The sequence below is a fragment of the Schistocerca americana genome, chromosome 2 (assembly GCF_021461395.2).
Source record: "Schistocerca americana isolate TAMUIC-IGC-003095 chromosome 2, iqSchAmer2.1, whole genome shotgun sequence".
In the NCBI taxonomy this organism is placed as follows: Eukaryota; Metazoa; Arthropoda; class Insecta; order Orthoptera; family Acrididae; genus Schistocerca; species Schistocerca americana.
This window is the reverse complement of record NC_060120.1, coordinates 413,085,705-413,193,283: the sequence shown is the minus strand read 5'-3', so window position 1 is coordinate 413,193,283 and position 107,579 is coordinate 413,085,705. Positions and strand designations below refer to the sequence as shown.

Here is a 107,579-nt window from a genome sequence, read left to right as displayed (position 1 = left end):
ACGACTGTGGAGATGTGTATGGGCGAATAGTCGCGTAAATGTTGAGCGACTGTCCACCAAGATGAACCACAGGGCTACCAACAGTATTTCCTCAACGACCGTTAAGCGAAAGTTGCTGCGTGTGCACGTCCGCAGCAGGCATCTAGTCCATCCACTTGCGCTGACTGCGATTTATCTTCGACAAAGGTTGAAATTTGCCCGCCAGTGCTGCAATTGGATGTGCTCTGAGTAGCGACAAGTGGCCTTTTCCAATAAATCACGTTTTATGCCCCATCGGAAACATGGCCATTAGGGTGCTTGGTCCTTTAACAATCGTCGTAAGGGTCCAGGCTGGAGAAGGGAGAGCTATGGTCTGGGGAATGTATTCTTCGGTTGATCTCGTCCTGGTGGAAGACACAATGAATCAACAGCAGTACGCATGTGTCCTTGAGGACGATGCCCTCCCCTACATCCCGTTGGTTTTCTCCTCGGCACAGTGTCATCTACCAGCAGCGTACAACGATTCACACAGCTCACAGTGCACGCCCGTGGTTCGAAGAGCACCAGGATGAGCTTATCGTACTCCCCTAGCAACCAGACCCTTCCCGATTTAAACCCAATCGAGAATCTGTGGGGCCACCTCGCTCGGCTGTTCGCGCCATGGATCCTCAGTCGAGAAACTTAGCGCAACTGGCGACGGGACTGGATACGGCGTGGCTCCACAGTACTGTTAGTACCTTCCAGAACCTCACTGATACTCTTCCTGTACCTCTGCGCTGCGAAACGTCATTATTTAGGCATTTGGCAGGAGGTCATATTATCCTGACTGGACAGTGTATGTCACGAATGAGATCCGTCTCGACAGATGCGCGTTTTAGCACGCCACTTCCGAGATTCAGGGAGGGGCGCCGGACACGGATCAAATCCGTGTGACTACCTATGGACGATGGCTGGTGTATCGACCACGGTCGATGTGACTGTTTTCGACATCCGGCTGGGTTAAATACTGGATGGTAAAGTTCCGCCTCATTTACGTGATTCGGAAACATTGCGAAGAACGTCTCACTCTTTCACGTTGGACAAGACTAGGTTCAAACACATGAGGCAGAAAATTTCCGCTCTGTGGAAAGAGGAGGGGGGATTGGGGCGCTTTAAGCGCCAGACTGAGAAGGGTGCCAAAGGCGCCTAACTGCAAAATCTGTGTAGACTACAGAGTGTATCATAACTAGTAGCGACAACTAACACGTGTGACAGCATACGATAATAGAAAGAGAAGAACGTTCCAGTAAACATGGTACAGCTAACGAGGCATTTGCGAGATAATTGCGGATGTTTTACGAACTGCCGCTGTCTTCACTATAAAATGTTGTACTTAGCATAGTATCTGAAATGTAAACTCTTCGTCTTGGGTACTAATAACTGCTTCAGCTGCATTTGGTCCTTTATTACTGTATCACTACCGGGTTCGTACCCCTAAAAGCCACATCTTCAGGTCAACATGTAATTAAAACATAAGACCGGAAAATTCGGAATCTTTTTTCCCACCATTCGTTGTCCGTCGAAACAAAACACCGCCAAAAGACGGTATGTCATGGATTAAAACTGCTAGATTACACTACAGTGGATAGGTCCAAAACGAATCGTACCGTAGTGATCGTTTCTCCGATCTATATGGAACGGCGTACAGGGGACGCGGCCGCTCCCAGAGTAACATGGCCCTGATGGTTCGGGATAACGCCAAGAAACAGCACGACTATATCACGAATATCGCTCAGTGACCAGGTATGTGTCGAACTACAAAGTTTCCGTGACCTGTCCTCAGTAGAAAGCAGCAATTTTTCTCTCACAGCTTCTTTCTTTCACCTCCTGCAATGACTTACTGCGTAAAAAACGTCACGTTGTATTAACGTTCAAACTCTGTGTGCCATATAACGAGGCGGATAAGTAAGTTCAAAGACCCGAATAAGGCAAGAACACGCCACCTCTAGAAGGGTCATGCCTACTACTACTGTAGACTTAGGTGACAAATGTCATTAGACAGCAATATGCACATATACGGATGGCGTTAATATTGCGTACAAAAGTTATAAACGGCAGTGCTTTGCCGGAGCTGTGATCTGTATTCAGGTGGTTTATGTGAAGAGGTTTGCGACGGGATTATGGTCCCACGACGGGAATTACCACACTTTGAACGCGTAATGATGTTCGAGCTAGACACAAGGTACATTCCATTTCGGGAATCGTTACGGAATTAGAAATTGCGAGATCCACAGTTTCAACAATGTGCCGAGAGTATAAAATTTCAGGCATTACCTCTCATCACGACAGTCTTCACTCAACGACCGGTAGCGGCCATTGCATAGTGTTGTCAGTGCTAAAGGATGAGCACACTGCGTGAAATAATCAAAGAAATCAATGTAAGACGTACGACGAACGTATCTGTTAGGACAGCATAGCAAAGTCCATAATTTGGCTATGACAGTAGGCGACCGACACAAGTACCTTTGCTAGCAGCACGACATCGCCTGCAGCGCCTCTCCTGGACACGTGACCATATCGGTTGGACTCTAGACAGCTGGAAAACAGTGGCCTGGTCAGGTGAGTCCGATTTCAGTTGGTACGAGCTGACAGTAAGGTTCGAGTGTGGTGGAGGCCCCACTAAGCCGTGGACCCAAGTTGTCAACAAGGCGCCGTGCAAACTGGTGGTGGATTCATAATAGTTTGGGCCGTGTTTACATGGAATGGACTGGGTCCTTTGGTCCAACTGAAGCGATCATTTACTGGAAACGGTTATGTTCGGCTACTTGGAGACCATTTGCAGGCATTCATAGACTTCATGCTCCCAAACAAGATGGAATTCTTAGTGGAGACCATGAGGCACATCACCAGGCCTCATTTGTTCGCGATTGGTTTAAAAACATTCTGGATAGTTCGTATGAATATTTTTGCCAACCATATCGCCCGACATGAGTCCCATCGAACATTTATGTAGGTAATCGAAAGCTAAGTTCGTGCAGTAAATTCTGTACCGGCAACACTTTCGCAGTTGGTATGGACGGCTGTAGAGGCAGCGTGGGTCAATGTATCTGAAGGGGATTTCCAATGACTTGTTGTATCCATACCACGTCGAGTTGCTGCATTACACCTGCCTAAAGGAAGTCCGACAGGATATTAGGAGGTATCCGATGACTTTCACCACCTCAGTGTATGAGAGAGATTTCTGCAGCTTGTAGGCACGTCAGTAAACACCGACGCTGCAGCCTCGTTTCCCAGCATTGTCGGAGTGCCACACTAACAGTGAGATGTCTGCTGTTTGCCGGTAGGAGTTGGCGACTTCCAATACGCATGCGTACAGAGCACTTTGTGTTTTGTTTTTGTGCGCCCCCCCCCCCCCCCCACCCATTCTTTACCGCTTTTCTGACAGCGGACATCTCGACCTGCGGTCGTAGTAGTGAACGACAGAGATGATCAAACCAACCTTTAAGCCGAGAATATAAAATCAGATAAGACTTTGATAGCAGGTAGTGTTACAGGGATGAAATTCGGAATGATTGGCTGAACGACGGTCCATCGCCAGGGTGCGCTCCCCTGTCACTAGAAGGGACCAGCTGCTCTAGACACACGAGCTGTCATGCCGGGTAAGTCATGGGACCTAAAGCGGTCCTCAAACGCCACAATTATATTCTGGCTATATATGGTGGGGAAGTGCATTAAAAAGGACAGCAGATAAAACTGAGAAATATTAACGCCCGGGGAGCTTCAGTTAGAACTCTCCCGTTATAACGAACGTGTCGGTGTTCGACGATGTGGAACTCACGTGTATTGTGACTGAATAGCTTGCTTTGAAAAATACAAGCAGGAGTTATACATAACAGGCGAAAAACGTCTGAAAAAGCTTCCTGTGAACATATCGATAGTATGTATTTTTCCCAAATCGCTTCCTCGTCATGAACATCCTCTTCCCAGCAATAGAGAGTTGTTTTGTGTTTCTGTCGAGATATGCTGTGCCACAGCAAACGCTTTCGATTCCTCTTTATATGAGCTGCTGCCAGAGGGACTGCTTTTTTTGTTTTTATACAATATCTGCTCATAATCCGCATGTTCCGGTGCGAATTCTTTGGCAACAAACTCATCACTCGCCTCTACTCCCGTGCAGTGGTTTTGTAATTTTTCTTTTTGTCCGCAAAACAAAATAATAACCACACGCAGATAAAACTTATGGCTTCATGTTCTTGCAGCTCATCTCTTTCATTCATGATTCTATGAAATCATTCGAATGATGATTCGTCTTTCAATCAGCAGATCTTGTATTGCACTGGATGTCACATCCCCTAATGGAATGAAATTAGCAGTAATCGTGCTCTGATATGTTTTCCTAAGAAGGTTCAAATCACGGATCAGTCTTGCGGTATATCTGATGGCATTATTGAGTGCGATTGCTCATCACACTCCCTACTCCTGGCGCAGTGGTTAGACACTGGACTCGCATTCGGGAGGACGACGGTTCAATCCCGCGTCCGGCCATCCTGATTTAGGTTTTCCGTGATTTCCCTAAATCGCTCCAGGCAAATGCCGGGATGGTTCCTTTGAAAGGGCGCGGCCGACTTCCTTCCCCATCCTTCCCTAATTAGATGAGACCGATGACCTCGCTGTCTGGTCTCCTTCCAAAAACAACCCAACCTCCATCCCTACTCCTGATGGACCTTGTTTTGTCTGTCCTTCTGTAGAAAGGCTTGCTTCTTTCATTTAACTGAACTCTTCTGTCACAAATTGCACTGACGGCGCATCGCGAACAGCTGATGGTGGCGACATATGCCGGCTGGCCATTTATAGGGCCTGGGAATTCAGTAACGGTCCGCGAGGGAGAAGGTAGAATAGACGGCGTCACATGCATGAAAGGCAGGAAGTGAAAGCTACCCAAATATGGGGAATTTTAACCACAAACGGAGTACGCATTTGAAGAAAGTTTGCTGTAATGATTGATTTATTAGAAAATTACTTCGGCGTAAAAGCCCACTTTCGAATAATTTAGCATGACAGATACTACACTGCTTAAAAGACTTAGGGAACATGAACTTTCGCGTCTGCTACTCTCCACTGAGCAATAATTGATGACTGGATATGTTATCAGATCATGCTTTTACCTTTTCCAAGTGAAGCACAGAACAAAGCTTCATTACCTCCTCGATAGTTTACATGAAAATAAATGAAATATTCGACTGGTATCGATAACCAAGTGAAAACAGTCATTCATCGGGTCATCCTCAGTGCATTTCATTGACCTTCAGATCTTCAATAACGTGTATGCCATCCGAGAACGTTTATCAATGTCTGACACCTACGTTGCATGCTCCTTGTAAGTCTGCCGGAGATCACGCTGTGGTATCCTTCCCAATCTTGAGAGAGAGCCCATGAGAGTTCTTGGACGACAACAAACTCGTCTGTCAAGCATGTCCGACATATTTACGATAGAGTGTGGGTTGGGACTCAAGGCCAGCCGTTTTATTACTTCAATGTGCAGGCCTCACAAGACATCCCCGCTGACACCCGCCACATTCAACGCAGCATTAGAAGGAATTCAGGCCACCACCGTATGCAGCAGCTAGCACAGGGTCCGACAGAACCTGTTCGATGGACAGCCTGGGGGTAAGGCGACCATGGACAACAACAAGATCCGTATGGCTGTCAACACATCAATGAACACTGAGAATCTGTCAATTTAGTGGACAATACGGATCTCCGCACACGAATGTGGACATCGCCTTGCATCAGAGACTATCTGGATTCGTCTATGAATAACACGTTCCGCCAGTGACGAAGGTACCAAATGACAAGGGAACGGCAGAACTGGAAGCGAACTGCAAGTTGTAATCGTCAGGGTCATAAGGTCCACTCTCGTAGCCCTTTCATTGCAGTCTAATTTGACACAGCGGCTCCAGCGGCCCTACTGAGATTGTCTTGCAAGTATATGGCGGTAACCGTGCGACCCCGCAGCACAGAGATGGCCAGACGTCGTTCACGTGAGTTTGTAACATATTGGTGACGTCCGACCTGTCTTGTATACTAACCTGACTCCTGTAGTGTATCCACAGCCTATGAACAAGAGGTTTGGCATACGCAGCAACACGACTGAAAGTCCATCCTTTTTTGATCAAACAGACTTTGAATGCATTAAGATGTCGCATTGCATGTGCTTGATTGAATATACCACCCACAAATGACAACTGCCGTCTATATAGCACACTAGGAAATTCAGGAACAAAGGTACTCAGTTCCTTCTGACGGATCGCCTGATACTACAATGCATAAGAGAGCCAATACATGACAGATGATTTTAGTTGATACGTACACTGAAAGCGAGGATCTTAAGCCATGCAATAAGACCATAGATACCACCTGTATCAAAACAGATTAAACATACCGGACGTTGATACACGTGTGTCTTGAACGCTGTATTTAGCGATACAAGGATGGTTTGTTAAGCCTGGTTAATTTTCATGAAACAACGAAATATCGTTGTTGCGCCTTTGTGATTCGTAAAACTGATTATTTCAGGATCATGTAATGAATTTGAACAATGTACATTGTACAGTTTATTGCTGGCAGCCGTCTGAATCGGTCAATGCGATTGCGATTGAAAAGGGAAAAAAGTTTCCTGCTGTTATTAAACGTTGTCATTTGAAGAGTTGGACTGCCACACAAATTAGAGCAGACATGGATGAAGTTCACGGGGACTCATCAGCTTCATTGAAGACCATTTACTTTTCGATTAATGAACTTAGACATCGTCCGACAAAGCGCGCTCTGGCCTTCCAACTGAGGTCACCACAAAGGGAACCACCTCAAAAATCCTTGACATGGTAACGAAGACTGCCGAATAAAAAGTCGTGATTGCTAAGACTGTAGCCAACTTAACTGAGCGAGAGCATAATATCTTGCACGAAAATCTGGTTGCGATGAAACTGCGTGCGAGGTGGGTGCCGCGATTGTTCACAGTCGACCAATAGCGCATCCGGCATAACATTTCAATACAACGTCTGGCGAGGTTTAATCCCGTTTCACTTTTTGAGCCGATTTGTGACTGGTGATGAAACGTGGATCCATCGTGACAGAGTGAAAAGGGTAGTCAAAACACTGAACAAAAGCTGGTGAAAGTGCACAGAAGAAGGCAAAGATCATTTTGTCAGCTGGTAAGGTGATGGCCACTGTTTTTCGTGATTCCCAAGAAACAACCCTCACAGATTACTTGAAAAAAGGCAGAGCCATGACTGGACGCTAGTATGCTTCCTCATAGGATCGTTAGAAACTTGCGCTGGCTGAAAAATACCATGGTTGGCACACCAAAAAGTACTCTTTCACCAGGGCAATGCACCATGCCACACATCAGCGATAACAATGGCGCGAACCGGGCTTAAATGAGGATCTGCCCTATTCGTCACACAGAAGCGACTTCTTACTCTTCGCTAACTTGAAACTTTGGCTTGCTGTAAAGAAATTTTCGTTAGATGAGGATGGGATAGTTGCAGTCAACGAGTATTTTTCAGAGTTTGACAGAATCTATATTTCCGATTGGGTGAAAAAGATGGAGGATCGCAGGAAAGGGTTTATATGCCCGGAAGGAGACTATGTCGAGCAGTGGGATGAGTTGTTTGTGGGCCGGAGTGGCCGAGCGGTTCTAGGCGCTACAGTCTGGAACTGCGCGACCGCTACGGTCGCAGGTTCGAATCCTGCCTCGGGCATGGATGTGTGTGATGTCCTTAGGTTAGTTAGGTTTAAGTAGTTCTCAGTTCTAGGGGACTGATGACCATAGCAGTTAAGTCCCATAGAGCTCAGAGCCATTTGAACCAAGTTGTTTGAGATACAAACAATTTTCCTTGCTTTTTTCTCAGACGTACTCTACCTCCCTTACATTATATACGATGAAATTAAAAAAAAAAAAAAAAATTCACGGATCGCGCTGTAGCTGTAAGTCTTAGCCGCTGCAGTACGCTCGCGTTGTCTAAACATGTAACGGGACAGGTATAGGATGTACACATAAAACTTCAACATCGGATTTTTCGGGAAGCGGGAGCCATCGCCAGGCAGGTACTCAGCTGAAGTCCCTCTACAGCATACCTGGACTCACGAAGAAACAAGTGTGTTGGTCCCCTTGTCAGACAGTCACTACTGCTGCGCAATACTCAGTACTGAGCGTGTGAGGGCCCCTCTTGTTAGCTGGTGGCTGCGGTACTCACGTGGCGGCACCGCCGATGACCGCGAGCCTTGCCTGTCCACCGCCGTCTGCAGCTCCGGTCATCCCGCTGACGGGGAGCGCTTCCGCCCCCTCCATCGGTCTGATTATCTCGTCGCGACTTCCGGAGCTGTCTTCTGCTTAGTCTTCCCCTGACGCAACCACCTTGGGAGACGAGCGGTCTACTACCGCTACCAGAATCGTCATCCTGAGCACTTCCTTGGTTTGCGCAAACACCAGACACGCGGTAAATGGGTGACGTACAGTGCAAGCACAATGTTACGACAACTATCTTTCATTCGTGCCCCTAAGGCAATTTTCAATTATTTTTTAAGTGTTAGTACAATAAGTTCCCGAACTTTCAATGATAACATCACATCCGAAGTGTCTAAAAGATGACTGAATGAATGACGCGACCTTCTTGTCACGCCAATTCTTTGAAGCAAGACTTCAGTACTAGGTCTGTGAACAACGGTTCCGTGGATTGCGTTCAAGAAAACGTACACGGGGTACACTAGCAGACTGTGGACACATCCTGAAGAGAATGGGCAGCAGACTGAGGAAACTTGTCAGTAATACGAAGGGCAAAAGTTGGGAGACGGAAAGGGCATTGGTGAACACAACGGACTCACACAGAAGATGATAGCCTTCAAGTGTATTATTGCAAAGTTATCAGATAGTCTATCCAGTGTAAGTGATAATAAAAGTGCAGTATGGACTATATATTTCCACAATCTGTCAACTGTTGAATATCCCATTCGTCATCTCTGCCACATTAGCTGGTGCAAATACTTGCAGATCAGAGGGTAGCAACCATACATTCGGAAGTGGACGCTTCCAAAATGTATCCTGGATGTTGTCAAGCCCGCCTACAGGTTTCTGCCCTATAATCAAGTTCTAAAATCATATTCATGGCAAAACCCAGAGTTCACATGGGTAAATTCACTCATACAGAAACCATGCCCTAAAAGCAAATTTTCATCTTCTACTTATGATGCAAGATATCTTGAAAGAAATAGATTTACAGCTGTAAAGTCAGTTGAAGACGTAATAAAGGATAACAAGGAGAGAACAAGAAATCATAAGAGAACCGTTGAAGGGAAAGAGAACCCTAAGTTCAAATCTGGGTCTTCTGAAGAGACGGTATAAGAAAAAAAGAGTTAAATTGTACTTTAAATAGCATTTCCTGAAAATTATATTCGTGTGGATTTTTCAGAATCTATGAAGCTAGATCCACGAAATTTTGTACACTTATTTATATAAAAGCAATAAATATTATCTCAAGACTAAGTGATGGCCGCGTGGGATTAGCCGAGCGGTCTAAAGGCGCTGCAGTCATGGACTGTGCGGCTGGTCCCAGCGGAGTTTCGAGTCCTCCCTCTAGCATGGGGGTATGTGTGTTTGTCCTTAGAATAATTTAGGTTAAGTAATGTGTAAGCATAGTGACTGATGACCTTAGCAGTTAAGTCTCACAAGATTTCACACACATTTGAAAATTTGAACTAAGTGATGAAATTCTGAATGTAAGCTAAGATATGGGGCTAAGTGCATGGAATTGTGCATGAACTTCGTATTATGCTGGCAGAATCATAATTTAAAAATTATTAAAATTCTGTTATTTGATGTACTCAAGAAACCTCATGAGAGTAGCTTACTATTAGCAAAGAGATCAAACAGAAAAAAGTGTCTTGAATAGTTTCTTACAAAACAGTTTATATATTATTTTATGAAAATAAAATTTTTAAACATGAAATGTTTAAGTACATGTAGTCCAATGAAGTTGGAAAGCATGATACAAGATTTCATTGTCGTGTTTTCAGAATTGTTTTGGTGCATCTTTTAAATAGTGTATATTGAACTTAATAAGTATCTGTGAAAGATGAGGCCCTTCGCGGTTCTGGCAAACAACAACGCTTGACGTCAAGGCTGAAACAGATCATCAGTTTCACTTCTTAGGACACCCACAGTTATTATACATAAAATCGAGCTTATAAAGTCACCAAGCATCTTTATTTCTCTCCTTGCTTTTTTTTTGTAATATTTTAAACAACAACCACAATTTTATTCTAGTATACACTGATGGATCTAAGAGCATTGTTTTTCAGGATTCGCCTACTAAACGAATTTACGGTCTACAGTGCTGAATTGTAGGGGAGTCTGAAGAAAATAAGATACGATTTCCTCACCGGCTCCCTCGGTGGCCTCCTAGTGATTTCACAGATGTACAGAGCAGACAAAATGCTTCCCAATGGTCGTAGCTCTCTGTTGCGTCTCCATATCGTCGAGAAGGAAGCAATGTTCCGCTGGTAGCCAGGGCACGTGGGAACCCAGGGAAATGATGAAAGTGAGATTGCAGCCATGGAAATTTGTCAAGCCCACACTGCAGGGAAATATGGTGTTCCTTTCCGATCCGTTTCCTGCTTTTTGTTGAGCGAGAAAGTCGTTAACCATTGGGAGGCAGCACGTCTGAAAGTGGCGGATGACAAGTCGCGTTCTGCGAAACAAACTTTCTGGCCGTGGTTATCCTCCTTCCATCTACGGAACAGGGATGAAGTGCCATTCAGCTGTCTCCATTTAGTTCATGGTTATCCAACCCATGCCCTTTTTGCTCAAGCGAGAGGAGCCGCTAGCCTGTGGAGCTCGTGAAGCATACGTTACATTTAACTGTGCGTGTTTTATAATCTGATTAAAGGACAGGTGGAAGTTTAAGCGGAGGACTGTCCTTTGTTTTTCTGTGGTTGACGCAGCTAGCTTCGAGATTTTACTGTCTTGCAGATTGAGTGCCGCATTCATTTAGTGCTGAGCAATTAGCTCGAGATAAGCCGGAAATCCGGCTTCGAGTCCCGGTCAGGCCCAAATTTTCACTGTCGTTATTCCATGCTACAACTGATGGCAGTGCCTTATTCGCAATTGCGAGTTCATTTGATGTGTTTCGTAACGGCTGTGGTCGCCGCAGTGCCTGTTTCTTTGAGCATGCATGCGGGCCCAAAGGAACTTTGCATCGTAATTAGAAAAACACAGGCATATCGTATCGCATCAAGATGTCGACTTTGGTACCGACAGCTGTCAACTTCCTTGGACATTAAATTTCTTAAATTGGATTTTGTCTACGAGTTAAAACATTAATGCATTAGAGAATGCACCACCAACACAAGATAAACTGCAACTGAAGGCATTTTTAGGATCCGCGTCAGTTTACCGTCGTTTTATACCAAATAAAGTCCTAATTTCGGAGGCCTTGTTAAATTTATTAAAGAAGGATATGTCATGGCAATGGAGTCATGAGTACCAGATAGCATTTGACAATATAAAAACCACTCTAGTCAACGCACTAATAGTATTACATCATCCAGACATGACGATAGAGTTTGGGTTACTGACAGATGCATTGTCCTCTGGATTAGAAACATGTCTATTTTAAATTCAGTTAGTCGATGGATTACCTACTTTTTGCGCCATAGGTTGCGCGAGTCAAACGCTTACGCACTTGAACTGGCATACACGACTACAATATTGGAATCATTGGCAATGATATGGGCGGTTAACAAATTTCACTGTTATCTGACTGGAACAGATATACTGGGGCAGATATATCGCGATCAACAAGCACCGACCTTTTTGAACAAATACGTCTTTTACATCCACGATTAGCATGACGACACTCATTCTACAGGAATACCGTTTTGCCATTATTTGTGTGCATGTCAAAGAAAATATTATTGCAGATGTCTTGTCAAGACTTCTGGAAGGATTGTTAGACGCTATTGAAGTAGAAGAACAAACAACAGAGTTTTATGTTTAACGTATGAAGGTTATAGATAATCGCCGAGGCTTTCTTACAATGTGTAGAAACGTGGCACATCTGCGGTGAACTGACCTTCGTTGGCATCATGTTATCCATCAGATTCAAGCGGAGAGTTCACCAAAGATAAGAGAGATTTATCAGTTATATGATAATGTTTTATCTCATAGAAGACATCCTGAGGCAAAAAAATGGTGTGTTTCCATTCCGAAAGGCTGTGTAGAAAAATTAATCTGGCATGCACATGTAGTATAAGGACACTGTGGAATTTATAGATGCTCGTAAAAGATTGTAAGATATTGTCATTTTCCTAATCTAAGAAGAAGTGTCTTGCAAATAATAAGGAAATGTTAAATAAGTTAAAAGGCTAAAGCTTCAAACAACAGTGCTCGATGAATGTTACGTCCCATCATCATAGTAAGACCACTATGGGTTAGAGTGTTGATGTAATGGGACCCGTATCTCGTGCGAAAGGAAATGTTAAATACAGTGTAGGATTTTACCACCTATTTTTCAAATACGTATCCTATCAAGACGTGTACTGCACAGTCAATCATCAACAGACTCCCGAATTATTATATTCCACATGTTGACAAGCCACACATATTATTATCAGACAATGCTGCAGATATTTACTAAGCTACGGGATTAGGCAAATTTTGATCTCCAGGTTCCATCCGGAAGCCAACGCAATAGAAAAGTTGTTTCACGAATTGAACAGATTTATCCGCACATATTGTCATCAAAAACAAACATTGTGGTGAACTGTTTACAGTCATTTGAAGAAGTATATAATAATTTGAATCATCAACTGAGGCTACACCAACAGAACTTCTGTTGAATAAAACGGAAAACAATTAGTGGATTAACTGTTTACCGAAGATGACGGTTAGAGAAGAATCTGTTGAGGCAAATATTCGTCGGGCATTAAATACGAGCCGGCCGCGGTGGCCGTGCGGTTCTGGTGCTGCAGTCCGGAACCGTGGGACTGCTACGGTCGAAGGTTCGAATCCTGCCTCGGGCATGGGTGTGTGTGATGTCCTTAGGTTAGTTAGGTTTAAGTAGTTCTAAGTTCTAGGGGACTTATGACCTAAGATGTTGAGCCCCATAGTGCTCAGAGCCATTTGAACCATTAAATACGATGAAGGCAATAACACAACAAAGGAAGATGTACTATGATCAGTAGCTGAATAGGATGCAACTATAACCAGTGGGAACAAAGGCGTTACCAACGAGTCACCCACAGGCGTCATTACTTAAGAGGAAACACAAAAAATGGTCTCTTGTGTGCTCACAACCGTATCGGATTACACCAATGCGAATCCAGGTCGATACGTCTTATGTTATCCCACTAGTAACAAGGTGAAGAGCATGGATATACACTCATAATGATCTATAGTGATACATTCTGGTGGTTAAGTATGTATTTTGTTGTTTATATTCCATTCATATTAACATTATGTGTATGTGACATTCTTGCAACAATTTTATTATGTAATTTTTTTTTCGTATTATTATGTTAGAAGTGATAGGTTTTAATTTTCACTGAAGAGAATGCAGGTGATCTGTTCCTGGATAACACACTCAACTACATCTCCACGTACCTTAATCATAGATTGTCTACCTATTACTAATACAGAGATCCAGGTAATGTCTTTTCGACTACTTTGAAATTTTGTGGCCTTTAGTCATTTTTTCATAGCCAGAAAAGGTACATATTAAGGCGTAGTAGCAGTCCATGTAAGTATCCATTATAATTTTCCTTACTTTAGCCCACTTGTGATGAAGACTAACTGCACGATTTGCAAAGAACTGTCGTATCGTAATAGATCATTTCATTTTCGCGTGTAGTGTGATACAATTAGTAAATGAAGCGGTCACTAAAGGCAACCTGCGTTTTCATGATAATCGAAAGAGCATTATGCTTTGAAGTTTCCACTAATTTCTGCGGACCAGAGGCTACATATTAGTTGTGTTAATAATTCCTAAGACTCTCGGGAGTAAACCTGAATCCGAATCTCCAAGGACCACAGATTCGTCGTGTGAGAATGGATTATATATAAGATGTCATTCATTTCTTACAGGCACAGTGTACAGAAATTCCATGTCGAAATGCTAATACCGTATTATGATGACAGTTCCATGGCACAAAAATCTAGCCGTTTCCTGTACCAACCGAGGAAAGATTACGGTTCATCTCCAACGCCCATCCTGGAAATGTCTTCTTTCGATCCAGATTCTGGCCGAATGGTGTATCAATTTCATCATCATGTATCACCAACACGACGACAGGAGACAGGAGAATGTAATGTTCAATGACTGTGGTGTCAAACATGTATGTCAATAATTTGACTAAGCCTAGGACACTGAAAAGTTTATCGAAGGTTATTCAGAAAACATAATTAGTTCAATCAATATACACAGACACATACATTGCAGTTCTCAATTCTGAAAGGCAGATGCGTTTTTTCTGGTTTTACCCTTCATCCACGCTCCCGTCTACCGAGGGAGATGGTGCAATGGTTAGAGCATTTGATTCGCATTCACGAGTATGACGATTCACAAGTCACAAAAATCAATAAGTAGTCGTATGCGCATCTCTGCTGGCTCCTCATCAACTGGCTCGTGAACAACACCGACCATTCCGATCCTCTATCGCTTCTGGTGACGACAATTGAGAAAGGAGTTGCTGAGTGTAAACAAAGCGGAAGCTACGCATACAATGACATGTGCGCATGCACAAAAGGTGATGTCATGCGTCTGGTGGAACAGTGATGGTGTGGTGCACTATGATTTGCTTCCCCGAGGTGTAACCATCACTGCTGACATTTACTGTCAACAACTGAGATGTCTTGCAGACTCAGTCCAAGATCAACGACCAGAAAGACTGCGTGGAATGACGCTGCTCCAGAATAATTCCCGCCCACATTGTGCTAGACAGACTAAAAACGCTACACAGGAGTTGGGTGGGGAAGTCATTCCACACGCACCTTATTCACCTGATCTTGGGCCCTGACTTTTACCTTTTTCGTTCTCTATCGAACAGTCATATGGAACTTCTTTTCCAACGTGCTCCGAGGATGGCTCGACGGGTTCTTCGCCTCAGGTTCGGGATCGAAAAATTAGCCTAGAGATGGCAAGCAAAGTGTTGTAAATAGTGAAGGAGCATATATTATTGATGACTGAAGTCACTGTTATGTGTATTTATGGGAAACGCTACCAACTTATGAACCAACCTTATTTTTAATTTTTTTGTTTTTAAAGACTTCCTGGTGCTTTATCATATCGGATGACCTATGTTTGTCAGAAGTACCCAACAGGACGGAATCTGAATATAAAGAATGAAAAATATACATAGATACATCAATCAATTGGGAATTTATAAACAAAGAAATTAAAGCAGAATGGTATAAATTATTACAGACCACATAACTGAACTTAATTAAATATTTGTACTACATACTATGTCTACACAAGCCGTGGTCAATATTTGGCTACACTGAAGACACAGCTTTCTGCCGGTGCTAGTTCCAACACTGTACACGAATTCCAAAAGAGGCGGTGCTTCATGGGATGACTAGAAGCTTTTTCTCGTTTCATTCGCAAAGTGAGTACTCATCTTACGCAATGCCCCATTTCTTGGCTGTATCCTTGCATCTTGCAACGTCCGATGCACAGTCTGTTTAAGGAGTTCCACGTACACCGTCCCTCTTCAAGATCAGGTTGCAATTTTTCAGTTTTGATAAGTAATTATCAAGATGCCTCTGTTTCCATAGTGCAACCCTGGCTGTTCTTGGAGCTGACTGAAGAGCAGAAGAACGTAAGAAACTCATCCTGGACTTCAGACGAACCGGTGGTTGCTGATGTTCCTGGTGAGGATGGTCTGAGATGTTACAGATATTCTGTATCTCTATATCAGCAACCATTTCACGTCTAACCTTTGGTTAGTCTGCGGATTTCATTCGGGGCAACACCGACTTTTTATGTGAGGAGACTTGTATCACGTAGGGTTAGTATATTCACCATCCGAGTAGCATATTGCCCTTACTGTTTGTGAATGTCGTTGTAGCTTTAAGAGAAGCTGCAACATCAACTTAGAAAACACGAAGCGTCAAACGGTCTACATCTGGTTAATCGAATACTTCAAAAGTGAACGTACCTTAACAGTTCGTGTTACTTCTCTCTGTGGATACGAGGATTTTTCATCAATGGATTCCCGGTTTTCCGAGATAAACTGAAGTTATTTGCTATAACGAAATTTCTTGGCCACTTTCTGATACTCTGAATGAGTGACGCAGTGTATGTATGTCAATATTTGTCTTTATCAATGGTAAAACACACAGCACTGGTGTAATATCCTACCACATTTATTACTTCTCAAATCCGATTTCGGATGTTATATCATCGTCAGGTACAAAGAAAACTGTATGTTGCAGTGAAAGTAATGTGGGAGCAACGGTTTTAAAATAGTGCAACTGCAGGGTATCGAAGTTGGTTTCCAAAGGTGACAAGTGTTAACGTTTAATTTAGGCCTAAAATTAGAGACCTTACATCAGCAAACATGCCATATAAAATATTTACATTAGATTAAATAAGTGACACATCAAATTCGAAACTCACTGACAAATTACAGTTACTCAAAGGGAAAATAATTTGAACGATGTGTAGCAATATTTGGTTATATGTTCCAGTGGGGTGACTGAATAAGATACTCTTGTCCTTTAAATGTCAAATATTACAAACACGTACAGTATAAAAAAAAGCAAATGGGACTAAAAAGGTAAATAAAACATCTGCCATAACACAAAACAAGAGTATGTGAAGCTACATTAGGGGAAACAAAGGAACAATTGGGGCATGTGTGTAGGATGGCTAATTTACGAAATGGTCTGTAAGGGATTATTAGCAGTATCTACAATTAGAAGAGCAGAGTAAGAGCTCGGTGTCTCACTATTCATTATTAATCTCGAGCATGTGGGCACACTCATTTTTTATTAATTTCCATCATTTCAGAATGGGCCCTAAGACTTTGATAAGAATATAATAAATCCAGTTCCAAAGGAAGCAGGTGCTAACAAGTTTTATATTACCGAACATCAGTTTAATAAGTCATACTAGCAAAACACTAACACGAACTCTTTAGAACTGGTAGAAGCCAACCTCGCGGAGGATCAATATGATTCCGGAGGTATGTCGGCAAACCGCCCCGTCGACTTATCTTAAAAAATTAAGGAAAGGCCAATCTATGTCTTTAGATTTACAGACTTAGAGAAAACGTTTGACAACGTTGACTTAGAGATCTCTTTAATATTCTGAGGGTAGCAGGGAAAATACAAGGAGCGAAATGCTATTTATAGCTTCTACAGAAACAAGATGGCAGTTAAAAGAGTCGAGGGGCATGAAAGGGAAGCAGTAATTGAGAAGAGTGTGGGACAGTGGGACAGGGATGTAGCCTATCACTGACATTTACATTGAACAAGCAGTAAAGAGCCCTAAGGAAAATTTGGAGTAGAAATTAAAGTCCAGGGAGAAAAAGAAAAACTTTGAGATTAGCCGTTGACATTATAATTGTGTCAGAAACAGCAAAGGACTTGGAAGAGCAGGTGAACAGAATGTACGGTAGCTTGAAAGAAGGATACAAAATGAACATCAACGAAAGCAAAACAATACATGGAATGTAATCGGATTACTTCACGTGATATTGAGGTAGTTAAATTAGGAAACGAGACACTTAATGTAGCAGATGACTTTGCTTATTTTGGCAGCCGAAGTAGAGAGGATATAAAACGTAGACGGACCTTGATAAGAAAAGCGTTTCTGAAAAAGAGAAATTTCTTAACATCGATTATAGATTTAAGTCTTCAGGAAGTCTTTTTAGCAAGATTTGTATGGAAATTAAATATGGACGATAAATAGCTTCAGACAAGAAGAGAACAGAAGCTTTTGAACTGTGGTGCTGACGATTAGGTGAAATTTGTGGCGCAACCTGACTAGAGCAAGGGATCTGTTGGTAGACGCATCTGAGACATCAAGGGATCACCAACTTAGTACTGTAGGGAAAAATGGTGTGGAGGGAGCAAAATTCTTAGAGAGAGACCAAGAGAGAATACAGTAAGCAGATTCAGAAGAAAGTAGGCTGCAGTAGTTATTCGGAGATGAAGAGGCTTGCACAGGCTGTAGTAGCATCCGTTGTAGCATCAGTCCAGTCTTCGGACTCAAGATCTTAACAACAACAACAACAACAGCAAAAGAGAAATCTTCCTTCCTTTCTGAATGTTCAATAAGAGTATTGCACCTAGTTTCAGTGGCATTCTTTAAGCAGATCGTCCGCAAAAGTAGGGTCACGTTTTCTAAGTTTCTAAAATCTGTGGTATTCCTTCAAGTGGACTGGCCAGTATAGAAACTGCCACAATTGAAAATGATTTTTCATATTTCACACTTTTCCAAAGCTCAAGTGCTGTCTTTACCAATGGTCGGAATGTGTCCAGCTACGTTGTGCATTGAAAGTGATGTTTTAAGGTTCCTGGATTTAAGCTTTCTGACCACATTCAGAGAGGCTTTTTTCTAAATATGGAACCCTGCCGCATTTATTAAGGTCTTGAAGTGGTGGGTCAAGCACAGGGTGAAGAAGAGAGGAGACCTGTTATTTTCGTTTTATGCATTATGCAGCCCAAGAAGGAAGGAGTGTAGCCATTGCTTGATGCTATTCTTTAGACTCTAATTCACTTTGGAAGTTGTCATCACTCATCGGGATGGATATTAGGCGATGCATCATGTTTGTGGGCCACTGGGTATTGATTATTGGCAGCTATAAAAGTGTCAGTGGTGACAGTGTTCCTGTACATTTTGAAAGTACGAATCTCATCACTTATATCTACAGTTAAGTATAAATAATTTTTGGTGTTAGCCCCATCCCACTGTACTGTGAATTTAGCTGCTTGCAGACCGTTTGAAGTCGTCTGGTAGTACCTGTCCATAAACATATCACCACAGTTGTTTTATTTACCTGTTTAGTCTCACTTGTTATACTGGGTGGCCCAAAAAGGATGGTCGGATTTGAACTGCGTAGTACCATTGAAAGGTGAGGAGGGGGGACCACTGCCGGCCGTCTGCAAGTCGGCCATTACACCCAGTTTGCCACGAGATGGCGCAGTGGACGGTCGAGCATCGTGTTTTTGCTGTGGAACAGTTTTTCAGAAATGATGAATCGTTTATTACTGTGCAACGATTGTTTCGACAACGTTTTGGTGTAGCGCGTGATGGACCCATTCCAGATCGCAGATCCATATCACGTTGGGTGACTGCATTCCGGACAACAGGGTCTGTCAAAAGTGGTAAATCTACAGGGCGTACACGTACGGCAGTTACTCCACAGAACATTGATGATGTTAGAGCGTCAGTGCTGCAAAGCCCGCATCGTTCCACTAGGCGTCGTGCTCAAACTTTAGGCCTCAGCCGTAGTTCGTTGCAGCGTATTTTAAGCCGTGAGTTACAGTTTCACCCATACAAAATTATGATCACGCAAAAGCTGTATGATCGCGATTTTGAGCAGCGAAGACGATTTTGTGAATCAATGCTTGACATTTTGTACTCTAATAATGATGTTGTGCTTCTTATGTCAGATGAAGCCCATTTCCATTTAGACGGCTATGTCAATAAACAAAACTGCAGGTATTGGGCAGCAGATAATCCCAGAGAATTGCACCAAAAGCCTCTTCATAGTGCTAAGGTAACAGTCTGGTGTGGAATTTCAAGATTGGGGATTGTTGGTCCTTATTTTTTTGAGGAGAACAACGCTACAGTCACAGTGAACTCGAAACGTTACGTTAACATGCTACGTAGCTTTTTGGTGCCGAAACTGCGAGAGTTACATGTAAATCGAGATCGAATTTGGTTTCAACAGGACGGGGCCACGGCCCACACAGCCAATGACTCCATGTGTGTTTTAAGGCGGATGTTCCCCCACCACATCATCTCGCGTTTTGGAGATGTCCACTGGCCCGCAAGATCACCTGACCTCTCAGCCTGTGATTTTTTTCTTTGGGGATACCTAAAGTCAAAAGTCTACATAAAGAAGCCCCGAAACTTAATTGATCTGAAGGAGGCAATCAATGCGGAAATTATGGCAATTCAAGAAGAAACAGTAGTGAAAGTGATGGAAAATTTCGAGGAAAGACTTGTGGAATGCATCACCGAGGAAGGACACCATCTTCCGGAAGTCATTTTCCGTACATGATTTTTTGTGGTTAGTTCTTGTAATTGGGTGCCTGGGAGCATTTAGTTACGTAATTGAATAAAATTAATTTGTAAAACTGATGGAGTTATAGTTATTTAAAATGTGACCATCCTTTTTGGGCCACCCTGTATTTTACCTGTTTATAATTGTGGACATTTTGAGAACAAGGTTATCTTGTTCAGTTACCCCTTGGAGCATATCCACAGATTTTAATACGTATTATTCAGCTCATTTTTCAGAACGACTCTTATAATTCACTATACAGTTAATTTTACAACGTGTCAACTTAAATATCCCAATTTTACTGAAATAATCCCTCTATGTTACAGATCTAAATCAAACATTAACAATTTTCTTAATAATTTTTTCGTAGTGCGGGGACACAGTCATTAAATACTTCTTTAAAGTCAGTACCGCCATTAGACTGTTGTTTATTTGTATTACATTTACACTTCCACGATTATGATTTTGGTTTCAAAGTGCCATTATCAAAACCTACTGCTTTATTTCATATTCAGTGATAAAATAAAGCAGTAAGCTTTGCCAGAAATATCGACCCTTAGACAATGTGTCTAATAGCGTATTTTAAATATGACAGTATGTCATCTTAGCCTCTGTATAACACTTAAAACACTTCATAATGGCACTTTGAAGCCGAAATCATAATCGTGTAAGTGTAAATGTAACACTGTAAATAAACAACAGTCTAATGGTGGTACCGACTTTAAACAAACATGAACAGTCCTCATTCTTGGAAACCAACTGACATGCTGTTACCTACACTACTTTAAGGAGAGTTAGAAAGGAAAAATTTTTTTCACATTTTCGGATTTATATCTTACAATAAAATTTGCAATTTTTCGACATATCACCTATCAATTAAGATGGGAAGTATTTTCTTTTATTTTTTAAATATAATCTACACCGGTCGAAAATGTTAAAATTTTTACGTGCATTGCTTCAAGATCTAATAAAACTGGTACTTTTTTATATAGAATGCTGCGGATTGCTGTTATAAACTGAAATGCGTTAGTCACGTCCAGAAGAGGATGGGCGCAATGTTGAGGAAGTTGAAGCAAAGTTTGAAAGACAAGAAACTTTCTGATGTTCAACCTGTAAGAGGCAGGCTGACAGAAATGTGATTGATGGAGTATAGCAGTATTATGGGATGCCCACTACATATAATACTGAGGTTTTATGTTGAAAAGGAAGCATGCAGTATGGGCTACCTTCTTCCACAGACTATCAACTGATGAAGAACCAGTACACCACATTTGCCCTCCTGGACCTGATTTGTGGTGAAATTACCGCAATTCCCAGTACTCACACAGTTCCTACAGCCATAAACAGTCATCCCAGCAATCATTGATATCATAAAACCTATTTACAGAGACCTGGAAAATCCTGAGTTACAGAATAAGTGTCGGCATGGTCAGACGCAAAATATCAATGAGTCGTTCAGTAATCTTATATGGGCTCACTTACCAAAAAATGTTTTTGTTGCAATGAAGACACTAAAGTGATGGGTCAGTGATGCTGTTACTGCTTTTAATGATGGCAGCTTTGGTAGGATGGAAGTGCTACAGCATATGGGAATTAATCCTGGAGGAAACGGCATCAGAGAATTTGAACGGATGGACAAGGTTCGCAGTGATAAACCAGAGTATACAGCACAGTTGGCCACTAAGGAGTCCAGAAAGAAGAAAATATGAAAAAACTTGGAACGATATCAAGAGGGTGTTATTCAGTATGGTGCAGGGTGCTTCTGAGTGGCTAAAAATAAAAAAAATTAAGCATATATTGTGTGAGTTACAGTCTTTTCAAACTTTACAAGCTGTTTCTGAAAATTTGCATTTTCTTTTCATTTTTCTCTAAATCTTAGGGACCACTTCTAGTAGAATATTCAAATTTTCAGGGAGTAATAACATACATAACCTGAGTCCACTGAACTAAGAGAAGAACATAATGTTACATATAATTAAAATTATTTAGGATAACATGCAACAAAGTACACAAAATTTTAACTATGTAATTGAAAAATTGTGTTTCTGAAAGCAATGGCTGAAATGCAATTATTGTAGTACAGTAGACTCAGAACATAATGTTTAATGTCGTGTAAAAGTTTCAAGGTCAGTGGCTACAGTGTTCCTGAAATACAGGGAAGGCAAGTCACTAAATTTAACATTGTCGAAATAGGGTGTTCCAAGCCACTTTAAAACTTTAGATTCCACGAAACTTTTATGGCTACACATGTTTATCTTTATTGCTGTCGATGGCACAATAGTCGAAAGCCGGTTGGTGAAATAATAAATACTGTAGAATATTGCATCAGTCTCACGTGTCTTTCCATAATATACAAAAGAACAAACTGAACAGTCAATTAATGTAATACTGTTCTCAAATACGATTCTATAATCTTGTTATGCTAAAAGTGCATAGAAATGAGTCGGACTAAAGTTAAAAATTATTTCTTACACCGAAGTCTGTATTTGGTCTGTGATCTGTCACTGTTAACGTACATGTAACACACCCAGAAGAACAATTCCGAGGCAAAACCGAACAGTACTGAAGTTTGAGGGTGAAAAATAAAGTGGCCATTCTTGTTGTAAACAGCAAGTAAGATAGCTGACTGGAACAAGTTTGCTTCCAAAGAGGACACATAGTGCATACTGTCGACAGTTATAAAGTTGAGTAGATATCATCAGTGCAATACAGATACAAAGGTAAAAAGGGCAATAAATCAACGCAGTTTCTCTGTAACGAGCCACCAAACATAAGTGGTCATGGACTTTTGTACCGAAATACTCTGAAAAAAAATCGTTCCAATTTTTGAAGTGAACAACATTAATCTTGTTTGGCAATCTAACGAAAAATACATAGTGTAGATGACAACAGGTATTTATTTTTCTGGTAACCGATTTGAGTCACAGAAGGACCATCTTCATATCAGTATGTAGTAAAGCCAAGACTACATACCATGCAGTTAACACATTAAAGATACGTTGAGTACGTAGGTTAGATGAACAAGAACATCTGTTTGTTTCACAGTATACTAACCTTTGTTAGAGACTGCATTAGGTTTACTTCTTCACAATTGATGTACTTAAGCTGCATTCAAATCCTGTTAGAATTAACAAATTTCGAAATCAAGCTTTCGAAGCATTTCAAGCTGATTAACTTTCGGGTAGACTGACAAATGATAAATACCACGTTCTGTCTTAGCAGTGTTTTGTATTCTCACAAACTCTGCTGAAGTGTAAGAATAATAAACAAGTTGTAATCAATGTGGTTTAAAAATGACCATAGTTCTATAAGTCATTGTGTCTTTGGACACTGATTGTACGTAATTTTAAATTAGGCCTGGGTCTAGCAACATTAAAATTGTTTATCTGATGAGCATGGTAGATATTATGTGTAACATAAAGCTATCACTATTTTTTAATTTTTATTGTATAGTTATATCATTAAAATAGTCTAGTTATCATTTGTATGTTTAAATTAATCTGTTTGGTTATTTACACAATTCTAACTGCATAAGTAACCTTGGTTATTGTCACTGAAGGAGATAATAAGACAGATTTCCAAAAGAAGAACATGACTGAGTTAGGGAAGGAAGTGGTTGGTTGAAAACGAGCAAATTAAGGTAATTAATAACCAGGTAACATCAATCAGAGGAAAATTAAATGAGGTTGATTAACAACTTAAATTAATTAGTGGGATATTCGATTCTGAAGTAAGTAGGATCGAAAATACTATTGGCCCAGCAACTGATACAAATATTTCTTATTAAAGATGATACAGATGAGCAGAGAACGATAAAGGTTTTAGGGTTGAAAAACTTTGTAGTGAACGTTTAAGACGCTGTAGAAGCATTTGCCAAAATATATGAGAGAAAAGAAAGCAAAATCGAAGGGACAGCATAAAATGCTACCGAAAATCTGTGCAAAGATGTCTTTAAGACAGCATTTGAAAACCGGACCAGTATTATATTAATAACGGTATGCGGTGCTGAACCTCTTTTAAAAGAAAAGTTCGACCCTGAGAATCAACAAGGAAGATGACATATTTTCGATTTTATTAAAAACTGTGAAAGAAGTTTGCTTATCGAAATGAATGTCAGAGAAAAAATCAATATAGTAACTGACACTATGGCAGGAAATGTGAAGACATGGTGATTGATTTCAGATATTTCAGACTCAAAATTTGTGCCTTTCAAAGGCAAATTTATTGCAGAATTTTGGGCCAAACAACAAAAGCAGCATAATTTTCGGAGAGATTTCGTTGACGTTTGTACGCCAGAATTTCATGAGAGAAAATATGTGAAAGACTAATGTGAAGCCGGCCGAAGTGGCCGTGCGGTTAAAGGCGCTGCAGTCTGGAACCGCAAGACCGCTACGGTCGCAGGTTCGAATCCTGCCTCGGGCATGGATGTTTGTGATGTCCGTAGGTTAGTTAGGTTTAACTAGTTCTAAGTTCTAGGGGACTAATGACCTCAGCAGTTGAGTCCCATAGTGCTCAGAGCCATTTGAACCATTTTTTTGACTAATGTGAAGATTCCTTTCGTAAACTTGAATATATAAAAGAGAAAATAACAAAATGATACTGAAAGGAACGCTGGAAGTAAAAACAAATAATTTTTTGCCTTCGTTGAGAAGAATGGTCGCAATAATTTCGACAAAAGGAAGTATCGAAGCATGAATGGAGCAGGGGAATGGGAATAACCTGCGGATCAACATGATATTAGGACGTGGAAGAGGAAACTACGCAAGTCACAGTCACAACCACAGAGAACGTGCTAGTGAGGGAAACTAAAGGCGGCGGAAGACATAGTAATTGGCATTATGAGAGAATGTGGAGCAGAAACAAACTATACGATAATATGTTCACTGGAATAACTAAGGAAGGTAACTAACAGTAGAAAGAACATGCAGTTCAGGAAACAGTATACAGTGTTAGGGAAGATGGCAAAAGTGGCAATGTGGGAGACGTTAAAGACGACTTCTGCAACTCATTAGTAAAATTTCCCAGTGAAGGGCAAGAGTTTATGATTGATGGCAGTAATAGAGAACAAAACATTGAAATCATTTGAGTTAAGGAACATCGTCATAGGCTGAGGCAGATACGTGCAGAGTTCGAAGAATTGGAATCAGAGGTGCAGCAGTTTACTATTGGTGGCAGAAACAGCAAGTGGAATTGTGGTGTCAGTAGTTCTGAGGAACATTTCCAGCAAGTGGGGCAGATGTTTTCAGGTTTACAAGAATGGTAATGAGAGAGGAAGGTGGAAGCACAGAGAGAAGTTAGTCACCTAAGGGAAACACCACCAAAATTGAGTGCAGAGACGGAGAAGAAACCAGGAATAGGCCACACTGCAGAGACATGTGTGGATGAAATTCAAGAATTTGTTTAGAGTGATATATCCAGTGAGTACACGGAAAGTCCATTTGATGTAGAAAATTGAAGAATTAATACACCATTTAAAATAGATGAAGTAAGTTAGCAATAAAAGGAGTACTACAGCATCACGTGTACCTGAAAATACACCAAATGTTGAAGAGATATTTTTGAGAAGCCCAGGGGTAGGCGTTAATGTGGAAAGTCAGACACCGAAACAGGGAAAAAAAGAATAAATGTGCAACACCAATGAAAGGCGATTAATAACGTCATGATCCCAAGGAGTAAACAGGCACTGTATATATATAAAACGAGTGAAAGCTGGACAGAGGACTCAGAACGACGTAACATTTATGAATTAAATGAACAAAGAAAGAGATGAATAACATTACATGTCTACAAGAATCTGCCAGTATATTTTAATGTCAGGGGCAGATAATGCTTTAAGAAGTGTAAAACTTTCATAATCATCAACCATGGGTCAAGTCTTAATTGTCACATGAGGTGATAAAAATAAGGGACTCGCACCAAAAGGATTTTGTGGAGCAAAAATTGTAAAATCTCGATAGAAGAACTCTTAGACTGTCTACCTTGAAAGGAACATAGCATGAACAAAAATAAAGCAAAGCTCAGAAGAAGAGTGAAAAAACAAGCAGAAGCTCATATTAAGCAATGCTTTAAGAATCCAAGAATGACGAAATTTAAAACAGGGGATTTGCTACATGCCCAGACTCATGGAAAGTCCAGTGCATTGCACAATGAAATTTTTAAATTTAACTTCATTTATAATAGCCCTTTTAAAATGACAGACACACCACTTACCAATGCTTACTTTCTAGAGCACCCCATGTCTGTTAAATATCTTGGCTTTAGGCGTATCAATGATCTCAAGGAATATACTGCCAGAACTGACAACGAAATGGCGTTGGGGAAAACTGTATCATTTTTTCAATTGTTTGAATATAATGATGAAATTTCTACTGGAAAGTTGATTGTAAATATATTTGTAAGATGTAACTAATATTGATGTTTAAAGAGTAACTTGCAAACTGTTATAAATGAGTATTTTTCTTATAACATTTGTATAAATGTATAGCCAATTAATACTAAATATGGAATATGAGACGAACTAAATAAAACAAAATATTCTAAATAGTTACATTGTTGTATTGGACAGTGTGTAAGTGAGTAACAGTGTGAGCAATAAAAGGAGGGACGCTATGAGATTACACTGTACAATACGAATAGAAAATAAAAGGTAGTATAATAAATAGCATCGATTTTGTTTAAAGGAAGATGAAACAAGCTAAATGAACTAAATGATAATGTAAATAATAAACTACTTGTATGAAAAACTGTTGAAAACTTCTTCTATTTTTCTTTTCATAGAACAGTAAATAGTGTATACATTCATAACAAAAATTAGCAATGTAGGTTTCTAAAATTTTATTTTTATGTTACACTCTATAAATGATGGGATACATGATGTGAAATCTATGTTTTGTGGGAAATGAATGTTAAATATTGATGCAGCTTATGAATTCTAACTAATGAAAATGTGATGCAAAAGTGTAAATGTAACAAAGCATGTAAAGCTCTCGTCTCGCATTTGAACATACTTACTTCTTTATAGTTTCCTTTCTCCAGTATACCTAAAAGAAATGTGGAGCATGTGTATTGTATCTACACTAAATACACACAACATCACATAACATCTGTTTTGTCATAGCTACATTTACGTAATTCATAATTTTTTTCTAAACCTATTTAAAACAATATCTTAGTAATGTATTGATTGTAATGTTAGTATTTTTATATTTTGTTTGATTTAATGTAATTTTGTAACACTATTACTATGCAAAAGTGTGTAAGAGTAATCGTTACTTTTAGCTATTGCGTAATATCTCACACTGAATATAGTTTAAATCACATATCTTTAAAATCACATGTCACAATGCGCCCACTATATTAGTGTCATGCCCACTGAATTCTCCCACTGTATTAGTACCATGCCCATTGAATTAGTAAGTCGTTACATAGGCAGTGAGTTCCGAGCAGCCTAGAGAGCAGTATATAGCCAGTCAATTGTTTCTGTTGGTAAATGAGTCAGCACGTAGGAGAAAATCGTCTGTATGTGAGGAAATATGAACAGTGTACTGTGTGTAATATTGTAGCAAAAAAGGTGATTCGTAGTGATCAGATGGACAGTACCTTGTATTGTTCATAAGGATGTGGTTTTCTTGAGATAATAGGTGAAAAAAATGTTAGAGGACACGAAAGGTGGACGTGCATTGACATAAAAATATCATAACCAGTCTCAAGTTGACAATGTATCGTATACAGCTGTTGGACCAGGAAATACATGAGATGTCATATCGAGAGAAGAAGAATGTGGACTCAGTACGTGATCTGTACAATGGCAACAGATTCACGAGAAACCGCTAAAAGAGCACAAACTTCGTTGATTTCGCCCATCCGAGGCTAGACCTAAGTGTTATGTTAATTAATCGTTGTTACAAGGTTCGGCTCACTCACTGAGGTTATCATGACAAGAAAAAGTATGTTAATTTGAACTTTCTGTTTTAGGATTTATTTATGTATCTTTAGTTTGGCTAACTCACTTAGGTAACGATGAACATGATTGATGATTTTAATTAGGATGATCTCAGTGACCAAGTGATGTCTTTCATTGACGTCTTCTTGAGGAGCATGCTACGGATCCCCCCGTTGTTGAAGAAAACAACAACTTCATTGTTTGGCCAATACCTACGCATCCTGTCGCCCCTCAAGCAACGTCCCGCTACAGCATCCGATCCTAATTCTATAGAGTATGTTCGGTACGTTTTGGGAAAGCAGATGGAACGTAGCAGCTGACATCCAAGCAATATGGTAACTTTACGAAGTCTCACCACCGATGACTGGCTGCATCTGAATACGGCGTACCTAAAGAAACTTCTGGAATCTCTTCTTCGCTGATGTATCAATGCTAAAGGTGGCGTTACACGATATTAGCTTGCTGTCTTCTGGGAGATGACTGATTTTGTTTTTGTTGTGAGCTTTACAGTAAAGAGGAATACAGAAAAACGAAGTATCCTATTGTCATTTATTAAACGTCTGATGTAACAACTATCATGAGTTAACTTCGTCTATGTCACTATTAATTTGTTCTGAAAAGTCAGAAGCCTCGTCCTACACTCGCGGCCATTCTCGACCGCATCTAGCAGCCGACCTCGCAATGTCGTCACTAGGGCACGATCTCGCAGATGAAGGGCCGCTCCAATTCGCAGGAGATGTCAGTGTAGTAGCCCTCGCCATTCAGAGACAGGCAGTCTTCATCCTTCCTGTTCTTGGGCTCCCCGTATCCCCACACTAAGAACTCCATATCATTCAAGTGCCTCCCTGGAATCGGAAACAGTATTTCAGCGAGTTACCTTAGAGGTAAACACTTAAAAACATTGAGTGTATTTAATACTACTGTTGAGAAGAGTCAGGATTTCCATGAACACACTCTTTCCTCAACAACGTACCTCTTTCCACCACTGAAATAATCTCTCTCTCTCTCTCTCTCTCTCTCTCTCTCTCTCTCAGTCCCTCTCTCTCTCTCTCTCTCTCTCTCTCTCTCTCTCTCTCTCTCTCATACATACATAAATTTATCCTTGTTCCACTGATCATGAATACAACATTTCGTTGTGATGTGGAATGTGTCACTCTAACATAAATTTTCTTTACACAAAATATGTTTTTAACATTTACTACTTCATACCTAAGAATTTTTCTATTGAGTAGAAGGAGTTGTCATTCAGAGATTCTTTTAATTTTCTTTTAAATGTTGGTTGGCTATTTGTCAGACTTTTAATACTATTTGGCAAACGACCAAAGACTTTTGTGGAAGCATAATTCACTATTCTCTGTGCCAAAGTGAGATTTAATCCAGAATAGTGAAGATCATTCTTTGTTCTAGTGTTGTAGCTATGCACTTCGCTGTTATTTTCGAATTAGGATGGGTTATTAATGACAAATTTCATAAGTGAATATATGTATTGCGAAGGTACTGTGAATATCTCAAGTTGCAAGGTGCTCTTGTGTGGGCTCCAGCTATTATTCTGAGTACACGCTTTTGTGCCATGAATACTTTTTCTCATCATGACGAAATGCACCAAAATATGACGCCATATGAAAGCAGCGAATGAAAATAGGTACAGTAGGCTAATTTACTGACATGTTTATCACCAAAATTTGAAATAGCCGTAATAGCATAAGCAGCTGAACCTAGCCGTTTCAGTGGACCATCGACGTTTTTCGTCCAATTCAATTTCTCATTAGTGCACACACCCAGAAATGTTTAGTATCCTGCCTTAGCAACAGACTTCTGTTCATAGTCTACATTTATCAATGATGTTATGCCATTTACAGTACAGAATTGTATAAAGTGTGTTTCCATTTGCAGAGAACCACTTAATAATTTTCTGAAAGACATTATTTGGAATTTCCTCGGCTGATTTTTAATTGTTCGGTGTGATTATTATACTTGTATCATCATCAAAAAGAACTAGCTTTGCATCTTCATGAATATAGAGTGGCCAGTCGTTAATATATATATTAAGAACAATTAGGGACCCAAGACTGAACCCTGTGTTTCACCATTATTGATATTTCCCCAGTTAGAGGACTCTGCTGTTTTTTGCAAACTATCTGTACTGTTAATGTCAACCTTCTGCATTCTTCCAGTTAAGTATTAATTAAACCATTTGTGCACTGTCCCACTCATACCACAATACTTAAGCTTACCTATAAGAGTTTCATGATTCACAGATTCAAAAGCCTTTGACAGATCACAAAGTATTCCAATGGGTGATGTTCGGTTATTCAATGCATTAAATATTTGATCAGTGAAGGCATATATAGCATTTTCTGTTGAAAAGTCTTTCTGAAAACAAAACTGACATTTTGTTAGTACTTCATTTTTACAAATACGTGGTGCTACTCTTGAACCCATGTCTTTTCTAAGAATTTTGGATAAAGCTGTCAAAAGTGAGACTGGGCGGTAGTTGTTAGCATCAGATTTAATCCCCCTTTTTATGCAATGGTTTAACAATAGCGTATTTCAGTCTATCTGGAAAAATGCCCTGTTTCAGTGAGCTAATACATATGTTGCTGAGAATTCTACTTATTTGCTGCGAGCAAGCTTTTAGTAGTCTGTTGTAAATGCCACCAATTCCATGTAAGCTTTTACTATTGAGTGAATTTTTATTTTCCTAATTTCAGTGGGAGAGGCGGGTTGAGTTTCTACTTTATCAAATTTCACAGGTACTGCCTCTTCCAATACTGCCTTGCATTTTCTAATGAGTAGCTGGATCCTATTTCTCTACAACACACACACACTTACACACACACACTCACTCACAGTGTCAAGAAATTTTGGGTGATACGACGTAGTAAATAAAGACAGGCCCTTGGAACGAGTTCTTGATTTGGAACTTGTAGAATTCAGAAAGGGATAATTAAATTAAAAGAAGAAGAAAGATCGTGATCGAATACTGTTTTTGGTTCCACAAGCTCTTAACATTGCGTCGTTGATCTCCAATGTCACTGACATCATGCTCCGGGCTTGATTAAGGATGGATATGCAATTCGCTATTTTTAGAAGAAATGTTTCCTGTGATGGATGATTTAAACTGAAAATTGTATCTAGACGGAGTATATGTAAATGTTAGTACGCAGACGTAAACCCTGCGAATTCCTAAGGACCATTACAAGAGCAAATCTTTTTCCACTCTCTGTGTTGTAAGAATATTTCAATGGAAATTACAAAACATCGTTTCACCTAATATGTTGAAGCTAAACAACTCATAGAAGACGAGTTTAAAATGCAGTTTATCGAACCATATGCTAATGACATCCCAGTCCTTACTCCAATTGAAACAGTTATCGGCTCATACGCTTACTATCTTCGACAATAACTGCATTTACAAGACCTGTTTTTTCTTAAACGGGAAAATGGAATAGAGATTGACGGATGAACATTTCCGTCAGCTTAGCAGGACTGAAACTAAGACGTAGCTGATGTCCAAGACAAAAGCCCAAGTGTCTCACTGACTGTACTTCTCGCAGTACCTGTTCTTTTTACACTGTAACATGGCAGTGTGATTAACAGTCTTATTTTTCAAAACAGGTACACAAGCCTATATTACTACGCAAAGATTTGTAAGGAAAATTTTTTTCACTGCAATGCAAAAGTGAGAGCATTTATATTTTAAATTATTTTTAATTACTTAGACGAAGACATAAACTAGTGAATGTAGAACATCTTTATGCCTTTTAGACAGTTTTGTAGATATTGAAACAAAAGGTAAGTTCATGGCAAGAGGTAAAGACTGTGATGTAATGACACAGACTAAACGAAGAGCTTCCCTCTATTTACGAGAGGTCACAGAAATGTGATAATATGCCCTGAACCGTGATTTATTTTCAAACAATATTTTTAAGAATTTATTTTATTTACTAGCGATTCATCAAGAACATTAACACATTCAATCACACTATGTAAGCATGGAAGTAGTTGCCAGGGAGTAACTGATGACATCATAACCAAATTCCTTTTCACAAATGGGAATTTTATTCACTTTAATAGTGCCCAAAAGCATTTTTTAAAAGAAACAGATTTAAAATTATAATCAGAAAGCACTCTCTAAATATCAGAGTTAGAATTTATTCAGAGGCAGAAAGAAACAAGTTTTGACTGTATGAGCTTTCGGGCGGAGAACCTTGCCGCTCCCTTTTGACATGGCCGTCGTTACGACCGCTCACCACAGCCTCTGAAAGACTACACTGGTGCAAATCTGCAACACACCAGATAACTTTAATCTGAGAGTTTTAACAATTTACACAAGCTCACAAACTATGCACCCCCCATAGGAGGGATGGGAATGGTACAAAACACTAACAATTAAAATATTAACCTTGCAACCGAAGGTGCACTTTGATTTTAACTTCTAAGAAAAGTCTTACGGTGAAAGGGTGGCAACTTTATATACTAAAATGATCATTTAAATAAAAGTCCATGAAATGCAATCTTATATAAAATTCTGCAAGGTTGGCTAAACAACAGTTAAGATGCTCTACAGTATACAGATACCGCCTCTCAAGATCATAGGCAATAATATCAAAGTTTCCAAAGATCAATACATATTTCAGGTATTAGGCCGCTACACTCAAAGCAATAAATTCGTTAACACACCAGATCCGACAAACATGACAGAGGCAGCTACTAACGTACGGTAGATTGATAGGGATATTACCGAACAACCCGAACCGCAGGTTGCTCTAACAGCTACTCCAAAAGGGAGAATGGGACCACCCAGTTTATAAACAACCACCTTCCCGCGGGTGGGCAAATGGAGAAGAACGGTGGGACGACCCCAAAGCAAAACGGCTCTTGTCCTCACCAAGAAAACAAGTAGAATTTAACAAGAGTAAATCAAACAACATATCACCAATTCCTTAACTTCTAATAAACTGCGATTTCTCGAGAAGACCTGGCGCAGCATCCCCAAATCGTTCTCCCGAACCATCCGCTGCCAGCCGCTTCAACGGACGCAGGAAGGCGCGCCGATCTTTTATTTCACGACGTCATAGGTCGCACCGGCCAGACTGATGTCGTGGGTTGACTCCTGTTGCTCTCGTGTCGACCGCGAAGTCACTACCCCTCACTATACGCCGCGGCCCACTGGATTCACATGGCGACCTCACATGCGCCGACGCTCATGACGAACAAGTCATCTTGTGTCTCAGTGGGCGACCGACCAACCGATCGATCCAACCGCCAATGACCACTGCCTGAGCAAACTTGAGCAGACTGGCGGCCTAACGCGCAGACTCAGATGCAGGAACTAAGCCCCGACCGGGCGACCACTCGCTGAGTTCTCTTACTGGCGGAGTGGAAAGACTCTCATTCTGCCGGCTTTAAAGGTTGATCCGAACGACAGACATACTAGCACTCTGAACGACAGACAGACACTAACTGCCTAACAAATGCGAACGCGAGACACACTAGCAAGCTGGGGACGAGAGACTGACCCAGACTGCCTGAATGGCGAGCTCATAGCGCCCCTTAAATGCACGTGAACAGGCAACCTTTCCCCTTTCCCACCAGAGGGAGACACCAAAGCTGTGATTGCCACAGCGGCGCCACTGCCAGAAACGGAGGGCGACTGCTTCACACTACGCCCTGCGGCGCGCTCTTCAAAACAGCAATTTTTATCACGGCTCATTCCCTTTGTATGATAGAGAACGGCGCGGCACTTTACTTATTAATTAGTTATCGTTGACTGCATCAAACGGATGTAATACAGCTCGCAGTGGACGAATCACTTTTGAAACCCCATCTGCCCGCCACGAACTTCTCTCCCGTTGACAGAGCTTCACCTGAATTTGAAAGCTGTCTTTTTCATGCATCATCTTCGTGTGTGATCATACCCTGTCGCCCGTAGTGAGCTATTTCATAAACTTCGAAAATTCGTTCTTCTTAAGCTATTTTTCACTGATGGAAATTTCATTCAGCGAAAATGTGAAATCGAACTATTACTACACAGCCTTACATAGGGTTTACAAAATATTTAGTTCTTACCTTCTGCTTTTATCTACTTCTCCAATTTTTTGTTTGTACTACTTCAAAATTTCCAGCTAGAAAACGCTTTGTGTCATGTAAATGTTCAACAACATCACAAATTGTTTTCGTCAGTGCAGCCGACATTGAGGTCATGTGCCGCGATTGTGAACACACTTTCTCTCTGACATTATACTTTGCGTTCACATTCTTTTCTTAAATTCCACTAATACTGACTTACACGTGTACACCATTCAATTACTCAGTAATTCAATTATTTCAGTGCTTTAAGTTTGTCACTAGGTTATTTCTGGTTGTTTCTTCTGTTACTGGGTGAATTATTTCTTTCTCCTTGGCTTTTCATCCTAGTTGCATTTCTGGGAAGATCCCGGGTGGAAATCCTGACTCGGTATTCATAAAAGCGCCATCAATGAGCTAAGAAACTGTTCTCCAGAATATGGCCAAGTACATTTAAGTACTTTCTGTACATCGTTTGAGATGGATGACGGGTAATTTATCTTAGCTGTGACCAATTTGCTTCCTCTTTCACAGGTAAACTCAGTTTTTGCTCCGTTCTCAAGCAGCTCAACAGCGATGACAGGACGAGGTGTTAGAGTGTAGCCTGTCTTATGAAGTAGGCTGGTGAGTAATTAATTATCCGGGCTGAATATAACGAGAGTGGTTGTTGCGAACATAGGTCTGTGTTCCGATAAGCAGCCTTCAGAGATGTTTGCGCACACCAAAGATATCAGTACGTAGTCTGCTCAAGAATAACACGCACCAGGTATGTTTAAGTGTTTTTCCTCAATACAGGCAATGTGCGACATTTTCAAAGCTGTTGGAAAATGTTATTTAACATAGACAGGTTCCCAGCAGTGCGATCAACGTTTTGAAATCATCTATACGGTGATGTAAGCTAAGATCCGAAGTATCACACGCTGCTGCCATTCACTTTGTGGGCCGTCGATTGCGAGTAATCGAAGAAAAAGAAATAGCAATTTCTCGTGATGCTCTTCAGCTTTGGAAAAGGAACGTTTAACAATTTGGTTACGGTAAATGCCTCATGGACAGTAGGTTGTTGGTTGGGGTGTTGTCAGGTGCGTTCAAATTTTTTATTTTTAGATCTTTATCGAAATGAATTTGGTCACTATTTTTATTCATTTCATTGGGTGGAATGAATTTTTTTATTTCTATTCGTTTGTAGCATGTAAACAATGAATTAACTTTTTCAATGCTCTCAGTTTTTTCTTCCTATCATTCTTTTTCAATTTGGCATCGGAATTTAATTACCTTTATTTATCTACCATAGTATTTAAACATTTGAAATTGCCGATGTATCGATTAAAAAGTAAAAGAGAAAATAATCTGATTATATTGACTGTGCAATGGTGTCAAAAATGTACCTTTCATTACAAGATGTCACTTTGTTGGATGTTAAACGTCATATCAACATTTAAAACAGTGTTATTCCATTAAACACAAAGTAGCGCAGATGAAGATTTAAACTAAATAACGCATTATAAATGAAACAAAATTCAAGGAAAATGAATGCAATGATAAGGGCAAAAGAATGGGGTAATGAAATGGAAGAAATGAAACCAAAATTATTGATAAGGACAGCAGTATAGGATGCAAATGAAAGCAATTAAATCGAAATTAATATATAAAAGTAATTAAAACCATGTGCACAAAGATTTAAATTGGCAAAAGAATGATAACACAAAAAATGATGGAAATTTTTAGAAGTTGATGTTTCGATTAAAATGGTGTGACAAAGACATAGTAATAAAAAAATCACATTTAACCCTATTAATTTAATAAGAATAGTGCCCAAAGTCATTTCGACAAATATATAAAAATGAAAAGTCTCAGTGCACCTTACAAGATTCCAACCGACAACTTCTAGCACATGAGGCCTGTGCTGTAACCTTTGCGTTTGGCGACTAGCGTTTCAATTGTTTGTTTTTTAAAGATAAAGAGAATCACGCGAAATTTTGAATTGTTTTCTTCGACTACTCAAACGGGGGCTTACAAGGGTCAATGGCTTTCAGGTGTGAAACTTACGACATTACTCTGCATCACCATACAGATGATTTCAAACAGTCTCTCAGCTGATGATCGCTCCTTGTAAGACTTATTTTGAGAGGTATGCACGTACGAACCTGTATCCGTAACGAAGTCGCCTTCGACTGCCCGATCGGTGAAGCCAATGTGGTACTCGAGGCTCTCCGGCGTGATAAGAGTGCGCAGGAGGGCTTCGCCGCGGCGCCACGAGTCCGTCACGGCCAGAGTCGCGTTCTCGGAGCGGCACACCTCGGCGGCTTCGTTGTGCCTCCGCTTCTCCTTGTGGACCTTGTAGAAGCGGCCCGCCTCCTCCAGCCAGCGGTACGAGTCGGGGACTCCCACGGAGAGCAGGCGCTCGCAGAAGAAAGGCGACTGCCAGTCGCAGTTGAGGTCGTTGTACAGGCCGTCGTTGCGGGTGTTGACGCAGTTCTCTTTGCCTTCGTGATCGCTGGGCTGTTTGGGCTGCCACGGCAGGAAAGGGGCTGGCCGACCTGCAGCAAGACATGCAGGGATGACTGCGTGCACGCAGAGTGACAAGTACGCTACAATACCAAGATGCAAATTCCTGCTTGTTTACAGAGATGGAAGACTGGTTGAGATACAAGGCTCGACTTTCATATTTAATTTTCTTGAAAGTAGGTTTTGGCTCCCCTAGTGGTTACCTATGGCACTGCGGCGCCGGGGTTTTAATATATACAACTGCGGATGTGTACAGTACCATGGGACAAACAAAAAGGTAGTTAGGTAACTTTATATTTTCTAGGTGGCAACCAAAATTCAGAACTACCTCTCGCACAGTTGAAATTGCCCTCCACCTGGTCCTCAACCACTTCAGATGAATATTCGAATGGTTGTTTCAAAAAGGATGGGATCAATTGTCTTCCCCATTTTTGCGTCCAGTTGAACTTTAGCCCCATTTCCCCCACTGGGACACGACAAAAACCATAATAATGATTGTGGTGTTATATTCAACAGCATATGAACAATATACACTCTAAGATACAAAAAGGTTCAGTTCTATCAAAAGGAGCTTCCCACAAAGGACATTACAGCAAATGTGGAGCCTGGAATCCATATGTTATCACAACAATCCGCCGATGAAATTAGGACATAAACGGCCAGAATATCAGGCCTATGCAAAGCGAAACCACCTTGCAGTAATTTGTACAAAGCGGGAAGGAAGGCGCTGACGGTGATCAATGTGGATACAACCATCACTCAACTAAGAGCTGACAAAGATAATGCCACAGTTTTGATGAAGAGGGAACGCCATGAAGAGAGAACGCCACCACAAGAAGATTACTGAGCTTTTGGTTACTATTACTTATAAAAATCTTCAGAAGGATCCTATAACGAAAGTTTTGAGAACTATCGACCAACTGGTAAAACAGTCTTCTTCCTCTTCGGGCGATAAAAAAGAACTCTGCAGAACCGACGCTTATCCACTCAGGCTGTCTAGCCTACAGAGATGCATATGCCAAATGTTCCTCTGTGAGTGCCATAGGGTCTACCACGCGTGAGATGGCTCGATATCTCGCCTCCTTGCCTATGTTGGTAAAACCGACAGTTACATTAAAAACTGAAGGAGATTAACGTCGGATCAAGGGACAACCCTGTCAGCTTTGATGTTGTGTCCCTGCTCACTAGGTACCTAAACGAAACTATTTCATACATAGCAGATATTTTTCCGGCTAATATAGTGGCTTTATTTAGACCCTTCCTTACCACAACTTATTCCCAGTACAAGAAGAAATCGACGGATTGGCTATGGGCAGCTCTCTTATTCCAGCTGTTGCCAGTTTATTGATAGATTTCTTCGAACAGCGGGCGCTGAGACGCGCAGTAGAAGATCAGCTAAGTCGTGCCGTTAAGGGAACAATACATTTGTACTTCGGACTCACGGTGAAGAGCAGCTGGACGTCTTGTCAGAGCCTCTCAATGGTATTGAACAAAAGATACAGTTTACGATGGAGAAAGAGAGCGACGGGTGGCTGGGACGCGGGCCATAAGGTATAAAGACAAGATTCACACACTGATACATACTTCCGGAAGGAATCAATCCCTCATTCTAGATCAAAATGAGATGTTATTAGAACCTTGATGGACGGAGCCAAAAAAATCTGCTATCTGGTTTATTTGCAGGATGAATTACATAACTTGCGGCCAGTCTTCAAGGAAAATGGATATGCTAGTGGGTAGACTGATCCATCAAAGAAGAGAAGAAGCCGGATGTAGCAACAATGATTGTCATCTGGAAAAAATTTCCTCCCGTTCATTAATAAAAGTACGGATCGAATCGGGAAACTTTTTGTCAAGTATTGGGTTGAAATGACCTTTTCACCCAACAATAAGATGAATGAGTATTTAATAACATCAAAAGATGTACGGCACGCTCAAGAAACACCTGCGATACATAAAATTCCGTGCAATTGCGGACAAGTGTATATTGGAACTAAGAAAGGAAGTTGTAACATCCGAATACCCGAACACAAAGGGAACTATCGACAATGACAGGCCGAAAACTCAGCCTTAGCAGAACACTTCTTCTTTTTTTTTTTTGTTTTTGTTGAGACGGGAACAACAAAGTAAAATTTAGCGAGACGAGCGTTTTGGCAAAAAAATCCCATTATCATACACCTACGTACAGAGAAGCAATAGAGATTCCTAAACACCGTAGTATCTTCAATAGAAAAGAAGAAGTTTTGAAGTCAGATAAAATATGGATGTCGACTTTGCGTCAACAGAACGGAAATTAACTGATAGTTTTTAATCGAGAATGATGACGCCATCCAAAGACAGTCATACAGTCGGTATCACGTGACGTATGGTGGTGCCCCCAAGTGCTTTATAAATGTGAGAGCCCTCAAACCTTAGTGGCAGTACCAGTTTTAGCGCAGAAGATGTCTACCGCATTTGGAGACGAAACGTAGGATGCTGTTTTATACATCGACAACGGCCTCTCAGCCCGGAAGAAGGCCCCGGGCCGTGAAAGCCCACATTGTCTAATTATATGTATTGTTTCTAAATTTTTGGAATTTGCGAATCACACCTTTTGTCGATGTTTATCAGCTGACAGAATTTTTTATACACAACTCCCCACTCAGGAGTCCTTTCACTTTATTTTCGACAGCTATTGGAAACTTCAAACAATAGTCGCCTCTTCGAAAGTGCCTTTTTAGTAGCGGTTATTGTTACAATGGACGTAGCTCATATAGGTTAACGTTTTCTTTTTTTCAAAATCTTCTGTAGAGCATTAAGCTTTGTCTGGCTTCTTATATGATTTCTAACCATCTAAAACATAAAAATGATGGCGCAGTAATTTGAAAATAATGTGGTAAGTCTTTGATGAGCACCTGTGTGATACAAGAGTTCGGCTTCCCTTGATGCTGCACAATCGTTAGAATGTCAGCAGAAATAGTGACATACGGAATTAGTTGTGATTTGTGTTATGAAGGAAGATTGGGTTTAACGTTCCGTCGACATCGAGGTCATCAGTGATGGAGCACAGGCTCGAATTATGTCAAGTATCGGAAAGGAAATCGGACAGGGCCTTTCAAAGGAACCATCCCGACATTTGCGTGGAAATCCAAATCCGGATGGCCAGACGCGGGTTTGAATAGTCGCCCTCCCGAACGCGATTCCAGCATGCTAGCCACTGGGCCACCTAGCTCGATATTTGCACTGAGGATTTGCTTACTACAAGCATTGTCTCACTTAACATAAAAAAGCTCCATGGTTGTAACAATACGCCCCTTCACTTTAGAAGGCTGCTGCTGGGCTGTGTTCGTCATCATGAATGATTACCAGTTGGCAGGTTGGTCACCAATTGGGTGGAGCATCGATGGTTAATGATCGTCTAAGGGGGCTGTCATTACCCGCTGCTCCCAGTACTATTTTGAGGCAATGATGTTAAGTTCACAAGATGACTAGCATTACCCCGGGTACATTAGGGTGGGGTACTGATGTGCAAGTTATAGGTAGGCGCAATGCCGGTCAATTTACAGTGTGACTGTCAGTGCTCAAAATGCATGGTTGCATCCAACAATTAAGAAGAAAAGATAAAAGTTTCGTAACAGTGGGTGGTGTTGGAGGTCAATACTGCAGAGGAAAAGTAAAGGATGCATGCAGTAACTAGACTAAAACTGACGCAGGTTGCAGTAGTTATGCAGATATGAGGAGACTTACGGTGATCGATTAGTGTGGATAGCTATATCAAACCTGTCTTCAGACTGAAGCCCACAACAACAACAACAACTGTGGCCTCTACTCCTGAAGTAACGTAGCTGCAAGGGTAAAATATATAGCGTTCCATTCTAGAGACGGTTAGATAAACGAATATTGCTGGACATTCCGAGAAGATAATGATGGGTTCGAGATTTATTTTTTATGGGTTAAAAGCGCACGTTATGTAAGATATTTTAAAAGGGTCTTACCGACACAGTAGCCAATACACAACTAACTGGAGGGGCAGGCTCTGTACCAGTTTCTTTCAGCTGCAAAAATAACCATACTAACAATGCATTGTACCAGGCTTTTGAGAGGAAACAGATGTTCATGAATTGGATCTTATTCATAAATTTTAAATCATTGTGGTTTTTTATTTTCGTGTTGCCGTTACGTGTCGACTTCTAGTTTCTGGTTCTGATGCAATATTTTCGTGGAACTTATCCCCTTATAAATACAGACTGCCCTAACTCTTAGTTATATGCTATTATTAAACTCCAAACTGCATCAGCACTGCTTTTTTTACATTGAGCGTTGACTTCGATTTACGAAAGTACAATTAGAATAATGGTTGAATACTGTCACTTCGACTGTTTATATGAATTTCTAGGTAATTGCTGTTAGCAGTGAATACTGTACCAGTTCTCCACATATATGAGTCCTCCATAACTTGTAGCGAATTTATGTAGCGACTGATGCAAAGTAATTCTAAACAGTGATACTCAGATCGAATACACTTTTTTGACTGGTTCTTTTTTGATGTGCTGCATGGATTCAGTAAGAAACTCCTTTTTCTGTCTGTAAATTTAATACCAAAACCAACATTTGTAAATAAAAGCTGCGGGATTTTCATAAATTCCTGATAAACTACACGAGGTGACAAAAGTCACGGGATAGCTATATGCACATAAATTATACAGATGGCGATTGTACCGCCTACAGACTGGAAAACTGTGGCCTGGTCAGATGTGTCCGATTTCAGTTGGTAAGAGCTGATGGTTCGGTTTGAGTGGGACTCAGATCCCACGAAACACTGGACGCAAGTTGTCACCAAGGCACTGTGAAAGCTTGTGATGGCTCCATAGTGACGTGGACTGTATATACGTAGAATTTATTGGGTCCTCTGATCCAACTGAACCAATCATTGACTGGAAATGACAATGTTTAGCTACTTGGAGACCATTTACAGCCATTCATGGATTTCGTGTTCCCAAACATGTCACCGGAGACACTAGCACTCTGCTAGGAAATATATGAGACACGATATTAGGAGGTAGACTATTACTTATATTATCTTACTGTATTACTCTTGCGATAATCAAATGATTAGGAATTGATTAGTGAGAACCGTATGGGATTACCTTTGGCTAGTAACTTTGCTCATGGCATTCTGAGGCAGATGGCCGTATAACAGTTGTGTACATTAATTAATATTGTAGGCCCCTCTGATCTTAACACATTATATTTGCTTACGTTCAGGTTCTACCTGCAGTCCCTGCAGCGACTGTCGAGCCTCTGCGTGTGTTAGAGCATTTTGTTAAGGTCTTCTACTGTTACTATCTTCCTGGAGATAACAGCTCCGTCCGCGAAAAGCCTCTTACAGATTCTGTCGTTACCAACTAGTTAACAGTTGCAGAACATCAAGGATATACTCCATATTTCCGTTATTTCCAGACACAATCAGAAGATATTCCTCATATATAACAGATCTCAGCAGAAATGTGATTTCTTTATATCATGGTCAGAGACAGAACTTAGCGTACTACTGTGTTTTATGTTGGTAACCACGTTTGTGAACGGTTATTACATGTTACGCATAGTCATGGAGCGTATGCAGTTAATGGCGAAATCTGACAGAAATGAATGTGCATTCCGCAACACAGGTGGAAGATCGCTTCTTCGAAACCTCGTCATTGTCTCTCATTTAGAAGCTGAAGTTGGAAATTTGGCTCAGATATGTCTACAACCATTTCCGCTAACGGTACAAAAGTGTGGTGCACTGAACCGTCATCCTAGTGTTCCAAGCACTTCAAACAGCAAGGTATCGACAGATGCGAAAGGAAGGCCACAGATAACGATGGCAACGTCGTCACACCCCATCTTATCCACATTTCACACCTTCCTTTGACGCCTTGGCGATGGTATCAGAACCGTGACGCCCAGTGTTGAAATCACGCGTTTTTTTTTTATTTTTTCTTATTTTTTATGAAGTAGGTGAGGAAAATATTTCAGGCACACGGCTGCTCAGAATCGACACGAATAGACCTCCGGGGGTGGCATACATGGCGTCGCGTCATTGACACCCCTCCCCCCCCCCCTTCTACATTTCATTGAAGAGTTAATCCTCACACATTTCGAAAACGACAGTTCTGAGATCAGCAACAGGATGACAACCTTGAGAACCGCTAGCACTGCTGACACCCCCCCCCCCCCCCAACGACACTGTGTCTCACCATCCCGATTTCATCGTCGTCCAACCGCTTTCGACAGCCCCGACTTCGAGAGCACTTTTAAAAACCATTTGAGAAAATTTCAAGGTTGTCCGAAGCTGCAAACTATGCGCCCTCCTGTTTCGCACCCTCCCGTGTGTGATCACCGGAAAAGGATGGGGGGGGGGGGGGGGAGGGCGATGCGATATTGACACATGAATGAATTACACGGCAAAGGATTCCTCCAGTTTCCATAAGCACCCTTTGGTGTTCGGATCACGCTGAAGTATCGTTGAATAGTTTCGAACAGTGCCTAGCGGCTACAACCTGTGCCTAAGAGTAGAAACTGCAGTTGCGCTACACTCGAAAGGGGTGCGATCAGTTGAATGGGGACGCAGCCTATGTCCTTAGAGAGGCCTTGAAACGTCCGGGAGTGTCGGCGGTGCCAAATGTTTTCAAGAACATCGTCCTGTTACTTATCATGCTGCGAAATGTTTTCGACCCCGAAATGTGTGGGAAACAACGACCTAAGGAAAAGAGTGGTTCATTGATGCCATTTATGCCACCCTTTGTCGATCCTGAACGGCGATGTGTCTGAAATGTGTGCCACGCCCATCCATAAGAAAACCCCATGATTTCAGCACGAGGCATCGTGGTTATAATCTCTCTCGCAGAGTCTTCGAAGAAAGGAGTGAAATGCAGGCAGGAGGGAGTGTGACGACCTTCCCATCGTGTGACGCACCCATGGTGCCGTGATGAAATCTGTCGCCGCTGTGACATCATTAACCGCCATTACAAGTCACATGAGTTTCTGAGCTCTCCCCTTTTTCCGCATGTGTCCACACATTGCTGTTTGAAGCGTCGTCCAGCCCATGGGTAATGCCGCAGGATGCCACGTTTTAGCACCATTAAAGAAGAAGGTTTTAGGCACTCTTGAGCCAAGTTTTTACGTCAAAATAACAGACAGTTACAGGATTCCCAAAAAGTGATCGCTTAACTGTGTTGCGCAGCGTGTACAATAGTAAAAGCTAAAACTCACTACACATGTGTCTCATATGGCGCGACATGGTCGCTAATTAAAACCCTGCGACACGTCGTTCCAAGAAAAGTATAGTAAAATCTGTGAGAGTCCCTTAATAAGATTAAATTGTTAATGGGTTGTATTACATAAACAGGGAAGAGACAAGTAAGTGCGAGAGTAAACCAAACAACGTAAGAAAATGGAGCAAATATGCCATGGACTCTGTACCATGTAACGACATGGCAAGGTATACATACGACAGGCGCTCAGTAATTAATGTAAAACACTATCAAATACAGCAAAGTCGGCATTTTAACAATTTTAAATTTAGCTGTAACCATGTTTTAATTACCGCGTTTTATCGCTGTAATAACCTACACTTTTGGAAAGCCCAATATACATTTTACCTATTGCACTCTCTATTCGTTGCACTCCATCTTTTTTTTTTTTTTTTTTTTTTTGGTCATCAGTCTACTGACTGGTTTGATGCGGCCCGCCACGAATTCCTTTCCTGTGCTAACCTCTTCATCTCAGAGTAGCACTTGCAACCTACGTCCTCAATTATTTGTTTAACGTATTCCAATCTCTATCTTCCTCTACAGCTTTTGCCCTCTACAGCTCCCTCTAGTACCATGGAAGTCATGTCTTAGCAGATGTCCTATCATCCTGTCCCTTCTCCTTATCAGTGTTTTCCACATATTCCCTTCCTCTCCGATTCTGCGTAGAACCTCCTCATTCCTTACCTTATCAGTCCACTTAATTTTCAACATTCGTCTATAGCACCACATCTCAAATGCTTCGATTCTCTTCTGTTCCGGTTTTCCCATAGTCCATGTTTCACTACCATACAATGCTGTACTCCAGACGAACATCCTCAGAAAAATGGTTCAAATGGCTCTGAGTACTATGCGACTTAACTTCTGAGGTCATCAGTCGCCTAGAACTTAGAACTAATTAAACCTAACTAACCTAAGGACATCACACACATCCATACCCGAGGCAGGATTCGAACCTGCGACCGTAGCGGTCACGCGGTTCCAGACTGAAGCGTCTTTAACCGCACGGCCACACCGGCCTGCACATTCGCAGAAATTTCTTCCTTAAACTAACGGCGGTATTTGACATTAGTAGATTTCTCTTGGCCAGAAATGCCTTTTTTGCCATAGCGAGTCTGCTTTTGATGACCTCCTTGCTCCGTCCGTCATTGGTTATTTTACTGCCTAGGTAGCAGAATTCCTTAACTTCATTGACTTCGTGACCATCAATCCTGATGTTAAGTTTCTCGCTGTTCTCATTTCTACTACTTCTCATTACCTTCGTCTTTCTCCGATTTACTCTCAAACCATACTGTGTACTCATTAGACTGTTCATTCCGTTCAGCATATCATTTAACTCTTCTTCACTTTCACTCACGATAGCAATGTCACCAGCGAATCGTATCATTGATATCCTTTCACCTTGTATTTTAATTCCACTCCTGAACCTCTCTTTTATTTTCATCATTGCTTCCTCGATGTACAGATTGAAGAGTAGGGGCGAAAGGCTACAGCCTTGTCTCACATCCTTCTTAATACGAGCACTTCGTTCTTGATCGTCCACTCTTATTATTCCCTCTTGGTTGTTGTACATATTGTATATGACCCGTCTCTCCCTATAGCTTTCTCCTACTTTTTTCAGAATCTCGAACAGCTTGCTCCATTTTATATTGTCAAACGCTTTTTCCAGGTCGACAAATCCTATGAAAGTGTCTTGATTTTTCTTTAGCCTTGCTTCCATTATTAGCCGTAACGTCAGAATTGCCTCTCTCGTCCCTTTACTTTTCCTAAAGCCAAACTGATCGTCACCTAGCGCATTCACAATTTTCTTTTCCATTCTTCGGTATATTATTCTTGTAAGCAGCTTCGATACATGAGCTGTTAAGCTGATTGTGCGATAATTGTCGCACATGTCAGCTCTTGCAGTCTTCGGAATTGTGTGGGTGATGCTTTTCCGAAAGTCAGATGGTATGTCGCCAGACTCATGTATTCTACACACCAACGTGAATAGTCGTTTTGTTGCCACTTCCCCCAATGATTTTAGAACTTCTGATGGAATGTTATCTATCCCTTCTGCCTTATTTGACCTTAAGTCCTCCAAAGCTCTTTTAAATTCCGATTCTAATACTGGGTCCCCTATCTCTTCTAAATCGACTCCTGTTTCTTTTTCTATCACATCAGACAAATCTTCACCCTCATAGAGGCTTTCAATGTATTCTTTCCACCTATCTGCTCTCTCCTCTGCATTTAACAGTGGAATTCCCGTTGCACTCTTAATGTTACCACCGTTGCTTTTAATGTCGCCAAAGGTTGTTTTGACTTTCCTGTATGCTGAGTCTGTCCTTCCGGCAATCGTATTTTTTTCGATGTCTTCACATTTTTCCTGCAGCCATTTCGTCTTAGCTTCCCTGCACTTTCTATTTATTTCATTCCTGAGCGACTTGTATTTCTGTATTCCTGATTTTCCCAGAACATGTTTGTACTTCCTCCTTTCATCAATCAACTGAAGTATTTCTTCTGTTACCCATGGTTTCTTCGCAGCCACCTTCTTTGTACCTATGTTTTCCTTCCCAACTTCTGTGATGGCCCTTTTTAGAGATGTCCATTCCTCTTCAACTGTACTGCCTACTGCGCTGTTCCTTATTGCTGTATCTATAGCGTTAGAGAACTTCAAACGTATCTCGTCATTCCTTAGTACTTCCGTATCCAACTTCTTTGCGTATTGATTCTTCCTGACTAATGTCTTGAACTTCAGCCTACTCTACATCACTACTATATTGTGATCTGAGTCTATATCTGCTCCTGGGTACGCCTTACAATCCAGTATCTGATTTCGGGATCTCTGTCTGACCATGATGTAATCTAATTGAAATCTTCCCGTATCTCTCGGCCTTTTCCAAGTATACCTTCTCCTCTTGTGATTCTTGAACAGGGTATTCGCTATTACTAGCTGAAACTTGTTACAGAACTCAATTAGTCTTTCTCCACTTTCATTCCTTGTCCCAAGCCCATATTCTCCTGTAACCTTTTCTTCTACTCCTTCCCCTACAACTGCATTCCAGTCGCTCCTGTCTATTAGATTTTCGTCCCCCTTTACATACTGCATTACCCTTTCAATATCCTCGTACACTTTCTCTATCTGTTCAGATTCAGCTTGCGACGTCGGCATGTATACCTGAACTATCGTTGTCGGTGTTGGTATGCTGTCGATTCTGATTAGAACAACCCGGTCGCTGAACTGTTCACAGTAACACACCCTCTGCCCTACCTTCCTATTCATAACGGAACCTACACCCCTTAAACCATTTTCTGCTGCTGTTGGTATTACCTGATACTCATCTGACCAGAAATCGTTGTCTTCCTTCCACATCACTTCACTGACCCCTACTATATCTAGATTGAGCCTTTGCATTTCCCTTTTCAGATTTTCTAGTTTCCCTAACACGTTCAAGCTTCTGACATTCCACGCCCCGACTCGTAGAACGTTATCCTTTCGTTGATTATTCAATCTTTTTCTCATGGTAACCTCCCCCTTGGCAGCCCCCTCCCGGAGATCCGAATGGGAGACTATTCCGGAATCTTTTGCCAATGGAAAGATCATCATGACAGTTCTTCAATTACAGGCCACATGTCCTGTGGATACACGTTACGTGTCTTTAATGCAGTGGTTTCCATTGCCTTCTGCATCCTCATGTCGTTGATCATTGCTGATTCTTCCGCCTTTAGGGGCAATTTCCCACCCCGGGGACAAGAGAGTGCCCTGAACCTCTATCCGTTCCTCCGCCCTCTTTGACAAGGCCGTTGGCAGTATGAGGCTGACTTCTTATGCCGGAAGTCTTCGGCCGCCAATGCTGATTATTTATCAAAATTTATGTAGTGGCAGGGATCGAACTCGGGACCGAAGACGTTTTTTGATTATGAATCAAAGACGCTACCCCTAGACCACGGTTACCGTATGTTATGGTTGTGGCATATGTGTAGAATTACAGCAGCGACATCTATCGAACTTACGGCACAAACATATGTTTTGGCTACTGTGCTCCAGTTTTTTTTTATGAGCAATAGCGCAATTGACGATACCGCAACGGTTTTATTATGTTATGATATACTATAAATAGGCATTCATCGTCATGTTTTAAGCACATATTTCCGCATCCATGAAAGCAATAATCTGTTGCTATGGCATATTTTATTGTTAAGCTGTAATCTCTCTACTACTTTTACTTCATGTCCCACATTTCGCTGCATATCTGAGGATGGTCATTTCTGATGGAAATCGATGGTCTAAGAACCAAACGGTTTGTGATCATTCACGGAAATAAAAGAAATGTACTGTACATTGGTCCATAAACAAGTCGTTTTCGAGATGACTGTGAATTTCCGGTAAAGAGTTGCAACTGACCTCAATATGTAGAACTGTCCTAATTCGGACAAATTTATGTGAACGGTATATATATCAGCGCAAAAAATTCGTCTACGGTGAGTTCTTTTACATGCCTCATTCCTGTGTTTCAAATTTGTGTGAATCGGTTGAAATTTTATTAGGAGAAAAATACGTGTAATTAATAGCCGCCCCTTTGTTTTCTGAAATCCTTACCGTTGCCACAATATAAGCAACATGGTTTGACAGACAATAAAAGCAACTTATACTGTATCAGTCGTCAACTGAGCCAACAAAAATGTACATCGGTTCCCAAGCTGTCTAAAGTCAGTATTATAATACACTAAAAGTTGCGAAGCAGAATAAAAAACTGCTACCACACCACAGAAAAGCGTGTATGTTCTGGGAAGGGAGTTAACCCTACTTCTCCAGCGCAGTGAGCTCTGCTACCTGCAAGGTGTTAGCACGCTTGCATCTTATTTATAGACTTAAGTCCCTTATAATTGTTACTACTACTAACAAGTAAAAAAGTGCAAATATGTCAAGATATTTTGATTTGAATACTATTGGAGCTGCCAGACAAGTCGAAAAGCTGGTTCCCTTATTTCACATTCCTGACTCCTGCCAAGAAAAATTCGCCATTCCTCTGCTATAAAAGGAGAACTTTTCATTCTGGTAAAATAAATATTTGAGATTAGGTCAGACTTGCCTGTACGTTATTAGATAGTTGCACTATTAAATATTTGTTTCTTCAGGAAAAAGACCTTTTAAAATTAATGAAATAATTGTGGCTGAAAACTCCATTTCTTCATTCAATGTGATTTCTGCAGATTCTTCTTTGCGAAACATTATTTTTAATTGGTCCAGTAGATTGCAGGGCAACTGTTACATTTTACTTTATTTATTCCACTCTGTTCTGTTACTGGGATGTATAAGTTTCCTCTTGGAGGTAAGAGATGTCAAAGTCTCTTGTTCATCGAGAAGGACATTTTAATAAACTGCCTATTCAAAAGAATTTTTTTCTAATTGTTTAATGAATTTGTGAGCCAGAAAGCTTTTCGTGTTACCCGTACCTAAGTCTTCTCTCTGTTGGTAAATTTTATTAGTAAATCAGAAGTAGTTATACGATAATACTAGTTCAAGCAGATCGACCAACTCCTGTAACTCTGGTATAGTTAGTTAACTTTTTCTGATAATTACAATTGTCTCTTTGGCAGGTATATTGTGAATAGATTAACGAAGTAAAATGCAAATTTAGCTTCACTGGGAATTTTTACTTGTTTAATGAGCATTGTTAACTAACATGTATTTTTTAATGAGTATGTTGTTTCAAAAGTGTGAAATTCTCCATGGATATTATTCAATAGTTGGAAAAGATTTTATACTGGTGTATTCTTGAAGTTAACAATCCACTTAATTGGAGAGTTAGTTTTGTGCCTTTGGTTGTGATGAGTTTGGCGGAAGTAGAGTTCATTAATTACTAACATTTTACTTATTTATCAAACAGGGGAAAGAGAGTTTAAGTATTTCTTTAATTTTTGCTGGAATTTAGTGGTTGGATTGTGATTCAATTTAATAATTTTGTTGTCCTCTGTGCAGGATTACAGTGGAGTTTCATTTATCCATCTTGTGCATTGAGGTTTTGTTCAAAGTTTTTCAACATTTCGTTTGTTTTTCTTTCCTTGCTAATTTTATCAGTAGTGCGTGCTATGACAATTTGTTCATTATGGCTTCAGTTGGCCATATCTGTAGCTTGCTTTGTATTTCCCATAAAGTTTTTTAACTTATAGTGATTAAACATTAGTCTGATATTTATAAGGCCTTTGATTTGTTCTGTATCTGTGAAACTAATGTTTCTTTTATTTATAACTCTTTCATAGAAATTCTATGTATTAGAAGTTAAATTAATATGGACACTGCGGTATTTATTTGTAAGGGGCTCAATTTTTTTGTGTGTTTACCAACTAGAGGGGTTCTAATTTTTGTGCATAAGATTGTAAAATAGTCATCCACATAATTAATTTCTAGCAGATGTAGCATTTTAGTAACTCAAGATGCAGGTGGCAAAGGCAACTATTAAGTTCTTGTTTCTGTTTGTGCTGTAGCTTAATTTCATCACGTAATCAGACTTTCTCAAACTGTCTGCTAACTATTTTGGCTGCTTGTTTACAACATTTTTTCATGATGTTAGCATAATTTGGTATTAAACTATAAAATGCACATTCTTTGTTAAATATGATGCGGAAGGCCAGTTTGGTTATCTTTAGTTTCGTGTTTTTAAATGAATACACTAATCTTAGTGCCTGGCTAGACAAATATAAGGTAATTTTATGCACTATTGTCAGTGTTTCTTCCGTGACTTTATTATTTTCGCAAAATAAAGAACAACCGCCTTCAGTCACAATCGTGACTTTATTTCAATGTATGACGCATTTCGAGACCTTAGGGGTCATCTTCAGGTGCTCTGACAGTCTTCATGAATTTATTTCATGTTTAGATGATTTCTGGTCCTTGCAAAATTACTTTTATATATTAAAAATAAATTCATAAATTTCTTAACTTCACTATTGTTAATTGAAAGGAAGAACATAATTTTTTCATTACAGGAAACAAACCTCCACTGATACTACAATACACAAACAATCACACCAAAATTAAAGTATATTTTTCTCTTGACGGGACATGCACAACTGTTGATTTTCATCATCAGCGATAAAATCTGCTACAGTTGTAAAAATTATTTAAAAAAGGAAAGCACTCAAAGCGCAGCCCGCTTTCTGGGCCTGTGTCTATATTCAGGTGCATCTGCAAAGTTATAAATGAATAATAACACCCATTCACATAGTAAAATAAGAAAAGCTAAATTCTTAGAAAAAAACCTGTTCGTGAACTGAAATGTGAGTCCATGAATAATGCATAACTGATTTTAAAATAGGTTAAAATATGTTAAAATAGTGCATTCCTGGTACATGACATGCAACAGGACATCCTCTTCAATCCTAGACCTACCAGAAAGCCTCTCAAAGAGGGGAACCTGTGCAAAGGGACAGAGGTATTCAATTAAATGAGCGGGAACCACCGTTGAATGGAACGTAAGTATATTAACAGCCCAAGATCCCATACCCCATTACAAAACTTGCAACTGTCCGGAAGTAAACTGTGCCATACATGGATCCACTTGAGGACAGACAGGGGGTTATATGGACCGTGATTATATGGAGCGTGCTCCAGTAGGCATGGGTCAATGCAGAATGTAACTCCATGAGCACAGTTTTCGATTCATCAGTGATTCATACACACCCATCCGACCCATACCAAGCTACACATAGTTAAAATACAGGCGCGAGAGATCGTGTAACTATAACATATGCGAGTGGACTACTCAGTCTATCTGATGGTAAAAATATTAATTAATGTAACCGCCAACAACAGGTCTAAGAAACCACAAACCAGCACCCGCTGCAGTGAACGCTAACTTCTTTTATGTAGCAGTGAGGCATCATTTACGGATTACCATGTTTGCAAGTGGATACAGTGCACACCAATCAATAGGGTCCACCCAAAGTAAATTCACATTATTCATGTAATGTCACTCGAGAATTCATATAGCACATTTAGAGAGCATAGTCCCAAACTGTCACTAATTTGTACCCATACAAAGCTGTGGAAGAACTAATGAAAATGGAAAGAAATCTCTAAAACATTTATGGCTTACCAGCAATTTAGCAGAAGCATCTAAGTCAGAGCAATACTGATCACATTAAGAATACCTATTACTATAAATAGCTGAGTGAAAGATTTTTAAGGAACATTTCTCACAGCAGAATTGATCACACTAATAAAATCAGAAATAAGACCAAAATAATGAAAACCAGTGACAACAACCAAAGCAATAAAAAACGTATTAGTCTCGAATAACTGAGCCCAGAAACGTGCTGTGGTCCTAAGTAACCAATCCTCCATAAGAACTTTCCGTTTTAGAAAAAAATAATTTTTACAACTGTAGCGGCTTCTGTCATTGATGATCAAAATATCCTTCTCCACAAACAACGAACTTGGACACCACTTACCTCACACAATACAGTAAACATAAACATCCCAATAATAGATGACAGTGGAATACACAAATTACAGTGTAACAGTTGCCCTGCATTTTACACATGCCAAACAGCAAGAATTTTCCGTACACCTTGGAAAGAACACACTGATGTTTTTAACCACTTTCGTAAATCCACAACAGACAGCTGCATATACCCTAGGCAAAGACTAAGTGAAATCCACAACAGTACTCCGCACAGAAAACCATGTCAACAATCTTGATCCATGAGCACAACCAGAAATGATGTTATACATAGAAAAAACTTTTGAAAACATTTTAAATCAACAAACACAGATTAGCAGCCACAGTTATTCCAATAATTTTTTGCTAGAGAAACAATATTCAGTAGTGAAACCATTTGATAAGATGCACCTACATCTGGCCTATTCACAAATATTTGTTTTACAAAAAAATAACGATATCTGTATAATTGATAATATAGCAGCTTTGTATGTTCCTTGAAATAATAGCACACATGTATCTACAGAAATGCAGCATCTTTACATTCGAAATTATATGACTTGTTTTGACTTCTGTTTACACATATGTTGTAGAATGGAAAGTGCATATACGTACATAAACATGTTTACTCGCACTGTGCTTCAAAACCATGTATCCACTACTGCAAACTGCAATTTATTTTTCGAGTAGCCTTCGTTTCGTAAACTTACGTTCATACACTGCCACTTTTTATTACAGCAGTGAAATCTTACTAGGATCATAATTAGCCTAGATCTGAAAAAAATTATGTAAACTGTGAAGGCATCTCAAGATGGGGCAGCAGGGATTGGAATGGCTTATGCATAGAGATAAAATCATGATTGTGACTGAAGACTTTTTTTTAATTATTATTTTACGTAAGTAATATGGCTACAGAAGAAACACCGACAGCAGTGGATAAAAGTAAGATATATTTCATTGTTGTAATCAGTATGTAATTGATCTACATTCAAAATATTGATGAGTTGCCGCACTAAAAAGACTAAAACTGGTACAGAACTCGCAGGTGAGCTTAGAATGACATACAGAAAAAGTAGTGGGATTGTGAATAATTTTAAACAGACTTAGAAGGGGGGTCATTTGAAGACACTAATGCAAAAGTACTATTCATCAATGAAGCATAAAACAGAAGGAGATGGAATTTACTAGTGAAGTCGCGTAATATTTGAAAATAAACATTTTTTTTCAGTGAGATGACGCTCACTAGCAAGGCAGAACGTTAGGTGCTGATGCAATTTCGATAAATGATACACATGTGGAATTACTGATACATCCACAAGGTATTTATTGTTGCTGTGTGCATATATGAGAGATGTGTGTGCTTACATATTTTTTGATAAATAATCGAATACTTGTGAACAATGCAACAATTAACGGATTTGAGATGTAGCTTACATCTCATAAAACATCCTGTAGAATTGGGAATATCTTGGATAAGTAATTATATACTTTAGAAGATGGTGGATTACATTTCGATTGACTGTTCGGTTTTAAAGGCCTCCTTGGTATACTGTATTGTGATTGGTTGTGTCATTTTATGGATGAAAAACACTTTTTTAAATACTCACAGTGCTATTAGCACTCCTTAATTATTTTCACCATCACCATCGTGGAGTCTTAAATTTTTGCCCTTCGCCATTTTGGATTGAGATGTCATGCATTATGACCCACCCTATAGCCAATCTCCAGTAGCACTTTCATTTTACAAGGTCATTTAAGAGCAAACTGCATCAATTTTAGCATAATTGTGCAACTCATTTAACATATTTGAACACTTTCAAAATAACTCTCAACTCTGGTTATGGAAACTAGCGGCAGTTCTGCTGATAAAATTGTCGATCAAAACAACAAAGCCATATTTTATTTTCTACAGATAGGGTGTAACTGACAATTATGTTTAACAGGTGATACATCATGATGCTTGATATAAGCAGTAACACATGCAAAAGGGTACTGTAGAAGTAATATAACTTTTGATAAATCCTGTTAGTAACAGATAATGTTTCAGCAGTTCCTCAACGGATAGCCTACAGTTTCTCAGGAACGGGAGAGAACGGGGCGACTAGTACTCATGGCATGGACTCTAGTGCGGCACACAGTTCAGAGTTCATTGTCTCCGCTCTAAGCGTACCGTGAAGTGCGAGATTTGAAAGTGATCCTATCCTCAAACTTACGCTGGTGTGCTAAACTTCAGGACGAAAAGTAACTTCCGTACTAAGCGTCACTCCCACGTAACATAGTTTCCTGAAACTTGGATCATCCATAGACAGAACTGAGACTGTAAAGTACAGAACGCAACTGTAACAAATACGCAATGAGACCAACACAAACGACACTTTTACTCAAATACAATATTTATATTGAAGTCACCTCTATTTATGATGGTCCTCTAACAAGGAATTCCCAAACATTTTCTGTGACGAAGTGCTTGGAGAATCCTGGTACTCTGATGGAAAAACCTCCTTTATTTTGACTGTTGATAGAAGTATAATAAATGAGAAAAACTTGTTTTATTCAAGATTAATTCAGTTTCAGATTATAATTGACACAGAAATAAAAATAAAATTGTTTAAAAATCCGTATTGTCTAAATATCTAGAAAGAAAAACGCCGTGTTATTAGGAAGTTTTTTCTCAGAGCACTTGAAGAGCGATGTTCCTTGGAATACAATTTCGGAAACATGGCAGAGACAGTAGAAAAGGAGGGGCATTTTTCTTAATATGGTGCGCTGACCAGTGGCTGGTGCACGTGGACGGGCTACAACATGTTTCCCCAACGCGTCTTACATGTGTTCGATGGGATTAAAGTCGAGGGAACGGGCCGAATATTGAATTCGCCGACTACCCTCTCGCTTCAAGAGCTCCACCACCTGCGCTGTTCGTACGGTCGTCCACAAAAATGAAGTCAGGACCGAATGATCCTGAAAAGGCAATGAAGTTAATTAGTTAGTAAGTTACGTGTTCCATCGGTCAATAGCACGAAAAAACCGCTATGATGTAGAACGTGTCAAATGCACAAGAAATGCGCACAGGAAACAAGTGTTCTTTTTTTACATTGTAGTGTTATACCTAAATATTTCTATTATCTATCCCATTCCCTTAAATGGCACAAAATGCATTATTAGATCTCCAGATTTATTTACTCATATTCAAGAATTCGTCTATGGTATAGAAGGAGTTGTCAAGGAGGTATGATTTCAATCTGCTTTGGAAACTGTTACTGCTGTCTGTCTTTCATTTATAAAAAAGTTTTATAGTAGTATATTTTACCCCATTCTGTGCCAAGGATAGGTTAAGTAAAGGATAGTGTAGGTCTTTCTTTTTTCTGGTATTGTAATCATGAATGTCGTTGATTTTAAACTGGTCTATGTTGTTGAGAAAAAATTTCATTGCTGAGTAAATGTACTGTGAAGCAGTTCTAAGAATTCCTAACCTTTTAAACAGATGCCTGCAAGATGTGCGACTATGTACCCCACACATTATTCTAACTAATTTCATTTGAGCAGTTAATACCTTTTACCTAAGTGTTGAGTTGCCCAAGAATATTATTCCGTATGACATCAGAGAGTGGAAGTATGCAAAGTATGTTAGCTTACTAATCTCTACATCCTCAAAACTGGCAATTATTCTGATTGCAAAAGTTACTGAACCTAGTCACTTTAGGAGATCCAAAATATGACTTTTGCAATTAAGATTCTCATCTATATGTACACCCAAAAGCTTAGTATGCTCTACCCTGGCTACTGACTTTTTTATGTGTTATGTTTATTGAAGGAATTATACTTTTTGCAGCAGAAAATTGGATGTACCATATTCAAAGACCTGGAGGGCAGGACGCCCATGCGACTTTATGCCTCCCCCCACGATAAGGGATGGGTCACCAAAACAAGATGGAAATCAACCTGTCCTTCGGACGCCAGCGTCAGTTCTTCGGAACGCTCCCAACGTACGGGGAACGATGCTGTGAGCAATACCAAACTCCTGGACTACGCTCGTCACAATTCATCTTTCTTCCACTTACCCGATGGCTCTTCTCCATATCAGGTAACCCACATGTTGTCTCCGGGCTATGAGCTTGTGATGAAGAAAACAACCACAGTGCACCGTTACCACTCGATGATTGACACACACTGTCCCTTTCCGTCCTTTAAACTGCCTCGTGTTGCGGGGCCCATTCCATTTGGCACTATAGTCACGCTGATCTCATTCCGTGCGACGTAAAAATTTCTGTGTACGACTGGGTAACCTCCAGCGACAGGCTCTCACACTTTCATTCACTTCCACTGTGTTTTTGGTATGTTATGTTACGTTATCTAGCTCGACATGTGTTTCAGAAACAGTGTACTGTACATCCAAACGGTACATTTCTGGACATGGGTTCCTAATCAAAACATTATCTTCTAAGCCACTCAATAGCCCCTAGAAGCTTATAATATGAATTTTGAAGCAGCGTGTATAATTTGCTTAAGATTTCTCTACTTGTGGAGTACTGTAAGCGTCAGATCGATTGCATATTTTCTTTCAAAGCGCAGCACTTATCAGGAACACTGTTGTAATGGTTGGCTACACACTGAAATGAAGAAGTCATATACTTTGAAGAGCCAAAGAAACTGGTACACCTGCCTCACATCGTGTAGGGCCCCCGCGAGCACGCGAAAGTGCCGCAACACGACGTGGCATGGACTCGACTAATGTTTGAAATAGCGCTAGAGGGAAGTGACACCATGAGTCCTGTAGGGCTGTCCATAAATCCGTAAGAGTACGAGGGGGGTGGAGATCTCTTCTGAACAGCACGTTGCAAGGTATCCCAAATATACTCAATAATGTTCATGTCTGGGGAGTTTGGTGGCTAGCGGAAGTGTTGAAACTCAGAAGAGTGTTCCTGGAGGCACTCTGTAGCAATTCAGGAAGTGTGGGGTGACGCATTGTCCTGCTGGAATTTCACAAGTTCGTTGGAACGCACAGTGGACATGAATGGATGCATAACTCTTGTTCTTTGAGGCCCGCAGTGAAAAACATGTCTTTTAAAGACATGATTATTTATGAATAATATCCAGCTACACTGCTATGTAAGTTGCTTATATTTTATCTCATACACCCATTTCGGGAAATTGTCATCGTCAAGTGCTTTGTAAATACATAGATAAGTGATGGTCTTAATATAATGGTTTTGTAACTATGATCTGGAAATTTATAATATATCATTAGGTGTTTTACCTTAAACGTAACATCGTTGCTGTCATATTCTGTCTGTTTTCTAATTATTACTGACCAAAAATTGCGACCACATTGATGATTCACTACTGGTGCTGTGACGAATTTCCTCATTTGAGAAAGTTCATGGTTACCGACAAAAGCTGCTGATGAAATTTATTTATTTAACAACCATTTTCGGTCCACAGACCATTGTCAGACACACAGACGCATTCATATCATATCAGGCGATATAAAGTCGTTGGTGTCAGATAGTGAAATTCATGAATTCAACTCGGTCATCAAATCTTAATATAAATTACATCGTCAGATATAAACTGTGCTAGCAAGTGCACTTAAAGATGCTACATCCGTCACCTATGACTATGTGACAACAGTGATAAACTCATGGATTGTATTGTCTGACGCCAATGACTTTATCTTGCCTAATATTATGCAAATTATGAACCTGATGGTGGTCTGTGGGTCGAAATTGGTAATTAAATAATGAAATCTTTTCACCATTTTTTGGAGGTAATCACGACATCTTTAAAATATTTACGAACTGTGGACACAATCTTTTGAAAATATTTGAATTTCTTCATATTGCACGCATACCGTTTTTGCGATTGTCATGGAAGCTCCGCACCGAAAATGTTTGCCGGCCGACGCTGCAGCAAAGAATTTCAAGGGAACGAGCATTTAAGGACAACAATCGACAAGTTGGACATAATTAATTCTCACACTTTGCGACCGAGGCGTAGGATTCCTACGCTAACGTAACATCATAAAAAATTTCAATGCAGTGCCACCATCCAACTTCGGAAGAAATCGAGAAAGTTCAAGCAGTCTAGTTACTCGAAATGAATAATTATGACTATGGTTTTCTGGTAGCAAAATGGCGTTCTTTTGGCTGATTTCATGGAACAAAGTTCAACGCATAAGCTGATGCATACTGCGAAAATCCCAAAATAAAAAGCACCATCAAAAATCAACAGCACGAAAAACTTTCGTCGAAGGTAGCCTTCCAAGGCAACACACGTCCACAAACAGTTACCTGTACCGATGGTGAGGTCCAGTATTTCCCTTGGAAATATATCGGCGACCTGCCATACAGTCACAACCTCGCAGCCAGGCGTATGACCCATTAGACTGGTGGCCAAAGGTTTGACGACAACGTGAAAAATTAAGACTGAATCGTCGACCGATTCAGTTACCAAAGGAAGGACTTTTAGGCAGACGGATTGAAAGAGAGAGTACAACTTTACGCAGAGGTCTCCGCAGTGAAAGGAGATTTATAGAAAAGTGTAATAGGTTTGTAGTAAATTGAAAGAGTCACTGAAGACTTATTCTAACAAATATATATTTCTCATGACTCAACACCGTTTACTTTTTGAATAAGGTGTTACTAAATTCTCTCCGTATCTCATCGTTTCTTATGTACCGTAGAATATTTGCACTAATTTTAGTCACAGTATTCTGAAGCTTCTCTTTCAGTGTGTCCGAGTTTCCGTTATGCATTAACCGTTTAGACAACCGTTGTATTAGTGAGATTACCTACGTTTCATTTCTTGTACAGTAGTGGAAATCAGTGTAAAGGCATGGATATCTGCATGATAATTAACATTGTCGGCTGGATAAGTTGTTCACAATGTATATGCGATAGTATGAATTCCAGTATATCGACAAATGCAACTAAATGATACTGCATGTGATGTAAACAGCACAGTATATATCAAGACTTCAACGATTCAGGTGGCAGAGAGTGGAACTCTGTATAAAGACAGCCGGCTCTGTGCGGTGTTAGTGTGTGCGTACGTGGCCTTCCTGTTGATAGGAAACAGATGTCATTAGCGCCAGTGCGTGTTGAGTACATAAACCACGATTGACACAGTGCCGCGAGGAAAACAATTACCATGTGATGAAAAAGCGAAAATCATTACGTACAAGGAAATGAGACTCTCTGATAATCAAATCGCTAAGCAATTGATCTGTTCATTGCAGTGTTTAATAATCTCGTTACATTGGGTGCACGATATGGACGGAACGGAAAATATGGGCAAAGGAGAAAATTATCTGAGGTATAGGAAGGACTACTTTTGCGCAAAGCAAGGGCCACAAACCAATATTCTTCTCAACTTAATGCTGATTTACAGTTGCCAGTAATTACCATATGACAAATACCTTGCATTCAAGAAACAACTGCAGAAACCCTATCTGACACTCAAATGTAATCAGCGTAGATTGAAGTTTGCTGAAAAATATATGCTACAGATCTCAGAATAGGATAAAGCGATTTTCAGTGATGAAAGGAAGTCTAATTTAAATGAGCCGCATAGATTTCAATATCATTGGCATGATCCGACAACAGAGCAACAGGTAAGGATTAACAGAAATTTAGTGGAAAGATAAGTCAGGCCTTTATTAGTTGAACACTGAGGTGCTAAAGAAATAATTCATTAGAATCTATGAAGACCTAGGTGACGAAAGTCTAACATTTCAAGAAGATAATGCTGCTGTGCATGTTCCTGCTACAACAAAAAAGTGATTAGAAAATAAAGTATTGATGTCTTGTTCTGGCCTGCACGTAGCCCAGATATTAACCCCGTGGAAAACTTTTGGGGAGTATTTTCAAGATGTGCTTTTCGCAATAGATGGCAATTTGAGTCCGTATGTGAGCTGAAAACAGGATACGAGAAGAGTGGGAGACAATTTCCCTGCAAGAACAATAAACCCTAACACAATCAAAGGCAAAGAGAATTTTTATTGTAATTAGGAAGAACGGAGGTTAGATAAAGTGCTAACAAGGCAATAACACAACAGGAGAGTGCGTGCCTGTATACCCATTCCCATACAGAAAATGCAAACGCCTTATTTTATTTCTTGTGTTATGAAAGGAACAATGTAATTCCACCATGATTATTAATGTCTTATGTGAGTCCACTACTTTCACAGTTAATTCGATAAATGTATGCTTCAGACATAGTACTATTAGTTTCGTGAAACGCTGCATTTACAGTGATTTCCACTACTGTACTGTTCAACCGGATGGGCAGGTAATCTTGTTAGTCTAAAGTGTTATGTTTCACCTTCACGTACTAATCACCTGATGACAGCTACAATCGATGTCATTCTTACCGTCAACTCCAACGAATACGCCCTCTCTGGCCTCGTCAGAGATGCCAACCCAGGCCCACCAGAGTCCGTTCTCCTTGGCGAATATCTGGTTCAGTCCGTCGACGGCGTTACGGTCTGGCGGGATCGCCAGCCGAGATCCATCAGCCTTGCAGGCCTCCTTGGCCGCCCACCACGTCTTGAACGTGCGGTAGAGCTTCACCAGCCCGTAACCAGGCACGAACTGGTAACCTCGCGGGATGTCCGACACTTTGGCTGCAACACAAGTCACATTCGTCACCCCGATAGGTTATCCATAGTTGTTCTACTACCTATGTACCATTATGTTACAAGTTCTGCGGCCTCTCTTTATTATCTGGTTGGGGTCTACAGTAAGTTCTGTAGCACAGTTTCCAATCACTTTGAAAGCGACATTTAATCTTCTATTAATTAACAGAAAAGTATAAAATACCAAAGAAGATTACAAATCTTGTAAAAGCTACATTTGAAGTCTCGAAAGAGAAAGCGAAAAAGCAAGATGGACATTCCATGTCTTTCGACATAAAAACAGGTGTCATGCACGGAGATGGAATATCACCACTCTTGTTCGAGATAACATTATAGGATGCACTCGGTGTAGCATATAAAGCAAAAGAGGGAGTTAGCAGATAATGTAACATTACTCACGGAAAGTCTAGATTACCTTAAAATACGACAAAAAGACTATTCAGAAAAGCATGGTAAGTGGGATTAAAGGTAAATGACGAGGAAACAAAATCGCTCTCCAAATGGCTCTAAGCACTATGGGACTTAACATCTGAGGTCATCAGTGCCCTAGATTGCCATAGACTTAGAACTACGTAAACCTAACTAACGTAACATCCATGCCCGAGGCAGGATTCGAACCTGCGACCGCAGCAGCCACGTGGTTCTGGACTGAAGCACCTAGAACCGCTCGGCCACAGCGGCCTGCGGAAACAAAATTAATGAGGGCAGCATGAAATTACAAGACAAAAAGGCGAGAATCCTATATGTGTCTGAAGAAGTAAATGAGTTTAAACACCTGTGGGTTTTAGTGAAAACCGGAAATGATAAAAATCAAGAAATGGGAAGAAAGATAAAAGCGTCTCCAATAGTGCCACATTTACTCAACAAATTGCTATCGTCCACTTGACATTAAAGATGATCCGAAATACGGATACACTACAATGAGACGAGTTTTGTAGTATGGGCAGAAATACTACACCGGCAAACTTCATGGGTAAGTAGCTGGTGTTTTGAGGAACAAAATGAGGATAGGCACCCATGTCCCGAAACATCATCCATCGACGCTACAGAACGTCAATGTTACAGGCATGGGCACCTGTACATGTGTACCCAGCAAGGAGGCGCAGTGGTTAGCACTCGATTCGTATTCGGGAGGACGAAGGTTCAAACTTGCGTCCGGGCACTCTGATTTAGGTTATTCGTGATTTCCCTAAATCGTTTCAGACATATGTCGGGATGGTTCCTTTGAAAGGGCACGGCCGACTTCCTTCCCCATCCTTCCCTAATCCGATGGGGCCGATGACCTCGCCATCTAGTCCCCTCACCCTGAATCAACTAACCAATGTGTATGTGTGTATATGCAGAGTGATTCCGTGATAACTTTCACGGATGATGGAGAAGGATAAATGTATGAGTCTGAGGTAAGGGACCATATCCAAGAAACGAACGAGTCAAGATTTACATGCGAAAATCGCTCTCATATCTCTCTGACAGTGGAATACATGCACCGGTGCTGCTGTTGCTAAGATTATAGGACAGTCAACTTTCAGAGGTGGTAGTATGGACCAAAAGAAGAAAAAATGTCTAGCAAGTATGGCTTCTAAAATGATTACTTCAGGAGCTATGAGCGATTGTTCAACTTCGCTACTGTGAAACACATCTGTTGAACAAGTGCTCATATCTCTTCAGGTACGCCTTTTAGAGCCCGTGTTTACCGGACACTTTTCCTTGTTTTGCTCCATACTACCACCTCTCAAAGTTGTCTGCCATACATTGTTAGCAACGACACTACCGGTGCATGTGTTCTAACGTCAGAGGTATAAGAATGATTTTCGTTTATAACTTTCGACTGGCACATTTCCACGCAGTGGTCCCTTGCCTCAGACTGACCCACGTACCCATCTCCATCATCCTTGAAAGTTTGTAACATCATCACCGAATCATCTTGTATACATAAGTACATATACAACCGCCGCGCGGGGTAGCCGCGCGGTCTTCAGCGCCTTACCACGGTGCGTGCGACTGACCCCCATCGGAGCATCGAGTCCTCCCTCGGGCGTGGATGTGTGTATGTTGTCCGTACCGTAAGTTAGTTTAAGTTAGATTATGTAGTGTGTAAGACTAGGGACAGATGACCTCAGCAATTTGATCCCATAGGAACTTACCACCACCATATGCATCGAGAGGCTCTGTGGTTTCGTTGCATGACACATACAGACCCGTATTCCTATCTTCATTTTGTTCCTCATGACAAATTCCACATACCTTCAAACTTCCTAATTTTGAAACATCCTGTGTAATGAACCACATGTTGTTGATGTAGCGAAGACAAAGGAGAGCGAGATGGTCCAGCCAAGTGTCAGAGATGAAACCTTTAGGTGGACGGAAAATAAGATGGAGAGGGCAGATGGCCAAGGGTTTTCCAGTACTTGGAGGAAGAGAATGCCAAGGACGTCACGCTGCGGAGGAGGCTACTGGACGACGCCAAAACCCAGCCGGCCGCTGTGGCCGAGAGGTTCCAGGCGCTTCAGTCCGGAACCGCGCTGTTGCTACGGTCGCTGGTTCGGCTCCTTCCTCGAGCATGGATGTGTGTGATGTCCTTAGGTTAGTTAGGTTTAAGTAGTTCTAAGTCTAGTGGACTGATGACCTCAGATGTTAAGTCCAATAGCGCTTAGAGCAACTTGAAGCCGAAACCCAACAGCTGTTTGTGAGGTTACGAGACTAACGGTACGAATTAATTCATATATCCAGTTCCACTACATAGATTTACTGTCACAACAATTCGACTCTTCTGTTATCAGGACAGATAAATCTATATTTGTATCTTCTGTCTTCTTCTACATATACAGGGTGAGTCACTAACTAATGCCGAATAAAATAACTCCGAAAGTATGATAGTAGGTGAAACGTTTATGGGACAAATGTTGCATGGGACAATGGGGGCCATAATATGACGTTCGTTTTTTGTTGCTAGGTGGGGTAGCATCAGAGATATGAAGATCATCTTTTTTTTTTAATGGGATGCTATAATTTGTGTGGTGTGCGTACTGAAAGACCTTCGGTACACACACCATCAGATTATTTGACTCGTCGCTCTAACGAAGTAGGCGAGTGGTCTTATCGTGGTGTGTTTATCTTCTGCCGTTAGGTCAGACGATAGAAATGCCACTTGCACGCTTAGAGATTGACGGTGACCCACTTTAAACAGAACTTGATTAATTTTCACACACATTTATTAAAATAATAAAAAGCATAGACATTACGTAACTTGATTCTGGATGCTGTTTACAATTGAAAATCTGAAGTTCCTTTGGTCTTGGTACGTTAATCTTATTCTCACATATCTCTGATACTGGACAAAGTGTCTATTCATTTATCTTCATGGCTATGTACAGGAATATTGTAATCTTATTAGGCGCAGACTGAAACTTGACTATAGACTGGTGCAGACAAATGCAGACTGACTAATCGGATGTCTGTACACTCGTCATAATACCTCGCGCGTTCAGATATCACTGCGCGAGTGTGATCCGCGAGGAGAAAAGGTTCTACGTTAGCAGCAATCTCATTGGCTGCGTTACATATTAATACGCGGAGCGGCGGAAGCAGAATTTGGTCCATCTCCAAGGCAGCGCCATCTCGTAGTGCGGAGATGGACGAGCGCTGCGCCTGCGCTGTTGTGCTTAGTGGGGCGCGCTCTAGTGGGAAAGTTGTGTACGCGCTGAATACGTGGAACTATGTACACAACAGTTTGGTACCTATTTTCTGACAACGGCTATCGAGACGAATCCAATGATGCGTACCAGTAAGGTCTTTGAAGGTCAACTAAGGTCACAAAGGTGGCATGAACGTCCATTTACAGAAGATGTTCGAAGTGATGACCATTGGTATCAATGCAGTGCTGCAATCTTCTTATCATGGATTGAGTGGTATTCCTTATAACTGCGGCACTTACCGAAGCACATGCTCTGACGATGTTATCTCGTATATCGTGCAAATAGTAAATATTCGCCGAATACGACGTATCCATCTAACGTACCATTGAGTGTAAACACCATTCGACGGTTTCGCAATACAATACTAACAAGAACGGTAAGACAAGTATCGTCGAGTCAAGCGAATGTGAATGAGGTATTCCTACGAAGAAAAAGTGGATATGCTTCTCATTTACGGTTAATTCAAACGAAATTCAGTGAGAGCTAGAGACTTATACGCTGAAAGATATCCTCAACGTAATCATCCTACACATCGTACATTTAAATATGTGTATGATAAATTGAGGACAATTCGATCTTTAACGCACCGGAAATACATCCGGCAAAGGAAAGTTACTTACGGGGAAACGGAAATTGGTACTCTTCCCACTGTGGTTCGAGACCCTTGTGTTAGTTCGTGTAAAATCGCAAGTGAATCAGGCATGAGCCAGAGTAGTGTTGTTCGTGTTCTGCATCGCCATAAATATCATCCTTACCATATCAGTCTCCACCAAAAATTAACTGGTACGGATTGTATGCGTTGCATTGAATTCTGCCGATGGGCAGAATTCAGCGGGATGACACATTTATTAATTTGAATTTATTTACTGACGAGGCTACATTCACGAGCCATGGAAATGTTAATTTGCATAACATGCATTATTGGGCAACTGAAAACCCATGTTGGCTGCGGCAAGTTGCAAACCAAAAACCGTGGTCGGTGAATGTATGGTGTGGGACTCTGTAGGACAGAATCATAGGTCCCTATTTTGTCGAGGAAATATTAATAGGTATACCTGCTTAAAAGAAGTCCCTCTAACTAAGGGCTCACCTTCAGAGGACGTCATGTTTCCAAGTAGAGAAGAAATTAGCATATTTCATCTAAATATAAGATTTATTAGAGATAATGTTAGTGAACCGCTTATAGATGTTGTCTCTGAAATTGTTGGTACATCGGAGCACAACTTAAATAATTTGACAATTCAAAGGCCAGGATACAGATGAGATGGCTGTTTTTCAAGGAGTTCATTGCGGGGTAGGGGAGTGGCCATATACGTAAAAAATAGTATTCCGGTTGAGTCCATAGGCGTATCACGGCACTGCACTGAACAGGTATTTGAATGTTGTGCAGGGGCAGTTGAATTTAGTGAAACTGAACTTCTAATTACTGTTGTCTATAGGTCCCCTAACTCTGACCTCAGAGCATTTCTGCTTAAGTTATAGAGATTTCTTGATTCTCTTTATAGAAAGTACCAGAAATAAGTTATAAGTGGTGGCTTCAATATTAATATTGTATATGACGTTGCAAGAGAAAGGATGTTGGTATATCTCCTAAATTCATATAATCTGATGCAGACTGTGTTTTTCCAACTAGGGTGCAGGGGAACAGTAGCACAGCCATAGACAAATTTTTATTCATTCTTCGTTACTAGATGGACATTCTGTTAGTAAAATGGTGAATGGCCTTTCAGACCATGATGCACAAATTTTAATACTAAAAGGCTTTTCTACTGAAACAAATGTCACATATAATTACAAACTATGTCAGAAATCAATCTAACAGCAATAGAGAGTTTTTTAACATCGTCAGGGAACAAGAGTGGTAGGATGCTTATAACGCCAGTAACACAGATGACAAATATAATGCTTTCCTTAACACATTTCTCATGTTCTTTGAGAGTTGCTTTCCATTAGAACGTTCTAAACGGGGTACTAGTAGTAAAAGGCAGCCCTGGTGGCTGACTAGTGGGATAAGTCTATCATGTAAAACAAAGTGGGTAATATATAAAAATGTTAGAAGTAGTCACAGTCAAGCTACAGAGCCCATTACAAACAGTACTGTAAGGTGCTTAAAATGTTATTAGGAAGGCAAAGAGTGTGTGGTATGCAAATAACATAGCTAATTCACAGGATAAAATTAAAACCATATGGTCAGTTTGTGAAGGGAGTGTCTGGTCAGCAGCTCAAAGTCGACGATAAAAAGTCAGTTCGCAGTAAAAATATTTCTGTTACTGAAAAATCAGATATATGTACAGTATTTAACAATCATTCTCTGAGCACTGATGGTAAACTAAATAAAAATTTAATTTCTACAGAGAATCATATAACTCTCTTGTCAAATGCCTTTCCGAGATCGTTGTCAGAAATACTCTTCTGTGATACAGAAAAGGGGGAGACTGAGTCAATAATTAAATCACTGAAGACTAAGGACTCTCATGGATATGATGGAGTGCCTATTAGAATATTACAGTACTGTGCTGCACATGTTAGTCCTGTATTTAGCAATATTTGTAAGTTTTCCTTTAGGAATGGTCAGTTTCCTGAACGATTACTCAGTAGAAAAGCTGCCTTTTAAAACGGGAGAAAGGGATAATGCAGACAATTTTCGACCTATTTCTATGCCATCAGTGTTTGCTAAAGTTATTGAAAAAGCTGTGTATGTAAGGATAATAGGTCATTTCATATCACACGATTATCTATCAAATGTACAGTTCGGCCTTAGAAGTCGTTTAACAAATGAAAATGCTATAGTCTCTTTTCTCTGTGAGGTATTGGATGGGATGAACAAAAGGTTTCGAACGCTGGGCCTATTTTTTTATTTAACTAAGGCGTTTGATTCTGTTGATCACAAAATATTGTTCCAGAAGTAGGACCATTACGAAATATGGGCAGTAGCTCACAATTGGTTCACCTCTTACTTTAACAACAGACAGCAGAAGGTCATTACTTACAGTGTTCAGAATGGCTGTGATGTGGGGTCTAAGTGGGGTACGATCAAGTAGGGGGTGCCCCAGGGATCAGTGTTGGGGCCACCCCTGTTCTTTATTAATATAAATGATGTCCCCTCTATTATTACAGGTAAGTCTAAAATATTTCTGTTTGCTGATCACACTAGCTGGGTAGTGATGGATACCGTGTGCAACACTGGCTCGGTTTCAAAGAGTGCAGTTCACGACATACGTTCATGGCTTATAGAAAATAAACTAACGCTAAATCATAGTAAGAGTCAGATTTTGACAGTTTCTAACACACAATTCAACAAAATCCGACGTTTTAATGGCACAGAATGGGCATATGATTATTGAAACTGAACAGTTCAAATTTCTTGGTATTCAGATAGATAGTAAGCTGTCGTCGAAAGTCCACGTTCTTGATCTTGTTCAGAGACTTAATGCTGACATTTTACTATTCGAATGGTATCTGAAGTGAGTGATAGTTCGACACGAAAATTAGTCTACTTTGTTTATTTTCATTCACTTATGTCGTGTGGTATTATATTTTAGGGTTACTCTTCCCATTCTAAAACCACGTTTTTGGCTCAGAAATGGTCGGTTCGGGCAGTAACTGGTGTAAGCTCACTAAACTCTTGTAGATCCCTTTAACGAGTCTGGGTATTTTGACATTGGCCTATCAATATATATATTCCTTAGTGTCATTTATTGTTAACAATATTAGCTTATTCCTAAGAATAAGCAGCTTTCACTCAGTTAATACTCGGCAGAAGTCAAACCTGCATTTGGATAAGACTTCCTTAACTCTTGTGCAGAAAGGTGCGCAGTATACTGCTGCACCCATTTTCAATAAACTACCACGAGAATTCAAAAATCTTAGCAGTAATCCACCCCCTTTCAAACCGAAACTGAAGAGTTCCCTCATGGGTCCCTCCTTCTAATCTGTAGAGAAGTTCCTTGAATAATGAAGCTGATTCTCGTTGTATTGTTGACTACGTTTACTTAAACTTGTGACTTGACATTTTCAGGTTCATAAATATTTTATTTTTATCTGTCATTACTTTTATGTTGTAATGTGTACTGACACGTTGCATGACCTTGGATATTTGCTCCTCAATTTGGTCTTACGGAACTTGAAGTGTAAATAAAATAAAAATACACCACATTCATGGAAGAAACATTAGGTCTGTTATTGGAAGAAATACCTTTAGGAACAAGGACAGGATGGGGCATCAACACGATGGGTACCCAGCACATTTTTCGCTGATGGCTAGAAATGAGTTACAGAGACAATTCCCCAATCGTTGGATTGGACGCGGATGAGTCGTGTCGTGGCCCGCTCATTCGCCAGACTTGACGACTCTGGAGTTTTTCTTGTGGGGATTCGTAAAAGACATTGTTTATAAAGTTGTTCCAACTACACCTGAAGATATGCGAGAGAGAGAATTGTCAGACCATGTGCTTCGTAAGTGCCGATATGATAAGGAATACCACTCAATCCACGATAAGAAGATTGCAGCACTGCATTGATACCAATGGCCATCTCTTCGAACAGTTTCTATAAATAGACGTTCGTGCCACCTTTATGACCCTCGTTCACTGTTACACATTACTGGATTCGTCTAGATAGCCGCTATCAGAAAATAAATGACCTTCATATCTCTGACGCGACTCGACCTAGCAACAGAAAACCAACGTCATATTATGGCCTCCGTTGTCCCATGCAACTTTTGTCCCACAAAATTTTCAGATCCTATCATACTTTAGCAGTTAATCTTGGTGGCAATTGTTAGCAACTCACCCTGTATATCTCCTACATATACCAATAACAAGACGGCAAAACCGTTGTGTGCGTCTGTTTGAACAAGCAAATCTCCAAAACTACTAGAAAAATGTTGATGGGGTTCACACAGGTAACTTGAGCGTAGCTTGTGGCAACGAACAGTCTTCATCTCATCAATACCTTATCACGGATTTCAAGTTTTATGGAAAACCGTCGTGGCAGTCTGTTTCTTTGTTTAAGGATGCTAATCTCCAAACCCACTAGATGAATATTTGTACGGTTCCCACAGATAATTGGTTTGTAGCTTGGGGCAAGATACTGGCCTTATTGGGTAAGAATCACAACACTGTAAAGGAAGATATCTCATTTCGAGTTCTATTCAAAATCGTCTGCTGGGCTTAGTAGTTCGGTTATTTAAGCGTCAGGGGTAGTACACCCAAGAACCATTACATGGTGCTGTTAATTTAATTAATACTAACTCATTGTTAGAAATAGCAAGAATTAAGTGCCGCAATCTTATCTTACTTGATAAGGATACTGAAACACCAAACATGTCCGTGAGTTGTAACTAATGGTCCCCCATGTCATACAGCCTGGGTTGCTTTGTGTCCCAGGTGAATGCATTCTGGAATAAGCAGTTTACCAGGTCTACGCCATGCACGTGTACGTCCATTAATCGCATATACACTCCTGGAAATGGAAAAAAGAACACATTGACACCGGTGTGTCAGACCCACTATACTTGCTCCGGACACTGCGAGAGGGCTGTACAAGCAATGATCACACGCACGGCACAGCGGACACACCAGGAACCGCGCTGTTGGCCGTCGAATGGCGCTAGCTGCGCAGCATTTGTGCACCGCCGCCGTCAGTGTCAGCCAGTTTGCCGTGGCATACGGAGCTCCATCGCAGTCTTTAACACTGGTAGCATGCCGCGACAGCGTGGACGTGAACCGTATGTGCAGTTGACGGACTTCGAGCGAGGGCGTATAGTGGGCATGCGGGAGGCCGGGTGGACGTACCGCCGAATTGCTCAACACGTGGGGCGTGAGGTCTCCACAGTACATCGATGTTGTCGCCAGTGGTCGGCGGAAGGTGCACGTGCCCGTCGACCTGGGACCGGACCGCAGCGACGCACGGATGCACGCCAAGACCGTAGGATCCTACGCAGTGCCGTAGGGGACCGCACCGCCACTTCCCAGCAAATTAGGGACACTGTTGCTCCTGGGGTATCGGCGAGGACCATTCGCAACCGTCTCCATGAAGCTGGGCTACGGTCCCGCACACCATTAGGCCGTCTTCCGCTCACGCCCCAACATCGTGCAGCCCGCCTCCAGTGGTGTCGCGACAGGCGTGAATGGAGGGACGAATGGAGACGTGTCGTCTTCAGCGATGAGAGTCGCTTATGCCTTGGTGCCAATGATGGTCGTATGTGTGTTTGGCGCCGTGCAGGTGAGCGCCACAATCAGGACTGCATACGACCGAGGCACACAGGGCCAACACCCGGCATCATGGTGTGGGGAGCGATCTCCTACACTGGCCGTACACCACTGGTGATCGTCGAGGGGACACTGAATAGTGCACGGTACATCCAAACCGTCATCGAACCCATCGTTCTACCATTCCTAGACCGGCAAGGGAACTTGCTGTTCCAACAGGACAATGTGCGTCCGCATGTATCCCGTGCCACCCAACGTGCTCTAGAAGGTGTAAGTCAACTACCCTGGCCAGCAAGATCTCCGGATCTGTCCCCCATTGAGCATGTTTGGGACTGGATGAAGCGTCGTCTCACGCTGTCTGCACGTCCAGCACGAACGCTGGTCCAACTGAGGCGCCAGGTGGAAATGGCATGGCAAGCCGTTCCACAGGACTACATCCAGCATCTCTACGATCGTCTCCATGGGAGAATAGCAGCCTGCATTGCTGCGAAAGGTGGATATACACTGTACTAGTGCCGACATTGTGCATGCTCTGTTGCCTGTGTCTATGTGCCTGTGGTTCTGTCAGTGTCATCATGTGATGTATTTGACCCCAGGAATGTGTCAATAAAGTTTCCCCTTCCTAGGACAATGAATTCATGGTGTTCTTATTTCAATTTCCAGGAGTGTAGATAGATCCTATACTGAAAACAGGGCGCCATTCCACTCTTCACTCAGTGCGTTCATGACACTAACGCAGCCATCGTTTGGGGGTCGTGTTGTCACTGATAGCCGGCCAGAGGCATACCTGATGAAAATTCTGCTGCCAGAAGACAGTTCCCAGAGATCCGAATTTCCTTCCTGGATGACGTTCGGTCGGCCGCCGCAGCTCGCATTGCGAGTACGTGTCGATCTGGCGTCTGTACTGCACAGATGTCCATCACCTGCTCTAGAGGCGTGGCAATGTGCCACATACCACTTTTGAAAGCAGTACGCGTCACCGATGCATTGTGCCCAACATGTGCAGCAATCCACCTTCACGTCCACCCAACTTCCCGCAGGTCCACAATGCTATACCGTTCAAGTTGCTGCAGCTGTTCAACAGGTGTATGTACTCGTCCGTGGAGCATATGTGTACCCTAAACAGAAAAATGCAAACACAGTTCACCTCTGAACTCAGCACCGTTGCTGCCTACAGAATCAAAATTGATGGTGCACAGACAGGTGTCCTCAGCGCCATCTGAGCGCCGACGACAACGACAAATGAATATCTAACACAACATCACTCAGTACGTAGGTATTATACCGTGATGCCACTGAATTTAGTCATTTAGGGCATTGCATTATTTTTCCTCAGTATATTATCAGTTAAAAAGACTGTAAATGATCATACACCGAACTAAAGCCGCGCGGGGTAGCCGCTTGATCCGGGGCCTTGCCACGGTTCGCGCGGCTTCCCCCGTCGGGGGTTCGATTACTCCCTCGGGCATGGGTGTGTGCGTGCGTGTGTGTGTGTGTGTGTGTGTGTGTGTGTGTTCCTTAATGTAAGTTAGTTTAAGTAGTGTGTAAGCCCAGGGACCGATGACCTCAGCAGTTTGGTCCCATAGGAATTTATCACAAATTTCCAATTTTCCGAACTACAATACATTGCAGCGTGCTGGATTTACATTGCAGACAGTTCCCCACTGTGATTCGAAATACGATACATTTCTTGCAAGAGAAGAATCATACTCACATTGTTGGCACGAAACTCCAGGTGTCGGAGCCTGAAAATGGGCAAAAATGGGCTCCATTATAACCCAGTCAAATGTCCAGAAAAATAGTTTTTGTGTTATGATATTACAATTAGTTAAAGCATTTTTAATAGTTTTCATAACCAATGGAAACATGTACAGATTTACTAGTTTACAATGAAATGAAATTATTAATAGATCTGGTACACAGATTTCAAAATTCATATTCAGTCAATTAACTGTGCCTGATGGTATGGAAGTCCTGTAAGAGAATCTTATTGATATTTTCACTACACTGTTTTGAACGATTAACGTTAATGACTATCTGCTGTACGCTTTGTCCCAAGTTAGCCACTTATCAGTGATAATATACGTCCCCCAGTCAAAGAGACGCTGTGTGAAGCAACTCAGGTTGTTCTCACTTAATTCATTCCGGTACTCATTATTTTTCCTTTCCTGGTAATACTTACCTGTTTTGAATATAGCGCACCCTTCACACATCAATAAACAAAGAAATTGCAACTCGGAGACCGCCTGTTTGTTCTACACACACTGTTCTGCATACACTGAGGGGCAATAGCCATACGATAGCGATAGACACATATAAAATCGCTGTGGTATCGCGTACAGAAGGTATCAAAGGGCAGTGCATTGGCGGAGCTGTCACTTGTACTCAGGTGATGTATGTGAAAAGGTTTCCAATGTGATTGTGGCCACGACGGTAGTTGGAGCTAGAGCGTAGAACATTCCATTTTGGAAATCGTCATCGAATTCAATATTCCGATATCCACATTGTCAAGAGTGTGCTACGAATGTCAAATTTCAGGCATTATCTCTCACCAATGACAGTGGGCGACGGCCTACTTAACTACCGAGAGCAGCAGCGTTTACGTAGTGTTGTCAGCGCTAAAAGACAAGCAACACTGCTTGAAATAAGCTTACAAATCAGTGTGGGACGTACGATGATCGTATCCGCTAGGGCAGTGCGGCTAAATTTGTCGTAAATGGGCCAACAGTACGGCAATGCCTGCGGGGCCTCTCCTGGGTTCGTGATCATATCTGCCGGACCCCGGTCCTCTAGAAAACGTGACATGGTCAGATGAGTACCGATTTCAGCTGGAAAGAGATGATGGCAGAATTCGACTGTGGGTCGGATCCCACGAATCCACGGACCCATTTTGTCAACAGGGCACTGTGCAAGCTGTGGGCTGTGTTAACATTGAATGGACAATTCGTTTCGGTAGGAACCCAAGAAATGGGGGTAAGCCTGCTAAGGATAAGAGTCATAAAAATATTATCAATTTAATTTTAGTTTTTATGTTTCTCGCTGAGTAGGTTTGGTTTATGAAGAACAAATTTGTTTGCTTGAATAGTAAAATTGTAATTAACCTTATTAGAGAATAAATAATAAAATATAGTTCTAAAGTGTTTTCTCTAACGGTTAATAATCTAATTATTCATCCTAAATCTCTAATTGAAGAATATGCTAGAAGGTGTCGTAGTGATGTTTGATTTAAACCTATGGTTCAGCTTAAAACCGATCATTGGCTGGAAATGGTTATGATCGCGTACTTGGAGGCTATTTGAAGTCAAACAACGATCGAATTTTTATTTATGACGATGCGCCGTTTCACCAGGCTCCCGATTGGCTAAAAGAACATTCTTGACAGTTGGAGGAAATGATTTGACTATTTCCAACGACTTATCGAGTCCACGCCACGTCGAGATGCTGCCTCAAAAAAAAAAAAAATAAATAAATAAAAATAAAAATAAAATAAAATAAAAAAATCCAATGGATTGAGGTCAGGACATCGTGTAGGTATCTGACACGATATTTTCAGATATCCCATGACTTTTGTTACCTCACTGTAAATCGTGAAAGTTCTACACCTGCACTCGAACTGACGCTATGAGTTCTGTGAACGGCATTCTAGCATAAGAGCGGCCTCAGTATGTCATTTTATCTGTTCCTAAATAGACTGCGAGCAAATGACAGCTGGAGAGACATACCATACCACCTGTCCCGTGTTACAGTCATCCTTACGTCATCGACATGTTTAACAGCGTTTACAAGTCCACCCGAGGTGCTGTCTCTACACTTGTCACGTGAGTCGAAGCCACCGTCCTCATACGGGATGAGGCAGCTAACGTTGACGTGTACGCAGACGAGAAATCCAACTTGAGACACAGTACTGGCTGGCGCCACACGGGACGTGTCAATTAACACGATCTGCGACTGTAGCGCTCTCCAGCGGTAGCTCTGGCCCGCAAAGAACACTTTTTTTTTTTTTTCGAAAATGGACTCCCGTAAAATTACATCACCTGTTGACAGCCGCATTGTGTTAGCGTGTTAAATGATAGAAAGGACTATCCAAATTCAAAAAATCTAAATGCTGTTGCATTAATGATAAGATTGATGTGCTATATAAGAGAAGCGTATTAGTAATGGGGGAATCTACTGTTCAGTCTTTACCCCCGCCCCCCCCCCCCCCAACACACATACACATCTATCTATAGTTTAGTGTCTGTATTATTTGCGTGTGACACGTGTTAATTGAAGTGGCACCATTTACAATTTTTTTACGCACTAGCTAATAGCAAATGGAGGTAGCCAAGGACAATTTAAGTGTTCAGAAACGTAAAAAAAAAAAAAAAAAAACAGAAAGTGAAAGAGAGCGGTTTGTTGAAGTAATGAATCTAAAATGCACGATCTCAACATGCTAAAATGGAAAACGGGTACTTGTCAAATACAACGCAATCCTCACAAGAAGAGCTTATAGTAATTTGGAAGGACATAGAAGCGAAGCAAAGAAACTTAAAGCTAAATGTTGTAGAGAACAGTTCCAAACTGACAGTTGTTGGTTGGTTGATTTGGGGGAAGGGGACGAAACAGAGAGGTCACCGGTCCTGTCGGATTAGGGAACGATGGGGAAGGAAATTGGGCGTGCCCTTTCAGAGGAACCCCCCCCCGGCATTTGCCTGAATCGATTTATTGAAATCACGGGAAACCTAAATCAGGATGCGAGTCCACTGACAGTGGAGTGGTTGAGACGAAGATAAATAATACAAGCCAAATGGTTGCAGATATGATCCCACATGTTTTCGGAGGATAAATGGATTTGAGGACAATGACACAACTGATAACAATGTGGTCCTTTCAAGCAACATCGATGACGATAACAACTCCGAAGATTTTAATGAAACTAATGAAGGTGGAAGTTTATCCCACAGTCGTAAAACTCAGCTTGTTTGGAACTTATGAGAAATAATGAAAAAAAGCAGAGAACATGCGGTTATAGTGAAGAACAGGAAGTTTTTGAAAAAAGGAAGACGAACTTCATTCGTTAAAAGTGCGTTTAATGCTTTTAATACGAGAGGAATAAAATGCAGAAATAATGGTGCTTGAAAGAATTTAATTTAGAAGAAGAGCTTAGCTTCAAAATGAAAATTAACGAAAAACTTCAAGAGTGGAATGGAACAAACTTCAGGTTCCAGTCGTTCATGCAAGTGCTCGAGCAATTTAGGAATCTGTATATGAATATGTTTTATATACACAAATGTACAAAACGTATTTAAAATGCTTGATTTCGTCCAATGGTTAATACGCTATTTTTCTCACATTACATAATATTTGTCGTAATTTCACAATTATTTCGGGATCAGCACAATTAATTTTTTTCATTACCACAATCTAATATTTATTCATGTTAGCTAGATTATAAGAGAGACATCTTGTTTTTCTTAGAACTAGTCAAGACATCTATGCTGTATTACTCTGTGTACAGAAGTAAGAAGTATTTGAAAATGTTAATCCTCTAGTTGAAAAAAAGAAAGAAAAAACAGAGGAACATAATTTAATGTTGTACGTAAATAAAACGTGTCATAATTCACTGTAGTTGTGAGAATACAGTGCTTTACTTATTAATTTTAGAAGGAATAGTATTCACACTAATTTGTTACTTTACTAGCACATTGGATGCAACTTCAATTAAAATAATTAAGAGGAGTATGAATGGGCTATCCAACTAATGTCAATTTTGTTAATTTCATTACCCATTTCCTCTGAAACTACTTCATGGAACATAGTTTAAAATTTTTGCATGTTACTTATACAGGCTTGATGTAGTAACTCCTCTGATTTGGTTGAAGTATATTCTTGGAGTACCCCTTTTTGTTACATTTTTCCTTACATTTTTGTTCATTTTACTGGGAATATACTTGCAACCGCTACATTCTAGAAGTGTAGTATCACAAGGATTATAAATTAGCTGTAAACAAATAAAGAGTATAGGGCATTTGTCTCGAACATTTTGTTTTCCAGAAATTGCAGCTAGAAATTGATTTAAATGAAAGCAAACATTTTAATAGAAACGACATTTAAAACACAGAAGCACTGTAATCTTCGTCATCTTCCACATTGCCTGAATGCATCCTTTTCCTCCCCTTCAAAGAACATGCCTCCTTGGATGTTTTCCGGGATTGCAGTTCAGCTTTTTCGACTCACTCATAGCCCAGTTCCTCCAGTATGGTTCGCGTATTCCAACCAGTCTTCACTCCCAGCTCCTCCAAACCCGTCGGTCTACCAGTATTACCATTATTGAAAGTGAGGGCAGCATCATGCACATCAGGCTTCGATGTATGGGACCCGCAAATACATTATTAGGTACTATTGACTAAACTACATTGTTGAATGATTCAGTCACATTTTGCGTTTTCCCTGTCAGACATTTCTTCAGTAGACTAAATTGGCCAAATCTCTATAAACTCTAATAGCCTCTGGTAACGAGTATCTAAAGTTACAGCTGATTAAGCTTGTTTATATTTAGGCCACTCACATGAAAAAAACTTATGGATCGCCTTGTCATCTGTTGGTATTTTATGGAATAGCCTCTTTCACACCATTTACGTTATTTTAATTGCTTCTTATGGCTTGACCAAAGTATTCTGAGAGTTGATTGATGGTGTTATCTCGCAGACTACTCCTAATCGTCTTTCCGTCATTCAGCGGTGTCTTCAAAAGCTAAGGTCGTCGTTATACCAAAAATATTCATATGAACAAACTAGACAAGGATCACAAGTGTTACATGAGGTAGCCGGCCGGAGTGGCCGAGGGGTTCTAGGCGCTACAGTCTAGAACCGCGCGACCGCTACGGGCGCAGGTTCGAATCCTGCCTCGGGCATGGATGTGTGTGATGTCCTTAGGTTAGTTAGGTTTAAGTAGCTCTACGTTCTAGGGGACTGATGACCTCAGCAGTTAAGTCCCATAGTGCTCAGAGCCATTTGTTACATCAGGCCTTCCAGTGTAGGAGCACGGTTGTTCCACTAGAATTTATATCATACCGCCGACTCCTGGATGCTATGATTCTTGAGAGATAAATTTTTCACTGAGAAATAGTTTAAGAAATGTTCCATGCAACTGACTAAATTAAAGACTACATTTAATATACTTCCACTCAACCAAATTTAACAAATTGTACATAAAATTAATCATCAAATTCCAAATAATGTTTCTGCAGTAAAACAAATTAATTTTTTTGCCAAAATCGACATTTATACTCCCCTTAAGTATAATAGACCTTTTGACAGCATGGCCTGCAGTATCTGCTTCTGTGTGAAATGCATATTGGCAGGTGTCATTCACCTCCACAGCAGCAGGGTGAAACAAATCTCCAATTTCTATCAAATCGTTTTGCAGAGCTGCAGCAGGCACAATAACATTCCCACATTTGTGTTGTTAATATCACATTGTTTTATGAGAATCTCCTAAACAACGATGGCACGCTCTATTACATATCTGGTTGCAATATGGGGTCTATTGTAGCACCCTACGGCTCCTTTTTGGGGTTCAGAAACAGAAGTCACGTGGTGGTTGGAGGGAGCATATCCGCTATCTCCAACTAGCAACCCATTATACTGTCCATTTTCAAAATCTGCAGCAACTCTACCAACACCCCAAATGCGTGCATCATGCGTGGAACCTGACTTACCATGTTGAAAATCTTCATATTGCTATCACAGATGATTGGTGTGTATAGAAAAAAAATTCTTGCGGTATCTGTATATTTATGCTTGTGCTCCCGAAGGACAAGGTGTAGTGTCCAAAATTAAAATAATAAACCACTGTTTCCTTGCTCTGTGTCTAATTCACGATATAATTTTTCAAACTGTCAACAGATATCCGTACGATCCTGTTGTCCACGGAAAATGGCATACCGTTCGACGGACAACCACGCCAACGGTGACCTCACGAGACCTATCAAATGGAGTAGTGTTTGCCGGATAGTCCCACATCCATAATCGCTGTGTACACAGTCACAGACTGTGCGGCATGGAACAGAGAAGACGCCAACCAGACTCTTAGCATTGGAGGGCCATAGGAAGAATGGAAATAGGAGAGTCGCAAACTGATATGGCCCGATTTATTAATGTGACTCGTTTTGTTGTTTCTAGTAGTGAAGAGATCTAAACTGTATCTCGAAGACCCGGGCAGGGACGACCACGTGTCACATCAAAAAGAGAGGAGCATTATTTGGCTGTAAGGGCCCTGGTGCAGCACATAACTGGCATCTGAGCTCGCAGCTTTCACTGGACGTGTTGTATCAAGGCTAAAAGTGTACAGAAGGCTTCAGCAGAGTGACCTTTATTGTTGGAGACCTGCAGTATGTGTACCTCTGATGCGTCTTCACAAAAGGGAACGTCTACAGTGGAGTCGTCAAAATGCCAACGATCGGACAGTAGACCGATGTTCTTTTCACAGACGAGTCCTGAATTGTTCTGGAAAGCAATTGTGGGCAGATTCGCCCCTGGTTGGAACGTGGAACACGATTTCGGGGCCCGGAAATTGTGGAAAGAGACTGATATCAAGGAGGAGGGACAGGGGTTATGTTGACCACTCGAATGGCTCTTTATGAGATTGTTCGAGTGAATCGCCAAGGTTTAACTGCTGTCAGGTATCATTGGAGAGGTCTTGGGACATCAAGCGCGGTTGTTGCAAGGTTCTGTGGGACCAGACGTCGTACTGATGGACAATAATGCGCGACGTCATAGACCATGGGTAGATGATGTTTCCGCGGAAACGGTAGATATTACATACATGGCGTGGCCTGCTCGCTCTCCCGATTTGAAGCACGTAGAGCATGTCTCGCATGCACTACGGAGATCGGCTGCATCACGTCAGCATCCACCAACCACTCTCCAAGAGTTGTGAGCAGCTCTGCTGAAAGAAGGGGCGTTATTGTCTCACATAGGATTGATGTCATCATTCACAGCATGCCCCTTCTTTGTCAGGCCCGTATTGTTGCCAGAGGAGGCCACACTCCATACTAAGTACACTAACCAGTGATCGGAATGTGTGTGAAAATCCGTTGGTTCGAAGAAACGAAGAATATTTTCATTCACTGTTATGTAAGTGGCAGTTGGTTACGTTCTGTATTCTTTACGCTGTTTCTACTTTACTATCATCTTTTTAAATTATTTTGTGGCGAAATAAACGTAACTATGGAAAATATCCGTTTGTTGCTTTAATTTTGTACACCAGTGTATGACCACAATGCGCTTCGGGAATCCACCAGTGCCATAGAATTCCCTTCTGTTTCTGATATACTTTCTTTGTTCTGTCGCATTGACATATGCAGTGGCTCTAAGTCAATTAAACTGTTTATTACAACGTTAAAAGCTTTTCCAGTAGTAGTACGATGGATGTTAATAAGATCCACTGCTACAAATTCGGTAAGTACCAGTGAGAAATATTCGCAATCCCCAAAGAAGTCGCAGCTTAGGAGACAAGCATTATGCTACGGTAACAGCTCCACTTTACCAAGAAGCGACTCAAAATATGCCCTACTGAACCTGGCTAGCATTTTGAAATCGTTGTCGGTATACACCGCAAATGGGTCTCTTCCCTCCAATAAAACCCTAATTCTTGGGATGTCTAGCTCTTCCTCCATTACCATATATTCTTCGTAGTCCAGGTAATCCATAGAATTCGGTATTTAACACGCAGAAACCGAAGAATACACCTTATTCTCTATCATTACTTCTACAACTGCTTAGGGCTAGATTTTGGTCTTATTTCCTCCATAAGGTACTAACGTAGCAGCGTATTCTTTGATGGTGCTTTCCATCACTTACAGAATAAATAGATTTACTTTGTGAGGAAAAGAAAAATTTACTTCTATAGTAATTTACTCTTTTAATTCAGTACGCTCGACTGTCTTTGTCTCTTAGTAATTTTCTACTTTAGTTTCACTGAGTGCTGTCTGGTGCTGATCACCCGCAAAAAACTGTGAAAAATGAAAAATGTCGGGTGCAGTAAGTCGCAAACGGATAACACGTTCTTTTGTACCTTGCTTCCCCCCTCCCCCCCCCTCCCCCCCCCCCCCCCCATCTAACTCCACTGCGCTGAAGCTCGACTACAATTCGCCTTGTATTTTATGTTACGATCTTCTGAAGGCTTTAGTCGCCGATATGTTATTGGTGGCATTTCATTATAAAAAATCCTAACAAGAACGACGTGTTTTTGACGAAACTTCAGTGTGCTCTTGGCTTAAAACGGCGTACTTTTAAAACACGAAAATAATTAAATATGAAACTGCATCCCCCTCTCTCCCCGCCCCAACCTACTCCTTACCCCCACCCAGTAGCTTCTCCCATCATGCAGTGCTCCTGCTACCAGAAACTGTAGTCTTGTGCGTGTGAGTTGCGTTTGCTTGACTATATATATATATATATATATATATATATATATATATATATATATATATATTGCTCAGAGCCCTCTGAGCACTATGGGACTTATCATCTGAGGTCATCAGTCCCAATGTGTGTGTATGTGTGTGTGTGTGTGTGTGCGCGCGTGCGCGCGTATGTGTGTGTCTGTTGTCTATTTTTGACGAAGACCTTGTTGGCCGAAAGCTTATTTTGCGACAGTATTTCCGTTGTGCCTATCTGCGACTCAGCACCTCTGTTATATGGTGAGTAGCAGCTATACTATTCATAATGTTGTCACCAATATGACTTTCCCACCACTTTACTACATCAAATCGTGCCAATAACGACACGTTATCTAGAGATACTCAATGTACTCGTGTTTAGAAATAGCACACACTCGTATGAAGTTGTAAAATAAACTTAGCACATATGGGCTTATAGCGAAGACGACAAATACGGTATGGAATCTCGCAAGCTCTGCCTGTGAAATAGAGGGCGTTTTTGCCTCTATTGGGGCACGGTGCACTTACTGTGTGATCACGCCATGATATGGTTTCTCAACATGAAATAAGAGGAAGCGGCGTTACAGAACTCGTACAGCTCCAGGCCAGCGTTAGCCAATTCGTCCCGTGTGAGGACGGTTTTAGACTCCGTTATTCGCCACGTTCTTCGTCTAAAATGTGTCTTAGTATGTTGCTGTATTTTTACAAATGTCACTGCTAGCCCTGTGCTCAGCTTCTCGATATTGCCTTTAAACTACTTTCTATTTAATCTGTATTTTTGGACAGCCCGAGAGCTAGGTAGCGCATTGGTAAGGCACTGGACTCAAACTCGAAAGGTTGGCGGTTCACTCATGCCTTCCAGACATGTTTCGTAGCTTCTCTAACCGCTTGAGGCAAAGGTCGGGATGGGTCCTTTGGAAACGGCACGGCCCATTTTCTGTCCAGTCCTTCCCCAAATCGGGGTGGTTCTCCGTCTCTAACGATCTCGGCATCGAAGAATGCTAAACGCAACAATTTTTGCTTATTCTAATTGTGGAAAAACCGTGGTTCACGTTTCTAAACTGTGTATGTGTGTTCCTGAGGGTACAGTAATTCTTGTCAGGTGAATTAAACATTCTGCCAGCTAATGACTCTCCTCTTCAAGCCATCACAGAGGCTGTCTAATTACACACGGACCAGTAGCACTACCGGAATAAAGAGAGGGTTGCGGAACATTGTGATACCATACAAGGTGTTCCAAAGACGTTCATCCGATTTCACAAGGCTGTACATTTTGAATGAATGGGGATGGAACCGTGCGGTGTATTTTGACTTATGCATCGAAGCTGGAAGATTACCTTGGCTGCAGCTATAAGCCGCCGTTTTATGTGGTTGCTGGTGCGTCAGCTAACTAGCTAATTAGCTCCTTCATTACCCAATGTGGGTCGAGTCGAGATTGGGGATAGCGGTTATCGCTGAAACAACCGGTTTCGGATTATATCGGTTTTTTCGCACGCCAGTTGTTCCTGGCTGTTAAAACCGTTAATAACCCTGTTTCGGAAATAACCAATTTGCTGTTTTTTTCTATTATTTCCTGTAATAAACATGGAAATTGAACAAATATTAAAAAATTGTAACTCACTAAGTTTCAAGAGACATAGAATCAATAAATACACAAACAAAAGAAATCTTAGTCCATCCACCATGAGCTGCTTTTCTCTAAAAGTTATAATTGACTGAATACTAGACCAAATCATCAGTATTCTCCTTTGAAACTGTGCTCAGTAGTTATGTTGTAATCAGGGATCATAACACCATACGAGCATTACGGCTAGTGAGTGCTAATGGGTGAAAACTGAGGTTGATAAACTCCAGTTTTCATGTCAATTTGTCCGTTTTCAAGGGCTGCAAGCAGATAAGACTTGTAACGTAGACAAGGGAAGCAGATCAGCTAATTTCTATTTTTATTGCAGACAAAGAATGAAATGATGTTAAGATTCTAATTTATTACTGTTTCATGAGTTCCTTCCTCTTTCGTTATTTCATAGAAATGACAGACAAATCTTTAATCCTTTAAAAACCAATAAAGAGTTGTACTTCATTGCAACATCACTTAGTAAAAACATTTCCAGAATCGGATTGGTGCCATTATGCAACACAATGGATGTCCAGCGACGAAAGAGAAACTACCGTAGAGACCAGGTTGGTTCAAGTCTTGCACACTGCACTACACGCGTTCCTTAATCCATGACGCACGGCGGCATGGACACTATCATCTCAACAATGCTGTACCAATTCTTATACCGTGTGTTTCTTGCTCGTTTCAATCGGTATTGTTATTAAATTAGCACTGATTGCTTTTCATGTTTTCTATACTAAGGAATAATTCAAAGCAATGTAAGTCTTAGAAATAAAAATTACTCATTAAAAAACCAAAAATTTTAGCACTACTGCTATGGCTACCTGATATTTCGTTTTTCTGCTCGCTTATTAGTAATAAGAAATATTAGTACAAAATTGAAAGTACCTAAAACTTCCTAGCAGATTAAAACTGTGTGCCGGACAGAGACTCGAACTCGGGACCTTTGCCTTTCGCGGGTGAGTGCTATACCAACTCTTTTATATTATTATTAATCTCATTTTGTTCGTTTTTGTTCGTTGTATCTGCTCGGGGCGGACGTCGCAAGACACGCGTTTCAGTTCGTCGTTGATCAATTAACTCATTTTTGTTTTTAATTACAGAGGTCAGCTAACCCTCTGACCGAACACGTTCAGTTACCGTGGCGGCGTTGAGCTACCCCAGCACGACTTACGACTCCTTCTCACAGCTTCAGTTCTGTCAGTATCTCGTCTCCTAGGTTCCAAACGTCACAGGAGCTCTTCTGCGAAGTTTCATATCAACGCACACTCCGCTACAGATGAAAATCTCATTCTGGAAACATCCCCCAGGCTGTGGCTAAGCCAAGTCTCCGCAATACCCTTTCTTCCAGGAGTGTTAGTTGTGCAAGGTTCACAGAAGAGCTTCTGTGAAGTTTGGAAGGTAGGAGACGAGGTACTGGCAGAACTGAAGGTGTAAGGACGGGTCGTGAGTCGTGCTTGGGTAGCTGAGTTGGTCGCCGGAACGGTAGCTTAGCTTGTTCGGTCAGAGGGTTAGCTGCCCTCTGTAACAAAAAAACTGAGTAACTGGATCAATGATGAACGTGAACAGGTGTCACAGAACGTCCGCCTCGAACAAATGCAACCAACAAAATGAGATCGGCAAGCAAAAAAAAAAAAAAAAAAAAAAAAAAAAAAAAAAAAAAAAAAAAAAAAAAAAGAAAAGGTTGGTAGAGCACTTGCCGAGTTCGAGACTCGGTCCGGCACACAGATTTAATCTGCCAGGAAGTTTCATATCAGTGCACACTCCGCTGCAGAGCGATAATCTTGTTCTTGAAAATACCTATTGCAAACGAAACACAGCAAATACCGAAGAATACGGGTTACTCAGTGGTATTTTCCCTTCCTCCGTCCGAAGCTCGTGGTCGTGCGGTAGCGTTCTCGCTTCCCACGCCCGGGTTCCCGGGTTCGATTCCCGGCGGGTTCAGGGATTTTCTCTGCCTCGTGATGACTGGGTGTTGTGTGCTGTCCTTAGGTTACTTACATTTAAGTAGTTCTAAGTTCTAGGGGACTGATGACCATAGATGTTAAGTCCCATTGTGCTCAGAGCCATTTCCCTTCCTCCGTCGAGATAACGATAACACAGCGAAAAGACGATGTGCGTTCTTCGTTTCAACAATTCAGCTACGCCTACATATAAGGGCATTTATTAACAGTTGATACGCCTCAACGATGGATCGATCGTAAAGGGCGTAGGGAACTCCGAGCTGGTTTTTTTTTTTTTCCTTCGCTTTTCTGCCTTCGTTCATATTCATGTGAGACGACGTGGACTACAGAAAACGGATGAATCTTTTTGAAACATCTGTAGATCTTTCAGGTATGTAGGACGGAACTTTCGATAGGTGTCGCTGAACCGTTTGAGTGCTAACTTTTTTTTTTCAAAAAAACTAATGAACCATTTATAATGGATCAAATCAGATAATGAATTGTTATTTAAATTCATGTTCCAATCAGTGGTAACAATATGAAAAGAATGTATCCTACCGTTTAGTTTTCCAAGGAGTTTGGGGAGCGTCACATACGAGATTGTCTGCCGGCCGTTGTGACCGAGCGGTTCTATGCGCTTCAGTCCGGAACCGTGCGACTGTTACGGTCGCAGGTTAAATCCTGCGTCGGGCTAGGATGTGTGTGATGCCCTTAGGTTAGTTATGTTCAAGTAGTTCTAAGTTCTAGGGGACTGATGACCTCAGATGTTAATTCCCATGGCTCTCAGAGCCATTTTTGAACAGTATTGTTTATAAGAATCTCCAGCGTTTCAGAAGACGACTGCCCAGAAACTACAAATATACATACGTCAGTGGATAGGACATATCTCCAAGTTTGTAATTCACACTGCAAGTGTTCAATACGGTCTTAGTTTGTGATGTGACAAACGTCAATTCGTGAGTAGAAGTCGTTGACGCGATATGTCTGGGAAGGTGAGAAGACAGCTCGATTTGCGAATCTGGTAATTGGGTTGCCTAATTCGAACTGAGAGTACGGAGGCGAGGGTTGGCAATAAAACTTGAGAACAGTGTAACCTACAGCTGCGATCTGTAAATATAATAACTCTGCTAACCATTAGTAGGTAACAATAACATGGATCGGTTCGATGTTAACTATAGTGGGACACATACGTCCCGATGGTAGTCAAATGGTTAAGAGGAGAAAGATGTGCCCAAATGAAAATATCCCACTTGTGCCAAGAGCAGCTTCGTACCTCTCTTCTGGAGCAGTGCAGGCTGATCGAGGGGTCCCGCAGTTGCCGCATGCGGCAGTCGCACGTCAGGTCGGCGGTGGCCAGGCACCGCTGAATGGCGACCGCCGCCAGTACCGTCCACACAGGAAGCAGCTGCATCTCAATGGCGCCCACCTGCTGAAAGGACACAGCGATCCTCAGCTCTCTTACGGAATCGGCAGAAGACGGCGAAGACGTGATACCACCACTGTTCACTCTAGTATCACACCGATTCTGGCTCCGGTATCTTGACTTATGGGGGGACGTTCATGAAAAACAAACACTACTTTAAAGTTGCACCAAATCCATAATTTCTAAGATACGGCAACGAAATTTTGTACCATGCCTTACATGAAATAAACACATGTACTGTTAAGTTCCTTGGATTATATATATTTGCCTCTTTTTTCTATTGAATTTAAACTTATATTTGTCAAAAATTGAGGTAAATACCCCTTGCTAGGAAACTATTCAAAAGGTTTCTAAAAAATTATCTCTGTTTAATGTCCTTGCATATAGTAAGCTTTTCTCATGAGATTTTATGATGAGATCGAATAGGAGAATTTTAATAAATTTTAAAATATAATTCTGTAGGAATAATATAAAATGCATACAAAATTCCAAGCACTTGCCCCATATCTCAGCCTACACTCAGGATTCCAAAATTGACTCTTGAGACAACATTCATAGGGTTTATAGAAATAAGTGTACAAAATTTCATAATTGTAGCTTTCACAGATTTTGAGAAAAAGATATATTTACTTAAGAAAAGTAATTTTAGGACATGCAGTTTAAAGTTCAACCTAACGTTGTTTCTTACGTGACCTCTTTAGAAGGCCCCAGATCTGTACTCAGGGTCCTCTTTCACTTCAAGCCTACTCTTTGTGTTTCTTCTTTTCTGCCGTGTTTCCTTTATCAGGTGTTCATTTAACTTTTCAGCTGCAGAGAGACGCTATATTTCAATTTTTTTCAAGATGTCTTCAGTGAAATTTCGTATCTTAAAGTCCATTATCTTTAATATCTACATCCTCCATACCTTTCCATCATTAAATAAAGAACTGTATCCTAAGTTGCGATGTTGACAGCTGTAGCAGATGAATATGTGGTTTTAGATCGTCGTTTCTATATTAGTGAATTTAGAAACTACTTTGGATTCTCGGTGTCGGCACGAACACATATTTTTAGAAGTTAAGGATCGGCCAGAAAGCTGTAAGTGGGGTTGACAGCATCCAGGATACAATTTGGAAGCCTCTACTAGTAAATGTAGGGGTTGTTATCCCCCTGAGCCTGGATACACTTACCTCAGCTAATGTGGCACAGAAGATGAATGGGATGTCCATATGTTGTCACCACGTGGAAATAGGTGGCCCATCTGCACTTTTCATGTCACTTGATAGGTTCCGTCTGATAATCTTCCCATAACACACTTTAAGAGTGTCTGTCATGTTCTAAGTGAGTTTGTCCTGTTCGCCAGTCCCAAATCCATCGTAGAACTTTTTGCCCTTTATATCACTGACAAAAGTCACACATCATATACGAAGCCAAAGTGTACACATCACAGCCGTTTAAATGTATCCTGTGCAAGTTTGCCTGAAAGTAGAGTGGAATATCTATTCAGCGAGTAAGTATTGATGTACTGCTTCAAAAAGTGTGTTTGTCAGGAAGGTCGCGGCAGTCATTTAATTACTTTTCAGGAACATCTGTTGCGATTTCATCACTGAAACTTTGAGAACTTATTGTTCATTAATTTGTACTAATATACAAAAAATAAATAAAAAATTGACATTTTCGTTCAATTCCATTAACGTCTCTCATTACGATAGTTCCCTCAATTTATTTAGTTGCGTATTCGATTTAGACCATAGTCACATAGACAACAGTAATGTTTGTGATGCTTCTGGCGTCTTATCTGCACAAACGACTAGTTTTTCGGCTTCTCACGTGACAATGTGTCACTTTGTGATGATCAGTGGCACATTTCTAATTCGTATTCATAGTTGATTACATCAATTCTTTTGTTTTCAAGATGAATCAGTAGCTGCAGTGCCAGTGTGTTGTAATTTGGTATAATACACGCTGTTGCTCTCTTTAGATTTTTGTGCTTTCTTCTGTCCTTGTGGAGCTGGGATAAGGTGTGATTGTATGGCACGAATTTTTTCTGATTCATGCGGGCTGGGAGTTTTTGATTCGGTTTAACTGTGTTTTAAGATATTTTATTGCCCATTTTATTAGTGTAAGCCTTCAGTTAATTTCGATGATTATCAGGCATTTTCATACCTTTCCAGATAATGATATAACCTCTTAACATCTGTATTAATGGCCAGAGGAACTCATGAAGTTATCTCCACTGTTCCTGCAAAATAATAAAAAATTGTAAATACAGGCTACCTTATTTTTTGCTTCGGAAAGACAACTACAACCACAATTTCCCTTCATCAGGACATGCGCTTTATCTTTTGAATATGGGTAATATATTTCACAGCGTGGCAGTGTCGCTTCGGACATATGAGCAAGAAGATGAGTAATCTCATTTCTCACTAAGAACATTTCATCATATACGTGTTCTCAAAACATCGAAAACGCTTTGTATCAAAGGCACATTGAATCTTGTAATGGTGTGAGTTTAATCACGCAGAATCACCCAGGAGTATTCTTCACAGATGAATCACCTAAAACATGAACCGCAAATTTTGTGGAAATGAAAAGTGTTATTGATGTGCAGTTTTCACGGAATGAATTGGTAGTCAGGAGCTCGAATTGTTAAGCCGAACAACAAATTGTAATAATACTTAGAAACGGTATTTTTTGTGCTAACATATACTTTTTCAAATGGAACAATGCCTGTTGACATCAACAAACTAAAAAGTACTCTAAATTAGATTTTCAGTGATGTTTATTGTAGGAATCTAATGCGAGTAGTTCACGACGTATCGTACACTGGAAAGCTTCGACTCCGACACTTGTTTGTGACATTCAGTCTGTGTTGTTGGTAGGTTCGATGTGGCTATGTCTGCTTACAGTGTGCTTGTGTGTTCCTTGAGTGCAATGCGACTTGCTAGTGTGTGACAGTCCAAGCAATAAGTCTTAAGTGAACGATGGGGTTAATCAACGCAGAAAAAGCCGAAATGCTTATGGTGTATGGAGAGTGTAGGAAGAATACAGTTCGTTCTTGTACGAAGACTGCGGCAAGCTATAAACGTCAACCAACTCGGCACATATTCATCAATGTCTACAACCAGTTACGTGAAAGTGATAGTGTAACACCTAGACAACGTAACAGAAGGAAATAAGCGACGTCAGAACAGTGGAAAATTAATATTCTTGCTGCTGTTACAGTCGGTCTGCGCGTTAGCTCCGCGCAATCACACGAGGAAGTGGCGTGAGTCAGGTAAGTATCTTACTCATTCTCCGTCGACATGCACTACTGGCCATTAAAATTGCTACACCAAGGAGAAATGCAGATGATAAACGGGTATTCACTGGACAAATATATTATACTAGAACTGACATGTGACTATATTTTCACGAAATTTGGGTGCATAGATTCTGAGAAATCAGTACCCAGAACAACCACCTCTGATTGTAATAACGGCCTTGATACGCCTAGGCATAGAGTCAAACAGAGCTTGGATGGCGTGTGCAGGTACAGCTGCCCATGCAGCTTCAACACGATACCACAGTTCATCAAGAGTAGTGACTGGCGTATTGTGACGAGCCACTTTCTCGGACACCACTGACCAGACGTTCTCAGTTGGTGAGAGATCTGGAGAATGTGCTGGCCAGGGCAGCAGTCGAACATTTTCTGTATCCAGAATGGCCCGTACAGGGCCTGCAACATGCGGTCGTGCATTATCCTGCTGAAATGTAGGGTTTTGCAGGGATCGAATGAAGGGTAGAGCCATGGGTCGTAACACATATGAAATGTAACGCCCACTGTTCAAAGTGCCGTCAATGCGAACAAGAGGTGACCGAGACGTGTAACCAATGGCACCCCATACAATTACGCCGGGTGATACACCAGTATGGCGATGACGAATACATGCTTCCAATGTGCCTTCACCGCGATGTCGCCAAACACAGATGCGACCATCATGATGCTGTAAACAGAACCTGGATCCATCCGAAAAAATGATGTTTTGCCATTCGTGCACCCAGGTTCGTCGTTGAATACACCATCGCCGGCGATCCTGTCTATGACAGCGTCAAGGGTAACCGCAGCCATGGTCTCCGAGCTGATAGTCCATGCTCCTGCAAACGTCGTCGAACTGTTCGTGCAGATGGTTAGCTTCCAAACGTCCCCAGCTGTTGACTCAGGGATCGAGACGTGGCTGCACAATTCGTTACAGCCCCGCGGATAATATGCTTGTTATCTCGACTGCTAGTGATACGAGGCCGTTGGGATCCAGCACGGCGTTCCGTATTACCCTCCTGAACCCAACGATTCCATACTCTGATAACAGTCATTGGATCTCGACCACGCGAGTAGCAATGTCGCGATACGATAAACCGCAATCGCGATAGGCTACAATCCGACCTTTATCAAAGTCGGAAACGTGATGGTACGCATTTCTCCTCCTTACACGAGACATCACAAGAACGTTTCACCAGACAACGCCGGTCAACTGCTGTTTGTGTGTGAGAAATCGGTTGGAAACTTTTCTCATGTCAGCACGTTGTAGGTGTCGCCACCTGCGCCAACCTTGTGTGAACGCACTGAAAAGCTAATCATTTGCATATCACAGCATCTTCTTCCTGTCGGGTCAATTTCGCGTCTGTAGCACGTCATCTTCGTGGTGGTGCAATTTTAATAGCTGTAGTGTAGGTTCCATTCCTAACACATCTGTCTCCATCAAGAGCTGCTTGGAAATGATTATGAGAATCCTGTTCACTTCTGTACATGGAAATGAAGACAGTATACTCCAGACGTATCATGTATCTTGTTTAGTGATGAAACCATAGTTACCAATCAGGGCCTGGTAAACTATTGGTATGTTGACGATCGTGGTTGGCTGCGTCAGGTGGAACGTCAGCATCCATAGACTGTAACCGTGTGCTGTTAGTGAATCGCCAGCTCATTGGACCGTTTTTCATAGATGAAACACTGAACTCTCACAAGTTTCGCAGCCTGCTGACAGATCATCTTCCACGAATGCTACAAGACGTTCCTCTGCAGCCTAGGGGGAACCTGTGGTACCAACATGATTGCTTTCCAGCCCATAGCGTACGACGTACTACAGTATGCCTACACGAATTGTTTCCTAATCGTTGGATTGAACGCATTGAACCTTGGCCATCCTGTTCCCCGGATTTTAGAGACTTGGGGACAACTTTCGGTGGGGAAAGCTGAAAGACGCTGTCTATAAGCGAATTCTAATGCTCAGATCAAATTAACAGATAGCACGTAATACTCTATAAATTCTGTAGAACTGAAAGGGTAAAGAAATCTGCTACTAAAACACAGTTACAGAGTGAGCTTCAGTCCATAGGCTTTCAATGCATAGTCCTTTTTTTTAATACCAACTACCCCCGATGATATGCAACGACGTATTACTATCCCCTTCTTGGACATCTCCACTGAAACGCTAGCACGTGTGCAGAAGTCGTTCCAATATCGGACTGGAAGCGTGTATTGCTGCTGCCGGTAGTCAGTCTGAACACAACCGCGGCTTTCAGCTGTCTCGTTGCTGGTCAGAATTCATATAAATAGTGTATGCATTAGTGTTATTCTTTAGTGTACAAGTGTCTGTGTGGGAAGATTTCAAAATACGATATCTCTCAAACGACTCGCTCTAGACACCTGCAACAAACACACTGACAGTTTCATTTACCCCACTTCTAGTATGTTAATGTTAACAGACAATGATACATTTACAAAAGTGTATCTTTGCATAAAAAAACTTTCTCAATATTAATACAATCTGGTTTTTGGCTAACAACACGAGTCCCTGATTAGCAACCGTTTCTATGAAAACCGTACATCAACAGCACTTTCCACTTCCGCAATATTTGCAATGTAAGGTTTACGTGACACACCCCATAAATGGTGGATTCGCACTAATATGACCACCACATGTGTGCGACATCAACGTGCAAGAACCACTCACAGACGGGACGTAGCAGCACTGCAGCACTAGCGGTGGAGAGAGTATATAAAGCGCGTAAATCGTCCCGGTGGAGGGGGGAGGGGGGGGGGGGGTTAAGGAGGAAAAGAGTGCTGTCGTTCTTCTAACACCGAAACGGAGCGATTTATCTGACGTTCAAAAGGATGCAATAATTTGCTTTCGCTCCACGGGTGGAAGCATTTCCGAAACGGCTGATTCCGTAAACTGCTCGCGTACCACCGTAGTTAAAATATGCCTTGCATGTTGAAATGGCACTGTCGAAAACGGGCTCCCAGGCGTGATGTAGTACGGACTATACATGACACAGGTGAACGACGATTGCGAAGATGTGTACAGGAGAGTGGAGCGCAACTAATGAGCAACTGGCCGCTCAGATGAACCTAGGGGCTACCAAAAGTGTCTCCAACAACCTTCAGCGAACGTTGCTGCTTATGGGTCAATGCATTAGGGGCCTGGTTCGTGCATCCATACTGACTGCTGTTCAGTCGCAAATAGGGCTGGAATTATCACACGAGTACCTCAACTGGTCGTCCACAGACGGCTACAGGTGGCTTTTATAGATGAATCGCGTTTTATGCGCCGTCGGACAGATTGCCGTCGGCGCGTACGGTGTGAAACGTCTTTAAGCAAATAAAGACTGGAAAGTAGCACAGGTCACACCAATATTGAGGAAAGGAAATAGAAGTAACCCATTTAATTACAGACACATATCACTGACCTCAATTTGCAGTAGTATTTTGGAGCGTATACTGTACTCGAACATTATGAATCACCTTGAATAAAATGAGTTATTGATACATAACCAAAACAGATTCACAAAATATCGTTCTAGGGATACTCTTTATTCCCATGAAGTAATGAGTGCTGTCGACAAGGGATCTCAGATCGATTCCATATTCCTAGATTTACAGAAGGCTTTTGATACCGTTCGTCACAAGTGACTATTAATCAATTGCGTGCATATGGAGTATCGTCTCAGTTGTGTGACTGGATTCGCGATTTCCTCTCAGAGAGGTCACAATTCGTAGTGATACATGATAATTCATCGAGTAGAACAATAGTGATATCTGGCGTTCCGCAAGGTAGTGTCGTACCGAGCGAGGTGGCGCAGTGCTTAAACACTGGACTCGCATTCGGGAGGACGACGGTTCAATCCCGCGTCCGGCCATCCTGATTTAGGTTTTCCGTGATTTACCTAAATCGCTCCAGGCAAATGCCGGGATGGTTCCTTTCAAAGGGCACGGCCGACTTCCTTCCCCGTCCTTCCCTCAACCAATGAGACTGATGACCTCGCTGTCTGGTCTCCTACCCCAAAACAACCCAACCCAAGGTAGTGTCATAGACACTATGCTGTTCCTAATTTACGTAAATGATCTAGGTGATAATCTGAGCAGCCCCCTTAGATTGTTTGCAGCTGATGCTGTAATTACCTTCTAGTACAATCACCAGACGATCAATTCCAATCACAAAATGATCCAGAGAGAATTTGTCAATGTGCAAGAAGTGGAAATTGATACTAAACAAAGAAAAATGCGAGGTCATCGACATATAAATCCGATCAATTTTGGGTATACTATAAATCGCACAAATATAAGGGCTGGCAATTCGACTAAATACCTAGGAATTACAATTACGAGCAACTTAAATTGGAGAGACCACGTAGATGATATTGTGGGGAAGGCGAAACAAAGATTGCGCTTTGTGGGCAGAACACTTCGAAGATGCGAGAAATCCACTAAAGAGACAGCCTACATTAGCCTTGTCCGTCCTCTGCTGGAATATTTCTGCGCTGTATGGGATCCTTACCAGGTACGGTTTACGGAGGACATCGAAAAAATGCAAAGAAGGGCAGCTCGTTTCATGTTGTCGCGGAATAGGGCTGAGAGTGCCACTGATATGATACGCGAGTTGGGGTGGCAGTCACTGAAACAAAGGCGGTTTTCTTTGCGGCGAGATCTATTTACGAATTTTCAATCACCAACTTTCTCTTCCGAATGCGAAAATATTTTGTTGACACCCACCTACGTAGGGGAGAAATGATCATCATAATAAAAATAAGATAAATGAGAGCTCCAACGGAAAGTTTTAGGTGTTCCTTTAGTTAGTTCTCACACGCTCCTCGTGAACAATCGAGGTAATGTGAAGTAACTATCGAACAATTTCGTATCTTTACTGATGAACTGACACCAAGAATACTCAGCCGACGAGGCCAAGAATCAAAGATATGCACAGTGCGAGATCGAGGTAACGGGACCAATCGCATATCAGGTACGACCTGTCATTGCTGAAAATGTCGGAAGGGTGATACTATATACTGCCACACACAAAATTGGTTTCTGGATGGTGGTATATGCACTAGACGAACAACTACATGATTAATGACCGATGAGGAAAGAAATATTGGTCCACACATATGTGTTCGCTGGAGCACACACAAGCGAAGGTGTGCTTATTCGTGGCTGGGCGAGCGATACGAGAAATGAGGGCAGGTGCTTCTTTGATCTGTCAGAATGGTGGAATACACTACCGTACACCAAAAATTAGCGTCAGAGTCGTTCCAGACACGTAAATGTATACGTGTAGAGTACCGCACTCTTCCGTGTTTTTGCAAGTGGAACTGTAAACAAAAGAGTTGGATTAAAACTTTACGTCTCGTTGTCAATGATATATTTGTCGTTGAGTCACTGGTGAACTTAGCCAAGAATGCAAAAGATCCTTCTATCTAGCCAACAACTGCATGGACCTTATCCAGTCTCTGATGCCTGATACAAAACAGATCACTGGATGTGGAAGTACTAATTCTTCTCCTGTGACTACGTTCTCTACGGCTTTCTTTCTTCCACCATCTTGTTCAGCCGTTCATATGAGATATTTATTGTTGTTCATTTTCTGTGCCATCTACAGTTTTGATTTTCTTAGTTGTGTTCCAAACATACTGTTACCCTTAGTAGCATTTTCTTTATGTCTTATTATACTTCTCTCTTTTAAGAAACCTTTCCGACCCACTCAATGATAGTTCACGACTACCATATGCAAAAGTAGTGTGAATTTCTCGTGAGTGCCCGATAGAGGCACAATGAAACAGCACAGTTCATCTCACCGACCGAATTAAGAAACAAAGGGATTATGACTTGAAGCGCACTCAGCAATTGTGTTTTAGTAGAATATTTATTTACCTTTATCCACAGCATTTCTAGGGTATTATGTGCGATCTGTTAAAATGATGTAAGCAACAGACTTCATTTGGAGCGTAAGATAAGAAGAAAATCAGTGAAATACAGCTCTCAAGCAACATAACATATGACATACATTCTCTAATGATTTTCAAATAATTAAACTATTTGAATTCAGAAAGTAAGTCATTACCACTGGAGGATAAACTTTTGTTAGAAGATGTCAATGTTCTTCGCCATTTAACTACTTATTTCAAAGAAATATCTCATTAAAGACAACGTGAGACAGGAAAAGCACTTCTTTCAAGTAAGGCAATTACACTATGGGGAGGTTTCATAATTGTTGGTGCATGTAATTTTGCACAACGACGTATGACTTTGCTCATAACCACTTGTGGCAAGATGTGAACGATGTATCAACTTACAAACTAAAACCTGAAGCCACCTAGAATTCTGCTGTAATTAAAGGACACTGAAGAGAGCGTCTTCCATGTTGGAAGACGACGAAGCAATCAGGCAGCTGCTGGCAGACAAATGCAGTTACGCTACCATCGCTATGGATTTCGCTTTGGTCGTTGCAAACCTTGGTTCTTCGTAGCTGTCGATGCTGTGCCGCTGCTGTTTCTCATACTGAGAAGCGATGTGCACTCTCTGTAGATCGGGCGCACAAGGCGCAGGTGTGCCGGGGTTCACGAGGAAATGTTCCCGCCCCCTCCCCGCCATCCACGCAACGAGCTTGTGACGTCACACAATCCGGCTTGTCCGCACACTTCGCGAACGCTCGCCTCCGTGCAAGAAGGCCCACGGCAAATGAATACGTAATTGCAAGGGTATCCACTGAAGGTCAAGGTCTTAACTTTGTCGCGTGCTGTGGAGACTTTACAAGCATTTCAACGTACAGTGTGAAGTTTTTACACTCGTCAGGGTTACTCGCTGCCCGCCGGAGACGGCTGCTGGCACTCGTGCGAGCTGCAGTCTCACGTGTTGTGACGCGCGCAGCAACTGCCTGTGCTTCTCGTGAGCCTCGAGAGCGCGGAGTGACGTCGACGACGGCTCGCTGCTCTTTCGGCGTATGGCGCCACCAGGCGGTTATTCCCCTGTCAGAAGGAAGTCGCACGGCGCTAGCAGCGGCGGGTGAGGGCTTCATCGCGATGCTCGCCTTCTGCTCGAGGCCTTGACTGTCGGTGAGTTACTGCTGATCATTCACAGCAGAGCCAATGAAACCCTCCGCACATACAGTATGTTTGTAAAAATCGATAAACACGAAATATCTTAGCCAAAGATAACTCTAACATTTCGTTTCGGATGTATGTGCACTAGCTTAAGCCACGCCTAAAATACACTACTGGCCAATAAAATTGCTACACCAAGAAAAGATGCAGATGATAAATGGGTATTCATTGGAAAAATATATTATGCTACAACTGACATGTGATTACATTTTCACGCAGTTCAGGTGCATCGATCCTGAGCAATCAGTACCCAGAACAACCATCTCTGGTCCTAATAACGGCCTTGATACGCCTTGGCATTGAGTCAAACTGAGCTGTACAGGTACAGCTGCCCATGTAACTTCAACACGATGCTACACTTCATCAAGAGTAGTGACTGGCGTATTGTGATGAGCCAGTTGCTCGGCCACCATTGACAAGACATATTCAATTGATGAGAGATATGGAGAATGTGCTGACCACGGCAGCAGTCGAACATTTCCTGTATCCAGAAAGGCCCATACAGGAACAGCAATATGCGGTCGTGCACTATCCTGCTGAAATGTAGGGTTTCGCAGGGATCGAATGAAGGGTAGAACCACGAGTCGTAACACATCTGAAATGTAATGTCCACTGGTCAAAGTGCCGTCACTGCGAACAAGTGGTGACCGAGACGTGTACCCAATGGCACCCTATACCATCAGGCCGGGTGATACACTGGTATGGCGATGATGAATACACGCTTCCAGTGTGCCTTCACCGCGATGTCACCAAAATAGGATCCGAGCGTCATGATGCTGTAAACAGAACCTGGATTCATCCGAAAAAATGACGTTTTACTATTCGTGCACTCAGGTTCGTCGTTGAGTACACCATCGCAGGCGCTCCTGTCTGTGATACAGTGTCAAGGGTAACCGCAGCCATGGTCTCCGAGCTGATAGTCCATGCTGCTGCAAACGTCGTCGAACTGTTCGTGCAGATGGTTGTTGTCTTGCAAACGTCCCCATCTGTTGACTCAGGGATCGAGACGTGGCTGCACGATCCGTTACAGCCATGCGGATAAGGTGTCTGTCATCTCGACTCCTAGTGATGCGAGGCCGTTGGGATCCAGCACGGCGTTCCGTATTACCCTCCTGAACCCACCCATTCCATATTCTGCTAACAGTCATTGCATCTCGACCAACGCGAGCAGCAATGTCGCGATACGATAAACCGCAGTCGCGATAGGCTACAATCCGACCTTTATCGAAGTCGGAAACGTGATGGCAAGCATTTCGTCTCTTTACACGAAGCATCCCAACAACGTTTCACCAGGCAACGCCGGTTAACTGCTGATTGTGTATGAGAAAGCGGTCGGAAACTTTCCTCATATCAGCACGTTGTAGGTGTCGCCACCGGCGCCAGCCTTGTGTGAATGGTCTGAAAAGCTAATCATTTGCATATCGCAGCATCTTCTCCCTGTTGGTTAAAATTCTCGTCTGTAGCATGTCATCTTCGTGGTGTAGCAATTTTAATGGCCAGTAGTGTACGTCGCCAGAAAAGAAGTCAAACCAATCGTACCAGTGGGACATTGACATGGTAATTCTTTATTGTTTGTAAACCGTTACTTACATGTCCATTTGCTTGATGAGCATAACGCTCATTTACAAACAAGGTTTGTACGCAGTAATTATTGACGTAAAATGTTTGATGTAGGGGAAGGAGAGATCTATCAAGTGAGTTGCCGGATAATCTGATTAGACTGACTCTTGTAAACCACCTAAGAATATTCCGCTACGAGCTTGGCTGTCTGCAGAATTACACAAATCGCTCCCGCCTTCAGATGTAGTTGCACAACCCGCATCCTGAATGACACCATTTCTGGGAACCATAATTTCATCGGTTGGAGGTCACGAGGACTTAAAATGTGAACTATCTATTAGATGGTGATAGTAGGACGGTCTCTCTTGCCATTTTCACTGTCAATCCTTAAGCTCTTCAAACACATCGTGTAGTATATGTAGGTCTCCTTGTTTTCAGCTACTGATTCAGTACCAAATTATTCCTGAGGTGGCGTGATAGGCAAATACTTGACAGAAAAGGTTATAGTTAGCGAGTCCATCGAATATTCCACTGATAACCTCATAGCTTCATTTTGCCAGGGCAACAAAAGGAAATTTCACAAGGCAAGACCGCTAAAAGAAACATTTCTTTGGATCACCTGTTTGGACAGAGTAACGCTGCCGTAATCGGATCTTATGCATTAAAATATTACAACACATTGACCATCACTGTTGAAACTCGTTTCACGTTGCTTGCACACTTCCCAGTTCCATGAAGATCTCTACATATACTTGCACCTACTGGGACGTGTATATGCAATATGAAACGACTAGCAACACCGATGGACAATATGTTGTAATATTTTAAAGTATAACATCCGATGACATCAGCGTAGCTTATGTCGAAACAGGTCATCCAGTAAATTGTTTTTTAGCGATCTTGGCTTGTGAGGTTTTCTTCAGTTAGCAGATCGCCCTCGTACTGACAATGTCAGGAATCTGCGACTTCTGATCTTTAAGGACCAAATTATGATGGTTCCTGATTCAGTCTGAAACGCAGGCCACTGCACATACACATGCCAGAAAACGACGTTAATGAGAGGAATGGAGGATACAAATAATTTAAATGCTGTGAAGTAGTGGTGTAAAAAAAGGGAGGAGGAAGAAAACAATAGGAGCGAGGACTCAGATAAGTGTAAAGCCCCCTAAGATTCTATTACTTTTTGAGCTCATGGTAACCATAACGCATGGGTGAACGTCTGTTCAGTCACTGTGATGACCTACAAACTCAGTGATATTACTGAAAATAATTAACTATACCTCAAGAGAAATTCTCAAGGCAGCACTGAAAAACCAACGTAAAATTAAAAAGAAAAAGAAAAAAAATGTGTTCAACCTGGGGCAACAATTAAAAAACGAATTGTTACCTAAGAAATATTTACGTAAATTTAACGTGCTAACTACATTAAAAACAAGGAGGCTGCGTGAAATCCACATAATCTTTTACCTTGAAAACATACTTGATATTAACACGAAAAAGATCTTCCGTATTCTATCGACTTCTGTATAGATTAACTCGCTGGTGAATTAAATATAACGACACTCCATAGGACACCAAATGTGTGCCACGTAACAAATACAGTGTACTACACCACTTCCAGTACCCTTTAATGTAGGAAGGAAAATTGGCAACACCTCTCTCTACGAATTCGAGTTTCACTTACTTTATAGTTGTGGATAATAGATACGGTGTCCGTTTCAGGAAGTAATGAGTTTCTTCACTCTTGGAACTTGTACTCTAGTAATTCTTTAATCTAAAATTCTGTGCATGCACCACGCCTTTTTACTTGTAAAGTTCCTATCCTACAAGTGTACAATGTGAGTTCTGAGGTAGACCTTGTTGCACATGCACAGTAACCACTTGCCAACGGAGAATTCCACTCAGCTGTGTTATTATTCACTAAATGGTCACACAGCTTACGACGTTTTCCGTTCTTGAGTTAGTGAAGCCAGTACTGTTGACTCAGTGCAGTCTGTACTTTGTTGCAGATTTAATAGTACATAGACGTTGTCTTACAAGAATGTGGTATCGACGCTTCCAGGACAGTCAAAGTGAAAAGAAAATATATCTGATCGATCGCAGATTTCTGAGGAAGATGATAGGAGAATTTGGGGGTTTTTCAAGCAGAGCACACCGACACCTAATCGTCGATGTGTCACCCTTAAACTCACTTTTTGGTGACATAACAAGAGAAAAATGAAACTACACAGACTACAGCTTCTGCAGGCACTTGCCTGTAATGCCAAAGGGAGTAAATACCATGAAGAGCCAAAGAAACTGGTACACCTGTCTAATGTCCAGTAGGTACTTCGCGAGCACGTAGAAGTGCCGCAACACGACGTGGCATTGACTCGACTAATGTCTGAAGTAGTGCTGAAGGGAAGTGACACCATGAATCCTGCAGGGCTGTCCATAAATCCGTAAGAGTACGAGTGGGTGGAGATCTCTTCTGAACGGCACGTTGCAAGGCATGCCAGATATGCTCAATAATGTTCATGTCTGTGGAGTCTGGTGGCTAGCAGAAGTGTTGAAACTCAGAAGAGTGTTCCTGGAGCCACTCTGTAGCAATTATGGACGTTTGGGATGCCGCATTGTCCTGCTGGAATTGCCCATCGGAATGCACAAAGGACATCAATGGATGCATGTGACCAGACAGGATTCTTACGTACGTTTCACCCGTCGGAATCATCGTATCTAGACGAATCAGAGGTCCCGTATCACTCCAACTGCACACACCCCACACTACTGCAGAGCCTCCACTAGCTTGAACAGTCCCCTGCTGACATGCAGGGTCGATGGATTCATGAGGTGGTCTCCGTACTCATACACGTCCATGCGTTCGAAACAATTTGAAACGACACTCATCCGACCAGGCAACATGTTTCCAGTCATCAACAGTCCAATGTCGGTGTTGACGGGTCCAGACGAGGCGTGAAGCTTTGTGTCGTGCAGTCATCGAGGGTACACGAGTGGGCTTTCGCCTCTGAAAGCCTATATCGCTGATGTTTCGTTAAATGTTTCGCACGCTGGCACTTGTTCGTAACCCAGCATTGAAATCTGCAGCAATTCGCGGAAGGGTTGCAATTCTGTAACGTTGAACGGTTCTCTTCAGTAGTCGTTGGTCCCGTTCTTGCTGGATCTTTTTCAGGCCGCAGCAATGTCGGAGATTTGATGATTTACCAGATTCCTGAGATTCCCTGTCACTCGTGAAAATGCCGTACGGGAAAATCCTCACCTCATGCTAATTCGGAGATGCTGTGTCCCACCGCTCGTGCTTCGACAGTAACACCACGGTCAATCTCGCTTAAATCTTGAAAACTTGCCATTATAGCAACACTAACCGATCTAACAACTGCGCCAGACACTTGTCTTATATAGGCACTGCCGACAGCAGTGCCGTATTCTGCCTGTTTACATACCTCTGTATTTGAATACACATGCCTATTCCAGTTTCTTTGGTGCTTCAGTGTAGTCCTGGACATTATATAAGAAGATAAAGACTTCATTTCAACACCAGTTCTTGGTAATGAAGTCACGGTTCAAGTGAGTGGTCGCTTGAGTGATTAACATGTGTCGCTCTTGGAAACAGTTGCTCATGTGGAAGCAATGAACATCACCGATGTTGGATCTGTTTTGCTGATACGACTAGAATTGTGTTTTCCTACTTTACGACGTCGAAATCCGAATGACACACCGAAACCTCGCCCGTGAGTTTCCTGAATAAATGTGGACATCAGCTAGACTTCTAGCAAGATGAACAGTATCATTGGTATGGCATGGATTGTCCGTTCATTTATGAATGTCTTTTTTCGGTAGTGATGGATTCGTCGATGATGTGTACGTCACCGATTACGGATCCCTCACATCTCAATCGTATGCCTGTTTCATGTAAGCAAAGCTCATGCGCAGACCTTGGGTTGAGGTTCAGTAGTCACACTTCTTTGCTGTCTCACTGCCCCATAAGAACACTCGAAGTCAATTAAAAATTACGGTGCACCACCAACGAATAATCCCAATGAGAAATCAGTAGATGTGACGTACACGCACGGATAAACAAATGAGTACAGTTGCAGAAAAAATGGATTATTTATTCAAGAGAAAGTGCTTCCCAAATTGAGAAAGTCAGTGACGCTTTGGTCCACCTCTGACCCTTATGCAAGTAATTCTTCGGTTTGGCATTGATTGGTAGAGTTGTCGGATGTCTTCTGAGGCATATTGTCCCAAATTTGTCGAGTTGGTACGTTACATCATCAACATCCTGAGCTGGATGGAGGGCTTTGACCATAATGCTCCAAACGCTCTCTATTGGGGAGAGATCTTGCTACTTTGTTGGATAGGGTAGGGTTTGGCAAAAATAAGTTAGTCACTAGAAATCTCACCGTTGGCGGGAAGGGGTTATCTTGCTGCCATGGAGGACAAAAAAGTGGATCGTAGAATATCGTCGATCTAACGCTGTCCTCTAATGGTGCCACGCATGACAACCAAAGTGCTCCTCCTAGGAAATGAAATGGCACCTCAAAGCATCACATCTGGTTGTCAGGCCGTATGGCAGATGACAGGTTAGTACCCCTCTCCTCTCCACGACGTCTCCAGACACGTCTTCACTGGTCATTGGGGCTCATTTCGAAGCGAGACTCATCAATGAAGACAGTTGTAATCCAGTCAATGAGATTCCAGGCTTCGATAACTACCAAAAATGTATGTGAAGACGCCCAGGAGAGCGATGGGATACCAACGTGACTGTCACCTGCAATATGGCCCGAAAACCAGAAGTGATAGCATGACCGCTCTGGTTGTCATCCGCGGCACCCTTACAGCACAGCGGTATGTCGACGATATTTTACGTCCACTTTTGTCGCCCTTCACGACAAGCCATCCTGGGCTTACATTTCAGCAAGATAATGGCCATCCGCACACGGCGAGAGTTTCAAATGTTTGTCTTCGCACTTGCCAAACCCTGCCTTGGCCAGTACGGTCGCCAGATCTCTCCCCAATTGGGAACGTTTCGAGCGTTATGGGGAGGGCCCTCCAACTAGCTGGGGATTTTGGCGATCTAACACAATGATTGACAGAGTTTAGCACGATATCCCTCACAACGACATCCAACATTTCTATCAATCAGTGACAAGCCGAATAATTGTTTTCATAATGCCAGAGATGGACCAACGAGTTATTGACCTGCTTAATCCGTGAAGCTCTTTCTCTCGAATAAATTACCGAAAGTTAGTAAACTTGTAACTCTTTTTTTTGTTAATATTCAGATTTCTGTAGCGTTCGGATAATTCCTTCGTGGTGTGTCACCTAATTTGTCTTAGACTGTATAACTTGCGTCAACCTCACTTCAAAAGTTCCACAGACATCTACGATTTCAACAATATTGGTGATAAAATGTCTGAAATGTTTTAGTACAGTATTAATTTCTTTACAGCTATGTGTATTATATCGCTGTAGTATAGCATACAAGAAATTGCAATTTAGAGAAATCTAGTAAATGAACAGTATATATCCGAAAATTTGAGAAGTAGTTGTGGCATACAATTAATTTAAGAACTATAATAGTCACAATCTCGCATTACACTGACAATGTAATTATTTTCGCAGTATGCATCTAAGTGAGTACCAATCATATCCAGTAGATCAGTAAGCACTATGACTGTGAACACAGATCACTAGTGGGTGGCTATGAGGCGTGTAGATCAGGGAGATGCGGTTTCAGCCTAAGTTTTGGAAGTCATCCTTGTTTTTAAACTTCCGTGCTTCAAAAGGTTAGTAGGGAACGCTAATTAGACCACTTTATTGTCCATTTTTCTGTCTGTCCGGCTTTAAAACCCGTTTTTCCAAGGAACGGGTAAAGGTATCAATTTGAAATTTGTATCAAATACTAAGATCTATGATGCCTTGGCGTTGTAAATAATTCAAGCTTATAAGTTAATGCAATCAAAAGATACGGTCATATAGGTCACAAACTTTGATACTCGCAGACTCGATCAACTTATAGATGAACAATATGTATCCTTGTCTAGCATGATCATGTAACTGTGCCGGCACGGTAACTGAACGTGATGTCTCGAATCTGGTAAATGAAATGATCGTAAGGCATTGTTGGGCGGCAGGTCCCATTCGGGGAAGTTTGGCCGCCAAGTGCAAGTCTTATTACAGTCGGCGCCACGTTGGGCGACTTTCGGCCGATTATGGGGATGAAATGATGATGAGGACAACACAACACCCGGTCCACGAGCAGAGAAAATCTCCAACCCGGCCGCGAATCGAACCTGGGCCCAGTGCATGGGAGGCAAGCTCGTTACCACCCAGCTAAGCAGGCGACCACGGGTCAGGTGGCTCTCTGTAATAAAAAGAAACTAAGTATTCAATGATCAGCTAGATGTGCTGTCATGTGACGTCTGCGAAGACCAAATGCCGAGAACAATAACGAATAGAATGGGGAAAGAATTTGAAAAAAATGTGGGATCGAATCTCGACAGGATCAAGGACTTTTCTGTTTTCGTTTTAACAAAGCCTTCAACTGTTATCAACAGGAGAAGCTGCCTGCAGCAACGTGTGGTTCGGATTCCACATTAAACTATGAGTGGCCTTTCCGCGGTTGAATGCCTAGGTTGTTAGGGACGCGCAGTTCGCCCAAGTGGCGTGGATTTGTTGTTGACAGGAGGAACAGTAAGCCTGTGAATGCGCCCCTTTACCTGCCTAGTATGTGCGCAGGATATTAACTGGAAAGTACCCTGCATTAAACATAGCTTTTATTTTCTAGAATCTCATATCATTTGCGAGGCTCTACGCTTCATGCTTTCTTATTCTCTGGACGTTAGCTGTGAAATTTGGAAAATTGTGGGTGTAAAAATGCAAAGTCTTCTAAAATGTTTTGTCATTTCTTGGATGGGGAACGGGGTGGTATGAACCACCTCATTACCCCCCCCCCCCCTACCCCTTCCACTACGGATCTGTCCCTGGGACAGGTCACACAAAATGCTTGTGTTTCGTTGGCCTTAAAAAAGAAGTGATAACACCCGATGATCACTGTGTATCACCATAAGGTTCAATGCACCTGGGAGGAGTTCTTTAAAATTTTATTTTCTCTAAACAATTAGGTGGTTATACTAAACTGAATCGAAGGCATTCCCGACGTCAAGAATCACGTCGTGAACTTGGGCTTGTCCGGTTTCTGTGTTCTAGATCACGTTAAAAACACTCTGAGCACTATGGGACTTAACAAATGGTTTAATGGCTCTGAGCACTATGGGACTTAACTTCTGAGGTCATCAGTACCCTAGAACTTAGAACTACTCAAAACTAACTAACCTAAGGACATCACACACATCCATGCTCGAGGCAGGATTCGAACCTGCGACCGTAACGGTCGCGCGGTTCCAGACTGATCGCCTAGAACCGCTCGGCCATACTGGCCGGCATATCACGTTAATGAAGAGAGCTATATTACCTTAACGTGGCCTGTGGCGCAGGTAATGGCTACGTAATTCTTCATTTCCTGAACTCTATAAATCCAGTGACAGAAAAATATGTGTAACTCGTTCGGAGTGGTGTTCTGCTGATCCCTAGCAACACGCAGTTTCACGATAGCATTCTTCCTAACTGAATCTGAAAGATACGGTTATTAATGCCTTGCCTTCACGTCTGAAGATCACAAATTAGTTGAGTGCTTGATGATGAACGTCATCTGAAAATGAGGTGTCTACAAGTCTACGACTTTTGGGCGATTCTGACGCACGCATAATTTTGGATGAAAAAGAGCTATATGAATTGAGCGGCGCAAATCCCCATACCACATTTCGTACGCCAAAGCAAGCAGCATGTGTACTCACGTGCTGATGTGGACCGCAGGCGTCGCCTTGCTACCTGCGTCTGGTGCGTCATTCCTCTCTGCCAACCTGTTCTGACGCTCACTCGTTGCCCCCACCATATCGCAGCGCGACAGCGCTGCGTTTATCTCTTCCCGTCTTTGGCCACACTTCCCGCTAACGACTGGGCCATACCAGCGTTCAGTGAAATGTTTTCTTGCAACAGGTTCTTCAGACTGCTGGTGCGATGATAATGATATTTTGTTTGCGGGGTGCTCAACTGCGCGGTCATCAGCGCCCATACAAAGTCCCAATTTTTTCTCAGACCAATTTCTGTTTTACACAGTCCAATCTAGCCACTGTCATGAATGATGATGATGATGATGATGAAATGATGAGGACAACACAAACACCCAGTCCCCGGGCAGGGAAATTCCCCAACCCAGCTGGGAATGGAACCCAGGGCCCCGTTAATCCAGATGTAGCAACGCTAGCCACTACACCACAAGGTGCAGACTGCATGAACGATATGTACATATTAAGAGAAAAGCTTATGTTGATAATTGCAAATCCTACCGACACGTAATGTGTTTACATCTGTAACACCCCAATTATGGAACCCGTAATGAACACCCTTTTCTTGCAAAAAGAAATAGAAAAAAACAGTCATCCTGACAGTGATGACAGCTACTGATAACAAGATTTGCACTCTTGACAGTTTGATTAACAAGAATGTTATGTAAATACTAATGCTGCTTATCATAAAGAAAAGACTGGATTAAAGAATGCCATATGATACGAAACAGAAGCTTTAAAAAAAGAATTAAAAATTATTATTTACGAAGATTAAAGCCCAGACCATAAATTGACCAAAGACAACATTTATCCTAGAAGAGAGTTGTAGCCGCATCGAGCTGTAAGTTCGCTGTGACTACAAGTTAACTCGGCAATGGAGATGTTAACTTCACTTGTCTCCTGTACTCTTGCAACAGTAGTAAGCATGTTAAGCACTACCAGATTGTTTTATAACCGATCTGAAGTTTAAAAGTCTTACGGTTGAAAGTATTAGTCAGAAGTCGGACTGAAGTAAAATCATCTTTACCGTTTAGACAGATAACGGGATAGATGATATACGTGACAGAAAAATAACTCGTATGATTGTTGATTTGTGATGGGACTTAACCTTCGTGTTACTTAATAGTCACGAACATCAAAGGACACAGAAAGAGACTGATCGCCGACATAAACTCAATTATTAGATAAACGCAATCACGAAGAACTTACAAATGCGCCGTATTCTCAGAAGCTATCGTCAAAGTCACAATTGCTGATGCTAACAGACGCAATTCCCTGAATGAGAAATTAGTGTGTATGCTCAGTGTAGGAACA

The 107,579-nt window shown here is 41.5% G+C and overlaps 1 protein-coding gene across 1 annotated transcript; it reads right to left on the bottom strand.

Moving 5' to 3' along the window:
- Positions 1-28,727: 28,727 nt before the first annotated feature.
- Positions 28,728-106,241, bottom strand: LOC124595240 (macrophage mannose receptor 1-like). The gene is made up of 6 exons (XM_047133899.1): positions 106,215-106,241; positions 86,254-86,406; positions 72,711-72,741; positions 60,826-61,077; positions 36,406-36,798; positions 28,728-29,037 (listed from the first exon to the last, which is right to left on the bottom strand). Exons 2-6 carry the CDS (start codon positions 86,389-86,391, stop codon positions 28,883-28,885), a joined length of 969 nt encoding a protein of 322 aa, XP_046989855.1. The 5' UTR covers positions 86,392-86,406; positions 106,215-106,241; the 3' UTR covers positions 28,728-28,882.
- Positions 106,242-107,579: the final 1,338 nt, after the last annotated feature.

Excerpts from the sequence above, each read along its gene's own strand:
- LOC124595240 (XM_047133899.1), bottom strand. The coding sequence starts at position 86,391 with ATGCAGCTGCTTCCTGTGTGGACGGTACTGGCGGCGGTCGCCATTCAG. Across the intron at positions 72,742-86,253 it reads TGCACTGCTCCAGAAGAGAG|GCTCCGACACCTGGAGTTTC; the intron begins GTACGAAGCTGC and ends GCCCATTTTCAG. Across the intron at positions 29,038-36,405 it reads CGACTTCGTTACGGATACAG|GGAGGCACTTGAATGATATG; the intron begins GTTCGTACGTGC and ends TTCCGATTCCAG.